This window comes from Linepithema humile, chromosome 8 (assembly GCF_040581485.1).
Source record: "Linepithema humile isolate Giens D197 chromosome 8, Lhum_UNIL_v1.0, whole genome shotgun sequence".
Classification (NCBI taxonomy): domain Eukaryota; kingdom Metazoa; phylum Arthropoda; class Insecta; order Hymenoptera; family Formicidae; genus Linepithema; species Linepithema humile.
Window position 1 is genome coordinate 579,189 of NC_090135.1, and position 144,179 is coordinate 723,367.

At 42.3% G+C, this 144,179-nt stretch overlaps 5 protein-coding genes, 1 long non-coding RNA gene and 2 pseudogenes across 6 annotated transcripts; 2 read left to right on the top strand and 6 right to left on the bottom strand.

The window, feature by feature from the left end:
• Positions 1–23,947: 23,947 nt before the first annotated feature.
• Positions 23,948–24,523, bottom strand: LOC137001593 (uncharacterized; annotated as a pseudogene).
• A 1,600-nt stretch (positions 24,524–26,123) lies between these two features.
• On the bottom strand, positions 26,124–29,239 carry LOC137001455 (uncharacterized). Its single transcript, XM_067360332.1, has one exon. The coding sequence runs from the start codon at positions 27,269–27,271 to the stop codon at positions 26,582–26,584; it is 690 nt and encodes a 229-aa protein (XP_067216433.1). The 5' UTR covers positions 27,272–29,239; the 3' UTR covers positions 26,124–26,581.
• Positions 29,240–29,900: 661 nt separating this feature from the next.
• Positions 29,901–40,073, top strand: LOC105679573 (uncharacterized; annotated as a pseudogene).
• Positions 40,074–42,498: 2,425 nt separating this feature from the next.
• On the top strand, positions 42,499–43,050 carry LOC137001517 (uncharacterized). Its single transcript, XM_067360541.1, has one exon. It carries the CDS (start codon positions 42,499–42,501, stop codon positions 43,048–43,050), a length of 552 nt encoding a protein of 183 aa, XP_067216642.1.
• Positions 43,051–66,022: 22,972 nt separating this feature from the next.
• LOC137001518 (uncharacterized) lies at positions 66,023–79,296 on the bottom strand. Its single transcript, XM_067360542.1, has 3 exons — positions 79,287–79,296; positions 69,392–69,744; positions 66,023–68,947 (listed from the first exon to the last, which is right to left on the bottom strand). Exons 1-3 carry the CDS (start codon positions 79,294–79,296, stop codon positions 68,645–68,647), a joined length of 666 nt encoding a protein of 221 aa, XP_067216643.1. The 3' UTR covers positions 66,023–68,644.
• A 2,902-nt stretch (positions 79,297–82,198) lies between these two features.
• Positions 82,199–83,113, bottom strand: LOC137001443 (uncharacterized). Its single transcript, XR_010891454.1, has 3 exons — positions 82,955–83,113; positions 82,530–82,854; positions 82,199–82,410 (listed from the first exon to the last, which is right to left on the bottom strand). It is a non-coding gene; the product is annotated as an uncharacterized lncRNA (long non-coding RNA).
• A 3-nt stretch (positions 83,114–83,116) lies between these two features.
• On the bottom strand, positions 83,117–85,984 carry LOC137001519 (uncharacterized; the record flags this gene model as incomplete). The annotated part of the gene is made up of 1 exon (XM_067360544.1): positions 83,117–85,984. A coding segment is annotated over exon 1 (1,209 nt), but the record flags the coding sequence as incomplete, so codon positions are not given.
• Positions 85,985–100,180: 14,196 nt separating this feature from the next.
• On the bottom strand, positions 100,181–101,458 carry LOC137001474 (uncharacterized). Its single transcript, XM_067360382.1, has one exon. It carries the CDS (start codon positions 101,069–101,071, stop codon positions 100,181–100,183), a length of 891 nt encoding a protein of 296 aa, XP_067216483.1. The 5' UTR covers positions 101,072–101,458.
• Positions 101,459–144,179: the final 42,721 nt, after the last annotated feature.

Sequence of the window (144,179 nt, forward strand, 5' to 3'; positions counted from 1 at the left end):
ACGTTATAAGGCAAATCGACATATTTACTAATAATGAACATAATAATTAAAATTTTGAAAAATAAATCTTACTTGTTCTATAAAAGATCTTTACAACGTCATATATTTTTCAATTCGAGTTATCTTCAAAAGGCAATTTTGATTCAACAGCTTTCATTATTTTTGCTGGATTCCGAAAAGTAGGATAAGCGCATTTTGTTTCATCCTTGTTCAACCAAACTGAAGACACTATTGCCAGACCATCATGAAATTCTACGATACTGTAGGCCTTAGATGTGGTCATGTTTCTGTTTAAATTATAGATTGGATCATTTAAATAATATAACATTTATTTGTAAATATTATATATACATAAATAATATTATATAACATAAATAATGACATTTATTTGTAAATATTATATATAATAATTCAAGTGTAGTTATTGATTTATGATACATTAAAGGAGTCAAGACTACAAGAATCAATAAAAAAAATTTTATTTTAAAGAAATTTACAAATCTTTCTATAATAAATTAAATTAAATACATCAATAACCTATACAATGGCTCATAAAATATAGAAATTATTAAATTAAATAAACTGGAAGAAATCATAAGAAAACTAACAAATCAAAATTAATTAATACAATAAAATAATAAATAATCCATATGTAATTGTAATATTTGAAATCCAGTTCTTTTTGTCCCGTGTTGTCAAATTAGTCAATATAATAAGATAATAAATAAATAATCATATTTTTTCTCTCTCGCCTTTCTAGCAGCGCTTTTCTCGATGTTACATATTAATGTATATATATATTTATATTATTAATTTTTATACGTATGTATTTTAAGGGGCACACGACAAACTGTTCGCCATATGGAATTTTCCAAGCTTTTGCTGCCACATTATTGATGGTCCATGCATTTAAAGTTTGATCTTCATAATTTTCATTCACAATATTTATTTGTAAAAATGAAGACTTTACAGGTAAGTCATATAAATGTTGTACGTTTAATAACTTTTTCCCAATTACTAATATTACTTCATCTTCGCATTGGATAATGTTTTCCACTTTTATATATTCTCCATTCTCTAATATGCAACAATTATTTCTTTTATCACCACAGTGGATTGTATATAATGAGTTGCGTAATATTTTGTATTGACCTTTAATATTACAGTTTTGGTGCAAAGGACCATCAAAGTGTTTCTTTTCTTAACATAATTCAGAGCTTTTTGCTTTTTTAATTTTGTTATTCACACTTTTTATTTCGTCAAGTCTTCTTGAAAGTTGTTGCAACGGTTCGTCTCCTTTTCTTAATAGTTTTTTAATTGTCGACATATAATTTTCAAATCTGAAACAACTAAAATTGTCTAATATTCCAAATTTTCTTACGTCTGCGACAAGATGTAATAGATTATGTATATTGTGAGATGCATGTGCTTCACCATATAGTTTTACAAAATGTAACGGTGCAGCCCGCAAGCTGCATCGTTACGGCTACGGACCGTCCATCGTCCGTAGCCCACCAAGGGCGCATCGAGCGCCGATAAGCTTTTTGTCAAAAACAGCGGCGGTCAACCGCCGAAAATCCTCCACACCCGACCGTTCCAAAATTCCGTTTTGTGGGGGACTCGCCGCCGAAACCGCCGATGCTTGCCGATTCAAAGCCGTTCGGCTGCCAGCCGGGTATAAAAGACGCCCGGCTGAACGTCTTCTCACCAGACTCCGTTCGCTGATAGACAGCGAACATCCCTCTACGAGTGTCCTCGTAGTCCTCAACCAAGCATACTCGGTTTTTCGTATACCTGTGCTAGCACACGAGTATCCTCGTGTACCGCCGAGCGTCCTCGGTATTCTTGATTCCCGCATACGAATCCATTCGTATACCCGCCGAGCGTACTTGGCTCCTCTAGGCCACCGAACTTCGTATTGCGGGCATTTCCGCATACCAAGCTAAGTCGCCGTTCTAAGATTCCGCCTTCGTACGAGCATCCTCGTACTCCCGCTGAGCGTAATCGGCAGCCTAAATCCTGACACCGCGTTTATTCGCCGGGATTTCAAAATCGTAATCCGTCCGGCAAGCAGAACCACGTCGACCAATCCGCGCCGCCGAATAGTCCGCATCGATCTACGATCGAACAGACTCGCGATACTACGAACGCACTCACCGACAAGCGCTCCGTATTGTACCAACCGTTGCGACGCGATCACCCGCGCTTGCGCTCTCGCCGACCGCACCGGGACGCCTCACGTCATTCTTTATAGTTTCACATTTATTTTCACGTCGTTTTTGTATTTAATTTACACCGCTCTTAAATAATTATTTCACCGATGGTTCAGATAATTATTCCGCTACCGCCGATACTTCGCTTACGTTCACGCTGCTTTATATTTATTCCACGCCGCTTCAAGAATTATTTCGGCATTGCCAAATAATTATTTCACCGATATTCTGTTACTGACTTCACCGATATATCCTTTTATATGTATTTTACCTAGCTCAAATAATTATTCAGCCGTTGCTTAATAATTCTTTCGCATCGCATGTACACACACAGTCATCAAACATACTAAATTAAATAAACACGTCTACTAATTTACCATCAACTAAACGCATTTTCTTTGACACACCCCCAACCGACCGAACCTGGATTCCGACGAGCTACACCGCGCTCGAAAAGCTCACACGGTTTCAAAAAGAATGAACAAAGTGTTTTAATAAATTTTCAGCGTAATCCAGATAACAATCTTTCTTACAAAAAGCTTCATTTAACAATATTGAAATAGCTACATGAAATGTTAAAAAATTGTTATACATGTTTCTGTTTAATAAATCTTTTAAGACAACAGGCCCTAAGTATAAAATAAAAGTTCTAAATTCTGTAGCTTTCCATTGTTTATAATCTTCCAGTGATCTAGGTCTTCTATTAAATTCTGTTGGAACAGTTTGTCTAACATTTTTGAGTAGTTGAGAAACTTGTTTGCAGAAGGTTTTGGCAATTCTTCTGGAAAATACATGTTTCAACCATAAACTTATTAATTTTCGCATTACCCCTAAACACACCAAATGCATATAATCAAGTAGCACACAAGAAACTAATCCAAAATTGTCTATTTCTTTTAACAGATATATCCCTTGCTGATATTCTCCCATATATACATTATTTGCCATTTCTGTATCTGTTCGTAAAGGAATGTTTTCATCTACTCTGGGAAAACATACACGTCCATTATTCCATTCACCTCTTATGGTGCATTTTGTACAGCTAGAGAATCCTGTATGACCTTTCACTGCAAGAACAAACGATTTTGCTGGTGTATCACAAATCAATGCACTTAAATTTACTTTAACCATTATTTCATTGTCAATAAAGCCTGTTGTTACTAATGGCTTAATATCAGATACAAATCTTCTTAAAAACTCATTGGAATCTTTCGGTTTTGTATATCCACAATATAGTCCTGCTACATATACCTTACCACACAAATCTGATATAAGGATAGGCCAAAAACAACCATTTGAGGATCGAGATATAGACATACCATCTATATTTATTAGCAAATCTAATATAGCAATATTCATACCACTTTTTCTTCTCTCACTTATCATTTGTCTTACAATATCTATAATATCAAAGTGACAGTATTGACCATCGCCCATTTCAACAACATCTGTATTTCTGGGAGTTTCTAAGAAGGTTCTAGAATCCTTTGGAAATGTAGTATTTGTAAAAGTATTTAAAATTTTCAAAAGTTCTTTCAGTGCAGAATGTGTAATTCCATATTGTATTGCCCATGCAACTACAGTTTTTTTTTTAATTTTATCTGCGTTTTCATTTAAAGACTTATTACTTGTTTCAGAATAAAAATAATTATCATCATCTGTATTTATTGTTTCTACAAACTCTGTCAATAATGCACCATCATGTTCAATGGAATTCGATTGTGATGTGTCATCATCAACTTCATTGTTTTGATTTGGTGATATGTGATGAGCAACGTTATCATTTAGTACATTTCTCGTCTTTACAGTACTTTTCTTATTGCATTCTATATTTATTGAATGGACACTACTATAAGGCGAGGTTTGTCGTGCCAGCAGTAACTTTCTATTATAAGAATATGAATCTGCTGCAAATCTAGCCAAACGTCTAAGATAACCCTTAGAATAAATTTTTAATTTGCGTATCCCACTCATAATGATTTTGTTGCTATTATAAACAGTAAAACAAAGAACGTTGAACTAACCTTTTAATATGCTAACCTACAATTAAATATTAATCGTTTCTACATTACCTGGTTTTTATTAAAAATAATTAAAAAAAGGTAATTGAAGAACTGTACACTTAAAAATGCAAAAATCGAAGCTTTAAGACCTTCAATAAATACACTTAATACTTCGCTGTACAGCACACACTACACACATATTTCACTATGTAATGCGAGCAAGACGAATGCAACCTCTGTTGAACGCAACTGATGTCGAACGACAGAGATAAAAGGCGCGCAATTTGAACAATGTCAAAGCTAATATATAAGATTAGAAAGATATTTTTATTTTTATTTATTTATATTTTTATTTTAATTAAAAATAAATATAAAATAATTATATTAAGTACATCTAACAATACTTACAAAACATTAACAAATTGTTAAGCTATTGCATGAATAACACAAACAAATATTAATTTTATAACTCTAACATATTTTTAATTAATTTTGTTTAATGCTTTAATAAATAAAAAATTTTAAAAATATAAAAAAGCACACATCAAAATATTAAACCATATTTTATAGTTTTGCAATATGTTAATATTATATTAATATTTTTATTTTTTAAATATTTTCAGCATACGTATAAAAAATGAGATAATTACGCGTAAGGTTGCTGAAATATTAAAATAAAATTGTATTAATCTTCCAACAATATTAAAATGTAAAATTACATTATAAAGTTAATGGTATATACCAGTAACATTTGTAGGAAATGATTTAAAATTAGAGGATGGGCACAACACTTGGATACATACGGGAGAAAAGAGTATATTCTAATAATAATAACACAGCGTACATTCAACGTCGCGTCTCTCCGCGAGTCGGCCGTGGACTGACTGTTCTCTTTTTTTTTTTTTTTCAACGCCGCCTACTATCAGCCTGTCGTCTGTTAATATATATCTTAAAGTATGTTTTACATTCGGCCATATTTGACTATCTGTCGTCCCTGACAGAATAACAATATTTTAACAAATAACTGAATCACAAAGCAGCTAATTAAATGCTAAGTATATTTTTTTTTTTTTTTTTTTTTTTTGGCACCATGGCCTTAGATTCGTAGCTTGCCAGACACCACGATACGGACGTGAAGTGTTCTGAAACCCATCTATATCATTAATCGTATACCTATCATTATCGAGTTTTTCCGCTATTTTGTACGGTCCTTTAAATACGGGTATAAGCTTTTGGGCTGCTCCGGCCGTACTGTCAAAATTTTTTAATCGAGACTAAATCACCTATAGAATATTTGTGTGCTTCCTTGCGCCTCTGTCTGCATATTTTTTATTATATGTTTGTGACCGTAATATTCTGTCAGACCGTAATATTCTGCCCGTTCTCGAGCGTTATCTGTATCATACTGTCCTTGCTCGTTTTCATTTTGTAAGTATTTGCTTAAGTTATCTATTGACTCGCCACGCTGCTTTACTCCGAATAATAATCGACTTGGTGTCTCACCTGTAACTTTACTTACTGAATTGTTCAACGCGTATTCGACTTCGGCGATAACTTTATACCAATATTTTCCCACTGAATTGTCCGATAGCTTGGCTAACATCGGAATTAGTGTCCGATTAACCCTTTCAACCTGGCCGTTAGCCTGAGGAGAACCTGTAGCGATTTTAACATGCTTAATTCCATTGCTATTCATAAAAACTCCAAATTCAGCGCTCGTAAAGCAACTGCCTCTATCTGTGATTATCATTTTCGGTCGCGAGTAATGCTCGAAATATTGTTGTAAATAGCTGATTGCCTCTTTGCTCGAAGTCGTCTTAGTTGGATAAAGTTTAACAAACTTCGTAAAAGCGTCTACTACGACCAAAAGATGTTGTTTAATTAACCGTTTCTTATCTATCGGCCCCAGATGATCGACATGTAGGGTGCCGAAAGGAACATTGCCTTTAGGTATTGAGTGAATTAAACCTTCGACTTTTCCGCTGACTGGAGAGAATGTGATGCATTTTAGACAGTTTTTAATGTGACAATTTACCTTCTCGCGGAGCTGCGGAAACCAATAATTTTCGAGAACTGCTTGGGCCGATTTCTCGGCACCCAAATGACCTAACTCGTCATGATATTTATACAAGACGTTTCTCTCCATTTGTTGCGGCACGTAAAATAATAATCTATCATTGTATTTACGATAAACGAGACCATTTCTCATCTCGTAAAACTTGTCTTCGGATTCCTCAAGTCTACCACGGATCTCGACAATTTTAGGGTCTTGCCCTTGACATATTGTTACGTTCCATTCAAAGGGGTTTTTTTCGATTACGCCAATGGTCCGACTGAGAGCGTCTACATGACGCATACGCGCTCCCGCTCTGTATTCTAGCTCATAATCATAATCTAGTAGTGCAATTGCCCATCTCTCGACCCTACGATTTATGTCCTTCTTTTTTAGAGTCATTGTGACAGCGCTACAATCAGTCATAATTTTGAATTTTAATCCCTGGAGATAAATTCTAAACCGCTCTAAGGCATAAATTATTGCAAGAGTCTCGAGTTCAAAACTATGCAATTTTGCTTCTCTTTCTGTCGTTCGTCTAGAGTAGTAAAACACTGGATGCATCTTTCCGTCGGATTTCTTTTGCATAAGAACCGCTCTGTATCCTGCAGAACTTGCGTCACAGTGCAGTTCGGTTTGGTCGTTTGGGTTATAAACCGCTAAAATTGGGTTATAAACCGCTAAGTTTAGTTTCAAGTATTTTAAACGCTTTGTACTCCGTTTCTCCGAATCGAAATGTCGCGTTTGCCTTCGTCAAGTCATAAAGAGCAATATTATATATAATATTATCTCATTATTTTAGTTGAACGTTCTTTTGTTTAGGGTCGAAGCGTGATTTTTTTGAAAGTCTCCAATAACTCCGACGCCGCACCAAAGCGCTGCATCCTTGCGTGGTTACACAACTGGTAGTCGGGTATGCCATCGATGACACAGTCAAGGACTTCGCCCTGATTAATCGGTACGCGATTCGCCAAAACAATTTTATCATGGTAATAATCGGCAAACGATTCACTGCCCCGCCAGATCCGCTGCTCAAATTCTTTGCGTAGCATCTGCCTGCTCGATCTATGATCGAAGATCGCTCTCATCTCCTTAACAATTCATTTACGGTCATTTCCAAATGATCCGGCCTCGAATGAAACCATCGTAACGCCTTTCCTCTCAATTTAGAGCCGATTAGAACTTTTGTCATATCATCGTTTAAGGCATATGTTCTTCGAAGCAGCTCGATTTGTTTTTCCCATGTTTGAAATGAGTCGTTGGAACCTTGAAATTCGCCGATGAGTCCGCCGATGTTATTAATATTGATATTTGTTCGTGAGCTCTGCCCACTATCACAGACTCAACGGACGTTCGCAAGTTTGATCGCGCCTCACCGGCCTCTCGACTCGCCAGCTGCAATTCTCTTTCCAGCACCGCTTTTTCTCGGCGGAGTAATTCAAGTTCTCGCCTTACGTGCTCGGGGATTGCCTCAATGACGGATGCATTCTGCATATTCCGAGCTTCCGATGGGGAGCCCGGTGTGTCCTCATCGCTCTCCACGTCCTCTGTCTCCATTGTCGTCATATTTTCCCATATTCTCGGATCGGCCTTCGATAATCGTAATATTAGTTTATCCTTAGTGCCTGTCGTACTAAGCTTCATCGATTTGAGCTTCTCTTTTAATTGCACAACGGTGTAGTTGCACAACGATATATCCGACTCTTTCGACATCTCGATAACGGTCAATTTATGCAAAACACACAGCGTCGATCCCGCCCTTCGATTGCAGGTAACGATCCGCACGCCGTAATCGCAATTCGCGCAACGCGTCCCAATCAATAACGCGAAACACAACCGCGATGCAAAATTAATTGTTCGTTATCAACTCCGCGAGCCTCGAATCCCACTTCTGAGAAAAACTGTAAGGCGTCTTTTACAAATATTCAACTCGCGAGTCGATTCCAATTCACGATCTGTCAGGTTGCCTATTACGATGAGGCTTCTTCAATTTATCAATTCTCTATTTCCTTTAACAGACAGGCGTCAAGAAACTATACCGTGCTTCGATGAATTCTTTATTTTAGCTTCTTATTTGTACAATGTCTCGATTTCGACTGCCTGGAATCGTCGTCCGAATTCTTGGTATCGCCGGTCTCTCACGGTGAGACAAGGAGTAGGGAATAAGATTTTTCGGTAGCTAGAGGGCGATTCAAATCCTACTCCTACATTTACATTTATTATTTTTTTTCCTATATTTTCTAATATTTTATATATTTCTCTTTCTATCTATTAATTATTATTTCTTTTTATATCATGATTGTTTATTAATTTATACTAAGAATGATAGAATTTTTTCCATAAATTTTTAAATATAACTAAAGTTAATCTAAAGATGTGGGGAAGAAAAGTGGATATAGGTATATACAATTAGATTAAAATATAACTAAAGTTAATCTAAAGATGTGGGGAAGAAAGGTGAACATATATACAATTAGATTAAAATGTAAAAAATATAAAATTTATTTTAAAAAATGTGTACTATACATGTGTGTGTGTGTGTGTGTGTGTGTGTGTGTGTGTGTGTGTGTGTGTGTGAGTGTGTTGTATGTAATTAATATAAAAACATATAATAATAAAAATAAATATAATATAACATAATAAAAAAAAAATTAAAATCCGCGGGTCCATGATCTGTAACAATAAATAAATAAAAAAAAAATTTATTAATTAATAAAATAAATAAATTGAATAAATTTTAAATGTGATACTTACGGTTGCACATCGTCCGCAGAAAGCGCTTCCGCCGCCGCCTGCAACACTACCGCGGTGCGCGCCGCATCATATTCCATCTGCTGGAACTGTGTTGTTAAAATTTCCAGCAGCCGTACAGCCGTCATCATGTTTCCCCGTATATCCTGCCTACAAGCAAAAAAATAGTATAAGAATAAGAATAGTATAAGATGAAGATTAAATCTTTCATACGTAATATCAGTTAGCAATACTTACATCGATGCTAGTATCACTCCGTTTTCATTTCCGTGTACATCATAATGTACTCGGAAAGAGTGCAGCACGTGTTGCTGCTGCACAAGCCTCGTTGCCTCTTCAAATTCATTTACTGCACCGTGCAGAACGGCGATCCGGTCCGTCAGGGCCCTCAACTGCTCGATCTCGTTGATTTCCAAACTGCACAGTGCAGCCATTTTTTCAAACTCTCGCGAACTGCAGGAGACTTGTGACGATCCCAGCCTCCGACGCATTTTTATAGTACATTCCTTAGATGTGGTGCAAATCTATGTGACCGCTCTACGGGGGTTATCTTTTAAAACGTACTCCAAATATAATTGTGAAACATAATTTTTCTCCTGAGTAACCGTAGAACGGTCGATAGGTGCTTGATAGATCTAGTATAAACTACTGCGGGATAAACAATTCTCATAACAGATATCATGGCGATTCCATAAGATAAAATCTTCGTAAATACTCGAGGGTATCTTACAAACTACTATAGACTAAACAAATCTCAATTTTTTTAGTACATCCCATAGATGTGGTGCAAATCTATGTGACCGCCCTACGGGGGTTATCTTTTAAAACGTACTCTAAATATATATAATTGTGAAACATAATTCTTCTCCCGAGTAACCGTATATCGGTCGATAGGTGCTTGATAGATCTAGTATAAACTACTGCGGGATAAACAATTCTCACAACAGATATCATAGCGAGTTTTACTCTTATTCATAAACTAATGCAACATAAACAATTCTCGTAACAGATATTATAAGATGCATATGACACATGTGATTACTTCTCTCACAAATGATGCCTTACACTCATGAAAAGTAAAAGTTAAAAGATGTACGATAGACGTTCAATAGATGTTCCATAGATGTTCAATAGACGTTCAAAGACGTCCGATAGGTGTTCGATAGACGTTGCATAGATGTTAAATTGATGTATGCTATATGTTAAAAAATTGTTTCAACTAAATTTAGAGCCTTAAACGCCTTTCACGATTACGAGAGGGGACGGGAGGCTCTTGAGTCGCCCTCGGACGAGGCTCGACTATAGCTATCGGCTTGTGATACACTCCGCAATCCTTACACTTCTCGTATTCGGAAGTTTTTCTATTCTGATCACGCTCCATTTTCTATACTTTTTTTCTCCACCGCGTGCACACTTTGAACTGATAAATTACTCTCTTCCGCACAACTTATATACAGCTCGACGCAAAAACGTTAATTTCGCTGTAGTAATAAACGTTAAAAGACGTTTGATAGATGTTTAAAGTGGTTTAAGTAATGTTGAAAAGATGTACAAAAGATGTTAAAAGTTGTACGTAAGACGTTCAACAATACGTTAAAAGATGTTACATAGATATTAAAAGTAGTACGATAGACGTTCGATTGACGTTCAAAGACGTACAATAGAAGTTCGACAGACGTTCAATAGACGTTCAAAGACGTACAATAGACGTTCGATAGATGTTCGATAGACGTTCAATAGACGTTCAAAGACGTTCGATAGGTGTTCGATAGACGTTCAATAGACGTTCAAAGACGTCCGATAGGTGTTCGATAGACGTTTGATTGACGTTCAAAGACGCACAATAGACGTTCGATAGATGTTCAATAGACGTTAAAAGACGTTCAAAGACGTCCGATAGGTGTTCGATAGACGTTCAATAAATGTCTGAAAGATGTTTCAATAGATATTCTTACAAATAATAATTTATTATTATTATATATTTATCTCATGAGATAAGCAATAGGTCATATTATACGGAGGATTATGTAACTGATACGGGTAAACGTACTGGGTAAAAGGCGGAATAAAAGTCATACGGGTGCAATATACGTCATTTTATAAACATAAATCATAGTTGTTTTACATGTTTGTTACGCTCAAACCACCACCACTTGTACAATTTGCAAACATTCTGCATAGCGCAATGTCTCGTGTGATACCCACAACGCAAGGTTCCGATTACATCCAAGTTCGTCAGGCGTACGATATCTTTGTAATCCACATCGATTGTTTCGATCTCTACATCATCTTCCAAAATTTCACACAACCACTTTTTCTTCTCGAGTCCTTTTACGTATATCAGAGGCGGTTCCGTACCAATGGCATTGTTGATAAGGCTTTTCATCTGACTGTACGAAACGTGTCCATCTTCCCATCGGAAGCCGTGATGATGTATCCGTAACCAACACATCAGCGATTTTTCCGATTTTGTCAACAAATACTACGGTACGTGTTCACGAAATACGTAATGAGATAACGTTTCGCCATCTCGAAGTATCGCTACCTCTTTCACAATAAAAATGTTGTTGAACGCGTAACCTTGCAGATCGACGAAAATTGGTACATTCGACATCGTCGTCGATCGTCGGAAAACTGACATGTCCGCGTACGCATCTCCAATATATAAAAATCATATGAGTCTGCGTACAATGTTGTTCAGTGGATTATATTCAACCATTCGATCGTGTATAATGAGACAATAGGCGGTGGTGTTGGCCGGTATATTTTCTTTACAATCAAATTCTATTCGCACGTCAACGGTGGCGCTCTTGACAGAGTCGTTTTGTCGCGAACAATCTATGACTACGAACGGACCGGTTTTCAAGAAATCATCGATGTCCAAATACGTATTATCGAATCCGTAATAAGCTTTGCGGAAACGCGCGTACATGTTGTACAGTATAGCGTATCGATTTCTGTCAAAATCCAAGTTCATGTTGTCGTACGTATAAAAATCTGAATTCAGATGCAGTCTTACATTGATGAGTTTACATGCGTCAAATTGCGCAGCGTTTTCAGACAGTACATTTTTTCGACCGGTTTGGAGAGCAAAGATTACGTATCTCGGTTTTTCCAATTGCGTCGCGGCTTTGACCGCCCAAAAATGCTTCGTTGTATTCTGCAGCAGAGGAAATTCGTACAGATTCCACGAACGGAAGCACATGCTTAAATATCTTCCACTTTCCAAAGTTCGAAGAAGAGACAGCTTGATGACTTCGCTCAAAGATACGTGTGGCATTCGCCACTGTATCTTGAGTAGTTCAATCGTTGGATTCGTACCGGCTCGTCCAACGAGACAATTGTTATCGTTGCGCGATCGTATCAATACAAGTTCGTGACGAGCGTTGATTACAATCCGTTTGTAGTCCTCGCAGAATCCTAAAAGAGTATTGAGCGGAACGCAAAAATTAAAGTTTCCATCGATCAACGGATATCCATTCGGATTCCACGATGCATGTTTCAACATCTTGCTCTTCTCCGTCGTCAGCGATATATAATTTTTGATCGTGCTCGTTATTCCAACGTTTCTGTTACGATCGATTTCAACTCTGTCGAGCTCGTATCGCATTTCATCAAACATGAACGCGACACAATTATTTCCCATTATACACACGTTATCTCTTCTCATCGGCAGGAGTAACCAGTTTTCCTTCAATGTAAAGAAAACTCTCACACGGCAACGTGTATAAATTCTGTTGTTGTATAAATATTCGTATCTCGTCGCTGTGTCCTAACGTTGTGTTAGCCTACGGATTGTACGTGTGCATCTCATATTTTACGATACGCTCGTCGAAGACGGGCTCGTCAGCGATGTTGAGTATATCCATCTCTTTAAACGTTTCTCACAACAAATCCCAATGATTGTAAAAAGTTTACGTTCGTCGTACTGAGCCTCTTGATCGGCGATTTTTTCTCAATTTTCATTGTTTTATCAATCACTCGCTGCTTGTTCAACACGAGCATTTCCTCGCACCATGTCGTCGCAAGTGCAGTCTGATGGTAATTTTCTCTCCGCGAAAGTCAATCAATTGTCCTTCTTGATCCACCACGCGCAAGGTGATATCAGTAACGCTCCTTGCAATGACCGGAAGGTAAATGATTTGCGCCGGTGTTTCTGAGACTTTATATCCCGGAAACACGTTCGGTGAAAATTCGTGTATCGTGTGCACCGACTTGTCGTTGGCGTACGCACCCGCGGTAATGCTGCATTCCACTCTTATAATGTTTACATTGACAATGTTTACCGAGGAGTCGGATTCGTGCCACATTTTCGGTTCCAGTATACGACTAGTCGAAAATCTAAACAATGGTCCGATGGTATTCGGTTTGGCGAAATTTATTCGAAAAGCGCACATGATTTCACTCTTCATGGTATTAACGTTGGGACGAAGTGACAATGGATAATCTTGCTCTTCACTTTTTCCTCGATTTTGCAGTATCGCGCGTTTCAGATAAGAAGCAATGGCGCCCAATTCGTACGATCCTTCGGGAATTGTAATTTCTTCGTCATTGTCATCGAAATAAAATTTATTGTTCGCTACTGTCACGTTCGGAATTGTGTTGTAGGTCTTCATCATGGCTAGGCCGAGCTCGTAATCTCCATTGCTCAAGTCTATCGGTGGAAGATAATCCACCGTGAGAACGCTGCTTTTACCGCTTAGAGTGAGCGTCAGCGACATTGCCGAGATTCTATCGACGACTGATGTCGATCGACGATGGGTCGATTCTTAAATGTCGGAGGAACAGAAGGCACAATTGTCCGCAGATCGTTTGATCGTACGTCTGGTAGGCTGTGCGATTGTACGTTATCGTTGTATCGGTGCCTCCGAGGTAGCGTGTAATCTCCTTCGGCGGTTGCAAATTGCCAAAGCTGTCAAAGTATACGGCGCGACCGCCTTTCTTGGCGTACGCCACCCAATGCGTGCCCGACCCGTCGACATCGTTCAAATTCACGATACCGCTCTCATTTTTATGTATCTTGTCGGGTAAAGCGTTACGCATGTAGACACCTCGGAAATATGGTATTCGCATACGCCTCGCCAATGCAAACAATTGTAGATTGGTGGTGGCACCCGCGGTCATCTCTATCGTTTTTTCGACGTTTTTTTTTTTCTTCAACCCTTTACCCCGCTTGTACAGAGCGAGATAAATCCCCCGTCCTTCCATTGCTTTATTGTAACGTTTCATCTCTTGGAGTTGTCGTCGCGCGGCCTTAGAGTCATTCACCGCCTTTGCAACACCCGCCGCTCCACCGGCAAGCGAACCGATGACTCCCAAGAGCGGTAACAACGGTAACATACTACCGCGTTTCGCCGCCGGAAGCGTTCTCCTCTTGGTCTTCTTCTTTCTCTTTGTCATACCCATCCCCAATTTCGTCTTTGCTTTCATAGCAGCCTATACGGCGGTAGCAGCGGCCCTCTCACCGAGAGTCGCGTCCGCAGCGGTGATCCGTTCCCGCGCTTTATCGGCGAGAACGCGATCGGCGCCGTGGCGATCCGCTGATTCGCGGTTTTGCGAGTACGCGATGTCGTGATCGCGGCACGCCGCGTCTAACGGATTGATACCTCGATCCCCTCGCGCGAGTCGTTTCCGCAGACGAGTCCCCGGCCCGCAAAATTGGTCGCCGGGTATATGCAGCTCCAACGGTAGTCGATTTATCACACTGTTTAGTAAACCGGCACCCTTGTATTGTTTCATAGAGCGCGAATTCTAACGTATCGCGTGTACTTCACATTCCCAACTGTGGTGTGTTTCGACAGCGCTCACCTATAAATAGGAGGCGCGTATCGATCATTAACTAGTAGAATATCAAAGTTTGTCAGACGACGACGTACAATGAATAACCGGGATAATAAGAAGGAACGGAAGGAGGTGAATGTCGCAAACGTGTATTGCTAATCGTGTGTTTGAAACAATATTTTTTTTTTTTTCAGGATAATGTCCGAATTATGTATGGAAATAGAGATATTTTAGATCTAGCAACAAATATCCGAGCACCGCTCTTTCCAACTTCCGATGCTGCGCACTCGTCGCGTAATAACAAGGATGAGAAAGAGTCTGGTAAAAAATGAAATTTGTACAACAACCGTACACGATCTGTGTGAAAAACATGGATAATAAGACGCAAGGGGTTTGTGAGAAGGCGTGCAGACATGGTAAAATGTTGCCAAACACGATACGCGGTATCATTTGCGGTCCCTCGAATTGCGGTAAAACCAATGTAATGATTAGTCTGCTGGAAAATCCGAATGGTGTATGTTAGAAATATAATAATATAATGGGGTGAGGGAGTCAAACCCGCTTTCTAAAAACAAACTGAACTGTATCAAAGCTATTTATTTGTTATTCCTCTTATAAAAACGTTAGTTTTATACCACCGTCGTAACGGGGGACTAGTCGCGCAATAATACTACGATATGCATGCCGCTATGCGTGCATCGATTCCCTTTCCATGGATCAGGGCCGTCTCGACATCCTTGCGGCGGCGCTCCGTTGGGCTGTAGCCCGCGCTATTTAAATTTTCTTTTAGAATATTTCCAACATTTGGCCATTCTGAATGTAGTGCCTGTCCTCAGGCACAACGTATATATGACAGTTATTCTTCTTTCCCGCAGTGTTTTTATCCGTCAGCCCTCTATGGTTCTTTACGTACAGTGTGTCGTGGTTAATTGAGTCAGCTTTGCATAACACCAACGAGCATGCTGACATTCGTATAATACCTTCGTATAGTACCAGTGTCGACTAGACGTAAATCGTGTAACTAGTACAGCACCGGTGTGCCTGCTAGTTCTGTTTGTGTAACTGGACTAACGTAGCACTGTCGTACTCATCAGACTCAGTTCGTGTAACTGAACCAGTTCGATACTACTGTATCGACTAAGATCAGTCCGTATAACGAAACTAACGTAGCACCGTCGTACTCGTCAGACTTGGTCCGTGTAACTGAACTAACGTAACTCTGTCAGACTCAGTCCGTGTAACTGAACTAGTTCAATACTACTGTATTGACTGAGATCAGTCCGTATAACCAAACTAACGTAGCACCGTCGTACTCGTCAGACTTGGCCCGTGTAACTGAACTAACGTAACTCTGTCAGACTCAGTCCGTGTAACTATAGACTCTTTTACGCGTCTAAGACCGCTATCCAAGGCTTTATTCGATCGGCTGCCACTACCGTTCGACGTCTTCTGCTCCCTTCTCGTAAGTCCTCGACTTCGTATCGATCGTTAATGAGGACCTTGTAAACCCGGAAGGGTCCCTTAAATTTCGGGTGCAATTTCTTACTACTACCCGTTGCGGGGTCGCTAGTAATTTGTACCAACACCAGATCGCCTTCGTGATACTTTCTAGCGCCCGATCGCATCTTGTCGTATCTCTTCTTTTGTTCCCGCTGATTCTGATCAATATGCGCTTTTATTTCCTGGCGCAATTCGTCTAAGTCTAGGCGGTGCACCGTGTCCTGGACAGCAGATAACAGTTGAGCCTCGGCAGCGCTCCTTGTTTCGCATCCAATGAGTGCCTTCAGTGGAGTCGAATTAATGCCCTTATTGTGCATAGTATTTAGTGCACTCTGTACCTGCTTTACAGCCAGGTCCCAATCTCGTGGATCTCGCCCAGCCGTCGTAGTAGCCAATGCTTGTACGATAGTCTTGTTATATCTTTCGCACTGACCATTGGCGCGTGGCGTGGCGACAGCGTTTAGCACTTGCTTAATGCCGTATGCGTTACAAAACGTACGGAATGCTTGCGATGTGAAGGCCGTTCCTCTGTCGCTAATGATCCTGCTAGGGACTCCAAACAGACAGATCAAATTAGTCAGAATTTTTACAACATAACATGTCTTTTGATCCTTTACCGGCTCTATCAGCGTAAACTTTGTAAAGCCGTCCACCATAACGAAAAGAAACTTATGACGCTTTCAGCTAAGCTCGAAAGGACCAACGTGATCGACGTGAATAATATGAAATGGAACCGGTACTTTGTCGATACTATTTAATTTGCACTGTTTCTTTCCAGCCGTATGTTTGTAGTATGCACAATTTAAACAGGCATGTACGTATTTTGTCACAAAACGTCGCATACCTGCGAACCAATAGTTACGTTTGATTCGTTCTAATGTCTTTTCTACGCTCAAATGCCCAGCGTCGTCGTGACATAATTTGCAGATTTGCATCCGCGCGTTTCGTGGTACTACCCATGCCTTAGCTTTATCATCTAGTCGTCTGTATAGTTTATCATCCTTAACTAGATATTCGTCAAAATAGTGCTTTGTTTCGCTCGTTGATTTTCCGCATAAAAGAATTGATCGGATTCTTAACAATTGGTCGTCCTGCAATTGAGCGGTCAGTATCCAATCACCTTCCGTCACGTCCACCTGTGTTACTTCTAATTCGATTGGTATAGGATTTCTACTAAGAGCATCTGCGTGTGCCATCTTTGATCCTGCCCGGTACTCAATATCGAATGTGAATTCTTGTACTTCAAGCCACCATCGACCGATCCGTGGTAGCAAATCTCGCTTAGAAAACGTCGTTCGCAGTGCAGCACAATCGGTTACGACTTTAAACTTCAATCCTAGTAAGTATACCCGGAAATATCGTAGTGCCAGAACGACTGCCATCGTCTCCAACTCATACGAATGGTAGCAACGTTGATCCGACGTAGTTTGTTTACTGTAATACGCTATTACAGTCATCTTACCGTTGTTTTCCTGTAACAGTATAGCACCTACTCCTACCGCGCTCGCGTCAGTGTGAACTTCAGTCGTTTTACTCGGATCAAATATTGCTAATACCGGCCGGGTTATAAGCCTAGCTTTAATCGTCTTAACAGCCGTTTCTTGTGCTTCTTCCCATTTCCACGGTACGTCCTTCCTTGTTAATCTCGTTAGCGGTTCAATAATCCCTGCGAAATTCTCAATAAACCGCCTAAAGTAGCTAGCTAACCCTACCAGCTGTCGTACTTGCTTTACTGAATTCGGTGATTCCATCCGTAATATCGCGTCGACCTTGCGTCGCCTGGGTCGTACCCCTTCCTCGCTAATCTCTCTTCCTAGATATTCGATCGATTCCGCAAAGAATGTGCACTTGTCTATCTTAAGAGTTAATTGGTGCGCGCGAAATACTTCCAATATCTGACGTAATCGAGCTATGCCTTCTATAGTTCTAGATGGTATTATGACGTCGTCCAAGTACGGAAAAGCGATAGAATTCTTTAAAGTTACTAGTACCCTATCCATTAGGCGCTGAAAAACGGCTGGCGCGTTAGTCAGCCCAAAGGGCATACGCAGGAATTCGTAATGACCCTCCGGAGTCACAAACGCCGTTTTTTCAATGGAATCATCTGCTACCGGTACTTGGTAATATCCGGATGCTAAATCTAGGCCTGTGAAATACCGATTACCTCCTAACTTGTCAATTTGATCCTCAATTAACGGCATAGGATACTTATCTTTTATTGTGATAGCATTAAGTTTACGATAATCTATACACATACGGTATTCACCGTTTTTCTTTTTCACTAATAAGATAGGGCTTGCATATGGTGAACTTGACTCGCGAATAATGTTGTGATCTAAAAGTTCCTGCACTATCCCTCTCACTATTTGTTTTTCAGGTTCGGCTAAACGATAAGGACGATAAACAATTGGTACATCTGAAGTGCAGCGGATACTTAGTGACGCGGAATTTGTCTTTCCTAAGTTTCGCATCGACGAGGAAATGCAATCGCTGAATTCTTGAATGAGTTGACCGTATGGCCGTTGTGCCGCCTTGACTGTATCGCCCGTACTGACCTTGGTAGTTATTACATCCAAAAAGTTAGCAGTAGCAATATCGTCAGATGCATTCTTAATGAGCGCTAACTGCTTGAATAATAACGTGTTACGGCGCTTAATCGTTACAATATGCTCCTGTTCTAAAAAGTCTCGACCAATAATTACGTCATAATTAAGATAACAATCAGGTACAATTATTGCGTTAACTTGCGCCGATGCCTCCATAATCTGAACATTAATGAATGCTGATTTATCGCTTGCTACCAATTGTCCGGCAAAACCTTTCAGTACGATGTTCGGTGTTAACAATACAGTTATATTATATTTATCAGCTATGGATGCTCGCAACAATGTGCAGCTACTTCCCGTATCTATTAAGCCTCTAACCTTGTGTTGATTGACGAACATCGCTCGCTCATATAAATTCGTGGCACACTCGGCCCCTTTTACTACGTTCACGTTTTTCTGACGCGGACATTCGTTGCTACAATGCCCTAAGCGGTGGCATCGTTCGCATTCTACTCGCGGCTTCCGACACTTTCTTGCAATATGCCCTATGTTACCGCAATTAAAGCATTCAATTTGGTGTTTGCCTTTATCCTTGTCGTCGCTAGCCTTGTTATCCGTCGACGCTTCGTTTGAGGCCCGCGATCGACCCTGCTGCGACGCGTTCGAATGTTGCTCTTTTCGATCATTTCTATTACCAGATCCGAATACTCTACCCCTTTCGCTTTTTACCGGCACGTTTCCCAAAGTAGTCATGTACGCGTATAATGAGTTAGCATCGGTATGCTGCGCGGAACGTACCGTTCTTGCAACGTGTGTATCTGTAATTCCGCCGATTACTGCGTCGATTAAGTATTCATCCGGGATACTAATATTTAACTTACGTAACTTGTTCAATTTCTGAAAGCAATAATCCCCGAGCGATTGACCCAGACTAGTTTCGTACAACGCGGCTTCCTTAAATAATTTGCTGAACGGTACAGACTTACGAAATTGTTGTCGTAATATTTCCTTTGTTTCTGTCCATGTAACAGCTAGTTGCTGTCGCGTATCGTACCATAATCGAGCATGGCCTTTCAAACGAGACGGTATCAGTCTCATGATTGCCTTTTCGTCCCAATCGTACTGCGCCGCTAGTTCGTCCACGTCTTCGATCCATTTTTCTATTACAAGGTCATCTTTTGACGGATCGAATAAAGGAATTATTTGTTCGTCTCCTTTATGGATGCACGATCCTCGTGTCTGCGATCGCCGGTCCAAACTTTCCACAATGCGTTCTAATTTATTGAAACGCTCGTCTCGCCGCCTCTTCTCACTCTCAGACGTAGAGGACGATGACGAACGATCTCTTTTGCGTTTTGAGCTGCTATGCCCAGAATCACGCCGTGACTTAGGGCGACCCATTTCCGCCGATAGATTCGTCGTATCACTCAGGAGGTCGCAAGTATTAAGCACGTTGTTTTATCCCACTTCTGATATGTTAGAAATATAATAATATAATGGGGTGAGGGAGTCAAACCCGCTTTCTAAAAACAAACTGAACTGTATCAAAGCTATTTATTTGTTATTCCTCTTATAAAAACGTTAGTTTTATACCACCGTCGTAACGGGGGACTAGTCGCGCAATAATACTACGATATGCATGCCGCTATGCGTGCATCGATTCCCCCTCCATGGATCAGGGCCGTCTCGACATCCTTGCGGCGGCGCTCCGTTGGGCTGTAGCCCGCGCTATTTAAATTTTCTTTTAGAATATTTCCAACATGTACGTTTCGAAAACGTGTACGTGTACTCAAAATCGTTGAATCAACCAAAGTATCGATATCTCGAAAGATTGCTCGGATCGATCGATGAAATCGGCTACTTTACAATCTCGGACAACAACACAATTGTACCGCACAGCGAAGCATTACCGAATTCCGTATTCGTCTTTGACGATATAGCGTGCGACAAGCAGAATGCGATACGCGAGTACTTTGCTATGGGTCGACATTCGAAAGTCGATTGTTTCTATCTGTGCCAAACATATGCAAAAATACCGAAACATCTCGTGCGCGACAACGCGAATTTACTCGTAATATTCAAGCAGGATGGAACAAACCTTAAGCATGTCTACAACAATCATGTGAATACGGACATGACGTATGAAGATTTCAGTACATTGTGTCACGCATGTTGGCAGCACAAGTACGGATTTTTAGTGATAGACAAGGATAGTACGATTAACGATGGACGATACAGACGTGCTTTTAACGAGTTTGCGGTACCGCGGAATGGTTAGTTGTTCTCGAGACGTTGACGATGACGCTCGACACAAAAGATATCGACGAGAGGGAGAAAATCGCGAAGGAAATCGTTCGTACGAGCGAGTCGATTCGCAAGAAGCATCGGACGTTGAAGACGGGTAGAGTGGAGCAAGAGGTGCAATTGGAGAATCTGTTGAAACCGATCGTAGAACCGTTGAAACAAATCGTCGAGAACATCAAGGGTGACGATGATTCAGTTGACGATCACGAGATTAAAAACGAACCGGACATCAAACGAAAGCGGTCGAGCTCTGAAAAGAAGAAAATCAAGCGTACCTCGTTGACGACACCGATACAGACCCCGTTGACGTCACCGAAACAAGCCTCGACTCCGTTCCAACCGCAAAAATTGGTGTTTAAAGCGCCGACAATTTTACCGACCGAAAACGTGTTCGAAACCACGGACCCGTCTTTCGTAACATCCGTGAGACAGACGATGCAATCGTCCGATGGTCGGGAAGCTCTGTATGGTCAAATGGGTCCGCTGGGCCAAGAGTACATCGGGGAGCTCTTGAGCGATGACAAGAAAAGAGGGATCGACAACGTGTACGGCGTATACTTCAACGATGCGGGAACGTTTCTCGGAGACAAAGCCTTCGACATTGATAGAGACGACAATTTAATTGTGGACGGTGTGAAATACGCGGGCACGCCCGGTCTGTTTGAATTAATATTTAAAAGACTTCCCGACGATACGCTGTGTACGGAGGATGACAAACAAAAGTACAAGAGCATACTACGCGCTACTAACGCTCACAGACGCAATCATAACGCGCATTTACCTATTTTGGGAAACAAAGGATACAAATACAAACATATTATCACTCCTCTGATATCTAAGAAAGGTGGAGGTGTTGCACATCTCGACAAGAGAGGTGCGGGTCGCACGTTACCCAAGTGTAACGAACCACAGACCATGACTGTAACCGACAACGCGATCGATTACGTGCACTGGGATGATCCGAACGAATTGGTGGATCGCCTTCGATTGCTGGACGCCTCCCGTCAGGCGGGAAACAACGCGCACGACAACGAGTTTTTCTCGATTATCGAGGAACTGCGCGAAGCCGGTCTGATTATAAATTGATCGTCATTGTCACCGCTGTAACCAGTATTGCTCGTGCGATGCTACAGAAATGTCTATCAACAAATTCGGACTACAGTTAGGAGGAGGAAGCAACAGGGTGACGAGACATGGATCGTGGAGCGGCGGAGTCTCGAAGAATTACGTGCGCGAGCATTGTCTCTGCAAGGATGGTGAAGTTTTCAACGCCATGTCACGCGTAATCAGACATCTCGCCGACCCTGAAGCGGACACCGGCGCCGTCAACAAGCTGCATCTGGATCATCACTTCCAGCTTATGAGCGATCGTGCGAATCGAGATCGTATGCTCCATGAAAATTTTAAGCGAGAAGTACTTTTGCGATTCGAAGATTTGGAGAATACCGAGCGGACCTGAAAGAGGGACCACGACGATTACATCGAGACCAGATACGTGACGTTGGAACGCCAGATTCACGATCTGAGAGGTCTCCTCGACGAGAGTGTAGCGCGACTCGATTGAAAACTCGTCGATCGCGAGCGAGAGACGAAGAGTCTTGTCGAGCGAGAGATTTTCAATCTTCGTAGAGCTATGAGAAAAAATTTCATCAAATACTATCAAATACTATGAAGCAATGAAGAAGAAGCAAAACGAATCGCAATGAGCAAGAAGGAAGCGGTGAGCCTGGAGAAGAGATCGCTCGTGGACGAGCTCCACGCACCGGCGAGAAGAAACTTTACGCGTAGGCCAGTCGTCGTGAAAGGATACGATGATCTGTGGCAGACTAACATTGTCGAGATGAGACCGTACTTGCGATCCAACGGCGGCTACAACTACATTCTAACCGTTACCAATGTGTTGAGCAAGTACGCGTGGGCCATGCCCTTAAAGACCAAAGGTGGAATTGAAACGTCCAAAGCATTTTCCGCGATATTTAGGGAGAGAATTCCAAAAAATTTGCAGACCGACCATGGAAAAGAATTTTACAACAGAGATTTCCAAAATTTTGTCAAGAAATACGGCATCAATCATTAGTCGACATACTCGGTCATGAAAGTTTCGGTGGTGGAACGATTCAATCGCACGTTAAAGAACGAAATGTGGAAGTTTTTTACGCTCACGGGATCGTACAAGTGGATCGACGATTTACTGCGATTGGTCTTGGAATACAATAATTGTGAACATCGTACGATCGGCATGCGACCGATCGATGTCACTCCTGCGATCGCAAAGAGACTTTTGTCCACGGTGTACAGTAGAATAAAGATTGCCGCGCCGGCAAAATTCAGGGTGGGTGATCCGGTGCGCGTGAGCAAATTCAAAACTGTATTCGAGAAAGGATACACGCCGAATTGGTCGACGGAGGTGTTTAAGATCGCCACGGTGCAACGTACCAATCCTGTGACGTATCTGATTAAAAATTATCGCGGAGATCCGGTCACGGGAGGCTTTTACGAGTACGAATTGCTCAAGACCGCTCAACCCGACGTTTATCTCGTGGAGAAAGTGTTGCGCCGAAAGAAGGATAAGGTATTTGTAAAGTGGTTGGAATTCGACAAGTTGCATAATTCTTGGATAAATGAAGACGATGTATTGTAATAAACTATGTATATTTTATTGCATTATAATAAACTATTATACATTTATATACAATGATGTTCTTCATTACTACAACATGTTACAATATATACATTTAAAACTAATAATGACAATAATACATAAAATATTAAACTTTATAAATTACTAAGCATTATTTACAATTGTATCTTGTAATGTCCCCATGGTAAAGTGTCGGTGGAACCGGATACGACGTGCCGCTTATCATCGTACGGACTGAGCGCGAGCTTCGACTCCAACACGGTGTACACCTCGTGCATCTTTGAGCGGATGCACGATTGACGCCGCGTTAGCTCGATTTCGTCGTTGAGACACCGAGTGTAATCGTCGAACGTTATCGTTCTAGCGACTACATTTTTCTTTACACCTTTAACCTTTTTGGTATCTTTTTGTCCGGTGACTCTCAACGCTTACATTTTTGCCCTCAGTCCGACAAATTCCGTCATGATCGCGCCGTTGTTCTCATCCTTCATCAGACCGGGTACTTTCTTGTTGGCGCGCGGTATACCGTAAACGTTGTCCTCGGAGTAGTCGCTCGTATCGAATTTTGAAAGATTGCGTTTCATATCGTGATATACGTTCTTGCATTGTAGAAAGTATATCAGACTGTCGGTATCGGTATACATAATTTTGCAATTGTCGCGGTAGAGAGGTGCCATGTACTCGTAGTGAAACTCGTACAAGCAGGTCTTGGATATGTCGAGGATACACATACCCATGTAGATCGGTTTGTCGAATTTCACTTCAAGTTTTCGCAACTCTACGGCGACTAGATTCTCCGAGAACACGCTTCGGCTGTGAAAATTTGGTTTGGCAATCATAGCCTCCGCTCCGTACCGACCCTCCCACTGTGTAACGAGCCGTACGTCCGTATGATTTCGCACATTCTCCATGGTTTTGCCGAAAACCACGTTGTTCATCAATTTGTATAAATTTTTCTCGAATTCGATTGTCGCCCGTGTCCGAAATTGTGTATTTAGTTTGATGTATCCTCGAAGCCATGGAGATTGCGCGAATTGCAGTACGCGGTGAATCTTTGTAACCTGCAACCCGTGTCGAATACATTGTTGCAGGTTACGGTAGTGAATGACGTATCGCTGCTTATCGCACAGCGTAGCAAGTAACTTGACCTCCCGCTTGCCGGGCGGCTTATCGCGCGTCGGGCAGAACGATAGATCGGTGTGCGCGTCGTGAAGATTCACCGGATACGCAAGGTCGACTTCCAACACATAACCGGTAGCCGAATCGGATGCAACGGATATTACATCAAAGCTCGCGACATTTTCGACCCACTGAAAATCGGCATAGGGCAACGGTTGACACATTGCCCAGCCGTACAAGTTATTAACATCAAAGTACATAAGATACGATGATGGTTTCGATGGATCGTACGATGACATGTATTTATTATTTGCGCGAGCGTATCTGTTGGAGCATTGGCTAAGACCACCGCGTATACCGCGCTCAACGAACAGGACCATGTCGATGTCTGTGAGCAACTCGTACTTGATGCTCGTGTGCTTCAACATGGCGTCCCACGTATATCCCGGTAAAGTGTAATACTGTGCGGGATCTAAACCGTAACTCTTTATACACGTGTTTCGGAAATTTTGAAAAATATCCGCCAACAAAAGAACATCCGTATTTAGATACAAATCCCTGTACTGTCCAAAAATTTCGATCGAAAAAGTTTGCCAAACGTTTGTCGCGTGCGCGTAATCGCTCTCGGATACTGTTTCTCCGGTGAGCGAACTGTAAAATGATTCGCGCGGATGTAGGCAAGTCTCCCGGAGCTTGTTGACGCTGTCGATGTACTCGTAGGGAAACACACCTTTGTGCGTAAGAAGATTGAAATTTTCCGCGGATAAATAGCTAAATTCGGAACGTGAAATTTCTAATTCGTCTGTTGTCATATACGATGCCAATTTATCGAGACTTGTGCCGAGAAATCTAAACGAATCTATAAACCGTAATTTCACACAAATTTTGTAATTTTGATCTTCCGTATTTTTAACGTTTTTAGTGAATGAAATGTATCGCTCTTTTGTCAGCGGCAGTAAATCAATGTTGCCTTCAAAGGCGTTAGCGACATCTTTAATAATGAAATGCGCGTCGTAACCAGATAAATTGTGAAAAATTACCGGGATAACGTGGGAATCTCTGTAATTTAGATTGCACGACGAGTGCGCGGGACCTCGGTAACGCCCGGTCAGATGGCAATAATCGCGCACCCGCGTATCTTCCGGTGCAAACGGTTTTTCACACACGTGGCAATTAACAGCGCTATGGAATTTTTCCGATTTCCTCCTCGCGTAAGATCCGCCATGGGGACGACGGTGGTAAGGATTGCTTTCACACGGCGCGCCAAATCATGGAGTTCATTGACGAACCATGCTACGCAATCCTCACCGCGATAAGACTTAAAACTAGATAATGAGTTATTGTATGTACAACTTACATAATATCCTACGCTAAACGCCTTGTGATGTTGGTAGGCGTGTGTGGTACGGTTTTGTCCCTCCTTCTCCTTCTCCAGCGTGCATTCGAGATCGGCGTACACTACGAACGGGAGTCGTTCCTTTTGGTTGTAGTTGCGGAACGTCAGCCACTTGTTGTCCTCGCTGGGGAGAACTACGGCGCAATTGTTTATCTTGCCGCAGTCGACGCTGTGCGCCGATAATTTCTCGCTCGTCCGAAAATAGTGTAGACACCTGTAATAATTTGTATAATTAATAAAGTTTTGAATTATGCTATAAATGTGTTTTTACTTATCAATTGCAAATGTATTTTTTACATTTTTCGTTGCTCAGTTGCGAGCTCACTAGCCGAGACAGATTCTTGATGCACACAAAGTGTGCCTCGTTGTTTCCAGGCACATAGAGAAGGTTGACATGCTTCTCCATCTTGTCGTCGGCGAGGCGCAAAGGGATGATTTTGGAGTCTTCGGTGGTAAAGACGTTGACGGAGATGGTGTTCAGTTTCTCGAATTTTGATATTTGCGGAAGCGTCAAGGGGAACTCGATACCACACAGGTTGAGCACCGTCGAGTAATGTGGGTATTCGATTGTTCTTTCCGGGTGTTTTTTCGCTGGATGTAAAGCGGCGACGACTGCCCACGCGAAACACGCATTGTCCGTCGATTGCACGTTGACCACCGCCCTTTTTAGCATAATTTTCCGCGGTAACTGAATGTGGCATCCCGCGCGTAGAGGATTGAATTTGTTGACGTTGATGGTGAAGTCCAAGATACGTGACAACGCCCATCCACTATCGCGTTCCTGAAACTCCTCTAGAGACGTCAGGATGGTGTCAACCACATGCTTCGTATACCACTGGTTTAGATCAGATGTTGGATATATCTTTTGATTCTTCGTAGCGATGGTCTTCACGGCAGTCTTGTCACCCGCGATAAATTCCCCGTTAAACGCGGCATTGATTTTAACGTTCCCATGCTCCGCCATGACGCTTTGGATCCGCTCGATAATCGCATTTTTTATATTTTCCAAAAATTCACGAGGATCGATGTATTCGTGATTGACAACCGCACCCGTCAGCACACGGTTCCTAAACGCCGTCTCGATCTCCACGTGTAGCCCTTCTTCTCGTATCCGGCGCCGACGGGCACAAACGCTCGTACACGCAGAAACACCTCATCACACCCTCCAGACGCACAATTTGCGCCACCAGAGAGTTGACTACTCCGGTTCGTTGCTTCTTGCGACATTTTTCCCTCAATATATTGAGGTACTCGTCGCACTCGTAGTCCCATGGGAGGAACTCCCCCAACGTTTTAATGTTTGCAGTTCGAACGGTGAGATCACGCTCCATCTCCATTGCGAATGACTTTAAAGATTCATATTTTTTTTCACTTGCTTTATATACCCGCTTGTTGCACACGACACTAATTAAAAATAGCGATAATGTCACAAAAAATTGAAATCTGTCAACATGGCGCCTAAAATGCTGACGTGGCTGCCTGTTGCTATGGGCTTTTGCTCTAAAAATAGCGATGATGTCACACATATTGAAATCTGGCAACATGGCGCTGCCTAAATTTGTATAATCATTCTTTATCACCTCCTCCATTGTCTGTTCTAAAAATAGCGATGATGTAATTTAAACAGGCGCTCTACTTTGATGTGTAGAAAAAACCGGCATGTGCATGCAAAGGATATAAACAATTCTCGGAACTATGAATCATTTTTGTATAAACAATCCTCATCTCCCAATGACTCGTGTTTGTATTGTGACGATGCGTTTCACACACCGTCCCTACAGCACCCGACCGCCCGAAGATAGGCTCGACGCCTATGACGCCCACGAGCGCTCGCGCCTATGCGACGCCCCAGCGTGGAGACCGCTCCCACCGCGCGACCGATACTCGCGGGTGGGAGGCCCAAGCCGGGTATAAAAGCCGGCTCGGCCAGCATAACGGCACCTGTCCCGATCCGAAGTCCTACCGAAGCACTGCCTCAGGGAGCTCCCAAGGCAGTCAACCGCTATTCCCGTCGACGAAGAGAGGTTGCTCCCTCTTCGAAGCCAGGGTGCTCCCGGCGTTCGACTTTCCGCTATTCCCGCCGACGGAGAGAGGTTGCTCTCAGGGGCGATAAACCTATATGGGTTTTTCGGTACCAGTGTTTGTAGCGCCCTCATTGAGTGGCAGACCCAGGACTGAAACTAAGTGGTGCCGGCATATTGCGTCCGCCGGTCAGTCTGCTGGTCTGCATCAGCCGTCGGCACATAGATCACGTGTCTCAACGTATCAAATTTTTTCAATTTTTGCATTGTGATATTAAACATAAAAACTGATAAAAAAAATAATCAAAATAGGTAGAGCGTGTTGTGTGCTTAACTGTACTTCAACAGGTACTACTCCATCACACACTTTTCCGAAAGATTTACTGATGTGCGAAAAGTGGATACAAAATTTAACCTTGAAACCATATCAAGAAAACGAAATTAATAAACTACGAGTATGTTACAAACATTTTAAAGAAAGCGATTATAGTGGAAGTAATAAACTTCGAAGATTAATTCGAGCTGCTGTTCCTTCTATGATAGCAATAGAACCTAACCTAAAAACAGAGGTATATAATATTGAACATCATGAAGAAATCCTACAGCAAAATGAACAAGATCTACAACATGAAGAAATCCTATAGCAAAATAAACAAGGTCTACAACATGAAGAAATTCTACAGCAAAATGAACAAGGTCTACAACATGAAGAAATCCTACAGCAAAATGAACAAGGTTTACAACATGAAGAAATCCTACAGCAAAATGAACAAGGTCTACAACATGAAGAAATTTTACAGCAACACCAAGAAGCAATTACAGATTTACAAGATAATGCCATACAAGTGCAAATAAACATACAAAACTTGTCCCAAATGCAAGTAAATTATGCTTAAATGCAAGTGAATCATGCTCTACTACAAGATCAAGATCATGCTCAACTACAAAAAATAACAAAAAGATTAGAATCTTTAGAAGCATTAAATAAAAAATTACAAGCAAGATCTAATTTGGCAAACATAACACGGAAGAAAAATTTATCTCCAATAGCACAAAAGATGTATGACAATAAAATAAAACTGCTAGCACAGAAGAGACGTATGAAAAGATATATAAACAGAATGAAACAACAAAACAAAGTTAAGAAAATAATATTGAGCAGAAAGGAATATAAAGGCCAAGCAGAGACTGCAAAAGTACGAGAAAATTTTGTAAATATGTTAATAAGAAATAATGATGTTGCACCACAGGTAATATAATTATTTATTTGTATATACTTTGTCAGTCTCCATATACTAACTTTACATACTAACATTTGTACATATTTTTACATAGGCAAGACATTATACATTAGAAGATAAGATATTTTGCTTAGGCATTTATCGTAGATCTCGTTCCTGTTACAATTTTATATCCAAATTTCTATTATGTCCATCTTTTAATTCTTTAAATACACAATTAAATCGCATTCCAATTGATACTGGATGTAACAACATTATTTCAAAATATCTTACATTAAGTGCTAGTAAAATGGATTTGAAAGACTTATATGTTGTACTTGCTTGGGATGAAATGGCTATTCAACCTGCACTTACATATGATATTAAAAATGACAAAATTATTGGATTTGAAGACTGGGGAATGAGACGAACCAGAAAATTTGCAGATCATGCAATTTTATTTCATATAAGGTGTTTAGCATCTGGACAGAAAATGTCTATTGGTTATGGCTTCTGTAATGGTGCAACTTCGTCTATTCAACTTTCAAGATATATAAAAACATGGCTGACACTTCTGCAAAGGTGTGGTTTTAAACCAAAAGCTACTGTTTGCGACCAAGGAGCAGCAAATATTGCAGCAATTAACTTATTAATATTGGAACCACGTGCACAGCATTTCAGATACAATAGTAAGTATATACAGGGTGTCAATTAAGTCCCGGGACGGCTGAATATTTTCTCATGTAAGGTATTTTTGAAAAAGGTCAAGGTCATTTCTGAAGTAATTTTCAACGAGGAATTCAACGGTGACCTTCAATTTGACCTTGAGCTTGACCTTCAAGGTCATTTCAAGGTTAGGTTAGGTTTTTTAAATAGAAACCCTTATTTTTGATTCCAAAATCTAATAGCTGGTGTCAAGAGCTTTTCAAAACACTATAATGAAGTTATTTTTTATTAAGTACTTTTTGAGTTGTGAGGCTTGTAAATTACAGTATTTTGACATAAAATACAAAATATGTTTGATATTTAAGTTATATATATATAATTATGCATTTTTTATTTTAATTATTACTTCTAGTTATCTTGAGTTACCGCGTTTACATGTATCACTGCGCGCCACTCTGTTTTGTTTCCGTCACGCGTCGCGCACGGCAAGAAGAAGAGCCGAGTCAGTCGGTCGCACGTAGCCTGCCATAACATAATAAAGGCAGCTATCAAGCATTCATAACCAATAAAAAAGTGTTTTTTTATTTCGAACCAGTGCATATATACATACTGTTCTCATTACGGAACATGGTCCTTCGAGCCGGATATCTTGTCAAACAGTGATATTCGGTAGAAAATACAGAAAGTTGCAACGAAGTGCAGCCTACATGGCGGTCGTATAGCACGTCAAGCCTCAACGGGCACGTGTTCACAAGCATCGCATATAATTGAGTACGATCAAGAAAATTGATCGTCTGCTTGCTTTCTTCACTCCGTCAAACGTCGTGGACAGGATTCAAGCAAATCATAGCAAGCGTGAAAAAGAAAAGGACGCCGAATAACGAATTTCGGCAACGAACAATCGAGCGACTTCCACGTGGATCGCGGCACGGACAATAGCTGTAAAGGGTAAGTCTCCAATCATTCGTTACCTTTACCTTTCCTTATCTCCTGAATTGAGTATTGCATGATGACGGAATTAAAAAGACTCAAGCAAACGCGAGGCGTATTGAGATCAACGCTAACACGAGCAGCTACATTTCTTGATTCAGATAACGCACGACAAGTAATTTTGCCACAATTACGCGAACGTAAGGACAAAATTGCGCAAACATGGGATCAATTTAATGACATACAGACGATGATCGAATCAATTGAAGAGGAAAACGATGCATTACAAGATCGTAGTGAATTCGAGGAAACATATTTCGATATTGTATCCAGGTTCGATCAATTGATAATCGAGCGCGAGGTTATGGACGCACCAAGACAAGGACCTCAACAACCGACGAATAGTTTACGATTACCAAAAATCGAACTGCCTACATTTTCCGGAGGTTACGAGGAATGGTACACTTTCCACGACACCTTTCAGTCGTTGATCCACAACGTTCCTACAATATCAAGTATTCAAAAGTTCCACTATCTTCGATCCGCACTTCGAGGCGACGCCGCGACGGTCATACAATCCCTCGAGGTATCTGCAGCCAACTATCAGGAGGCGTGGCAAATGCTCACAGCTCGATATGACAATAAACGATTAATCATTCAAAAACATATTAAAGCAATTTTTGAGCTAGCTATCATCACAAAAGAAAGTCATGTGGCTCTACGGGCTCTCTGTGACGGCGTTCTAAAGCACGTACGCGCATTAAGGGCATTAGGCCGCTCAACCGATCAATGGGGAGACTTATTAGTCTACATAATCACAAGCAAACTTGACACCAACACCAACAAGGAATGGGAGAACAGCCTTTCCGAAGCAGAATTCCCAACTATGCAAAATTTAATAGAGTTTCTGGAAAGACGATGCCACACGCTCGAAGTCATTCAAAAAAGGGCACAACCTGCTATTGCAGCCAACGTTGATCGACGAAATCGACACTCTAGAGTCTCATCAAATGTCTCTACGCAAAGAAAGGAGTGTCCCATTTGCCACGGCGAGCATCTCGCATTCGCATGCGAAACGTTTTTAAAAATGGCAGTTTCCGATCGCATAGCTTCGGTCAAAAATAATAAATTATGCCTCAATTGCATCAGGTCAACGACACATCAAGCTAAAGATTGTACTTCGGGAGGATGCAAGAAGTGCAACAAGAAACACAACACCCTGCTGCATTTGGTGGCCGCTGAGACTACTCGAGAGGCATCGGACAAGGAAAGGAGCACGGCTATCAAACCTGCAAATAATAAGATAACTCTCACTTCATCTTTGTCATCAGGCACGCCGATTTGCGATAGTCTTAAGAAGCACACTTGGTTATCTACAGCTGTCGTCTGGGTCTTAAATTATAAAAACGAATGGTCAACATGCAGGGTCTTATTAGATGCCGGCTCTGAAGTGAATTTCGCGACAAGGAATCTAAGTAAAAAGCTGGGACTCACACGGCACAACGTTAGCGTCCCTGTGGTGGACGTCAACCAGATTATTAGCCAAGTTAAAGACATGATTAAAATATCAATTCGTTCGAGATTTTATGAATATCAAAAAAACATTAATTGTTTAATATTACAGCGAATAACTGATCCTATTCCTTCGATTTCAGCTGGCGAGCACAATTTTAACATTCCGCCAAACCTACGTCTCGCCGATTCAGATTTTCATGTCTCAGCAGATGTGGACCTACTGTTGGGCGCTGAAGTTTTTTGGGACATTTTGTGTGTCGGCCAAATCAAAGCCACAATAGAGCATCCAGTCCTGCAAAAGACTCTTCTTGGTTGGATTTTGGGTGGAACGACCGCTCAATTACAATTTCGCAACGAGAAGCGCACGTTATGTCATTTAATCACAAATCAAGAACTCGATGAAAGCTTAACCAAGTTTTGGGAACGTGAAGAATGCAATGAGAGACCCAGACTCACGAGAGAGGAGAATAGTTGCGAAGAGTACTTTGTCAAAACCACACACAGGACAGCTGACGGTCAGTTCGTCGTACGGCTTCCTTTCAGAATGGATAAGATTGAACAACTGGGAGATTCAAGGGCAACAGCGTTGAAAAGATTTCATGCAATGGAACGAAAATTACAGAGAGATCCTACACTGAGGAAACAATACGTACAATTTCTAAGAGAGTATCAACAACTAGGCCACATGACGAGAGTTGAACACTCTAAGCTAAGCCAGCCCGGCTATTATTTGTCTCACCACCCAGTGCTCAAGGGCACAAGCTTGACAACGAAGCTACGCGTGGTATTTGACGCCTCTTGCAAAACATCCACCGGCATCTCAATGAACGATGCTCTCATGGTAGGGCCTGTATTGCAGCCTGATTTGTTGGACATAGTTTTGAGATTTCGTCTTTGGCAATTTGTTATAACGGCGGACGTGGAGAAAATGTATAGGCAAGTGCTAGTCCATGAATCCCAACAATGTTATCAACGAATATTTTGGAGAGAGAATCCTCAAGATGATCTCGTCACTTATGAGCTCAATACGGTTACGTATGGCACAGCGTCTGCGTCTTACTTAGCAATTCGAGCCTTGCAAGAAGCCGCATATATAAAGCAAAACGAACTTCCAATAGGATCATTTACAATTCTATCAGACTTTTACGTAGACGATCTCGTTACAGGCGCCGATGATATCGCCAAGGCGCTCACGATTCGCGATGAAGTAACGGCTATATTAAGAAATTGTAGTTTCAGATTACGCAAATGGGCTTCTAACGCACCGGCATTGTTACACGATCTTCAGGACGTCTTTTCAGATTCAATTATAAAGCTGGACAACAACGAAAAGCTGTCGACTCTAGGATTGCAGTGGCATTCAGGCAGCGATACCTTGCAATATGAGATCAAACAAATGACGCCATCCAAAATCATTACAAAGAGAACGATATTGGCAAACATAGCACGTATTTTTGATCCTCTTGGACTACTCGGACCTATTATCATAACAGCCAAAATTCTCATGCAGCGCCTTTGGCAACTTAAGATGGGTTGGGACGAATCGGTGCCCATCGATATTCAAACAAAATGGCGTTCTTATGAATCTCAATTGTGCATTCTGAGCGGGCTCAAAATTCCAAGAAGGGTCCTCAAAGATGCCCGGTCGCGCTCGATTGAAATACACGGCTTCTGCGATGCCAGTATGGAGGCATATGGAGCATGCGTTTACATCAGGACTAGCTTTGATGACCATCACACAGCTAATTTGTTATGCGCCAAATCTCGAGTTGCACCTGCTAAAACCATGACTCTTCCTAGATTAGAACTATGCGCAGCACAATTGCTTGCTCGGCTAACAAAACGCATAAAGGAAGCGATTCCTATCACTATCGACGGCACCTATCATTGGTCCGACTCCATGATTACCCTAGCATGGATACGTTCAGATGCGCAGCGATGGAGCATATTCGTATCAAACCGTGTGGGTCAAATTCAAGATTTAACTGACACAGCCTCTTGGAATCACGTAAAGACTCAGGAAAATCCTGCGGACATAATATCTCGAGGAATTCCGCCATCACAATTGCTTCAATCGCAGTTTTGGTGGAATGGGCCACCATGGCTCAATTGGGATCACAAACATTGGAATATCGACGCCATAGCAATACCGACAACCGACCTCCCCGAAATGCGAAGATCTGCGTTGATAACCACAAATACAGCAAAGGAATGGAACATTTTCTACCATATCTCATCAATATAACGGTTGCTACGCACCACGGCTTATGTACTCCGATTTATTAACAACACAAGAAGTCCAAAAAAGGAACGTAACATCGGATCTTTGACTGCAGCAGAATTGAATCATGCAAGATTGCGCCTCGCGAAAGTAGTCCAGGAGTACTTCTTTTCAGTTGAGTTGAAGGCCTTGCAAGATCATAAGTCGATACCCCGAAGTAGCAAGCTATTCGGATTAGCACCTTTCATAGATCAAGACAATATTATTCGAGTGGGAGGTAGACTGTTGCACTCCTCGCTTCCGTATCCAGCCAAGCATCCGATTGTGTTGCCATCTAAGTACCCGTTCACAAAGATGCTAATCATTTACGAACATGAGAGACTGCTCCATGCAGGTCCTCAGGCAACCTTATCCTCACTGCGTCAACGATTCTGGCCGATTGCCGGTCGAAGCGCCGTTCAACAAATCGTTCGCAATTGTGTAAGGTGCTTCAGAACGGCTCCCAGGTCTGAGCAAATAATCATGGCACCTCTTCCAGCCCCTAGAGTCTCACCTTCTCGTCCGTTTATGCATTGCGGCATCGATTATGCGGGACCTTTCATGATTCGAGATTCTAAGAAGCGCAACTCTAAGAGCTCAAAGGCATACGTCGCTGTGTTTGTATGTTTGGCTTGTAAGGCAATACATCTGGAACTAGTCTTTGATCTGTCAACCGAGGCTTTCTTAAACGCCTTTAAAAGGTTCATCGCCAGACGAGGTAGATCATCAGATGTCTACACGGATAATGGGACAAATTTTGTCGGCGCTGCTAGGGAATTGAAGGAGTTACATCGAGACTTCCTCAAGAGCGTACAACAAGACAGAATCTCTGACTTCTCATCTGAGCTTGAAATCACATGGCACTTTAATCCGCCGCTGGCTCCGCATTTTGGCGGCATTTGGGAGGCCGCCGTCAAGGCCATGAAACTTCACCTAAAGAAGGTGGCCGGAATCGCATCTTTGAACGTCGACGAAATGGAAACATTATTAGCACAAGTAGAATCAGTACTCAATTCGCGTCCTCTTATCCCTTTATCCTCTGATCCCAATGACAATTCATGTCTCACTCCTGCGCATTTTTTGATTGGAGACAGCCTCACAGCTCCGTCGGAGCCAACTCTATTGGATATAAATGAAAATCGCCTATCAAGATGGCAGAGAGTCAAGCAGCTGCAACAACATTTCTGGAAAAGGTGGTCAAACGACTATCTGAACGAGCTGCAACAACGCACTAAATGGAAGTACGGAGCTACTTCACTAAGGCCAGGCCAATTGGTAATTTTGCGAGAAGACAACACACCACCTCTGTGCTGGCCATTAGCACGCATCAAGGAAGTTCATCCCGGTTCCGACGGCGTGGTACGCACCGCCACCGTCATCACCAGCAAGGGTTCCTATAAGAGGCCTGCAACGCGTTTATGTCCACTTCCCTTGGACAATGAGACTGTTCATTAGTATTTAACGCAGTAATTTTAGTTTCAGTTGTTATTGATTATGTTTCGTTTCTTTTAGTCTATTGAAAACCGGTGTTTTCAAGGCGGCCGGCATGTTTGATATTTAAGTTAATTATGCATTTTTTATTTTAATTATTACTTCTAGTTATCTTGAGTTACCGCGTTTACATGTATCACTGCGCGCCACTCTGTTTTGTTTCCGTCACGCGTCGCGCACGGCAAGAAGAAGAGCCGAGTCAGTCGGTCGCACGTAGCCAGCCATAACATAATAAAGGCAGCTATCAAGCATTCATAACCAATAAAAAAGTGTTTTTTTATTTCGAACCAGTGCATATATACATACTGTTCTCATTACGGAACAAAATATCTTGTAAAACATTGAATTTTTGGGAATCTTACCTTAATACTTTTATGCATAAAATAATAAGACGAATCAATTGGTATAAAGAAAACACATAGTTGCTTTTAAGAAAAAGTATGCAGTTGCATGTTGCAAACTACATATTTTTTCTTGAAAGCAACTATGTGTTTTCTTTATACCAATTGATTCGTCTCATTATTTTATGCATAAAAGTATTAAGGTAAGATTCCCAAAAATTGAATGTTTTACAAGATATTTTGTATTTTATGTCAAAATACTGTAATTTACAAGCTTCACAACTCGAAAAGTACTTAATAAAAAATAACTTTATTAGAGTGTTTTGAAAAGCTCTTGACACCAGCTATCAGATTTTGGAATCAAAAATAGGGGTTTCTATTTAAAAAACCTAACCTAACCTTAAAATGACCTTGAAGGTCAAGCTCAAGGTCAAATTGAAGGTCACCGTTGAATTCCTCGTTGAAAATTACTTCAGAAATGACCTTGACCTTTTTCAAAAATACCTTACATGAGAAAATATTCAGCCGTCCCGGGACTTAATTGACACCCTGTATATACACACACACACATAGACATATTTAACAACTATTACTTATAATATTATTATATGTAATACTAAAATTTTGTTTTTTTTTCAGAGTCGCCAAGAGAAAATCTATTTTATGTGGGACGAGAATATATTGTGCCTTTATATGACTATGTGCATCTTCAAAAAGGTGTGCGTAATAATCTCTTAGATAAAGATTTACTTTTAGCTAAAACCGTAAAATTGTCAGAACGTGAAAGTCAATGTGCCTCTTAAGATCATATTAAAGAAGTTTATGAAATAGACCGAAAGTGTTTTCAACATCGACGAAAAATGAAGAAATTGACGGATAATCATATTTTTCCTCATTTAATTCCAAAAATAAAAGTTAAATTTGCAGTACAAGTCTTGAATCATACTGTAGCGGATTTTATAGATATAATATTTTCTTCAAATAAAGATGGTAAAATTATTTTTAATATTATTTTTAATATGTGAACAAGATATTAACTTTTTGTTAAAAAAATAATATCACTAAAATATTTTATTATTATAAGTGTCATACAAACAAGCAATGCAACAATGAATTTGTCTAAAAATGCTACAGTAACAAAAGAAGCTTTATATTTTTTTGATGATTTATTTGACTCTTTTAATGGAAATATTGGGCAAGGTCTCAGCAGTATCATTACACAAGATAACAAACATTTAACATTTTGGCAAGAAGCATTATATAAATTAAGGAATATGGAAATTGAGAAAAAAAGTTACAGATCTTTAAGAAAAAATAAGCCGAAGTGTTTGATTAACTGGAGACAAACAATACAAGGCGTAAAATGTTTATGGAAAATGCTTCAAGAATGCGAATTTACCACGTTAAATTTGAAATATCTCAATCAAGATGCTGTAGAAAATTTCTTCAGCCAAATAAGAAATCACGGACATCAGAACAGTAATCCTACACCATATTTATTCGGCACATCATTTAAAGCATTATTAAGGGGGAACACCACGGTGACGGTTTCAAAAAATCGATTTTTTTTTTTTTGCATTTTTGTGATGTTTGGAGTCTTAAAAATATGTCCCTATAATATTATGGTGAAATTCATAACGGAACTATAGTAAATATGTCATAGAGTAGAACTTGGTCAGATGCCGCTAGTAGAACCGGCCGCGCGCTACCTAAAAAGATTCGGCAGTCCCCTTGATCTGTCTGTAGAGAGTTTTACCGGTATTCTTTTGTTGTCTACGTGCTTGAGTTCTATTGCTTCAGAAGGCACTTCATATGCACCCGGATTGGACGCACTTTGGTTCGTTACAAAATTTTATCGTTTTTATATGAACCAATTAGTTGTAAAACTTTAAACGCGTTTTTCTCGAAACCACGTTTTCGTAACTGGGCGCTCTCATATCTCGGCCAATTTTTATCCGAATAACTTGAAATTTGGACAGAATGTTTACAACAAAATTGTTTTCAGTTGCACGTACGGATTTTTCAATCGGATTATTAGTTTTTGAAAAACAATTAAAGAAGTAACGAATTTTTGTTGAAAAATCGAAAACTTTTTTTTAAACAGTGCCATTTTGTCAAAAATTATTTTATCAAAAAATCCGTACGTGCAACTAAAACTACGTTCATATACTTTAAATCACAATTTAAAAAATTTATTTTAGAGCTCCCGTTCAGATGCAGCACGAGCGCCCGTGCACCCATGTTTTTTCAGACGAGGTGCACATTAATCACCATAGTTATTATAAATATGAATATTATTTTATGAAATTTTTTTTGTAACATAATATAAGTATGTACTTTTAATATATATAGTTTATAAATTAAACAAACTATTAGATAATGAAAAAAAAATTCACGAAAATAGCCTTTTTTTTCGGCCGTCACCCTGGTGTTCCCCCTTAATGTATAAGAACTAATTCGAATCATCAACAAAATCTTGCACTGCAACCACCGTTATGTGTTCATATAAATTGTACAACGCAGGCAATTATAATTTACGATCTTCAACAATATCGCGATTGCTTGAACCTTGATTTTAACACGCTTAAAAACTAACGCAAAATTAATATTATTGGAGAAAAGGTGATTAAACTAATTTGTTTGAACAATATATATATATATTCTAAAAAATTATTATACAATATAGAAATTAAGAAAATTTAAAATTAAACATATAATATAAAATATAAAAGTAGGAAAATATATACATATAAAATTATATAAACGACAATACAAAAAAAAAACTAAACTATAAAACTATAAAAAGCGAATATATATATATATATACAAATAAAAATCATGAAACGGAAAAATATAATATAATATAGTGTTTAAAAAATAAAATGTATTATTAATCTAATGAGGTCCCTCGCGCGCTCCCAAAAATTTGGTTGCACTGACCCCGCGATCAGCCCCTCCGCAGGCTCGGCATTTCGTGGTCCCGCCGGCTCCTCCACCGGGCCCCTGAGTTGTTCCTCGAGCCCCCACGTAAAAGTCCTTAGCGTTTCCAAAAATAATTGTGCCTCTCCGCGATGGACGTCTTCGGAGAGCTGGAGCACGAGCCGAGCTCTGTCCTCCAGCTCCACGTAGGTACCAATGAGGAGGACCCTCCTGGAGTCCTCCTGCCCGATATATGCGATTAGGGTTAGGTCCACCCCGCGTTGCTCCATAATTTTAATAATCTGAATTCAGTCAAAAACGGATTAATAATGCCTCTAGATTGAATTTACCTGAAAATAAAACAAATTAATAAATTTTACGAAAACTCAAAAATTTTTAATTTTAAATTTTTTAAAACTTTTTATTGCCAGAATAATCTCACGACTCAAGCAAACTTTACAGACCGAACTCAAAATAGTTATCTCTAAACGTTTCCGATTTATAGCAAACTCAAAATACTGTCAGAAATAGAACTTAGAAGAAATTAGCGACACATCAAGAACATAGAATTTCGCGAGCAATGCGAAATGAGAACATAGAAAAATAACGCAAGAAGTGCGTAAGGAAGAAATCAAGAAACCATACTCAAGCTGAACATTAAAATTTATTCGACATACCGCCACTACAAACTATATCAACCAATCGCTACTTCAAAGTTTAACATAAAATTTATGGAACTCGAAATTATTTATGGGAAATTGGCAAGGAAGAATTATACAACCTATTAGTCAACAACTTACAAAGCCGCTACGGAAATTCGAGAATACAAGGAACCCAACAGAAGACACGTCAGAACGGAAACCTCTCCTTTCAGCCGACGGATCATCATCATCGGAAAGCAGCAACGAGTCAGTCAACGACCGATCAACAGGAACATCGTACTCTAGGAAACCGAGCGAACACAGCGAAATCAAAACAAAAATCTATAAGTCCGGAATCTATTATTGTAAAACCAGCACTAACAAATAAATGCAAATTAGTTGGAACATGAGAATCAAAGGTGAACATAACCCAATCGTACAAGTTAATATAAAATTTTTACATCAAGAAACCGAGTAACAAAATTATCTAACTTTAATCTTTTATTACGCACGCACACACGCGCGCCTACACCGATTGACGCATTTTTTCTACATATTAAATTCCTTTTATTTTGATTACGATATACGATAATTAAAATTCTTACAATCACAGCGAGTAAGATCAACGCCACGGAACTGAGTACCAAGTAAGTCACATTTATAATTGTCTGTTTAACTAAGTGATACACTATTTTCTTCCGTTGACATATTAACACACTACTAAATGACAAAGACTATCGACACGATTAGACGCCATAAGAAACGGAAAACTTATAAATTACAAAGATCTAAGCTCCGCGTAGCAAAGAAACATCGGAGATCGAGTCAACTTTCGCAGAAACAATTAATAGCTTTTGAAGCATTAATTTCAGAATTGATAGAAATTCCCATTCAAGCAAACGCATAGGATATTTTACGAGACATCAAAAACAAAGAAAGGAAAGAACAAATAATTAAATCGGAACATCGTGATATTATTAAATCGGAAATAATTATAAATTCTACAATTGAACAGATAACTCTTGAAAATAACATCGCTGAAATAGATTTCTATACTGAACTAAAACTTGATCCTACAACGCCAACGATTATAAATTACGACGACTTGATCACTTACGTACAACACACAAATCAGATCGAAATCGATCCGTTAGAATCCGAATTACAAGAAGCCCTTCTCACATTGACGACTCCACAATTATTAATTATCGATGACATAATTAGAGAAATTGCATACCGACAATCAAACGACAGACCGCGTAACTGACGAAAATTACAATACTTTAATTGCGAATAGAGGAAACTCAACTATCAACGTACAACCGACGTGTACCTCCGCCGACGTTAGCCCTTATAATTCGATCGCAGGCGTAACAGAAAAATCATTTACCGACAATTTACCGACGGATAGCATACCTACAAACAACGATTTTGATACTCTAACAGCGGACAGGGAAGTGGAATATTATATGAGTAAATTACAACTCTATTAATTTTATTACGTTTATTGATACAATCGCCATCCCCGTTTTCGCACTCACGGACCGCCTCTACCTTCTTAAGCTCTTGAGTCCCGAGGTATTGCCGGCCCAGCAGGTAGCCTCAAAAATTGAGAGCACCCTTATTCTGCGTGACTGAGGTACACTCAGATAAGAAGAACCTAACGGAGTCCGCCGAGGCACGACATCCGTGTAGGAAGTAACGGTCGAGCATCGAGGTGCATCGCCATCTGCAACATAAAAAGCAATAGATACATAAAACATAAAATTGGTGGCAGCGGCATACTATCGCGAGACGTTACAAGGTGCCCCAGCAGCGACCCGCTGGGGACCTGCACGCTACGCTAGTGACCGCACCCGGGCAGCAAGTGTCCGTCGACTTAGTGGGACCACTGCCCCGATCAACCAGAGGGTATACCTGGTTACTAACAACAAAAGACCGATTCAGTAAATGGGTAAAGATGGTGCCATTATGGCAAGCCACGGCCCCAAACCTAGCCCGCGAGATCACCAAGCGAGTCATTTACCGACACGGGTGCCCCCAGCAGCTAATATCCGACAACGGCACGCAATTTACTTCGCGCCAATTCCGACAATTGCTCGCCGCGTTCGGGATTGAACACCGAAACTCTCCGGCATACGCCCCCCACTGTAACCCAGTAGAACGGGCGAATCGCCAATTAGGACGATGATCGCCCAATATGTAAAGGAGCGTCACCGGGATTGGGACGAGCACATTGACGCCTTACAATTTGCGCTCAATACCGCCCGGCACGAAGCAACCGGATATACCCCGGCTTTCTTGACTCACGGGCGGGAGCTAGTCAGGCCCAGCCCAGAGGATCGCGGACTGGTAACCCACCAGGGGACTCCGGAAGTCACCCGCCAGCGGCTAGAGAAGGCGTTCGAACTAGCCCGAATACACCTAGCTCGTGCCTTCCAACGCCAGGAACGGTACTACAATCTACGGCGCCGCGACTGGCGACCTCAAATCGGCGACCGAGTGTGGAAGCGGGACCGTCCCTTGTCCAACTGGGGCGAGGCATTTGCGGCCAAACTTTCGCCCAAATTTATCGGCCCCTTAACCGTTCGGAAAATTGTTTCGCCCGTTATCGTTGACTTACGCGACGCTAGGGGGAAGTGGCACCGCCACGTGCATGTCCAAGATTTAAAACCCGCGTCTATTGATACCGCGAAACAGGCCGGAGAAAAAGAGAAAAAGGAGAAGAACAGACCGTAGAGTAATTAACCGAGTCACGGCGCTCAACGCAACCCCCCCTCCCCACCGCCGGCCGACGCACATGTCGAACCGCCCAGGCACGCGCGTAAACAAACTTCGCCCCTCTCTAACCGCATTCCACCGGTGTTTTCCCGTAAACACCACAGTCCGCGACACGACCGACTCCCACGGCCTATAAATAAGAGCTCGCGACAAGATTCCAAAGTAATAGTACCATGGCCAACCGACGGCAAACGGTAATAAATTTATTCGGCGAGATGTCCTCGTACAGCGCCGAGGACACCGGCCCGCCAGCACCACCGCCCACGGACGACAACCCCCGGCCGACCTGCCGACTGCGGCGACCCGGGATCTTGGTGCAACGATCCGACCGAGAGAACCGACGGAAGGCGATCCTGATCGCCTCGCCCCCACCTCCACGACGACCCAGAAGCGGGGCCACCGTGGCCGCCGCCTCACTCAGCCGACCCCCGGCCCGACTGGCAACCGACACGGCGAGCCACCGGACCCGATAAGCCCCCGCCAAAAGTCGGGACCCGGAAACATCGAGGCGAGCCGCGCACACCGCAGCCCCGGTCGCCGCCCGGTCCAGCCAGACTCCGACGTCCGCTCCGGGGTACTTCACCAGCCCCAGAATTGAGACCCGGCCTAATCCGGCCATGACGCCAGTGCAGCTGGGCGACGGCACCACCGTCGAGGTCCCGCTCATCGCCGCTCTCTTAGGCCGGAAATACCAGTTTACCACCGCAACCGGCCGGTGGATAGTCCGTTTCGATCGCCACGACCGACTCCGGCCAGTCCGTCAGCTGCCCCGGTCCACGAGCGCACACAACTCCGAGCACTAAAGCTCATTTGTAAAATAGGTTTAAAAATAAATAGAATTAAAATAGAAACCAGTCTTTCCTTCCTAGAAATAAGACCCGTATCGTTGGATCCGGCTGGTGTCCGGATGACGCTCGGTTGTTTCTATACCGTAATAGAGCGTTGCCTCGTGGCAGCTCTAGCAGGCCGAGGAGCAGGTGTGCGTCGCTATAGCCACATTCGTGACCCAGCGTTTCTACTTCCGAACTTGATTCGAGAATTTTATTCGGTCCAGCGGCATTAAAGGCGGCATTGTTTCTCCTCCCTAGAATTAAGACCCATAGACCTAAGCAAGGGGATTCCGCTATACCCCCCCGTCGATTAAGAGAGGGGGTGATATGACGATGCGTTTCACACACCGTCCCTACAGCACCCGACCGCCCGAAGATAGGCTCGACGCCTATGACTCCCACGAGCGCTCGCGCCCATGCGACGCCCCAGCGTGGGGACCGCTCCCACCGCGCGACCGATACTCGCGGGTGGGAGACCCGAGCCGGGTATAAAAGCCGGCTCGGCCAGCATAACGGCACCTGTCCCGATCCGAAGTCCTACCGAAGCACTGCCTCAGGGACCTCCCGAAGCAGTCAACCGCTATTTCCGTCGACGAAGAGAGGTTGCTCCCTCTTCGAAACCAGGGTGCTCCCGGCGTTCGACTTTCCGTTATTCCCGCCGACGGAGAGAGGTTGCTCCCTCTCCGAAGCCAGGGTGCTCCTGGTGTTCGGCCTTCCGCTACTTCCGTCGACGAAGAGAGGTTACTCCCTCTTCGAAACCAGGGTGCTCCCGGCGTTTGACTTTCCGCTATTCCCGCCGACGGAGAGAGGTTGCTCCCTTTCCGAAGCCAGGGTGCTCCCGGTTTTCGGCCTTCCGCTACCTTCCGTCGACGAAGAGAGGTTGCTCCCTCTTCGAAGCCAGGGTGCTCCCGACGTTCGACTCTCGCCGCTTCCGCCGACGAAGAGCGGTTACTCTCTTTCCGCAACCGGAGTATAACCGGTATTCAGACGCGACGCGATTTAGCGCAGCCGCGCCCCCCCCCCCCCCCGCACGCAAATTGTAAAGGCATCCGTCTACCTTCTCGCGACGCGATTTAGCGCAGCCGCGCAAGCATTGTAAATAGTAAGTAAGATGAAATAATAAAGACTTTGAGTTAGATCAAATCGAGTTACGTCAGTCTGGACTTCCCCTTCTCTCGAACCCTGACTCCGGCAAGCCGATCCGCGGCGTCGAGAAAGGAGCCCCGTTACAGTATAAACAATCCTTATCTTATCTTTTCCAGGAATCCTTATGTCTTCCAGGAGTTGATGTTTGTATAAACAATCCTTATCTTATCTTTTTTAGGAATCCATATCTCTTCCGGGAATTGATGTTTGTATAAACAATCCTTATCTTATCTTTTCCAGGAATTGATGTAATCTGATACCTTCCCCTCTCCTCGCACCTCCCTCGTCATACCCTCCACTCCAAATTTACCCCCTCTCCTCCAAAACGATGACGTCATTACCCCCTCCACTGTAACCTGATACCCCCTTCCCCTCTTCACCCGCACTCCCATCATTGCCCCTGGGTTAGAACCCGTGTTGCTATACTACTGAGCTTGACATGCCATAAGTGACGGTATTTAAATTGAAAATACGAATCGGTTCCTCTCGTGATCATCTCCACAAAATACGTTAAAATTTACGATGTTCTTCGGTTATTTCAATTTGTCAATACATTTTAGTGATATCTGCTGTTATTGCGTACTTATGCTGACGCAAACGCAAAATGATATCAAACAAATCATCTTGCAAATTTGTCCCTATTTTAAAAAAATCATTGAGTAATTGACCTGTGGTAGTGTTACGTCCTGATCAGACTTTACGATTCTTTTCTTTTTATTAAATACCAGACCTAGTAAACACGGGACCAACAAAAACTCTTAAAGAATATTATAACGCCAGAGCTGTTTTTCTCACGAGACACCATGAGCTCAAACTTTCTCACAGAGAAAAATAGCAAGGGGGATAGATATTTGAAAATACTTTGGTCGGTCAGCGTGCTTATCGTCGTCAGAAAAATCATAAAAGTCAAAACTCGCGGTAACCGGAGTCCTTAGTCGACTCCAGATGTTTAAAGTAAGAAATAAAAACTGGCACCAGCTAGCCATATATTTGGATTCCGCCTACGGGAACCCTAGTAGATAAGGTTTTACCGAGTGACGATCGGGCAATGACCACAGTCGCACGCCTAGAAAGCATGACACCTGATACGGTGCACGTGTTCAGTAGGTCTGGGAAACCGAGATGCATTAATCGCACTCTCCACGCGACTCCAGGGCCACGCGACAGTCGTAAACTGTCAAATTTATTAGATCAGTGACCCAAGGCCTCGCGAACTCATATACCGATTCTCAACCCTCCAATCCGGAAGCCGGGAATCGGGGCAAGCACCTCTATAGACCACCCTTCGTTCCGTCGTACGGTCTAAAGACTACGCCCACCTAGATCTTAAGACACAGATGCACCCCACCTATACTAATTAACACCAACCGGGTTACGCCACCTCAAAAACCTACCCCCATCGCATATGGACCCGAAACGACGCTATTCCTTATTCGTTAAGGCCCCTTTCTTCCTACCCCCATTCCAAGTAACTTAATTACCTAAACCTAATCCTATTAGCTAAAAATGACGCCACCCTCCCCCACATTAAAAATCTTCTCACAAGACTAATTCCTATTCGATCCCCGCTTCAAAAACCTAAGATTCTCCAAATGGATCTACCCCAAGAAAAGGGTATAAAAACCCGTGTTTTGGTGGCTCCAAACGTCAATTATACACAATTAGTCACTCAGTTCATCAGGCGAGTTTTCCAAGTGGTTCGGGCCGCGAAATAAAAAAGATCGATACTTTGTCGCGACCAAGTGGTGCATCTCAACCAGAGGGTCCATCACTCTGACGACACCATCCCGCAGCAGGGTGCCCACATTTTTACAAAGAGTCCGACGCCTACACACCATCCCTCAACGGGGCGCCTGCTCAAAACCACCGCATACACTCAACCCAATCCGAAACCATATTGTAACGAGTAAGTTAGTTCATTTGTTTTATTTTTCTCCTCATCAGTATTTTCTTTATTCTTATTATGTCCTCCGTCCCTATTTCGTTTAAAATTTTTGTATTATTTATCAGTGAGAACTGAACGTTCGCCGCGACCCAACAATCGTCGGAATCGCTCGGACCTTTCGGCATTCGCTCTCTGCATAGCTATATTCCTCCCACCATACATCAGATACGCGACAAGAGTCACCGTAAGACCCGTTAGAATTAGGAGACACACCCCACGTAGTAACTCTCGCATAACCACACACACTCAAACCGACCCACCTCCGGTATCACTATCGATTCCTCAGGAATCTCCTCAGCAATCTCCTGAACCCTTTCTTGACCTTTCACCACTTCCTACCCCCAGGTCCATTTCTCCGATCCTAGAAGAGCTCCTGGACTACAGACCTCCTTCGCCCGTCCGTTTCCACCCTCCTCCAGTAGAGGCTCAACTGGAGGAACTTCCACATAACGATCCGGAGTTTGACAATATATCCGTCAACTCCGAAGCCACCACCATTGAATACGTCGAGCCTCCTCCGCATCTTTCTCACCCTGTATTCACAGGGTTCGACTTTTTAAATCTAGTCCTCTCCCCTGAGGAATAATCCACACACACACACACACACACGCAAGCAAGCACGCACGCACGCACGCACGCACGCACGCACGCACGCACGCACGCACGCACGCACACACACACACTTGTAAAGAATACACAAAATAAAATTATCAACACCTGCAATTAAGAATTAAGTTTTGTATCGTAATTATAAATTTAATCGAATTAAAATGTTGTCTTTAGTAAATTAAACTTTGTTCTTTTTCATTTGACCACACCCTCCTCGTTCGTCACCCCCTCACACCTTCCCTCTCAAATTGCGCACAAAGGTTCCGCCCCGGGTAATAGGGATTCAATTCCTTGACCCAAAAAGGAAACCACAAGCGGTTGACTTGTTGACGGAGTAAAAACGACTCTTCCAGTCGCTGACCCGTCGCAAGTCCTAAACGTGCCGCTCGGCTCGTGCGGTCAAGCCCGTTTACGTCGATCGCCGAGCCCAACGAAAAAATTCTACATCTATCAGGACGTAACAGTAGTTTTGCAGGATGCATCAAAGACTACTCTTAATTTTGTAGTTGTACTATCCTCTTTCATTACCGCATGATGAGGAATGTAGTATGCAATTTTATCGTTTGTTTTATTTTTCGGAACCTCTGTCATGTGATTCAAGTTGGCGTATTCACGCATGAATTCATAATATTGCTGTTTTAAATCAGACTGTTTTTCTAGCTTGCGCTCTAATGATTTTAGTCGATTTTCGGCAATGTGGTAAGATTCTCCTAATTCTTGAATGCCGTCCTTCAATGGCAATCGCGCCACGAAATGACCTTCCGCATTTCTGGAATGAGTGGCGAAAAAGTGTTCCTCACACTGGATTTCTTCCTGAGAATGGTGCCTTGGCTGTTTTATTTTTTCTATCTGCCAAAATTTTTCTAATTGTCCTTGAATTTTTGAAATAGTATTGTAGATGCGCCACAGTATGTTTTGCGTGGACGTTGATGTGCACAATTGGCTTGCACATTGCCTGAGATTATCCAGCCTAATAAAGTTTCTTGAATTATGGGCGCTTTTCTTGACAATCGGATTTGCTCGCGTCCTATGATCTCCCAAAAGACCGCTGCTCCCAACAGCAGATCTATGTTATTAGGAATGTGATAATTTGGATCAGCAAATTTTAAATCATGGGGAATGTTTAGATTACTCTTATTTATTTTAAACGTGGGTAAGCGTTCAGTTATCTTGTTAACTATTAAAAGAGAAATCTTGGTTTGATATAAGCTTGTACGTGACTGAATTACTGTGTCCACTTGTTGGGCAGTATTTATAGAAATGTTACTTATACCTATAATGGTCTTGTCAATGTTTTTATGTTGTAGCTTTAGTTTATTACTTAATTGTCGGGTGATAAAGTTTGATTGAGACCCGCTGTCAAGAAGAGCACGACACTCATTGCAATGAGAATCATGGATTAGTAAAATGGCTGTAGAAAGGAGAACCTGAGAGGGTTCTTTAATCGCACAGTTACTAAGAGAGATAGACGACAAGCCTATATTCAAAGAAACGGTGGATTGCTTGCACTATCAGTATGTGCCTTACTCTATTGAGATTCGTTAACGGATGATTTTGCTTCCTTATCATTCGTTTCTGGCGTAGACTTGGATTTGTGCAGCAGCGTGTTGTGATATCCTTTGCATAATTTGCAATTAGAGGCTTTACAATTTTTACCGTGATATTTTTTGAGACACTTTATACATAAACGTTTCCGTTTGACTTCATTATTTCTATCGGTGACAGACATATTAAGAAATGAGCTACATTCGAAGACCTTGTGATTGTCTGAGCATATAGCGCAAGATGCGTTATTAGATGCCACGTATACACGTGTGATTTTATTTTGGCTGATTTTGTTATTGTTGCGAGTATCAAATGAAGATTGCGTGTTTCGGTTTGCTGTAGATACCGCTTCTAAAAATGCACTACGGCTAATGAGAAAGTTTATGAACTCTTAAAGTAGGAAATTCTTCCATTTCAGATTTTTTCAGTTCCCATTCCCTGCGAGATCCCTTATCAATTTTTGGCAAAATGATGTGAATAAGTAATGTGCCCCAATGTTCTATGGGTTGACCTAATTTCGTTAGACCTTGCATATTTTGCGAGACGCTATCTGTTAATTGTCTAAGGTAGGCGTGTGATTCCCTCGTAATAGATGGCAAATCTAATAGCATTTGAATGAGGTGATGAACGATTAATTTCTTATTTTCATATCTTTTTTTTTTAGAGTGTTCCACGCGATCTTGTAATTGGTGTTGGTAATTTCCAGTGAGGCAATCACCTTTGAGGCTTCACCTGTCACAGCCGATCTTAGATAATGCAGTTTTTGCACGGGCGGAATATTAACGTTTAATACAATAAGTGACTCGAATAAATCGCGAAATGATATCCAGAATTCATAATTACCATCGAATTTGGGCAACTCAATACTTGGAAGTTTCACGGGTGGCTTATACAGGGTGTCCCATTATAAAACATCCACGCAAATTACTCCGAAGATAAGGGTGATAGCAAAAAATGACCTTAACAAACGTTGTAGGATTAAAAAGGGGCCAACTGAGGGTGACCTTGACTTTGACCTCGCAGTTGATTTTCAAGGTCATTTGAAGGTCAGAGAAATTTTTTAAAATAAAAACCCCTATTTTTGATTCCAAAATCTAATTGCTGGTGTCAAAAGCTTTTTAAAACACTATAATGAAGTTATTTTTTATTAAGTACTTTTCGAGTTATGAGGCTTGTAAATTACAGTATTTTGACATAAAATACAAAATATCTTGTAAAACATTCAATTTTTGGGAATCTTACCTTAATACTTTTATGCATAAAATAATGAAACGAATCAATTGGTATAAAGAAAACACATTGGTTTAAAAAAAAAGTATGCAGTTGCATGTTGCAAATTACATATTTATTCTTGAAAGCAACTATGTGTTTTCTTTATATCAATTGATTCGTCTCATTATTTTATGCATAAAAGTATTAAAGTTAAATTCCCAAAAATTGAATGTTTTACAAGATATTTTGTATTTTATGTCAAAATACTGTAATTTACAAGCCTCATAACTCGAAAAGTACTTAATAAAAAATAACTTCATTATAGTGTTTTGAAAAGCTCTTGACACCAGCTATTAGATTTTGGAATTAAAAATAAGGGTTTCCGTTTCAAAAAATAACTCTGACTTTTAAATGACCTTGAAAATCAACTGCGAGGTTAAAGTCAAGGTCACCCTCAGTTGGCCCCCTTTTAATCCTACAACGTTTGTTAAGGTCATTTTTTGCTATCACCTTTATCTTTGAAGTAATTTGCGTGGATGTTTTATAATGGGACACCCTGTATATCGTTTGTTGATCGTCATCATCCGTTTGCGCAAGAATCGGATAATTTGGCTGATAAACTTGCGGGGGAGAAGGTCGTTCGCTCACTCGTAAATTTCGCGCCGCTGTAATTAGCTCGTGATATGTGTCCTTAAAAAGGTTTCGTTCCATAGCTTGTGCTTTGTCATCTTCAATATCTTCAATTTTGTTTTGAGTTACATCGAATTCTGTCCACAAGCATTCCGCCTTTTCAATGCGACTATTTAACTCCGACCTTTTTTCAGGTTCTGTTTCTACGCGTGCGATAAAATTACCGAAGGCTGTAAGCCTCGCCTTTCTCTACCGCGCTGCTTAATTAAAAGTCTTAATTCTGCCATTGCGAATGAATACGATTATCCTTATATTTTGAAATTGCAAGAGAACGAACGAATCTTCCTACGAATTTTCGAAAATTTGCTTCGGAATTGCAAGCGTTGACCTTAACTCAATATGCATTCTATAGCATAAGAAACTACGTAATTCCAAATAGTAAATATGTAGTTATGCGCAATAACATTTAGAGGTAAATAACAATCGCTAATTAATTATTAAATCGCTTGCATGTATTAGAATAAAATAATGATTCATTTGCGAATATAAGGCTTGTTGGTTGAAACGTTACTGTTGATCATCTGTGGCGGAAAAACCTTGCCTCATCCTGGCGGTAGATTTTGATTCGTCCGGAAGTGTGATAACGCCTCAGGGATGCGAAGAATATATCAATGGTTCGCCTGGATGGAAGAGAGAGTCTGTATGCTGCTGTCATGATTCGCGTGGTTGCAAATAAGATGCCGTGCGTCAATTAAGACGCGGCTATAGCTCGCGTACGTGCGAGTGAGATGCCGTGCGTCAACTGAGACGCGGCTATGGCTCGCGTGTGTGCGATTGAGATGCCGTGCGTCGATTGAGACGTAGCTATGGCTCGCGTGCGTGCGAGTGAGATGTCGTGCGTCAACTGAGACGCGGCTATGGCTTGCGTGTGTGCGAATGAGATCTCGTGCGTCGACTGAGACGCGGCTATGGCTCGCGTGTGTGCGAGTGAGATGCCTTGTTTTGTTGCAATGTAAAGAAGGACAGCTATAGTCCGCGTGCACACTGATTCCTTTTAGTGGTTCAGAACTGGCAAGAAACCAATGTTTGCACTTCACTGTGCTCACTAGCAATGTTCAGAACTGATGAGATTAATGTTGCACTTTCACAGATGGCACTTATAATTTGCCCGTTTTGTTTCAACGTTGCTGTCCTTGCGTTAATGGCTACGCACTTATTATGCACGAAACTACTTGAAAAAACCCTTTGCTTTCACATCCGGCTCGAAGGACCAATGTTGCGATCATTGTAGATCGTCTTACAAACGGATGGGGTAAAAGAAAGTAATTTGTTTCTTCTTATATCTCACTTTTATTGCACGCATTGCACGCGTGGTCCGCCATTAGGCGCTTACATACAAAAACTGATGTCGCGTCGAGAAAAACAAAAAACTATCTATCGTCAAGCGATCGACGCGCTAGAGTTGACTATTGTCATAGGGCGCGTATATTAAATCGGGTCTAAACAGCTACAATTAATAAATGGCTATCCTACGGTAATCCACTACGCGCGAGAAAAGGATAAAGCATTCCGTCAAGCGCCGACCAATGAGAGCGAAAACCAACCCCACCACCGAGTTTACATGCGTGATGCAAAACGCGGATTGCTCAGTATCAATCGAGCTATCAAAGCGAAAGCAATGGCTACGATACGCGAAGAAATCGAGAATCTCTACCGCGAAGAAAGTAAACTCAAACGAGAAATCAGTCAGTTACTGAAAATTCGTACAAAATTTTTGCAAGCGTTAAAACGTAAGCAAGACCGAATTCTGAAATTCCGTGAAATAATACGCGAACTGAAAGAAGCACCGGAAACAATTGACAGTAGCGATGGCGAAGAGGAAGCAGTAAAAGTCCTTCACCATGTAAGCACTATAAAAGACAGTCCACAATCTATTATGTACGAATTCAGGCTGTACGACGATTCAAGAAGCGTAATCATTTCGCTGTTGGCAAGCCTAAAAATACACAAAAATAAATTACCTGAACAGCAAACACACAAGCCATTCACGGTGATTTATAAAATAAAAAATTCACGTATTCAACGTGAGATCCAAGCCGATTGGGCAACAAGGATTTTAGCGAAACCGCTTGAAGATCCACACGAGGCCGTGCAAGTAAGAAACTACGAACTTCAACAACAGGAAACCTGTCAAGAGTCACAACACACACATCCAAACGATCTAGAAAGTGACAAAGATTCACCGGAGGACCAACAGGAAACAGAAATCGTGGAAAACACATTGGAAAACGGATATCACGCATAAATTTTATACGTACGTTGCCAAGCACGTCGCGAGAAACCAAAGCTCTTTTCGGTGCACTCACACTAGTAGTACAATCGAAGAGAAAGAGGGACAAGACAAATGCCTTACGAGGAAGCTTCATCTTAAGATTCCGATAAAAAGCATATGCGCTTTAAAGACGACAAGCACCGGAAATACTGGCGTCGTGAAGCAAAGCGTGAGAAGGCGAACAGTCGTTCCGGCTCAACGGATTCGACAGCAGCCAAGGAAGTTGCTACTCTCGACGAAGGGGGAATGCAACCGGTAGCCGGATGCAGCCGGAACTACCAGGACCAAACTAAGGACGACACCGAGCAGAGGAGTCCGAGGTCCAAAACGAATACAAACAGGGGCAGCTGAAAAGTAAAGTCGCTGCGTGATGAGACAATGTTTCTCATAAGTCATAAATTGTAAGTTTTAGTACTAAGTGTTCTTATAAAAATATAAAATAAAGGAACATATAACTTCCCTTAAGCAATAAATTAGTTTTAAGATCGCGTGATATACATACTCGCATCAATACAATAAAATTAATCTTATTCATTCATTAAATAAATAAATATATCACAATTACCTTTCTCGTTAGATAGTAAGTGTAGTCGTAAGAACCGATTTGCGAAATGCGTACGGATAATAAAAACTTCTCCTTTATTTACTATTTTGTATCCGCTTCTTTTACTAATTTTAAATTTAAACAATTTGAAAATTCAGATACGTTGCCTTTATATGTTATCCATTACAAATAATTTATATAATATTATTATTATTTATTTATTATTTCAAATATTATTACTTGAATTAAAGTTCCCTTAAAATTAAATTTAAATTAATATTTATAATATATATATGATATTAAATTAAATTTTCTATTTCAAAAATTTGCATACTATACCAGTATCATCAAAATAAATAAAAATGAATAAAAACACTCATTAAAAAAAAAAAAAAAAGTTATTGCTCACCTCCGTGAGCGAACTTGGATCTTATGAATTATGAAGCAAGCGCCTGACTCACGGAGCTAATCGCACTGGTTGGAAATACTGTTACCGGGAAGACTCATATGGCGCGCCGCGGCGCGCTTCGGATATGGCTAATTTTCACAAATTTATTACTCTTAAGGCCTATTTAATCAAACGCCAGGATACGTATCTTTTTTTTTTATTTCCAGAATAACCATAAAAATTAGGATCAAAATCCCAGAGTGACTCACCTGGTCCTCCTCTTGTCCGATAGAAATCACTCGCGAACGAGTGACAGTAAAAATGTCGCTCGAAAGAACGTTAAGACGCGACGTGTAGCATTAAGTAATGTTATCCGTGTGCGTGTAAGAGCATCAATGGCTCGTGTAAATACTTTATTGTTTGTGTTAAGTGAAATATATACTTTGTTATGAAACCGTGTGAGCTTCGGCGGACGCGGATTAGCTCGCCGGAATCCAGGTTCGGTCGGTTGGGGGTATGTCAAATAAACCAAATACTCGTTTATAACAAAATAATGAAACAGCGTTTATTGAGAAAGATGTTGATACGATTTGCCTCGAATGATCTGCTACAATGCTCGTGCATACATGCGAAGCGTGTGCAAGATGAATTTGAAATAGCATACAAATTAGCCAAATATCGGTGAAGTAATTAACAAGTGATAGCGAAATAGTTCTTTAAAGCGGCGTGAAAAGAATACAGAGTAGCGTGAAGATAAATGCGGAGTATCGTTACTGGTAAAATAATTATTTGAGCAACGGTGGAATAATTATTTTAAAGCGGCGCAAAATAAAAGCGAAAGCAACGTGAAAATAAATGCAAGATATCGGCAAAGGCGAAATAATTATTTAAGCAATGGTGAAATAATTATTTTAAAGCGGCGCAAAATAGAAGCAAAAGCAACGTGAAAATAAATGCAAGATATCGGCAAAGGCGAAATAATTATTTAAGCAATGGTGAAATAATTATTTTAAGGCGGTGTAAAATAAATGCGAAGTATACGTGAAAATCAATGCGAAGTATCGTAATAATGAAATAATTATTTGAGGCGACGGTGGAATAATTATTTAGTATGACGTGAGGCGTCCTGGTGCGGTCGGCGAGAGCGCAAGCGCGGGCGATCGTGTCGCAACGGTTGGTACAAGACGGAGCGCTTGTCGGTGAGTGCGTTCGTAGTATCGCGAGTCTGTTCGATCGTAGATCGATGCGGACTATTCGGCGGCGCGGATTGGTCGACGCGGTGTTGCTTGCCGGACGGATTACAATTATGAAATCCTGGCGAATAAACGCGGTATGCGGACTTAGGCTGCCGATTACGTTTGGCGGGAGTACGAGGATGCTCGTACGAAGACGGAATTTAGAATAGCGACCTGGCTAGGTATGCGGAAATGCCCGCAATACAGAGTTCGGTGGCCTAGAGGAACCAAGTACGCTTGGCGGGTATACGAATATATTCGTATCCTGGAATCAAAGAATACCGAGGACACTCGGCGGTACACGAGGATACTCGTGTGCTGGCACAGGTATAGAGTCCGAGTATGCTCGGTCGGGACTACGAGGACGCTCGTAGCAGGGTTGTTCGCTGTCGATCAGCAAACGGAGTCTGGTGAGAAGACGTTCAGCCGGGCCTCTTTTATACCCGGCTGGCGGCCGAATGATTTCGAATCGGCAAGCATCGGCGGTTTCGGCGGCGAGTCCCCCACAATACGGAATTTCGGAACGGTCGGGTGTGGGGGATTTTCGGCGGTTGACCGCCACTGTTTTTGATAGGAAATTTATCGGCGCGCGATGCGCCCTTGGTGGGCTACGGACGATGGACGGTCCGTAGCCGTAACGATGCAGCGGGCTGCATCGTTACAGTTATATTTAACCAAAGCGAGTCATAAATTCAATTAATTCCTTACCTGTGCGGAACAATACGCTGTCAGTACTTACAATGTAACAATATCGTGTCCGTTCGATGTCCGGATTGTTTCTCATCCGAGCGTGTGGTGAACCTGATACATAAAACCCAATAGATTAGAACGAGATACACTGCAGCATCTCATCAGGCGTCTTCGTCCAATCCGAAGGAATCGGCAGACAGTCGTGAGGGTCAAGGAAGGACGAGACGAGGATTCCAACCTTTTCGCTTGGAGATCAAAGCGAGTGGCGACCGTTGAAAGGGTGAAAGCATAGCTGCCTGCGACTAAGTCCCAAATAATTCATTTCCACAGGGCGCGTCCGGTTACAACGCTACCTGAGAACTTGTTTTCTTTCTGTGGCTGGGTTTCACTGTTAGATTGTTTAAAACAGCTTCGAGACCATTGAGTCTATTTGCATCGAGTCAGAGCTAGCGTTCGGAGCGTACAGTGCAGTGCAAATATAATATAGTAAGAATATTGAAATTTTTAAATTTATTGAATATTGCAATTCACGCAATCTCCATGACTTCAAGGATATATCGAATTAAATACGCATATAGCGTGTGTTTGTGCTGGCGAGAAAAGATAAAACTTTTGTTCTGAAAAATATATTTATTTCTTCGTCAGTGTCTATATACAGTTTTGTTTGTGGTTTAAGTGCGCCAATGGCGCGCTCACGGCAAAGTGTTAGGCCGTGAGTTAGAATAAAAATTGGCGGGACCGGTAGGTGATTACCGGCCGTGACTTGGTATAGAGCACCGGTCCTAAAAAGGATGGCTAGGCTAAGGATGGCGAGGATGCACATTGCAACCTTTTCCCAGGCGTTGGAGGTACCCCGTTGAGGAAGTGATCCTCGTGTGACGTCCGGATTTTGTGGTTAAGAATTATTAGAAGAAAATTTAGCTCAGACGGATGGTCTCTAGCGAGAAAAACGAGCGTTAATTATGCTTTAATCTGTATTGGATTCTGTCTATTATCTTTTCTCTCTTTATCTTATGATTCCACGTAGAGCATGTGATAATTAATGCAATTAGAAATTTATAACATGCGGTACTCACCTGCTCTCAGGATTTAGGCAAGGGTAATTGGATAATATTACTTTCTTTCAATTTATTAATTTCTCTTTTGTCATATTCTCTTTTCTTTTGTGTTTTAGAAAAATGGGAGGAGAGAGACGTGCTGCGATATGATGCGCTGTGATGATGATGATCCTTTACTGTTGCGGAGCCGAGCGGTAAACCTTGCGCGATGCAAAAGATAGGCGTATATCGGGGTCCTCTTTTATTTAACAAGACGTCATTCTCGCGGGACTGCTTATTGAACAATAGCCCGGCTCGATAATTTTAAGAATTTAGTAAAGAAGATAATAATTGTGTTTTGAGTTAAGTCGGAAAAACAATACTTTAATTAAAGTATATTACGACTGAATCATGATGTATTCACTTTATTAATTATTAAACTTGTTAATTGAATGTAACGAGATGAAGGGATAAATATATATATGTGTGTACGCGCAATTTGAGGGAAATAGCTGTAATGATTCGATGTTTCGCGGCGGTAATTCAGACGGACAGAATTATGTTGCGATATTATTAATTAATATGTAATTATCAGAATTATCTAAAGAAACATTAACGCTTAGAAATCTATATGCAAGTGAAAAAGCAATTATTTAAAAGAGGTTCTTAAGAGGATGCTGAAGTCATATTGTTACCGACCGAACTTCTAATTTTCTGGAAAGTATGGCATTTTTTATTGCTTTGATAGAATTACAAATCCTTTGGTGTAAGTAAAGTGCACATGCTAATCTTTCGGTGGATAGTGAAATTTAAACCAAAAAATAAAAAAAATTTTGGAAAATTTATCGACAATGTCACCTCAAAGAATTATATCTTTTGTATCAAAATTATACTGCTTTAATCTGCAAAACAAGGGTGTGTGCCGAAGAAGAGCGTATGAAACAATAATCGAAAACCAAAAAAATAGAGCTTAGAGACTTATTTTCAAAATGCCATACTTTTCCAGATTTATGCAAAGCATGCGTGCAATATAGAAGAAAATGGTAAAAAAGAGCTATAGATTAGTTCCGCGATTTTGGGATAGAGGCGCCGTAAAGTCAGTGTTATGACATATACAATCTTGTAGGTTAAATGTTAACAATATTATTCATAATAAATAAATGTATTTTTATAATTTTAGTTCGCAGGCTACCAATGCAACATTATGCTTCATTGCATATATTATACATGTGCTGCATGTGTATATGTTTATAATATAATTAAAATACTTTTATGTGCTTTATAGAAAGATTATCGATGTAATGAATATATTAATATTTTTTTAACAACCTATTTTTATGTTCAATATCTCGTTTTACTGTGTATTTCATTTCACTCAACATTAGAGACTGTTTGCTTATTTCAAATTTATATATAGACAAATTCAATGTATGCAAAGTTGTGTATTATATCAATTGAAAAGTCATTCATTTATTATTTACATAATACATATTCAGATATAGTAAAATGTAATATAGGTTTGTATGTCGTGTAAGAAAAACTGTACAAATTAACATCCTATAAAATAAAACATTTTATAAGTTCACTTCTATGAAAACTACTACTTTTAAAATATCTTGACTGTGTCTTTTAGACTGCATATTCGAAAACAATATTAAATAATTTATTTTACAAAACCGTATCATATCATTAATGAATGACTTCAATTGATTTAATACACAATTTTGCACACATTGAATTTATTGTTTTCGAATATGCAGTCTAAAACACACAGTCAAGATATTTTAAAAGTAGTAGTTTTCATAGAAGTGAACTTATAAGATGTTTTATTTTATAGGATGTTAATTTGTACAGTTTTTCTTACACGACATACAAACCTATATTACATTTTACTATATCTGAATATGTATTATGTAAATAATAAATGAATGACTTTTCAATTGATATAATACACAACTTTGCATACATTGAATTTGTCTATATATAAATTTGAAATGAGCAAACAGTCTCTAATGTTGAGTGAAATGAAATACACAGTAAAACGAGATATTGAACATAAAAATAGGTTGTTAAAAAAATAATATATTCATTAGATCGATAATCTTTCTATAAAGCACATGAAAGTATTTTATTTATATTATAAACATATACCAACACATGCAGCACATGTATAATATATGCAATGAAGCATAATGTTGCATTGGTAGCCTGCGAACTAAAATTATAAAAATACATTTATTTATTATGAATAATATTGTTAACATTTAACCTACAATATTTCATTTGACTCAACTTGCAAACTGCTCACTTCAATATATATATGTAGAGGGAGGGAGGGAGAAGGGAGGGAGGGAGAAGGGGGGGGGAGAGAGAGAGAGAGAGAAAAATGTGGATAAAGTGTGACACAAGAAAACTTTTCTATTGCTGAAAATTATAATATATAGGTATAATTATAGGGATCAAAAATAATCATTTACAAAAAATTCAAAAAATTCGCTTTATTTTTACACTTTTATATATATTTATATTATATAACTTCTTTGAATGTTTCGCAAAATACATTTTCACAAAGTACATTTGAATGTTTCGCAAAATACATTTTCGCAAAATACATTTGAATATTTCGCAAAATACATTTTCGCAAAAAACATTTGAATGTTTCGCAAAATACATTTGAATGTTTCGCAAAATACATTTTCGCAAAATACATTTGAATGTTTCGCAAAATACATTTTTATAAAATATATTTTTATATTATAACTTTTCGAAATACATTAGAACATAAAAAAAATTATATTATTCCTTATTATTAATCAGACTTATCGCTGTTTATTATTTATAACAAAATATCACTGTTTATCACTGCAATAATTATTGCAATTTATCATTACATAAAAATTATAGGTCTATCCTTTTTTTTCAACATATTTAATGCATACTGTAATTTTATATTGGTAAAACTGTTTTTCGCACTGTGCGTCATTGTTTTTATTATTAGTTGCAAAATAAAATATACTTCTTCCATTTTATATTATAATATGAAACCGTGTGAGCTTCGGCGGACGCGGATTAGCTCGCCGGAATCCAGGTTCGGTCGGTTGGGGGTATGTCAAATAAACCAAATACTCGTTTATCAGAAAAATAATGAAACAGTGTTTATTGAGAAAGATGTTGATACGATTTGCCTCGAATGATCTGCTACAATGCTCGTGCATACATGCGAAGCGTGTGCAAGATGAATTTGAAATAGTATATAAATTAGCCAAATATCGGTGAAGTAATTAACAAGTGATAGCGGAATAGTTCTTTAAAGCGGCGTGAAACGAATACAGAGTAGCGTGAAGATAAATGCGGAGTTTCGTTACTGGTAAAATAATTATTTGAGCAACGGTGGAATAATTATTTTAAAGCGGCGCAAAATATAAGTGAAAGCAACGTGAAAATAAATGCAAGATATCGGCAAAGGCGAAATAATTATTTAAGCAATGGTGAAATAATTATTTTAAAGCGGCGCAAAATATAAGTGAAAGCAACGTGAAAATAAATGCAAGATATCGGCAAAGGCGAAATAATTATTTAAGCAATGGTGAAATAATTATTTTAAAGCGGCGCAAAATATAAGAGCGAAAGCACGTGGAAATACATGCAAGATATCGGCAAAATGAAATAATTATTCGAGCGGCGGCGAAATAATTATTTAAGGCGGCGTAAAATAAATGCGAAGTATACGTGAAAATCAATGCGAAGTATCGTAATAAAGAAATAATTATTTGAGGCGACGGTGGAATAATTATTTAGTATGACGTGAGGCGTCCTGGTGCGGTCGGCGAGGGCGCAAGCGCGGGCGATCGTGTCGCAACGGTTGGTACGAGACGGAGCGCTCGTCGGTGAGTGCGTTCGTAGTATCGCGAGTCTGTTCGATCGTAGATCGATGCGGACTATTCGGCGGCGCGGATTGGTCGACGCGGTGTTGCTTGCCGGACGGATTATCGTTATGAAATCCCGGCGAATAAACGCGGTGTGCGGACTTAGGCTGCCGATTACGTTCGGCGGGAGTACGAGGATGCTCGTACGAAGACGGAATTTAGAATAGCGACCTGGCTAGGTATGCGGAAATGCCCGCAATACAGAGTTCGGTGGCCTGGAGGAACCAAGTACGCTTGGCGGGTATACGAATATATTCGTATCCTGGAATCAAAGAATACCGAGGACGCTCGGCGGTACACGAGGATTCTCGTGTGCTGGTAAAGGCATAGAGTCCGAGTATGCTCGGTCGGGACTACGAGGACACTCGTAGCAGGTTTGTTCGCTGTCGATCAGCGAACGGAGTCTGGTGAGAAGACGTTCAGCCGGGCCTCTTTTATACCCGGCTGGCGGCCGAATGATTTCGAATCGGCAAGCATCGGCGGTTTCGGCGGCGAGTCCCCCACAATACGGAATTTCGGAACGGTTGGGTGTGGGGGATTTTCGGCGGTTGACCGCCGCTGTTTTTGATGCGAAATTTATCGGCGCGCGATGCGCCCTTGGTGGGCTACGGACGATGTACGGTCCGTAGCCGTAACGATGCAGCGGGCTGCATCGTTACATCACCCCCCTTCTTGGGGAGCCGGAAGCCTGCGGAGGCAGCTGACGGCTGGCGAGGAGTCGCCCCTCCCTGGAGAACAGGAGCTTGTATCTTCTGCCGTCGGTGGTCCGGAGCTTATACCGTCTCGACTTCATTACCGAGAAGTACGGTATTGCCGCGAACGCTCGTGGGGCGTACTCCACCATGATGGGTGGTGGAGACGCCGGATCCCATCTCGGCGGCGGCGGCGGTGGTGCAGCGGAGGCCGGTGGTGGCCATACGACGGCGGCGGCTGGCGTCGGTGTTGCGGCGGCTGGTGTTGGCCGGGATGCGGCGGCTGCGGGTGCGGCAAGGGCCGTTGGCGGCCGAGTTCCAACGACCGTCTGAACGGCCATTGGCGGCCGAGGTCCAATGACCGATGTCGTCGGCATTGGGCCGCTCCAGGGTCGTATCCTTACGGCCCTGGTCGGCTTGGTCCGTGCGGTGATCGGTGCGGTGACCGCGGATCTTCGCTCCGGTAGCGGCGTGTGCGTGGCATTGCACACGTCGCCCGGAGACTTCTGCTTTTTTCCTCGCGGCACCGGTGGTGGTGGTGTCGCCAAAAATATCGCCTTTCGGCGATTTTCAGCGTCGGAACGCTGTATTAACGTCCCCACTCGGGGGACGGTGCGGAACGGCTGCGACGTCATCGCGGCCTGTCGAGGCTCCTCGGTCAAGAGGGCCTCGATTGCGCTCAAGATGTTCTTATTGCTCATCTTGAACAAGTGATCTGGCTTCCTGGAATCGGCCTTTATATAGTCCGATTCCCCGGAATTGCGGACTTTATCTTTAACTGGGGGGGTCTCATCCCCGTTTCCCGGTTTTAAGTCTTGCGCGTGGATGCGCCTTAGCCATCGCCCCCTCTTATCACGCAAATCATATATGACGGGGGTGATGATCCGGCCTACTTTGTAGGGGCCGGTGTACTTCGGCGCGAGTTTGGCGTTTACGCCGGCGGCCTTGTTCGACAGGGGGTGCTCGCGGCGCCAAACTGTCTCGCCGATCTTAGGCCGCCAATCGCGATGCCGCAGATTATAATACGGTTCCTGCCGTTGGAAGGCTCGTGCGAGGTTTCCTGTCATTAGCTCCCGGGCCTCGTCTAGATGGCGCCGCCAGGTGGTAGTCGGAATCGGCGCGTTCGGGTGCGTTCGGTCTTCCGGATTCGGCGGTGCTAACTCGCGCCCGTAATTTGCGAAGGCGGGCGTAAATCCGGTGGCGTCGTGCGCCGCGCTATTGTACGCATATTGTAGCGCGAGAATGTGGCGGTCCCACAGGCGATGATCGCGCTCGACAAACTGCGCGATCATGGTTTTGACCGTTCGATTGGTCCGCTCCACGGGATTGCACTGCGGCGTGTATATCGGCGTTGTGCGATGCGTTATGCCAAACGATTTTAATAGGCTGGTGAATTGGCGCGATATGAATTGTTTCCCGTTGTCGGATATGACCATTTCGGGGCAGCCGTGCCGATATATTATGCGTTCGGCAACGGTCTTGCTAATGATTTCCCCGGTAGCTCGGCGCAAGGGCTGCAATTCGACCCACTTCGTGAATCGATCCTGCAGTACGAAGAGCCACGAATGCCCGTTTGTAGATCGCGGCAGAGGCCCCACTAGGTCGATCGTGACCTGTTGCCACGGGGCCGTGACATTGTGCGCATGAGCGCGGCCGGCGGGTTTGCCCTGATAGGGCTTGTACGCGAGACATTTTTCGCAACCCCGAACATAGCGGGCGATGTCTCGGAACATGCCGGGCCAGTAATAACGGCGGGTGACGCGGTGGATTGTTTTCGCGACGCCTAAATGCCCGGCGGTCGGTTCGTCGTGGAATCGCTGGATCGTTCTCTCTCGCTCGGAGCGAGGGAGACAGCGCTTCCACTGTTCGTCTTCCGTGTGGTCGCGGAACTCTAGGTCGTGGCGTATATGCCGGTAGAGTTTACCCTCGCGTATGGCGTAGTCGGGGTAATTTTTCGGCTCTTTCTTAATCTTTTTTATCAATCCGCGGTACCAGGCGCAAGCGGCTGGCTGAACGGCGCAGACCTCGGGTTCGCGAGAGAGCGCGTCGGCAACTTTATTCAACGCTCCGCGACGGTACTGGATATCGAAATGATATTGCTGGAGCTCGAAGAGCCAGCGCCCCAATCGGCCGGTGGGGGTTTCGAGGTTTTTGAGCCAACGCAGTGACTGATGGTCCGTGATCACCGTGAAAGAGTACCCCTCTAGGTAGTCTCTCATACGGCGGATTCCCCAGACGACCGCGAGGCATTCTAGCTCGGTAGCACTATAGTTTTTCTCGGCGGCGTTTAGTGTGCGGCTTGCGTACGCGATTACGCGTTCGCCCTCGGCGAAGTTTTGTGTCAAAACGGCGCCGAGGCCGTAGTTGCTTGCGTCGGTTTGTAAGCTAAACGGTAACCGGAAGTCGGGACAGGCGAGTACGGGCGCTGTTATTAGTGCCCTCTTGAGGGCGTTGAAGGCGTTTTCCTCCTCCGATCCCCATTGCCAGCGCGCGTTCTTACGAGTTAGCCGCGTGAGCGGCGCGGAGAGGGTGGAAAAGTTTTCCACAAAACGGCGGTACCATGACGCCATGCCGAGAAATTGGCGGACCTTCCGGATGGTAGTAGGAGCGGGCCATTGAGCGACCGCGCTTATTTTAGCGGGGTCGGTGTGGATGCCGTCCCGTGTTATTATATGGCCGAGGTAGGCTAGCTCGCTTCGGCAGAAGTGGCACTTTTCTGGGTTGAGGCGTAATTTGGCCTCTCTGAGTCGCCGAAACACTTCGGCTAAGTGTCGTAAGTGTTCGGAGAAAGTGGCACTGACGATTATTACATCGTCTAGATATACGAACACATTTGGCTCTAACGCGGGGCCTAGCACGGTATCGAGGAGGCGCTGGAAGGTAGCGGGCGCGGAATGCAGTCCGAAGGGCATGACGCGGAATTGCATTAGCCCTCTCCCCGGAATGGTGAACGCGGTAATAGGTCGGCTCTCGACGGTTAGTGGCACTTGCCAATACCCGCTTTTTAAGTCGAGCGTGGATAGGTACTTTGCTCCCCGTAATTTATCCAATGTGGCTGTTATGTGCGGGAGGGGGTAGGCGTCGCGTTCGGTTACGGCGTTGACTTTTCTAAAGTCTATGCAAAACCGGGGTTTGCCGTCCTTTTTTTTTACTATCACCACAGGCGAGCTCCACGCGCTCTGTGATGGTTCGATTACCCCCTCTCGCTCCATTTCATCAACCGCCTCGTCGATGATACTTTGCATGGCCGGGTTACGGGGGCGGTACCTCTGTTTAATCGGTCGGGTGTCCGTTAATCGCAGGTGATGTTCGATTCGGTCGGTAGGCCCGGCGATGCCCTGAAATAGCGCGAGTTCCCGCTCTAGGAAGTCGCGTAATTGTTGCGTTTCTTCTCCGGTGCGCGGTGTCAGGCCGTCGGATATCGCGCCGATGTTACCGGAGAGCGCGAGTTTTGGCAATGGCGGTGGCGGTAGCGTTATCCCCAGGTAGGCCCACAGATCTACCCCTATCAACATCTCGGTCCCCAACGCCGGAAGTACTTGGAAGTCGTGAGAGAAGCTCTCTCCTTCCATCTGGATCGTGAGTCGAAAACTCTCGGTGATCGGAGCGGATCCGCCGTCAGCTACCGTGACGTGCTCGCGTATGGCGCGAGGGCGATAGCCCTTTCCTAAAACGTATTCGGCGATTGTTCGGTTAATGAAAGACCGGTCGGAGCCCGAGTCGAGAAGGGCGGTAATTATCCTTCCGCAGCACGTGATTTCAACGTGTGGACGCGGCCGAAAGATAATTTCTAGTAGGGCCGGTCGGCGGCCGCCGTCGCCCCGGCCCGCGTGGCGTTTCCCGCCGGCGGATGACAATCGCGAGAGTATACTCCGTCCTTCCCGCACTGCGAGCAGAACTTGCGAGGCGGCTGCTTGCAATTGAGCCGAGTATGGCCCCGTTGCTTGCAACGCCAGCAACATTCCTCTCGCTTATACTCGGTGGTAGCCATGCTCCGGGCTTCGGCGGGCTTCCGGTCGCGCTGCCGGCGTTGCGCGATGAGCTCCTCGTATTCCGCGGCTCGGTCGGATAACTCGTCGAAATTGATCGCGTCGTGTGGGCGAATATATAAACGGTATTCTGGATCCATATTTTCAATTAAGAGATCGAGCGTCTCTGCTTCGGAATACCCCCCCGCGCGGCGCGCGAGGGTGAGTACGGCGGTCGAAAATTTCGCGAAATCTTCGTCGGGTAGCTGGCGGCGGTTCGTGGCTTCCCTACGAAGGCGGGCCTGGTAGCGTCGCGGAAGATAGTGGCCGCGAAATTCGGCCACAAAATCGGCCCATGTTGCCCACGCGTGGCGTCGGTTCCGGTACCACAATAGTGGTTCGCCTTTTAGGATCTCGGGTAGGCCGAGGAGGAGGTGGTCTCCGGAGTATCGGTAGATTCTTCGGAGCTCCTCAATTCGCTCGAGAAAGGCGATTGGTTCCTTGCCATTGAAATGGCACCCCCATTTCCGGATTTGATCCATTGCTTTTGCAGGATCGAACGGGCTGGCAATGGGGGTCGGGGGGTTCGGTGCCGAGTAATAGCTGGCCCGGTCGTCGTCGTCGCTCGGACTTGCGCGGCCCGAGTTACCCGGAAGTCGCAATAGCGGAACGTTCAGAGTCGCGCGGACCTCAGTTTCTGCTGGCTCATCGGTCGGAGGGATGATATCCCCCGGATGTGCGCGAACGTATTCACGTAACCGTCGGCGGAGATCGTCCAAGTTGCCGTCGCATTCGAGCTCGCGGCTCTGTAATAATCGCGCCACTTCGGAACGCGGTAATCGTTGTATCCACGAAGTCATTGTAAGCAGATCTCTTTGACGTACCCCTTTATCTGGTCCCTGTTCGGGCGCCATGAAACCGTGTGAGCTTCGGCGGACGCGGATTAGCTCGCCGGAATCCAGGTTCGGTCGGTTGGGGGTATGTCAAATAAACCAAATACTCGTTTATCAGAAAAATAATGAAACAGTGTTTATTGAGAAAGATGTTGATACGATTTGCCTCGAATGATCTGCTACAATGCTCGTGCATACATGCGAAGCGTGTGCAAGATGAATTTGAAATAGTATATAAATTAGCCAAATATCGGTGAAGTAATTAACAAGTGATAGCGGAATAGTTCTTTAAAGCGGCGTGAAACGAATACAGAGTAGCGTGAAGATAAATGCGGAGTTTCGTTACTGGTAAAATAATTATTTGAGCAACGGTGGAATAATTATTTTAAAGCGGCGCAAAATATAAGTGAAAGCAACGTGAAAATAAATGCAAGATATCGGCAAAGGCGAAATAATTATTTAAGCAATGGTGAAATAATTATTTTAAAGCGGCGCAAAATATAAGTGAAAGCAACGTGAAAATAAATGCAAGATATCGGCAAAGGCGAAATAATTATTTAAGCAATGGTGAAATAATTATTTTAAAGCGGCGCAAAATATAAGAGCGAAAGCACGTGGAAATACATGCAAGATATCGGCAAAATGAAATAATTATTCGAGCGGCGGCGAAATAATTATTTAAGGCGGCGTAAAATAAATGCGAAGTATACGTGAAAATCAATGCGAAGTATCGTAATAAAGAAATAATTATTTGAGGCGACGGTGGAATAATTATTTAGTATGACGTGAGGCGTCCTGGTGCGGTCGGCGAGGGCGCAAGCGCGGGCGATCGTGTCGCAACGGTTGGTACGAGACGGAGCGCTCGTCGGTGAGTGCGTTCGTAGTATCGCGAGTCTGTTCGATCGTAGATCGATGCGGACTATTCGGCGGCGCGGATTGGTCGACGCGGTGTTGCTTGCCGGACGGATTATCGTTATGAAATCCCGGCGAATAAACGCGGTGTGCGGACTTAGGCTGCCGATTACGTTCGGCGGGAGTACGAGGATGCTCGTACGAAGACGGAATTTAGAATAGCGACCTGGCTAGGTATGCGGAAATGCCCGCAATACAGAGTTCGGTGGCCTGGAGGAACCAAGTACGCTTGGCGGGTATACGAATATATTCGTATCCTGGAATCAAAGAATACCGAGGACGCTCGGCGGTACACGAGGATTCTCGTATGCTGGTAAAGGCATAGAGTCCGAGTATGCTCGGTCGGGACTACGAGGACACTCGTAGCAGGTTTGTTCGCTGTCGAACAGCGAACGGAGTCTGGTGAGAAGACGTTCAGCCGGGCCTCTTTTATACCCGGCTGGCGGCCGAATGATTTCGAATCGGCAAGCATCGGCGGTTTCGGCGGCGAGTCCCCCACAATACGGAATTTCGGAACGGTCGGGTGTGGGGGATTTTCGGCGGTTGACCGCCGCTGTTTTTGATGCGAAATTTATCGGCGCGCGATGCGCCCTTGGTGGGCTACGGACGATGTACGGTCCGTAGCCGTAACGATGCAGCGGGCTGCATCGTTACAAATATACATTTCGTCTTTATTTATGCATAGAAATTTCAATACAAAAATAAAGGTGACATATATATCATAAAATAGAATGGAGGAAGTATATTTTATTTTGCAACTAATGAATAATTAAAAAAATGGCACACGGTGCGAAAAACAATTTTACCAAAATTAACCGAAAATAAACTACAACCAAAAAGGTATCAAATTGTTAAAAATTATGCAAAAAAATGATAGACCTATATTACAAATAAAAAATAAAACACAAATTGCAGTGCCAAAAATAACACAAGAATAACACAAAGCATTGCAGTGTCAAAAAAAAAAATAAAATAAAATCTTTATAAGAAAATTCTTTTAGTAATAGTAATGACTGTTTTACCAGTAACTGTATGGATTGTATGGATTGTATGATGTATTATACGCCGGTGGCAGATACTGTGGCGGATACTGTGGCGGATACTGTGGCGGGCATGGTGGCGGGCACGGTGGCGGGCACGGTGGCGGGCACGGTGGAGCATACGCTACACCGTACGGTCCAGTGTACGGTGGAGCGTATGCTCGAATACATGGAGTATGCGACGGAGCGCACGGTGCAGGATACCACGTTGGTGTTGGAATCTGCTTCTGTGCTTTCTTCTGCGCCGTGCGCAATTTTTTCCGTATTAAGTTGTTGATTCTCTGCAAAAGATACATAACATTACATATATAGAAAAATTAATTTCACGTGTCTCTCTCTCTCTCTCTCTCTCTCTCTCTCTCTCTCTCTCTCTCTCTCTCTCTCTCTCTCTCTCTCTCTCTCTCTCTCTCTCTCTTCTCTCTCTCTCTCTCTCTCTCTCTCTCTCTCTCTCTCTCTCTCTCTCTCTCTCTCTCTCTCTCTCTCTCTCTCTCTCTCTCTCTCTCTCTCTCTCTCTCTCTCTCTCTCTCTCTCTCTCTCTCTCTCTCTCTCTCTCTCTCTCTCTCTCCTCCCTCTCTCTTTCTCTTTCTCTTTCTCTCTCCCTCTCATTCTATCTATCTATATATCTATCTATCTTGCATGTACATGTGTACACGCACACATATTGTACATGCACACATGTATATGCACACGTGCATACTCAATAAATAAAAATATGAAATAATTACCTTATCAAAAATATTTTGCTTTGCTCTCTGACCATGTGTTGTGTTGTGCCACCTCTGTGGCACAATTTCGGGCGCCTGAACGGGTTGTCGAGTAGGCGCCTGAACGGGTTGTCGTGTAGACGCCTGAACGAGTTGTCGGGTAGGCGCCTGAACGGGTTGTCGGGCAGGCACCTCGATGACTTCCTGCACCTGAACGGGTGTCTGAACGGGTTGTTGGGCAGCCACCTCAACGGACTGTCGGCCAGGTATCTCCTGGACGGGAGACACGTGCACGTGTGGCGAACCACGTGTTCCCTGTACAGGAGATGCTTGGCGTGTCGTTCTCGCACGAGAGATTTGACCCTCACTTCTGGCTGTAACAGAAAAATTTGTATATTAAATAACTTTATTTTTGCACACAATATATATGTAATACGTTAATAATGAAACAATAAAAGTACTTATACTTTCGAGTCACGCTTCGCCTATCCATTATGGTAGCGGCAGGGCACACGGTCGGGAAGTGAGCGGGAAGAATGCCGGGCTGAGCCAAGCCCATCGTGCACATGGCTGCGCAGAGCCCTTTGCGCAGCATACATAGCGGTTCTCAATTACGTGCGTATAGGGCTTTACCGGCAACAATGCAGACGACAATTGCATAATCATTTTTACACAATAATTTTAACACACACTTTGGTATATATTTCTTCGTGTACATATTTTTTCACAGATTCACAACACTGATGCTTATATGCATAAGGCATATTTAAATTTAATATTGTAATTATATAAATTTCATGATATTAATTAAATTAATAATAATATTGTACATTGGTTGCTAATTGCAAGTACTTCGTATAAGTGAATAAATTTTAATAGCTTTGCAGTATGCAGATTTTTTCTGATTAAAATAGACATTATTAGATAAAAAAGTTATATATATAACATTTTTTGCTCGCTCGCTGCTTCCCATTCTTCTGCTTCTTGCGTATTACAAATAGAAAAATATGAAAAAATGTAAAGTTACAACAGAGCACATGATTGCAGTAAAGAAATGTCATGTTCTTTCTTTTTTCAAATTACAATTTCTTGATATAAACAGATTAAATAATAGAAATATTGCTAAGCTATAAAATGAAATTTGTTTGTGCTCAATATTTGCAATTAACAATCAATGTATAAAATTATATGTATTTTTCTTTTTTATTATTTTATTGTTTTGTAAATCTATTGAACATATTATTCTGGACATTTTTAAAGTCCGTGTATAATTTTTTTTGTGCAAAAAGTTAAAGTAACATTCGAGTTTTAGGCACCGTACAATACTATGTCCGCTACTGCATTTAAAAACAGTAGAGCACACATGTGTTGTGCCTGCACATGCCGTGAACCTTTATTTATTATCAAAACGCTATTAGAAGTATACCGTGTTCATATTTTATCTGTGATTTTTTGTGAGTTTTGTGAATTAGTGACTTATTAGTGATTATTGGATTAGTGATTATTAGACAATTAGACAATTCATTATTAGACAATTAGACAATTATACGTTATTATTAGTGATTAATTATTAGACAATTTTATTGGAAATGGGAAGATACTTGAAGAGAGGCAGACTAAATCTTACTGCTCGCAGACTTTCTCTAAGAAAAGGATTTAAAAACAGGTGAGTTATTGATCATGATTTAAAGGAATTGCTTCAACATCGATTAATATTTGTATTTTCTAGTTACAATAAAACAATTCAATAGCTTGATTATGAAAGTCTCCATAATGATAAAACGATTGTGAAGCAATTTATAAATAAATATTAAAATACTGATTTATTTTTAATTGCAATATATGAAAAAAAGCTTTAGAGTCAAAACTTCATTTTTGGTTTTAAATTTTATATAACATTCCATAAATATTAATTTTTTTTCTGTTATATTCAGGATATTTTGACTAATAAGCATCGCTCTATACATATTTCAATTACAATTAAAACTGAGATGACAACATTTCATAATAAATTAGTTACAAGTAACAAGAAATGTTATTACAGTCAAGTAATTGAGCTTTGCGTAACCATTTTTCAGTTCAATTATATTTCACTTTTGCTAAACGACATATGACAATTATGTATGTTTGATATGTATTAATTGTAATTGAAGGCGCGGATCAAAGAACTCGCTCTGCGCTCGAAATCGTGTAAAAACATTGTTCAAACGTCTCAGAGCATGAAAATTTTGAAAGTCGCAAAATTAATTTTTTTAAATATAGGCTTGTAGAGAATGACGAGACGGAACTTTTTTCTATTTACAGTTTTTTGGTTCAATGCTTATTTTTAATAATAAAAATTGAAAACTGAAAAATTTTTATCCCCAAATTCAATAAGATTTTAAGATGTAAATCGTCGTAATTTGGCCATATCTTGTTGAAATTGTTTGAAATTTGGTATATGCATGCAGTATAGTGTAGCGATGCCTACAAAACAATAAAGAAGCTGAAAATCGCCTATTATTTAATAATAATTAATTAGAAATTGAGGCTAATCGGTAACCACGTTTTTTTAGTTTCGCCGACAAAAAGTATCGAGGGAACTTGAAGTTTGAAACAACTTCCAGTGAGACATTTGTTCCTCACTATTGAAGGAAGATTTCTGGAAATTTTCAGATCGATTCATTAAAAATGTGCGGAAATATGCATTTTGTAAAAAAACATGCGACGCCGCCAATGATAGCTCCGTGACCGCTGAGCACCATCAGGCAGCGTACTCGCCGTTCGGTTTTGCAGAACTCGATTTTATAAAGATTTTTTAATGGTTATACATTTGAACAATCGCTCACTCCCCACGAAATATTGAAATGACGAACTATTATTTATATGGTTCCTTAATTAAATACTTTTATTATTGTTATTTTGAAATATTTCACACACACTCCAGAGACGCGGTCTGTAGAACAATAGTAATTTAACAAATAACAATAGTTAAAATTGTAAAAAATCATTATAAAATCGAGTCCTGGAAAGCCGAACGGCGAGTACGCTGTCTGATGGTGCTCAGCGGTCACGGAGCTATCATTGGCGGCGTCGCATGTTTTCGTACAAAATGCATATTTCCGCACATTTTCAATGAATCGATCTGAAAATTTCCAGAAATCTTCCTTCAATAGTGAGGAACAAATGTCTCACTGGAAGTTGTTTCAAACTTCAAGTTCCCTCGATACTTTTTGTCGGCGAAACTAAAAAAACGTGGTTACCGATTGGCCTCAATTTCCAATTAATTATTATTAAATAATAGGCGATTTTCAGCTTCTTTATTGTTTTGTAGGCATCGCTACACTATACTGCATGCATATACTAAATTTCAAACAATTTCAACAAGATATGGCCAAATTACGACGATTTATATCTTAAAATCTTATTGAATTTGGGGATAAAAATTTTTCAGTTTTCAATTTTTATTATTAAAAATAAGCATTGAACCAAGAAACTGCAAATAGACAAAAGTTCCGTCTCGTCATTCTCTACAAGCCTATATTATTAGAAAAATTAATTTTGCGACTTTCAAAATTTTCATGCTCTGAGAGGTTTGGACAATGTTTTTACACGATTTCGAGCGCAGAGCGAGTTCTTTGATCCGCGCCCTCAATTGAAATATGTATAGAGCGATGGTTATTATTAGTCAATTGATTTTCTCTTCATTTGTTAACATTGTAATATCTTTATTTCTTAAAATTGTAGTTTGCTTTTGTACTTGCTGCTGTACTTTCAGTATAAAATAGAAAATGAAGACTTTTGACTCTGAAGCTTTGATATTGTTACGCCTGTGCTTTTCGCCGCTGATGCTGTGTGTTACAGCTGACGGACCGATCGATATTATCGATCGGTCCGTCAGCCGTAACACAACATCAGCGGCGAAAAGCACAGGCGTAACAATATACTGTCATTTTATTAATAATATTTTTTGCAATTACCAGTTTTATGTGTAATTTGCATGTTTTTATAACAGATGTTGAACAAATTTGGAAATTTTATTATACAATTAAAATTATTTACGTAACCTTTCCTCAATATAAAGCATTTTATTATATTTTATGTCATAACAAGTATAAGTATAAACGTGCAAAAACTAAAGAAAATTTAATTATTTAAAACTTTTTTATATTAAAAGTTTAATGAATTTTTACATATTAAATATTACAAGATATAATAAAATAAAAAATAATTTTATAACAGCTCTGTCAACATGTTAAACGTCAGTTATAAGAACATATAGTGTGGCGGCTCACCGCCACACCGCTGCACTGACGCGGTATAATACATCGCGGCGCCGCTACGCGCCGCAGGCCTTCTACCAGTTACAAGCTTGCGGACCCACCGCCAGGTTGCGCAGGCGGTGAAGAACCTTCTCGCGATCAAGCTTCGATCGACGAGATATAAAAGAGCTGCTCCGCAGATCTTTCCTCACTCACTCGCTTCAAGGCGAGCTCTCCCCAGGGCCCTTGAACTGAGTCATATTCTGCCTCGGCAGAAGATAACCAGAGACACATAGTCTCGCCGTTTTTCTCACACTGCCTCGCAAGGCGTGTAAAAAGAAAGCAGAGTCCCAGCATCGGCCACGCACTTCAACCAAGCGGCCCGCGGATACTCCACTTTCGCCGTCACCTCCTCAGTCTCTAGTGTGGAAATTAATCCCACTAGAGTTCTGCGTCCGGTTGACTCGACCACCAAGGGACACGCTCACTCAAGGCGACATCCGAATTCGGAGACCTCTCTCTCCTCGGTACACGGAGCAATCCGTAATTCCGAGAGCCGAGACGGTTGCCACCACCAGCACACCAGAGACTCGATCCATCGCAGTACAGACTTCACCGCTCAGAGCCTGCTCAGAGAGCAGTTGTCAGACGGAAGACCACTTCCCGAACGGAGTTCCACCGACGCCGGGAAAGGGGCTGCAACGAGCTAACTCAGTTGAACCGTCCTTTTTAGGACCCGTTCAACACACTAAGACGCGGCCGGTAATTTCTTACCGCGCCCGTCAATTTTTCTTTTAATTCTCGGCCTTACACTCTTGCCGAGAAAGCGCCTCTGGCGCCCTGAATCAAATCAAACATAAAACTTGTACTTTACTCTACTTCTCTGACGAAGAAAAATAAATTACATTTTTCTAAGAAATTGGTCTCAATCTTTCAACCAAGTCGAACACGATCCTTAGGCATTACGCCTATATATAGTAATATTTTCTTAAATGTTTCAGAAAGTAATATAAAAAATAGTCAAAATCAGCGCTCGGAATTAGTTGTACATTTCGAGCCGATTTCCGAGACGATGCCTCCTGTTCCCCTACTACCGCCCGGCCGCTGGCGGCCGAGCCGCCGATAGCTCTGGCTCCGGAACATTTTATATAAGAAACAGGCTGGGTTGTTGAGACATCTCTCAGGAAATCGTAACATTTTCTTCGCTACATAAATAATGTTTATTTTTATTAATATATATATATATATATATATACATTCAAAATAACCAGATGTCCTTGCAATGCCATATTCTTGAGCGAATTCTGAGACGATTTTTCCTTTTACAAAATTTTGTCCGAAGCTTAGTTTTCGAGTTATAATTGAAAATAGGTAGCAATTTACGAGTTCGGTACAATGGGCAGGCAGGTACGCGCAACGTATAATGAGACTGTCAAGTGTTTACTATCGTCTCATGACGCATTGCACCGTCCCTGTCTGTCCGTTGTATCGGACTCGTAAGTAGTAAACTATTTTCAATTATAAGTCAAAAACTAAACTTCGGAAAAAATTTTGTAAAAGGAAAAATCGTCTCAGAATTCGCTCAAGAATATGGCATTGCAAGGACATCTGGTTATTTTGAATGTATATATATATATATATATATATATATATATATATATATATATATATGTATATAGATATATAATAAAGTTATATATATCTATGTATATAATATTCAATAAACTGTTACTTACTGCATTGTAACTTATAGAAAATTACAATTCAAAGAATATATGTATCATATACACACATATGTTTATATTTATTTTTTTTATATACTATGCATGCACATATATACATAAATGATGAAATATTATTTTTTTTTGAAAGATGTATAAAAAGTATATTTCATAATGTGAGCAGTGCTGAAATTGTGTTCAAACTGTGCAATAAAGACAGACACATCTTTTATTGCCATCGACACGCATTACATACGCTTAGATACACGTGCGAGACGACAGAGCAATAAAAATACGCAAAAGTGTCTGATTTCAATATATTGAACACAATGCTTTCTCTGAAATATACATTTAGATTCCTGTCGATAATGGCAAAACTAGAAATTATCGACATTATCGATATTTGTAGTTACTCGTGTAACGTCCCCATATTTTAGCAAGTAGATTTCCACTCGTAAATTTTTGTCTTAAACTTTCTAGTTTATCGCCTCTTGAAATTATCGCTCGCTGTATCAATAGCGCTCGACACATGTCGCCAGAAAGGCGCAACACGAAACCTTTCGCGTAACGTAAACCCCTTGTTGCGTTTCAAAGCGTACGACTATAAATTATCTGTCGTCGCTCTCAAAACTTAGGTCCGGATATCACCTACGGTTTTATGTTAACCATACCACTCTCAAAACTTAGGTTCGAGTATCGCCTGCAGTTTTATATAAACCATGCCTCGAACATTCGATATTCTAAAGCGAGATTACATTCATGTGCGGTCCTATTGCATAGGACAAACCTTTGTCTCTGAAGATCCAGAGGAGTATAAATACGGGCCCTGCGATGCCGCCGAGTCAGTATTCAATTTTTCAGTAAGCCGTCAATATTCAGTCAGAGAGTCAGTTTCGGTCAAGTTGTTAGTTTTCGCATTCGCAATTTCAATTCTGACTCAGTCTCGGTCTAATTCTAATTCTAATTCTAGTTTCGTCCTAGTTCAGTACGGTTAATTTAAGTTCGGTTTATCAATTTTATATGTTCAATTACTTAATTCGCGAACTGCGCGTTCCATTTCTAGAACATAAGTGCTTATATGTTTGTAAGAATTCTTATCTTATAAGTTCATTTGAGTGTAATTTCATTTATAAACCAATGTACTCTTATTTTCATTTATAATTACATTTATTTGGTTGCTTTGAGAATTTTATCTTTAATTTCAAATCCTTAAACATTATTCCAATTTAGCGTGCGATCCTTAAATTCCAACGAATAATAAAAGGTAAAGACGTGTCGCGAAATAACTCTAGTGCAGTGATTCCTCGACCGCAAGATAACCAGCAACAATGACGCATCTGAAGATTCATCTCCATACGACTATCAGCCTGCTATTGGAAGATCGATCCTGGAACCGATTGGGCGCCTTACAATTAGATTGAGTTATCACTGGCTTCAGGTACCATACAAGTCGACACCGGTGAGTCCGTTCCAAATTTATTTGCATGGGAAGGTTTAAAGTTAAAATCTGAGCAAGAGAAAATGCCAGATACCGAAGTAACATCTTCGCGCCCAGACTCAAATTGTAATTGTCGTTTCGTGTACTGTATCTTGGATAACGCGTGCTTGAATAGAAATACTGGCACGATATTGTGCCTCAATTGCTATCACGATTTATCAGAACCAACGCGAAATGATTTCGAACACGTCCTCGGACATCATTTGAATATCGGTTCTATAGTTCCATTAGCAAAGTGTCGTGCTTGTGGCCAGAACGTATCTCAACCTTTTCCAGTGCGTCACTGTCTCGCGTGTCTCAATCATTTTATAAGGCTAACAAATCAATTAACTCGAGAAGGACGAAGTGTTGTTAATCTTCCCGATCCTACCAGCGTTCTACTTGGCGGAGGCCCGGGAATACGTACGTTAGTTATAACCAGCTTATTAAATCAACCGTCTGATTAAACGAATTTTAAATAATTGATATGTGTGTGGGGAAACGTTACGCTTGTCGGTCGCCTCGATTGGAATATCTTTATAGGTACTCCTTAGCTAGTTGCGTTCGTGAAACCAGCTTCGTGAATCCTACGGCAAAAGAGCGTCCTTGCAAAGAATGCATCGCTAGCGAACCGATTGAATATAAAAGTTTATTCGTAGTTTTAAATGATAGGCATTACGCATCCGTCGGGCGTCGCCGCCCAAGATTACATTGCATTATTTGCCATCGCTACCTCGCGTTGATTCAACCGATTTCCGAGTGTCACGAATGTGAAGACAGGTACCTTAATTATATGCAAAATCTCGCTGAAAACGGAGAAAGTTTTTATGATCAGCGAAACCCAATGTTACTCTCTTAAATTTTCGGTCAACATATACTTGATGCATTCTAATGGTATTAAGCGATTCTTTCATTTCAAATGCATGATAATAAAACTTAAATAATTACATGTCAGTCACAATGGTTGATTACTATTTCTTACTACGTTGCTGCATTATTATCATATTCATTTTCTTGTGGTCTTACTCGGATTCATTATTCGCCTCTATTTGAATTTATTATTCATTAAAATACGGTCCTAATTATTACTATACACGTTGTTTTGCAGAGTCGCAACAAAATATCGATGCGATACTGCTTTCCTTAAGATTTATTATTTAAATTTATTATTCATTAGAATACGGTCGTAATTATTGGTCATACACGTTGTTTGTGTAAGGAGCAACAAAATATCAATGCGATACTGTTTTCCTTTACGATTTATTATTTAAATTTATTATTCATTAGAATACGGTCCTAATTATTGGTCATACACGTTGTTCGCGTAAGGAGCAACAAAATATCAATGCGATACTGCTTCCCTTACGATCTCTCATTCAATTTCGCTATCCATTAGAAAGGGATTTTGGTTACGATTTTTATATTAAACACAACATTTGTGTTTCACGTTCTTTTCTGATCTTTTACTTTTCCATTGGTTCGTGAATCTTACCGATTGAGTCTCGCGTAAAGGTGCGAACACTACGTGTTACCGCCACCGCGCCGGGACGTGACACTCGATAGAAATTATCGACATTATCGACATTCATAAATAAATGTTATCGACATTTTTAGTTCCATCTAGATGAGGGCGCAAACCCGTCGAAGTTCGATCTCCGCTTTAGGATCCTCTTAAGACACTGAGATGCACCCCACCTATACTAATTAACACCAACCGGGTTACGCCACCTCAAAAACCTACCTCCATCGCTTATGGACCCGAAACGACGCTATTCTTTATTCGTTAAGGCCCCTTTCTTCCTACCCCCATTTCAAGTAACTTAATTACCTAAACCTAATCCTATTAGCTAAAAATGACGCCACCCTCCCCTACATTAAAAATCTTCTCACAAGACTAATTCGATCCCCGCTTCAAAAACTTAAGATTTTCCAAATGGATCCACCCCAAAGAAAGGGTATAAAAACCCGTGTTTTGGTGGCTCCAAACGTCAATTTGTTGTGTGTCGTAACACACAACGTGTCGCTATAAGGTTAATTAAGTTAAATACCAAAATAAAATACTAAGAAAGAATTATTTAGCAAATAAAGAATAACGATGAGGCTGCAGAGAAACAACCTCGGATTCAAAGTGACACGAATCAGCAATCCGAGAAATATCAACAATAACATATCAATATTACAAAACTCTTGATTGCCGATTCGTATAAATACAGTCGCGCGCAAGCAGCGACGGATTCAGTTTACGATACGCGAATACACCGACTCGTTTCCCCGTGTCCGTACACGGCTCACGAAAATCTAACACCGTCCTGGCAGTTTGTGAGTGATTAAATAAATTGTTCGAGTCAAGGTTTGTGTCCAGTTATTCCACACCTCTAAGCAGTGCGTCCTGTTCCCCAAGCGGATCTCGAACTTACGGTTGCGATCGGAAAGACTCGCAACATAAATTTGGTGGCAGCGGTGGGATCCGCAATTACCGAAGTTCATTCTGGACACGATGATCGGGAATCGGCAGTGGTAACAGAGGGATCACTGAGAAAATCTATCACCTGGAGCTACAAAAGTGAGGTGAGAAGGCAGTGTGGAAAATCGCCTGGATTCACAAGGCGACGACAGTCCGGGCAACAAAGCAGCGGAAAGGTGCCTGGCGGAGCAACGACCAAGCTGAGCCAGCGTAACCCGAGAGGACGACGACAGGCAAGGATTGCGACCTACCTCAACAACGGATCAGCTAACCAGCAGCGTGCATCATGCGAGCAAGCGGCCTAATGTAAGTCGATAATAAAAAATAATATTAGGAAAAGCGAATGTCCGGGAAACGAGAGAAATTAGGCTTCCAATTTTGGTTGAACGACGACCGAAATCATAGTGAGGCGTTAGATAGTTCCGCGAACGGAAAGGAAAAGCGCGTAATCGTAGAATCCCAACCAAACCAATCTCGGTTGATCCGCAACCAAGATCAACGAGCGTTGAGCATAAGCGAACAACGTAGTAAGACGACAGGAAAGAAAACTGGAAATAAGAAGCAAAGTACCGGGGACGCGAACACAGATACCATTTCGAAAAAACCAACCGTTGAGCGCGATCGTACATTGCTAGGGCTCGACAGTGCTTTGAAAGCTACTCGCGAGGACAAAAAACCGCGACAAAGTAGGCATCTGCCAAGTAGAACTCCGAGTCACGTATCGGAATACAGTGAGTTCGCACTCACATCTTATGATAGTTGCGTTTTCGACCCAGACGAGTTCCACACTGAAGTAAAAATGAATAATGATCAAGAATTACCGAAGACTACCGAGTCAGAAATTGACCGGGATATTGAGTTACTAAGAAAGGAAATGACGCAAAACGCAGGGGCAAAAACTGAAGACGCGACGCAAAACTCAGAGCTAACAGATACAATGATGGACTTTGTGCGCGAAATAAGACAACAGTTAACCGAAATGCAAGAGCAATTCCACGAATAAATAGAAAACGTACGGGGGCAACAGCAAGAGTGGCAGCAACGGCTCTTAGCTATGCCGGGCCAACGAGAATTGAATGTACCACTGACTACTAGGCGCGTACACTGTAAAAAAATTTTGTGTAAAATTACACCTATTATTGTGGGTAATTTTAAGACCCACTATAATAGGTGTAAATTTCCACTCATTTGTAAATTTGCAGTATGCAAGTAAAATAAATTCTTTAATTTGTAATTAAACAAATTACAGAAATAAATTTACAATAGCATGCAAAATTACAGAATAAGAAATGTAATAAAACTTCTTAAAATTGGAATATTAAACATTCAAATATTGAATTTACACAACAGAATGTAATAATACTTCACGCATTTCAGTTATTACAAATAAAAATATGAAATTTATGTTTTACGATTACAAGTTTACATTATTTTTGTAATAATATTATACAGGTTTGCGATATTACACTTTAAAATGTGATTTTTACAAAAATTATTAAAGAAAATTACTTGTAAGTAAAATTTTCAATACACTCTGTTGTGTACATTTACTATTAAAAAATATTAAATATTTTAACTTTAAAAAGTTTTATTACATTATTATTTTAATTTTACTTTTATGTAAATTCACTTCTGCAATCTGCTTAATTATTATTTAACTGGTATCACTAAGCTTGACGCTGAAAAAATAGATATATTTTCAATTTTTTTTTTTTTTTGACGCTGATATTGGCATGACAAAGGCTTTTGCATACTTAAAACATATAAATTTTACTTGTAAGTTTCATTTATTGAAAAACTTATAAGTTTCATTTTTTTAAATAATATACTAATATATAAAAGCCTGATTTTGTCAATACCAGTGTGAAAAAAAATATTGAAAATCGACCTATTTTTAAACGTCAAGCTTAATTGACACCCCTTATAACAAATAAATTTATTTATATACACTAGATGGCTGAAGAAATAAATATTTATGCTTTAAAATAATTCAATCATTTTCTACAATATTAATAATTGTTTTATTATAAAATGTTAAGTTTTACATTTACAATGTCAAGTTTTTTATAACGTTTCGATATTACGAATGTTGCATTATAAAAAAGAAAAACAAACAATGCAATCTCTTTTTAGTAAATATATCATCGTAAATCTATGTCTAAAGTATCTAACGATTTTTTTGTGGTGGATTATAATTGTCGCAAATAATATTGATTCTTTAATATTCATCGCAAGAAAAAAATAGTAATCGTGTTATTGACATGTCAGAATATAAATGGAAAATTAAAAAAAAAAAACGTGGTAAGTACGCAGTTTTCAAAATTTGCTCGAAATAAAAATCCAATATGTATCTAAAATGGACTTAACAAATCTCTCTACTTTTATCGCACGTTATATCTAAACTCAAATACATACTTGTATCAAAAATCTTTGGAATATAATCTCATTATAGATCACTTAATAAAGCATAAAAGTACAATACGTATCTTAAATTATAAGCTCTTTTTATAATCATCTGAAAAGCAATGAGCTTTTTGTAAGTAAGATATTAAATATCTTATGTCTAAATTATTGTCTGTTGATAATAGCATATTGTTTAATCGAGTTGCCTCAACCTTTTAAGATTTCTCTCGTTTAAACGTATTATCTTTGGAAATTGCATTTAATCCTAAAATCACGAAGTTGTAATACTGATGTACCCGCTAAATTGACTTAAATCACGCAATTTCCGAAATGCGCGTAAACTTTTTTTTCGCTTTAAATCGAAGTTGTTTTTTATCAGCATGGTTCTGCCGCATGACATGAATTATAATATAGTGCTCTATGCAGAATGTATTTTATTACGAAAAATTACATAGATAGGTTAAATTATAATATAAATAGAAAGAATGCGATAAACCAACTGATAAAGTCAAATTTCGATCTCAACTTAAAATCAGATATAAAAAAAATCTTCTTTTTTCATGAAAAAATGTCTTTATTTTAACCATGTATCCGAAATGTAACTCCTTTGCAATCAATTGACAGTATTTATGATAAATTAAAAATTTATTTTTCTTAGAAACTAAACTAAAAAGTATATCATAGGATGCTATAATATAAACTGCTATAATATATAATATAAACTTTATCTTTTTCTGAAAGAAATAAAAATATTAATAAAGATTATAAAATGATATAAAAATGTACCATAAAGATACAATGTGTGTATATGCCATTATTACAAATTTGATATAAATAACATAATAATGCTTACTGTTGTTGTACATACATATGTACATACACACTACACTATTTGTGTGTAGCAGTATTTTCTTTGTTCGACGTATCTCTTAATTTATTAAAGAGTGATAATACTTTGTATTTTGTTGATATCCTACGAGATTTTGAACCAGCAAGTGGATGAATATTTAAAAAGTACTTTTGTAAAAATTCTAAAGTACATGTACAATTTATGGGATATTCCATGTTGAAAATGTAATATACGGACATCAACATTTTCAAAGCTTCATAAAAGCAAAATGTCCTTTCAATCAATACATTTTCTATATATAAATAAAACATCCGACATGCTGCGTCATCTGTAATAATATAATATACGATAATGAAAGCAATTACAAACATATAACAATAAAAATTTACTAAAGTTAAATTTAGTATAACTACATATAGTGGAATTACTTATGATTATGATGCATGGTGCCACAGTTGGTGGTTTTATATCCTGCAACAATGTTCCTTCCTGTTAAATAAGTTATATTCAGTACTAATTAAGTCTATGACATTCATATAAGCAAAATAAATATATTTAAAGAAAATATTTACAGGATATGTTTTAAATAATCCTTCAAAATCTTCTTTAAAATGTCTCATTATAATTTGTATCAATTTTATCTCTGTTGGATTATTAGAATCATTGATATCTTTATATTTTTTATGTTGTCCATAATTGAGAATTTTTTCTTGTTTTTTTATAATTTCTTCCTTTAGAAGATCTATAGAATGTCCCATTAGTTTTTCATAATGCCAAAACATAAATGTTTTTTGTAAAAGTATCGGCCACGTGATTTTAATATTTTTGATACTAGGTATTTCATGAACATTGTTTAAAAATAATCTTTGCGCAGGATATGTCGCTTCAAGATAGGAATAAATTTTGTGTTGAATTTTAAGATCGTTTTTTGATGAATCATCGTCAACTATTTGACATAGAAATTTAGTCTTTTCTTCAATTGTTTCCTCAGTTTCTGTATCATTATATTTTTCTGGTTGCCAATTACTACATCCTGCTTTAGCGGATAATACTTTCTTTTGTTTTTTTATAGGTATATTTAAACTTTGGCTTAGACTTCTTTTCATATGTGGCCTATTTAAGTAACAATTTCGGTCTCGAAGTTTTAAATATGTGGTATGAAATCCATCGCCAAAACATGTACCATCTTCATTTATATCTTTAAAAGTTTGTGGGTATTTATTAACAATTTTTTCAGCTATTATTTTAAACGCTTTGGATGGTATAAATTCTTGAATGTTTCTCATTTCAGAAACGGTACGGTTCACAACTGCATTTATTACATATTTGCTGCGACTTCCATTTTGCAGTTCTTTAAGCACTGTTGATTCTAAATTATTCCATGGTATTTGAAAATTTATCCAAAATTCAAGTTCTACTTGTTTATTATTTGATATTTGATTTATTGGAGATAAAATAGATAGCGAACTTGATGATGGCGAAAAAGTTTCCTCATTTAAACTAGATGTGAGTGAAGCAGTATCAGAAGACATAACTGCAGTTTCATTTTGTACAGACCAGGATTCTTCTGGTCGTAGTAACATTAAAATTTCACCGGAACAAAATTTTAGAACCTCATTGTCATCAATTATTGTGCCATCTTTCTCTATGACAAGAACAGAACCAACAATTCCAAGTTTAATATTACTTTTTGTAATAAGATCTGTTAGCATATCATCTGATTCACGAAGTATAAGTGATATTTTATTTTTTCTATCGGCAGACCAGACTTTATAGAGACATCTAAAATAAAAGAACATATATATACATGCATAATGTAACAATTTACGTTGAAGTATAAATTGCTTACATCATTTTAAGATCCAAATTTATGAATCAAGAGGTGCATATTTGAAGACATATACAGGAATAGAATTTAAATTAGTTTCCAGGATAGGATGTGGTGCAAGTAAGGAAGTGTATGGGAACAACAAAATTTTCTCTACATTGCAATCTATACCTTTCAATTCGAACTGTTCATATATGCCAAAATCAGGATTATATGTAATTTTTGTTATGGTACCTAAAAAATAAATGTTTGTATAACAGTTATTTATCAAAATGTATTTAATTTTACATAGAGTGAAATAATCAAAACAATCTTTACCTACACAGATACACATATTTTTTTTATACGTTATACCTTTAAAAGTAACTTGTGAGGATATGTACTTTATATTTTCATTTTCTCTTTTATGAAAATAATCTGTTATAATGAAAGAAACTTGATCATTAAAGTTTTGAGAAATATATTCTTGTGCATCATCTGCTATTACTAAAGTACGATAATTATTATTGAAATATTGATTTTGCAAAAATTGATGTTTGTGTGATAATAATTTAATTACGTTCTTAAAATTTTGGGAATGTTTAACAATGTTTTTAAAATACCTATGTTTGCTTTCAAACCTCAAGGTCCATAAGTGTTTCAATGGACCAAAACATGTAGTTAAAATGGGATAATGAGAAATATAATGATGCTTCGGCCTTAATTTGATACTTGGAAAACATTTTACTCTCAATGATAAGTAATCATTTATCTTTTCTTGTAATAACGCAATCTGACCAAAGGACAAAGCAGGAGCACAAATTAAAGAACATATTTCTTGAAGATATAACATTAATATCCAAACATTATCCGTAATATTCTTAACTACATCAAAGATTGCTAAGGGAAATATTAATAATATTTTTCTGATTTGACTTGCAGTGCCTGCAATTTTAGTTGAATCTCTTATAAGAGGAATACTATTACGTACATTTTCGTACAAAAACTTCATTTTTTGCAATCTATGATTTAGAAATTGATAAGGAAACCAACCTTCTTTCACAAAATATTTTATACAATATATAAGATCATATGAAACGATTCCTTCAAAAAGATCATGTGCTATGCAGGGTGGTAATCCTGGATTACAAATGTGAAAATAATTAAGTTTATTCAGAGGCGAATCATTTTTTATTCCCTTTACAGCTTTCATGATATTTTTTGCTTGTGTGACACACAAGTTGTAATTATCTGAATTTCTGTTTATATTAGTACATGCATACTTTGATTGGAATTCATTTTGAGTTATATCACAAAAACGACAAAAATATTCAGAATTAAAACTTTCGGTAAAACCACCAATTTGATGGCTTCCTAAATTATCCCCCAATATAGCAACAACAGTGCCAACAAAATTTATTGTTTTATCACCAACATTAATATCTATTCCTTCATTTTCTAAACATTTTAAATCATTTATAAGATATTCCATTATTTTTTCCCAACCAAAAAATGTTACATGTTTTTCATAGCATAACATAACAAGCTGTATATTATCAACTTTTGATCTGAGGTAAGGGGGTAAATTTCCTAGCACCATATATACGCCAACAAGTTTAAATTTTTTTTTAGCTGAACCCAAAGGATTACATATTTCAAATGCATCTTGATACAATAAAATTTGTAATGTATATTTATTATTACGAAAGAAATTGTTGTTTTTTAATACACTATTATCTTTAATATCAAAGAGCGCATTACTATTAGAAATCTGAAATAAATTTAAACAAAAGTTTTGAATATCAGAATTTTGTAATAAAACCTTAATAGTTTTCAAAATTGGAATATAATAATAAAATCATTGTTTGTGATTGTTATCAATTCCTAAATTAATTTGTACAGGCATCACAATGTGAAAATTTTGTTGAAAATATATATTTCTTGAATACGTATTTCGAAGACTACCATTAATGGAATTATGAATATTTTCAAAAAAAGAATGACTGTGTTGAAACATATCTTTAATTTTATCTTTTATATCATCTTGAATATCACTTTCATTTAAAGACTTAATAAAGTTGTGACGACGCCTTAAGGCGTCATCCCGACGGACCGCCAGTTCGGAGACCGAACCCGGTCCGAACGGCGGCTAGGTGGGAGCCCGTCACGGGTGGGGATCACCGTGACGGGTATAAAAGGCCGGTCTCGGCCGAGACCGGGAGAGTCCCGTCCGACTTCGAGCGTGACACCTCGAAGCCAATCCTATACGAGCCAGGGCGCTCCCTGACTCTACCGGGTGCTCCCGGTTCCCGACCGATCTCCGTATACGAGCCAGAGCGCTCCCTGACTCTACCGGGTGCTCCCGGTTCCCGACCGATTTCCGTATCCGAGCCAGGGCGCACCCTGACTCAGCCGGGTGCTCCCGACCTCTGTCCGCGTGCGCTTACCGCTATTCTTGGCATCTTACGCTTACCGCTATTCCTTATATTCTTTACGGTACCTTGCGTTTACCGCTATTCTTTGTATTCGTTACTTTGCGCTTACCACTATTCTTGGTATCTTACGCTTACCGCTATTCCTTATTTTCTTTACGGTATCTTGCGTTTACCGCTATTCTTTGTATTCGTTACTTTGCGCTTACCACTATTCTTGGTATCTTACGCTTACCGCTATTCCTTATATTCTTTACGGTATCTTGCGTTTACCGCTATTCTTTGTATTCTTTACTTTGCGCTTACCACTATCCTTGGTATTTTACGCTTACCGCTATTCCTTGTATTCTTTACGGTATCTTGCGTTTACCGCTATTCTTTCGCCTAGCTTGGCCGAACCAAGTCCGACGGCAGAACACCCTGTATATATTGTACATAAGAAAGCTAAAATATATCATAGTTTACGACTTAACCGCGCCTACTTATTTGGAGTCTCACCCGTTCCGCATTCCGAATCCTGGCACCGGCGAGCTTAACCGCGCTAACCGCTCCCATACGGGAAGCCGCACCGTCACATGGCGCCCGAACAGGGACCGTAAACCCGAGACTCCAAATATAGTAGTGATCGATGCCCAAGTGGGTATATGCGCTGAGCAAGGAGGAAGCGAAGAAAATCTTGGACCGACACGGCCTGGACAGCAGTGGGAGGTTGGACGAGCTACGCAAACGGCTCGTGATATTCGCACGGCAGAACCCACACTTTGAAACAGACGACATGTCCAAGCCGGGGACAAGTGGCTCGGTGGCCGACCTCATGGGGAACGAGGCCCCACCACCGCCAAGCCTGACCGAGAGAACTCAAGTTCTCAACCAGATCCGGAAGTGGGGACAGCACTTCGATGGGAAGGACCCCATCACGTTCATCGAGCGCGTGGAAGAGCTGGGCCACGAGTACGGGTACGAGGAGAGTCACTTACTCCTCGGCCTACCCGAGATGCTAAAAGGCAATGCCCTACTATGGTTCCGGAACAACCGGGCCGCCTGGGCAACATGGGCCGAATTCCGGTGGGCCTTCCGGACACATTACTTACCGCCGGGGTACCAAAAGCAGCTGAAGAGGGACATCCAAGGGCGGCAACAGAAAGCCGGCGAGCCATTCCGAGACTTCGTCACCGTGCTCCAGACCATGATGCGACGGGCCGGAGGGTTCTCGCCGGAGGAACAGCTCGAACAAATTGTGGAGAATATGAGCCCCGACTACCAGCTATACATTCCGCCGGGCACCGTCCCCAGTATTGAGGACCTGACCGCACGAGTGGCCGAGCTCGAGAAGATCCAGGCTCGCCGGAAGGAAAGGCAGTCTGACTGCCCGCGGTCGACCCAGGCTGGCCAAGGCAAGGTAGCCTCCACCGTGTACAATCGAACCGAGTGCTGCTGGCGCTGCAAGCAGCGAGGACACACCCGGCGAGACTGCCGCCAACCCGCCAAGAAATTCTGCTCGCAGTGCGGCCGGGATGGAGTGTTGACCCGGGAATGCCATCCACCGACGGGAAACGGCGTGAGGGCCGGGAAGACCGTGGCAATCGCTCGGCCCAACTCCGAATCCGATACCGGCCACGACCGTACCTGCGCGTGCAGATCGGAGGCCGCGCCGCCTGGGCCTTGCTAGACTCGGGATCCGAGATATCCTTGCTGAGCGCCCAGACCGTCCGCGCACTGGAACAATGCGGCTATCGAATTGCCCCGGGGCACGGTCAACTACACATGGCAGACGGCACAAGCACTGGGATACAAGGCCATATGGAGGTACCGGTCGCGATACCCGGCCGAACGGTGAAGCACCGATTCGCGGTCCTCCCCGCATTGGACACACCGCTCCTCATCGGCACGGATCTCTGGGCCAAGCTGGGGATCGCTCTCCCACCACCACCACGTGGCCACCAATCACTGGCCAGAGCGAGCGCCAATCTGGTCCTCCTCCACAAGGATGGTAAGCCGACGGAGCATCCCTCCGCATACCGGCCGATATGCTTGCTGGACGAGGCAGGAAAGCTCTTTGAGCGAATCATCGTTGGGCGCCTCGTCCAGCACCTGTCCCAGGGTGGTCCCACTTTGAGTGAGAAGCAGTACGGCTTCCGGGAGGGACGCGGCACGGTTGACGCCATACGTCACGTGCGCTCCTTCTCGGATGCCGCGCTGGAGGGGGGGGAGGTGGGGATGGCGGTTTCGCTCGATATAGTGAACGCCTTTAACTCCCTCCCCTGGGACTGTCTGGGGGCAGCCTTTGACTACTTTCAGCTGCCCCCATACCTCCGGGCAGTCCTCTGGGACTACCTTAGGGACAGGTCATTTGCATATAAGAACTGCAACGGCGCGGTGTGCGAAAGGAGGATGTACCGCGGGGTTCCACAGGGGTCTGTTCTGGGCCCGACGCTGTGGAATCTCGGGTACGATGTGGTGCTCCGGACGGCCCTCCCTCCGGGCTGTGACATCGTGTGCTATGCGGACGATACCTTAGTCATGGCACGGGGGGAGGATTGGCGAGAGGCCGCGGCTGCAGTAAACGTAGCCGTGGCCAGCGTGGTGTGTGCAATACGGGGCCTAGGATTAGAGGTGGCTCCCTTGAAGACAGAGGCACTGTTCTTCCATAGGAAGGCAGATGGGAGGCCACCCCCGACAGTCATCAAGGTCGGAGGGTCCCGTATCCCTGTGGGGTCCAAGATGAAGTACCTTGGCCTCACCCTGGATGGACTCTGGGAGTTCACGCAGCATTTTACTGCCCTCGCTCCCAGAGTGGACAGGATGGCGAACGCGTTGAGTCGCCTCCTGCCCAACCTTGGCGGTCCAAGTGCCAAAGTCAGGCACTTATACGCGAACACCGTCCGGTCGGTGTCCCTTTATGGGGCACCGATTTGGGCGGAAGACCTGATGGCCAATAAACGCGCCCTGTCCATCGTTAAAAGGGCAGACAGGCGCATGGCCATCAGAGTTGCTCGGTGCTACCGGACGGTGTCGTATGTGGCGGCCACAGCCCTGGCGGGGGTGCTCCCGTTCGACCTGGTCGCTGAGTCGCGTGCCGAGGCTTATCGGTGCGCGATAGAGGTCGGGCGGAGCGGCATTTCCCCCGAGAACATCTCCAGGGAGGTGGCAAAAGAGAAGGCCAGGGCCCGGAGGTGGGCGCTCAGGAAGTGGAAACACAGACTGGGCGAACACAACACTCCGGGCTCTCCGGGATTATGGACCGTCAGGGCCATCCAGCCCTGTCTACAGGAGTGGGTAGACAGGAGGGGAGGAGGCATCTCCTTCCGAGTGGCGCAGGTTTTCACCGGGCATGGTTGCTTCGGTGACTACCTGTGCAGAATCGGTAAGGAACACACCACGCGGTGCCACCACTGTGCGGCCAGCCTGGACTCGGCGCAGCACACGCTCGAGGTTTGCTCGGCGTGGGCTGAGGAGCGTCGAGTCCTGGTTGAGGTGGTTGGCGAAGACCTCTCCCTCCCCTCCCTAATTAGGGGAATGCTGGAGGGGGAGGGGGTTTGGGAGGCGGTCTCCTCCTTCTGTGAGACGGTCATGTCCCGGAAGGAGGAGGGCGAGGGGGGTTCGGCCTCCGCCCTGGCGAGCAGAAGGAGGGGCCGAGGGGGTGGTCAAGCCAGACCGCGTCCCCCGCGCCCGGGCGCTATGGGGGCGTCGAGGTAGGGTTGGGGGGGGTGGGGGAGTTAGCGACCTCTCTCACCTGCCCACCCCCCTGTAGGGTCGCGGTTCCCTCGTTTGGGAGGGGCCGTGCGGAGTCCAGCGACTTCGTCAGGGTACTATCCCAATCGCTGGTAGGAGACGGGGACTCTGATTCCAAACCCCCGGATGCCCGGACTCGATAGGTGCGTTTTTGGAAAACACACCCCCGGGATAGAGGAGTAAACCTCGAGAAAAATCCGGGGCCTGACCAGCCTCGTTAGCACGCCGGTGCTCCGGCATAACGGTCGTGCCCCCCATTGCACGAGGGGGGGGGGCGTGGAGACTCATACCGTAACCCCAGTTTATGGGGCCGGGGGCCGGTGCAAGCATGGCGCTTGCACGGGCTGCGAGGGTGATACAACCTCTATAAAAAGATCCGGGCAGGACGGGCTCGTTAGTCTTGGTCGACAACCGTCCTAGTGGAAGGAAAACCACGATAAATACACCCGGAGAAAATAACTCTGTGAACAAATTAATAATATGATCGGCATGTCAGATGGAGAAACGAATTTACCGCAGCAGGGGGTCGGTAACCCAGCTGCCGGCGCGGAAGGGGGTATAGTCCCTGCCCCCACCGCGTCGTCATCTGACGAAGGGCCTGCCGCGGGGTTGAATCCGAGCCCCGCGGTAGAGATGGCTATCGGTGGTGTCTCCTGTGCAGAGGAGATGGAAGTGGGGAGGGATGACTCCCGAACCATGGTGGAGGGCCTCCCGTTGGAGGAACTATTGGGGAGAAGGGGTGAGGGACCCCCTGAGGGGACGCAACTCCCTCCCCCCAGGCCGGTACAGGTACGGGCAAGGCCTCCGCGAGGAGAGGCAGAGGATAGGCGGCGGTTACTCCGCAAAGGGCGTGGCAGGCCCCGCAAGGACGGGTCGGGCCCCCTTAGACCCCCCCGCAGATACCGTCCGACACCGACTCGGACGGGGAGTATGCCGGGACCACGGTTGGGGCATCGACGGCGGACAGTGCGGCGGAGAGCGCCGCGCTGTCCGCAGCTGGTAGCACGGCTGGGGGAATCTCCCTGCCGGAGGTAGTGCCGCCGGCGTTCACCGGCCCACAAAAGAGGAGGGCAGACGAGACGATCTGTCGGATGGAGAGGGGCACCTCCGAAGAAATGCTCATGAGCATCGACGGAGTGCTCCTCTCCATGGAGGAAGTGCGCCAGCGGGCCACTGGGCTAAAGGGCGAGCTCAGTGGCAAGCTGAAATTCGGGGTTTACGTCCTCAGGGAGGCCGTTCGGACGCTGGCCGGGCGGGCCTCTGAGGGCGGGGACCCCGGCTATTGGCGCGAGCGGGTCACGGCGCTGGAGAGGGACATGGAGTCCCAGAGGTCAGAAAATGACCGTCTCCGGCGCCGGGTCCGCAAATTACAGGCGGAGGCTGCAAACCTCCGCGCTGGGGAGGGGCCGGTCTCACTGGTGGGGGTGGAACTTCCCCCTAGCCCTGGCCCGGCAGGGGGAAACGCCATGGCAGAGAAGGACGGGGGCGGGGCTTGGTCCCCCCGCCCCCCCCGTCGGGGGACCCGCAGATTGCGGCGAGCCTGGCGGGGATTGCCGACACCCTTCGTGGGTTCGGCGAGCGATTGAGGGGACTGGAGGAGAGGGTAGCAATGCCCCCCCCCTCCTCCGGCCCCTGCCTCTTCCCGCCCTTGGATGCCCCCCACTGGGGGGGTAGTTCGGGATAGCGGGGGGAGGAAGAAGAGGAAGAGGAAGGAGAGAAACGGGATGGCGGTCCCTCGGGGGAGTGGGGACGTTCCCCAGCCCACACCGGGGTCTCCCGCCATCGCCACGGGCTCTCCCATGGAAGGGAGCATCACCCCGGCGGCGGTAGGTTCCAACGAGTGGACTGCCGTCGCCGGGAAGAAGAGGAGGGCGGGGAAAAAGGGGGTGGGACCTGGTCACCCCACTCCCTCGAGCCGGGTTAGACAGGCTTAGCAGAGGGTGGCCCCCAGGGAGGCGGCACCCAAGAGCCGGTCCAAGGAGGCGAGGAAACGCCTCCCACGCTCCGCGGCGGTCATGCTGACGGGACGGGAGAATCTGTCCGGAGCATTGGCCGCCGCGAGGCGGAAAATAATTCTGAGCGACCTTGGCATTGATAAGATCAGTGCCAGGGGAGCTCACGGTGGTGGGGGCCTCCTACTGGAGATACCAGGGGGGGGGGGCGGAGGCGGAGGCAAAGGCGGACCGACTGACCACGGTCCTCCGGATGGCCCTCGGGGAGGATTTTGAGGGCATCGGGGTCACGAGGCCGACCAAACGCCTCGACCTCCGCCTCAGGGGAGTGGAGGAATCGATCTCCGAGGAGGAGATCCGCCAGGCAGTTGCTGTCAAGGGCGGATGCTCCGAATCGGAGATTCGAGTGGGCCCGCTGCGCCCCGCTGTGCGCAGATTGCGTACAGTGTGGGTGCAAGGCCCGGCAAGAGCGATCGTCAAGGTAGCGGAGGCAGGGAGGATCACCGTGGGAACGTGGTTCTCCGTACGGGCGGAGCTGTTGAAGGACAGACCGGCCCGCTGCTTCCGCTGCCTTGCGCGTGGGCACACACAGCGGAGGTGCCCGTCCAGAGAGGACCGGGCCTCCCTCTGCTTTCAGTGCGGGGAGGCGGGGCACAGAGGGGCCAACTGTGAGCGCCCGGCCCACTGCCCCATCTGTGCCACCGCGGGCAGGAAGGCGGACCACAGGGCGGGGTCGGAGAAATGTCCTCCGATCCCCCCTGCGCCCAGGGCTCCACCAGAAAGGGGCAATATAGCTCCCCCCCCTGGGGGCGGGGTTACCGAGCCAACCGGTCCGGGCCCCGCCTCCCCGGAGGAAGGGGGGACTCCGGAGAGAGGATCTCCTGTGCCTGGTCCCAGTGGGGCCAGTGCCAGGAGGATGATTTTGAGGTTGGAGAGATTGGACGGGGCCGCTGGGCCCTCCCGCACCCCGGCGGAGAAGAGGCCGAGGGGGGCTGGGGGGGAGGAGACTAGTCCTCCCCTACAGATGCCCACGAAAGTCCGGGCCCTTTCTGCTTCAAGGCCACCACCGGGCAAACCGGGGCTAAGAAGCAGAAAGGGCACGGAGTAGGAAGGGCATGCCCTTCATATTAAGGAGAGGGGCGAAGGGAGATGTGGAGGGAGCTTGCCCCGGACACACTCCTTCGCCCTACTCTAGAGGAGCTCCCTCCTTCGGACGGCGGAATTATGCGCTTTGCGCCCCCCCGCCCACAAGTCCGGAGGAGGGGAGCTAAATTTAAGTTAGGTCCCCCCAGGCCCGGCTCGATCTTGATCGAGAAACAAACGGGCCTGGGAGTGAGACCCACGGGTCGGCCCCTTTAGGACCGAATCGAAGGTTTTTGGTCTCCTGCGGGCGGTTATGGCGCGACGTACAGACGCGAGCCGCCCGCAGTGTGGACCATCGGGTCGTGACCCGAAGATGTGTGTAGCGTCGAGGGGGGGGGGAACTTTGTTCTCCCCACAACAGGTTTTGTGCCGGGAAACCGGCATGCCGGGGGGGATGGCTGGATGTATGCGTTTGCGGTTCCCAGCCTCCCCCCCATAACGGCCGCTGACGGCAAATCAACGGGGGTGGGGTTTAGTTGGTAGGCGTCCGGGGGAACTGGTGGTGTAGCAGACCACTCCTCCGGACGAATCCAACACTACCCTCTGGCAGGGATGTTCCCATTGCACGCCAGAGGGTGTCTTTGGAAGATTCCTCACCCCCGGGGAGGGGCTTGCCCCTCCCAGAACAAAAAAAAAAAAAAAAAAAAAAAAAGAAGGGGAGTTTTTTAGCGGGGCCAGTGCCAGGAGGATGATTTTGAGGTTGGAGAGATTGGACGGGGCCGCTGGGCCCTCCCGCACCCCGGCGGAGAAGAGGCCGAGGGGGGCTGGAGGGGAGGAGACTAGTCCTCCCCTACAGATGCCCACGAAAGTCAGGGCCCTTTCTGCTTCAAGGCCACCACCGGGCAAACCGGGGCTAAGAAGCAGAAAGGGCACGGAGTAGGAAGGGCATGCCCTTCATATTAAGGAGAGGGGCGAAGGGAGATGTGGAGGGGGCTTGCCCCGGACACACTCCTTCGCCCTACTCTAGAGGAGCTCCCTCCTTTGGACGGCGGAATTATGCGCTTTGCGTCTCCCCGCCCACAAGTCCGGAGGAGGGGAGCTAAATTTAAGTTAGGTCCCCCCAGGCCCGGCCCGATCTTGATCGAGAAACAAACGGGCCTGGGAGTGAGACTCACGGGTCGGCCCCTTTAGGACCGAACCGAAGGTTTTTGGTCCCCTGCGGGCGGTTATGGCGCGACGTACAGACGCGAGCCGCCCGCAGTGTGGACCACCGGGTCGTGACCCGAAGATGTGTGTAGCGTCGAGGGGGGGGGGGAGAACTTTGTTCTCCCCACAACAGGTTTTGTGCCGGGAAACCGGCATGCCGGGGGGGATGGCTGGATGTATGCGTTTGCGGTTCCCAGCCTCCCCCCCATAACGGCCGCTGACGGCAAATCAACGGGGGTGGGGTTTAGTTGGTAGGCGTCCGGAGGAACTGGTGGTGTAGCAGACCACTCCTCCGGACGAATCCAACACTACCCTCTGGCAGGGATGTTCCCATTGCACGCCAGAGGGTGTCTTTGGAAGATTCCCCACCCCCGGGGAGGGGCTTGCCCCTCCCAAAAAAAAAAAAAAAAAAAAAAAGGGGAGTTTTTTAGCGGGTAGGTCCTCGCGGTGTCCTGACTTTCGGTCAGGATTAACACCGCGAGGGAATCCCGCACTCCCCCACAGTACGGGCTGCAGGGGGTCTTTCTGAAAATTTTTCTCCCCTTGCGAAAAAAAAAAAAAAAAAAAGGTTTCTTGGCGACGGTGTGCCACCTTGACGTGGTGCCAGGGCTCCCCGCTATCCATTCGTGGAGATGCGGGATCTAAGAGCACATCCGAAGAAGTTTAACTTCGTTAAAAAAACTTGGGGCGCCATACCCAAAAAAGGCTCTGAGGCTTGCACTTCACCTTATGACCTAAAATTTGGCCAGAGAAGTACAACTCTGGAAAAAAACTGAGGGGGAAAACCTCAAAATGGGTCTCTGTAGACTGTCTCCTTTCCTTTCCTTTTCCACCTCCCTTCTTACCCTCTCCCTTTTCTCCTCCGCCAGCCTGCATGCCCTAAAAAGCCGAGGAAAGAAAAACCTTGTTAAACAACCGGGGGTTTGAGATACCTCCTGATGAAAAGTCTCAAATGGAAATAACCAACTGGCCGGGATCCAGGCTAAACAAAGATCGTCCAGAGGAAGGAAAACCTCGTTAAACAACCGGGGGTATGAGAACACCTTCTGATGAAAAGTCTCGATGGAAATACCCAGCTGGCCGGGACCCAGGCTTAACAAAGATCGCCCCGAGGTAGGATCGCCTCGTTAATCAACCGGGGGTTTGAGGATACCTCCTGATGAAAAACCTCAAAAATGGGAAAAACCAGCTGGCCGGGATCCAGGCTTAACAAAGATCTTCTGGGAGGTGAGGGCGGCTCCCCTAACAAGTTGCTTCTGGGAATGGACGACCCGGTACATGTAGCGAAGGTAGCTACCAAGCCAATGGCGCCCGACGACTCGGAGTAACGACCTGGAGAAGGGTTAAATAAACGTCCAGGAGAAGGATACTCCTTGAATAAACCTGGGATTCCTAAAGGGTGGTGCCCATGATTGAAATTACCCCCTTGTGATGGGGCGACCTTCGGGTCGCCGTTTCAGTGTTGTAGGTTGTCGATAAACTTTCGTGATGGGCCTTCGGGCAAACCACTATTCCCTGGCAATGGCGTGCCACCTTGTCGTGGTGCCAGGGCTCCCCTGGGTCGATGATCTCCCTTTCCGGTTTGGGATATCTATGGGAATGGTGGTGAGTGATCGTACACTAAATAAATTGAAATCGAGTGCGTGAACTGTCTGTTTAATATAAAACTTATCAGCAAATTGCCCGAGTTACAAGTATATACGCGACTCTATCTTTTCCTCTTACTCGGCCGAAGCGCGAGATCGTTCTGCCTGCCTTATATCTTTCGTTCGACCGTGGGGGCCCGTGTTCTTCGTGAAATTTGAAAACATGTTTATTCGTTACTTCTCTGTTACCTGTGTACGTACGTACATATTTGTTTCTTTCTCCGTCTTCTTGTTATTATTCTCGCGTTTTCAGTTGGGCATGTGGCGAACGGTCGCCACAGGACCCCCCTGCCAGTGATGTACATGCCGATATTATGCTATTATCTCGCAATCGCGCTAAGAGTATTCGAAGAAATACCTCATGAATTATACTTATAAATAATATGCAGTCCGCCATAAATGAATAAATAATAACGAGTACTAATACATTGATTAAACCAGCTCGCTGCGTTTGCACCAGGCTATTACCGAAAAAGAAAAAATCGTCTAATTAAAGAGAAGTAAATTAAAATAAAATACGGAAATTATATACACAGTGTAGCGATAATTATTTACGGTGCTACTACGCGTCTCGGGTCTTATATCTTTATATATTTAACATTTGTCACATAGAAAAGATATCCATTACATAACATTTTAAAAAAAAAATCTTGCTATCTGAGGCCTGCCTGGAAACGATCCGGGAAACGAACCCTTCTGCCGGCTCTCGTCACCGCTCCCGCTCGTTCCACAGGAATTGGCGCGCTCTCGCCTTGCCGTCGGTCACGGTCCCGTGCGTTATTGTCTCGGCCGCTCGGTTGTGTTTCTGCTGGATTTGTTTCCCCAGCATCTGTTAACATTTCTGAAAGCAAATATGCTGGTTTAATACGATCTATCGAGACCGTTACATTTTTTTTCTGTACGCGTATGACAAAATCCTTGCCACCGCGTCTCACAACCGTGAACGGGCCGTCGTAAGGCGGCTGCAACATCGCTCTTGGACCATCATGCCGTACAAATACATGACTGGTTGTCTCCAGATCTTGGAACACGAATGGGCGCCGTTCTCCATGGCGCGTCCCCTCGACTGGTCGTAGATCGTCAAGGCGGCGGCGCAATTCCTTCACGAAATTCGCGCCGCCTTCCGCGTCCTCTGTTGGCCTTGGAGTTAGGAATTGTCCCGGAAGACGAAGAGTCTCTCCGTATACAATCTCCGCTGCCGTTGCTTGCAGATCTTCCCTCCAGGCCGCTCGCACACCCAGCAGAACGGTCGGCAGCACTCGGGTCCAACGGCTACCTCCGTGACATTTCACTGCCGCCTTGAGCTGACGGTGAAACCTCTCCACCATACCATTCGCTTGCGGATGGTATGCTGCCGTTCTCAGGTGCGTTGTTCCCGTCAACTCGCTCAGTTGACGGAAGAGATGCGACTCGAATTGACGACCCTGATCGGTGGTGACTCGCAGAGGTGTTCCGAATCTGCAGATCCATCCCTCGTAGAAGGCCCTGGCAACCGTCTCCGCCTCCTGGTTTTCTAGCGGAAACGCCTCCGGCCATCGTGTGAAACGGTCAACACACGTGAGGCAATATCTCTTTCCTTCAGAGATAGGCATCAAAATGATATCCAGATGGACATGTTCAAATCTCCTAGATGGTGCAGAGAATTTTCCCACGGGTGCCACGACGTGCCGCGTGACCTTGGATTGTTGGCACGGCACACATGCTCGCGCCCAATTCCGGCAATCTATGTTCATTGACGGCCAAACATATCTCTGGGATATGAGTTTGGTCGTCGCTCTTATACCTGGATGTGCCAGGTTGTGAATGCTCTCGAATGCTATTCGGCGAAAGGCCTTCGTCAGAAATGGTCTCGGCGCTGCCGTTGTTGTATCACAATATACAGTCACCCCTGCTCCAGGGACCTCTACTTCCTTCAGTCGTAGACTCGCTTCCTGGCTCAACAACGTTCTGAGCTCCTCGTCCGATCTCTGTGACTCCGCTAGAGCTATGTAATCCATGGGTGACTGCATCTCGTCAATCCTGGAAAACGCGTCGGCAACAACATTGTCGGAACCGGCAATATATCGAATATCTGTCGTAAACTGTCCTATAAAATCTAAGTGTCTAAATTGGCGCGGCGAGCACTTATCAGGTTTCTGTCGAAACGCGAAGGTCAACGGTTTGTGATCCGTATACACCGCGAAAGTTCGCGCCTCTAGCATATGTCGAAAATGCTTGATTGCGAGATATATCGCGAACAGCTCTCTATCGAATGCGCTATATTTTTCTTCGGCTGGACTTAGCTTCTTCGAGAAGAATGCCAACGGCTCCCAACCGTTGTCTCCCCTTTGTTGCAGTGCGGCTCCGACGCTGTAATCCGAGGCGTCCGCAAACACAGCCAACTCCGCGCTCATCTTTGGATGTGCTAACAAAGCGGCCCGTGCCAAGCTCTCCCTCGATAACTCAAACGCTTGCCGTGCCTGCGGCGTCCAAGGTACCGGCTCCTTTCCTTTCGCGTTATCTCGCAGTAGGTCATTAAGCGGTGCTTGCACCTCGGCAGCTCTCGGCAGGAACCTTCTATAAAAGTTCAATACTCCCAGATATCGCCGAAGATCCCTGGCTGTCGCTGGCAATTGATACTGCTGAACAGCCCGCACTCGCCCAGGCAATGGCTGAGTTCCTTCTCCGGTCACCAGGTACCCGAGGAACTCTACTTGTGGCCGCCCGAATACGCACTTAGCCGGGTTGATTACAACCCCATATTTTTTCAATCGCTCGAACAGCGCTCTCAGGTGCGTCTCGTGTTCTTCCTCCGATGACGACGCGACCAATATATCGTCAATATAAGCGAAACAAAACTCCAAGCCCTGAAGAACCTCGTCCACAAAGCGCTGAAAAGTCTGCGCGGCATTTCGCAGCCCGAATGACATGCACGGAAACTCGTACATGCCGAACGGCGTTGTTATTGCCGTCTTTGGTATGTCCTCTTCAGCTACCGGGATCTGATGATACGCCCGGGCAAGGTCCAATGTCGTGAAGATTTTTTTTCCTTGCAGGTTCTGTGCGTAATCCTGAATGTGACGCACCGGATAGCAATCAGGGATCGTTCGAGCGTTAAGTGCCCTGTAATCTCCGCAAGGTCTCCATTCTTCGCCCTTTTTAGGTACCATGTGCAAAGGCGAGGACCAACAACTCCTGGACGGTCGCACGATTCCGAGCTCCATCATTCTCCGGAATTCCTTCTTCGCGGCCGCCAAACGCTCCGGCGCAAGCCTCCGCGGCCGACTCACCACCGGCGGACCCGGCGTTGTTTTAATAAAATGACGCGTATCGTGCTTAGTTTCGCCCGGTCGTCCTTCCGGTCTTGTCACCTCAGGATATTGCATTAATAATTCGTGGTACGGAGTTGCACCTGTCACCGTTTTAATACTCGGAGTCTCGCATCGCGAACAGCGTCCCTGCACTGTCAGGCTCGTCGTGCCGTCCACTAGTCGACCATTTCTCAAATCCACTAGCAGTCCGTAAAATGATAAAAAATCGGCTCCGATAATTGGCTTGGAGACGTCCGTCACGACAAAACGCCACGCAAAAACTCGCCGCAATCCAAAATTTAATGTCAAGGACTCCGCTCCATATGTATAAATTGCAGTTCCGTTCGCGGCCGAAAGCTCGTAGCTCGATTTCTGTCGCGGACCCCGTATCAGCCTCCTCGGATAGACGCACAGGTCGGCCCCCGTGTCAATCAAAAAATCGATTCTCGTTTCGCGATCGGTTACGAAGAGGCGGCGCGTCAGATGGCCCGAATCGCTCGTCGCCATTAACGACGGGCCCCTGCATTTCCCGCCTGCTGTTGCGCGGAGCACGGCGTCTCACAGCGTCTCGCGTCTGGTCCGAATCTCCAATGGAACCAGCACAGACCATTTGATGTATGACCGTGACTTCGCGGTCGAGAACGCGAACGCGAACGCGAATTCGGATGCGAGCGCGAGTGCGAGCGCGAATGCCGTCGCCCGCCGCCGCGGCCCTGGTCGGGCTCACCGATTGCCTCGATGGACCTTCGTATGGCCGTCAGCTGCTCCGCCATCTCCTGCTGCAACGCCAAACGCATCTGTGCCAATTGTAGATTAAGTCTCGCCTCCAATGCCGACCCGTCGTCCTGCCCCGCGCCGCGCCAAACTGAAGGTCGCGCGGCTTCCGCGATCTGTAGCGACGGGGCACGCGTCGCCTCCACGATGGTGTCCGCTATGTCCGCCACCTGATCCAGCGAATCCTCCGCTCGCGTCACGAGATGCGGCTGAATATGAGCGGGTAGACGGCTCAGCCAAATCGTCCGCAACACCCTATCGCCGACGACGTTACCGGCAAGGCTACGAAGATGACGTAAAAATTGTGACGGCTTGCGGTCGCCGATCTCCTCGTGCTCTAGCAAGCGACGCGTCTTGTGCTTCTGCGATGAGCTGAGGCGTTTGGTTAATTCCGCTTTTAATGTCTCGTATGCGCGCTCCTCCGGCGGATTCAATATAATATCTCGAACCTCGGTGGTATAACGCGGACCGATAGCCGTCAACGCGTACCCGAATTTCGTCGAGTCGGTCGTTATCCCGGCGGCGTGGAAACTACGGTCCACGATGCTGAACCACAGCTCCGGATCCGCGGGCAAAAACTCTGGCATTCGCATGCCCACTCGACTCACCTCGGGTCCAGGCATAAAATGCCCCGGCGGCCCCAACACCGCCGGTTGCAACGCAGGCTGCCCCGCCGGCTGCGCCAGCGGCGGCACAGGCGGCTGCTCCCCGTCGTCTCAGAGGACAGGCATATCGTTGCACTCTCGAAATCACTCACCGAACACACGCCAATTCAGCGAAAAATCTTTTTCCTGGTCGTCCAAACAAAAAAAAATATTAAAAGTCCGAAGAAAACGAATAATCGATAAAAAAAAAATAATGATCACGTCGGGGTCACCACTTTGGGATATCTATGGGAATGGTGGTGAGTGATCGTACACTAAATAAATTGAAATCGAGTGCGTGAACTGTCTGTTTAATATAAAACTTATCAGCAAATTGCCCGAGTTACAAGTATATACGCGACTCTATCTTTTCCTCTTACTCGGCCGAAGCGCGAGATCGTTCTGCCTGCCTTATATCTTTCGTTCGACCGTGGGGGCCCGTGTCCTTCGTGAAATTTGAAAACATGTTTATTCGTTACTTCTCTGTTACCTGTGTACGTACGTACATATTTGTTTCTTTCTCCGTCTTCTTGTTATTATTCTCGCGTTTTCAGTTGGGCATGTGGCGAACGGTCGCCACACCGGATTGGGACTTCGGCCCCAGGATGGATTGGGGTAGACCACGCTAATGATCTCCCTTTCCGGATCGGGACGCTGGTCCCAGGATGGATTGGGGTGAAGCAACAGGGGCTAAGAGCATGCCTTAGGAGAAGGAAGAACTCCGATTATAAAACCCGGGCAGGACGGGCTCGTCAACCTTGGTAGGCAACCGTCCTAGTGGAAGGAAAACCACGATAAAAAACCTCTGGGAGAAGACAACTCTGTCAACAAATTACAACTGATGAATATTTTATGACGACAAGGAGAACACCGTTACCGCCTCAGGGGCCTCGGAACCCCAGAGGCCGGCGAGGGGGGTATCCGGTCCCGGTGCCCCCCCTGTCGTCATCTAGCGACGGGCCACCCAGGGCGTGCCACGCGGGCGCCCTGGGCGAAAGTGTTATCGCGGACGGAGATCTGTGGGCTGAGGCCCACAGAATTTTAAGGGTTCTTCTCACCCTCCTCGAGGAGATCCAAGGACGTCGCGCGCAAGCAACCAATAGAGGGGGCAAAGGCCCCGGAGGAAAGGGGGGTTTACCCTCATATTCCTCTATAACGAGGAAAGGGTCTGCGTTTAACGTGCGTAGCGTTGGGACGCAGACTTAAAGGAAGGAAGGGCTAACGCCCGACAGAACGGCGGGAAAGGGAGGGGAGGTCACCCCCCTCTCAGGTGTTTTAAGTGCCTCCTTCGGGGGCACGAAAAATGGCGGTGCCCCTTAGCGGTGGATCGCAGCAATTGCTGCCTCCACTGCGGGGGTGCCGGCCATCAGGCCCGGGTATGCTCGCAGAGGAGGGCGAGCTGCCCGGCCTGCAAGGAGGCGGGAAAGGATGCGGCCCACCGGATCGGTGGCCGCACCTGCCCGCTCGTCCCCCCTAGGGGGCAACAAAGAAGGAAGAAAAGGGGGGAAGGGGGGACAGTTCCCCCCTGGAACCTGTTCTAGACGGTTTGGTTGAGGGGGGAACTGACCCCCCCCCACCATCCCCAGGGATGGAGGTGGTGGTAGAGGAGGAGATGGGGGGGACTGGTCCCCCCCTACCACCCCCAGTAATGGGGGTGGTGATTGATGATGAGGGGGGGGCTAGTCCTTCCCCCCCACCATCTCCGATGATGGAGGTGGTGGTTGAGGAGGTGGTGGGGGTTGACTCCCCACCTCTGGAGATAAAGGCGGAAGAGAAGAGGGAACTCCCCCGAATCCTCTACCTGAGGAGAAGGAGGTGAGGGCAAAGTCCCCACCTCCAAAGAAGAGGAAGGAGGAGGGTGCCGGACCTACGTTGCCGGATGACGGTTTGTGGGATCCCTGGCAGGCCGAATCCTTCAGGGAGTTTGAAGTGGAGGCGGTCTGTCTCCACGAAGACTCCCTAGGGACGGTGGATGTTTGTGAGGACATCCTAAAGGCGATGAGCCTTTCCGAGGCTCATAGGCCGGACCTATGGGGTGCCAGTGCGGACGGAGGGGTGATCTTCCAGTTCCTCTTCCGAGGTCCGTCAGCTGGCGCCTCCGAGCTCCGCAAAAGGGCGGTGGACTTTCAGAGGAAACTCAGGGAATTCATCGCCCTGAAGAGGAAAATCGCCGTGGTCGTCCCCCAAGCGACTAATTGGGGGCAGGTTGACCTGCAGACCTCGGCGAAAAATAGGGCGGAAGGGAGTCGGATGCTCTGCACCCGATTCCCCCGCCCAGAATGGCCCCCACCCGACCGGGTAAGGGACCTAAAGGCCCTGATGGCCATGACGGACAACCCCCCCTCCGGTGGTTGGCTGCGCCCCCTGACCGAAGTCGGGAACGCAGCGGCTACCGGGAGGAGGGGGATTGGCAGCAGATTGCTGCGCAGAAGGAGGTGTCCGAAGGCCTGACCCCGTTAGGGCTAGGCCGAGTGGACCCTTGGGAGGAGAGGGATTATATCCCTCTCCTGCCCAAAGAAGTTAGGCCTCCCGCGAAACGGCAGTCTATTAACTGGATTGTCGTCTTGCGGTGAGGGTCAGGGGAAAGAGGGGGATGGGAAAATTAGGCCCCTTTGGGCACCTATCCCTTCCCCTCTCAGCCCCCCAAGAGGTAGACAGATAGAGGGCGGAGGAGGGCAACCTCCCACCCCCCCTAGGGGAGGGGGGAGAATTGACGAGCCATACACCAAAGGCAGGCCAGGGAGAGGGTCTGGACAAAATGCCGCTGGCGATACCCAGCCCTCTCCCACTTAATGGCAGGAGAGGACCGCGTTTACCAATGGGGGTGGGGTTTTAGTGGGTAGGCGCCACCGCAGCAAAGTTCCGCCGGGCGGTGAATCCCACACTCCCCTTCCGCAGTGCGGTCACTAGGACTGCACATTGCACGCGGAGGGAGGTCTTTAAAAGATTTCCCCACCCCCAGGGGCTCCGGCTACTGTCGAGCCCCATAACAACAAAAAAAAAAAAAAAAAAAAAAAGGTGGAAGGAACCAAACGTGGACTTACCAGCCGCCAGATTTCAGCGCTTTCGCTTCCGTCAACGGTCGCCAGCTGTTTTGACCTCTGCGAACAGCAAGGTTGAACGCTGCGTCGTTTTCTCCACTGCCTCCTCGTTGGATGTCGGCCTCCTCGGTCGATCCGGATTTGAAATAATCCCATCCACGAGACTTACGGCCTACACTACACTCGCGCATCCATTTATTAATCTTAGCTTTTCTGTTACAGGTTCCCCAGGATTGACAGAGTTCCCAGGACTGCCAGGCTGCCACATGGATCGTCGGATGACTCGCGCTAAGGTAGGTATGGATGTAATTGATTCGATACAGGTTGAAATATTTTAACCAAGTAAAATATTTATTCACTGTCACCGAAGTGACGATCACGCACGCAATACATTGTGTGTTACGCACTACGCGGTCGTTCGCGCCGCGTGAGGCCGATAGAATCGGTCCTCGGAAGATGTTCGGCACACTACTCGCCGAAACACCTTGGTTTTAACGGATACATGGTCACGGAGAGCTTCGATCGACGACCCTCCGAACTTTTGCTTCGATTAACATCGACTGATTCCGACTAACTCACAACTAACTCTCAACTCGCTCAAGCCTCTCTTCTTATACCGTCTGGCTATCATCTTCCCCTTCCTTAGCGACGCTCGCCAATCCGGTTCCAGATCTCTGGTAGCTAGATTTCCGCCAATCGGTGTAAAGGTCACCCGACAAAGGCGCGAGTTGTTTGCACCGGCGGCGGCATCGAGCCATCAAAAGCACAATAGCCCATTCAATCTTAGCGGTAAAAGTTTAGCGGTGCTCGGTTAACTATTGACCGACTGTTTTTATTTTCTTTGATAGCTTTTACCGCTGTCTGCGCTATCGTCCTTTTGATTCCTAATAAGGAATATAAAATGCTACAGGCCGCTTGAGTATATTTACCCGTGTTTAAAAAAATAAAAGATTTCGCCTGCAGCCTCGGATATAAAATAAAATTAATTAAATAATATTATAATCTCATGACTCGCCTTTTCTTTCTAACTAATATGACCAGATGGGTTTACGAGTCAATTCCGAGCGTAATGATTACATAACTTAAACTTAGCGTCTTGTTCTTCAAGACGCTTATCACGCGTTTATCAATTAAGCGGAAAACTAAATAAATTGTAATATTGTTATAACTTACATTCTAACGCAAACCAATATTATATTTACACTTAGATACTATTCCTAAATGTAAATGTAACCTTAAAATCTAATTCTACGCCTTTATAATTATCGGGCGTAGCGGTAACTCTTATCGACTGGCTTTAACTTTAAACGAAAAATAATATTCTCCGAATCTACGGATACGTCTAAATAACTAAAATAAATGAATTTTGAGTATTCTAACTCACGCCAGTTAATTCATTATCTTGACGAAGTGCTTTGCTCTGACCGGTGGTTTCCGGCTTTCCCTCGTCTTAGCGATGTCCCTAGGTCCCGCTTCGGTTGTCCCTGGTCCCGCTGCTGCTTTCCGGCTCGCGACCGGTTGATGATCTCGCGGTTAGGACGAGACCAGTAGTCGATTGCAAGATTAGGTTGAGTCTCTTGCGGCCACGGAGCAAGTCGGACGTGTCTTAGATAGCTCTGCCTTGTGCTGCTTATATTGGATAGTTGGAGGCTTCTATGGATTGGAATATGTTGATATTCGTGCTCAGCGCATTGAATTCTACCGGAATTGGTGAAGTTTTCTTACTTTTGTTATTTTATTAAACTTATATCTTGTTAACAAGATACTCACTCTTAAAGTGAGCTTAAAATGCCTTGTGCCGTATAGGCTCAGTATATATTCTTCTTGGACTGAATTATTATTAATTATCATCTTTATTGAGAACGTTTGCGATCAATTGTGTACCAATTTGTTTATATATATATGTATTATTTTATTATATAATGTGTTAAAAGAGATGTGCGTGGATAACTTCAGCGCATGCGCGATCGCATCTTGAGACAGGTGGCACACATAAAATTGCTACAAATTATTATATTTGTTCATTAAAAGTGACTTATTTTATCTGTGTTTTGCAAGTGGCGATCTATAGGACACCATAGTCGCCCCTCTAGAGTATTGAATTACCGATGGTTAACTCCATAGTAAGTGTATTCGAGACAGTGGTGCTTAACCCTTTGGGGCCGGGTGACCGTTATATTTGGAATAATTTAATAATTTAATAATTTTGAGTAAACAATTTAACAAGTTTATAATATGTACTATTATTATTACTGTTGTTGAGTTTTGAAACAAACAATTATACCATTAAAGTATGAACAATGTGTGGCAAGTATTGTGTATGGTTGGAATTTTTCTAACGCAAAAGGAATTTGTTTATACCAATTATTTACTTATTGAAGGTGTTATATACTATAGTAGTTATTTATGACTATCCTGATAGTCTTAAAATCATTATATATGTGATAAAGTATGTACTGATTTATAGGTTATGTTACACCTGTTAAAATAGTAATGATCTGGAGCTTTATTGATTATTAATTATATGATTTTGTTTGTTTGGACATAAATTGCAGTTGCTAGTGACTTTAGTGCATCGGTTATTGCGGTTGCGTATCTATGCATTTATACTTTATGGCTCATATGAGTGCTTTATACTGACATGGTTTTGTGATATTGAAATTGCTTTCTTAATAAGTTTATTAGTGTCATATTGTTGATTAATACAGTCATTATTGATATTTAAGGTTGATCGTGTTGAGTAGATCGATGTTTTAAATTACTGAGTGATTAATGTGCGGAATGTTATTGTTCATGATCATACGCTCCCGAGACGCATGGTACATGCACAGATGTCTATTTCGCATTATTATCAACATTAAGCGATCGATATCTCTCTTCGCTTGATACGACTGTAATTGTTGTTCACAATATTATAAACTTATGACTGATTCTGTGTGATATATATACACTGCCGGCCAAAAGTTTGGATACACTTGCCTGTACACCGTTCATTTTTATTTAGCAAGATTCCACCGCTTTCTAATAAACTTTTTTGTTTTTTATTAGTTAGTTAAATCTTAATTTATATGAAAAAAATCAATTTGTCTGATTTTTATGAAAAGAATTATTGAAAATATCGCTAAAGTATAACTAGTGGTAGGCAAGTTCGGTGCTCGATAAGAGATATACATGCTTACTTTAAGATCAGTTAATGTTTTGATGTTTTATTTATGTTTTACGTAAGTCACAATGAGCATTTAAAATTGATTTTGTCAGTATTCTGTACGGTTGAAATGTGTCTACATCACTAGCAACTAAGAGTTCAAAGTTTTTTTTAAGTGTTTATGCACTGATCTAAAAAAATGGGAAAAAACAAAGAAATACCTATGGAAAAACGAGGTGCTATTATTGCTTTATATAATGAAGGCATGTCTTATCGAATCATCGCCAAAAAAATGGAAGTCTCATTAAAAGGTGTTCAATCAACTATTGCCAGATTCAAAGACACCGGCACCTTTCGTAGCCGTTCTCACACAGGACGTCCAAAAGTAACCACCCGACAGGAAGATCAACATATAGTAGTTATTAGCAAGAGAAATAGACGCTTAACAGCACCGGAAATCCGCGCAGACATCAATAGAACTCGAAAAAATCCAGTATCGCTTACAACTGTAAAGAGACGTTTAAGAATTGCCGGTCTAAAAGGATGTGTTGCAGTGAAAAAGCCTTTGCTCCGTCCAATAAATAAGAAGAAACGACTTGAATAGGCTCTCCAACATCGAAACTGGACGATAGAGCAGTGGAAACAGGTACTTTGGACTGACGAATCCAAGTTTGAAATCTTTGGATCTCGTAAACGAATTTTTGTAAGAAGAAACACCTCTGAAAAAATGACGCCGCAGTGCATTGTGCCCACGGTAAAACATGGGGGTGGTTCTATAATGGTAAAGGGTTGCTTTTGTGGCTATGGCATTGGAGATTTTATAAAAGTCGATGGTATTATGAGGAAAGAGAACTATAAAAATATTCTCATTCGAAATGCAATACCTTCCGGTGTCAGACTAATTGGCCGTGGCTTCATTTTACAACAAGACAATGATCCTAAGCACAGTTTCCGCCTCTGCCGAAAGTATTTAGAGAATAAAGAAGCTGATGGCGTTATCGTTAATATGGTCTGGCCACCTTAATCGCCCGATCTGAACCCAATAAAACTTCTATGGGAAGAGCTTGACAGAAAAATTAGAATCTCTTGTCCATCATCTGCTGGGGAGCTATGGCGACAATTACAAAATGCTTGGTCTCATAGAACGAGATACAATAAATAAATTAGTAAAAAGGATGCCTCGACTTGTGGAAGCAGTCATAAAAAAGAAAGGTGGTTTTTTGATGAAAAGGCAGTTTAAAAGTTTTGTCTCAGAAATTCTTTAAATTCAACTTATTTGTTTTTTTTTTAATTATCTATAGTTTTTGTATTATTATTTGATTATTTAAGCAAAAATTATATTAATAAAAGTTTTTGTTTCAATAATATCTGGTTTTTCAATGGTGTATCCAAACTTTTGGCCGGCAGTGTATATATGTATTTACATATATGTATAACATATGACTGATTTATAGTTGATGATATTTATAGTGCTAATGTATTTGATTTGCATTATCTGCTTATTGATAAGCAGATTCATTTGTTGATATACGAAATATTGACTATTATATTTTTCGCAGATTAACCTGTCATGAATTGGTGATGGGACTGTATTTCGTGAGGACTTTGTTATTCGGATTACTCTCTGGTTGTGTCTCACCAGGAAATTATGGATTATGGATGAATATTTAATGGATATTGGATGGAACATATTGAATATGGATGCATATGGAATATGGTGTACACACATTAAGGAAGAATATACAGTAAGATAACTGTATTTCATTGTGCTGGATGTCTTTACACATGCTCTGAAACGAGGAATTCGTTTTTCTCACGACTTGATTTATTAAACTAGAATTCTAGTGATATAAATATATATTGATGGTATTAATAGCATAGTTGAATAGATTTTGATTTGGAATTTACATCTGTGCATTGTGTTAAGTAAAGAACTCGCTTTGCGAAGTTATTTAATAGAATTGTTAGTGTTTATATACTATTAAACAAATTAAATAGTTCTTTATAAGATTTAGATATAGTTACTTATGTATTGGGCTAACATTGAGTTAAATTTAACTGTCACTGACAGATTATATAAGATTATTAATGTTTTGAGCAGTACTGAATAATATTGAATAAGTGAGTGAAAAGGAATTTTCCGAAAGAGTATGTATGTACTGTAGTAATGGACGTTGTTACATATACTTTGATATGAGAAATTCACTTATAATTTTTATAATTGAACTATATTAATATATATGGATATAATACGTTAGATAGAATTAGCTGAATAGACTTATATGGATTTGGAAATTTTCACTTGTGCATTGTGTTAAACCAAGAATTCGCTTTATTTATTTATTATGATAAATATATTGAGTTAAATTAATGTACTCATTGCGAGTCTTATAAACTATATAAGATTATTATTGTTCAGAACAAACTTTTGAATAATGATGAATAAGTGAGTGGAAAAGGGAATTTCTATAAAAAATGTATGTGTTGAGTTATGTGAACATGTATCTAAGGTGCGGATAGCATAAGATCAATATCACAGTAATTATCTTGTGAAAATACACACATGAATAACATCGGAATTTGTCTTTATAAGATAGAGAGATTTATATGGATATATTGAGAATACCTTCTCTTTATACTTACAGATTGTATTGGATTATTAATTTGAATAATTTAGTGATTCGAAAATATGATGACTTTGAAACAGTGTTTATAATTAAATCTAATAGTCTGAAATATTGTAATAATATGAGAACGTGTAATGCTACAGTTTGAAGCATCTTAAGAATCTTATGGGATTCGCTGTTGTCCAGAAGAACTTTGTATTGTACTGTGATGTTTTATGCAGGATTGAGAAGTGATCTAATTATGAATTAAGAAACTATTATTTAGAAATTTAAAATAATCCTAATAGTTTAGATTATAATAAATATGCGAACGTGTAATGACACAGTTTGAATTCTTGTATGAGAATCATTGACGTAGAAGAATTTTATATTATACTGTGATGTCTTACATAAGATTAAGGAGTTATCTAATTAAGAAAATTTATAATAAATGGGGACAGTAATACATGGAAATTTCATGAATTTCAACTCAAGATTAAATGAAACGAATTGATTGTTCGTGATTTAAATAGAGTATTAATGCTTTTAAAGTTTAGAACTGAGAAATCTTGTCGTATAATAAGAAAAACTCGGATATTATTATTTATTGATCTGATTAGTTATTGATCTGATTAAGGTTAATATATTATAGACTTAATAGAATTTAATGTGTATGATCAACGCTACTCAATGTTGTGTGGTGTAATATAATGATATAGGTTCTTTCCATAATATGAAGTGGATGTAATGTTAATGTGTTAACATTATTGCATAAGTTATGACTTTGGATGTCATATATCAACTTCTATCCAAAATGGCTCTGTTATAATAAACCATTATGACTTACTTTATTTTATTAAAATTATATGAATATGCATCTGTGCAACTGATTTGTGCAATAATACGCTGTGTACTATGTCTGTGGAAATCGTGTGACACGAATTGAAAAGAATATTCTGTATGTATGGATGTGTGAATATTATAAACCTTAATTAACCCTTTGCGGCATAGTGACACTCCTGAGTGTCACCTTTTTTTGTACACTTTTTTACATTTTTGAAACACTATTTAATTAGTTTTAATGACAAAAAGCATATAAAATGTATTAAAGAACATCCCTTCATAGAAATAAAAAAGAAAACAAATATTATTGTTAATTAATTGAACGTTATAAATAAATTAATTTAAAAAAAACGATTTTTTTTAAATAAATGTAATTCTGAGTAATTAACAGTATAAAATAATCTGAAGATAATATCTAGAGAGTTTTTGGGGTCGCTGATTACGAATCCGGTGTCAGTTTTTAAAAATTTAAAATGGCGGATCCAAGATGGCACCTGAAAATTGCAAAATTTATTGAATACTGATGAATCGTGGATCTGATGGGTTTTTGAGGTCACTAAATAAATTGAACATGGAATATTTCAAAAACTGTACCATAGGGATTGTTTTGTATATTTTTTCCCGCTTTAGCGTTATCCAGAGCTAACGACGAGGACGTAGCGAGAGTTTAGCTCCACTTTTTTTTTATTTTTTTTTGTTTTTTATTATTTTATACTTTTTTGGTTTTTATAATTTTATAATTTTTTTTTACTTTTTTCTTTTTTATAATAAATAGATTACAAATTAGGTAATTGAAATAAATACATCCTACTTCGTAACCTTCTCAAGCGTGGTATTCTGCAAAACAATTGCGATCGAGTAAGAGACACAAAGGTACATTGCAGGTGCTACATTTCCATTTTGTGACTCTTCGATTGATCTTAGTTGAGCAATGAGTGTATTACGTCCTGACAGATGTAGAATTTTTTTTCGTTGGGCTCGGCAATCGACGTAAACGGGCCTGACCGCACGAGCCGAGCGGCACGTTTAAGACTTGCGACGGGTCAGCGACTGGAAGAGTCGTTTTTACACCGTCAACAAGTCATCCGCTCGTGGTTCCCTTTTTGGGTCAAGGAATTGAATCCCTATTACCCAAGACGAAACCTTTGTGCGCAATTTGAGAGGGGAGGTGTGAGGGGGTGACGAACGAAAAGGGTGTGGTCAAATGAAAAAGAACAAAGTTTAATTTACTAAAGACATTTTAATTCGATTAAATTTATAATTACGATACAAAACTTAATTCTTAATTCCAGGTGTTAATAATTCTATTTGTGTATTCTTTACAAGTGCGTGCGTGCGTGCGTGCGTGCGTGTGTGTGGATTATTCCTCAGGGGAGAAGACTAGATTTAAGAAGTCGAACCCTGTGAATACAGGGTGAGGAAGATGCGGAGGAGGCTCGACGTATTCAATGGTGGTGGCTTCGGAGTTGACGGATATGTTGTCAAACTCCGGATCGTTATGTGGGAGTTCCTCCAGTTGAGCCTCTACTGGAGGAGGGTGGAAACGGACAGGCAAAGGGGGTCTGTAGTCCAGGAGCTCTTCTAGGATCGGAGAAATGGACCTGGGGGTAGGAAGTGGTGAAAGGTCAAGAAAGGGTTCAGGAGATTGCTGAGGAGATTCCTGAGGAATCGATGGTGATACCGGAGGTGGGTCGGTTTGAGTGTGTGTGGTTATACGAGAGTTACTACGTGGGGTGTGTCTCCTAATTCTAACGGGTCTTACGGTGACCCTCGCCGCGTATCTGATGTATGGTGGGAGGAATATAGCTATGCAGAGAGCGAATGCCGAAAGGTCCGAGCGATTCCGACGATTGTTGGGTCGCGGCAAACGTTCAGTTCTCACTGATAAATAATACAAAAATTTTAAACGAAATAGGGACATAATAAAAATAAAGAAAATACTGATGAAGAGAAAAATAAAACAAATGAACTAACTTACTCGTTACAAGATAGTTTCGAATTGGGTTGAGTGTGTGCGGTGGTTTTGAGCAGGCGCCCCGTTGAGGGATGGTGTGTAGGCGTCGGACCCTTTGTAAAAGCGTAGGCACCCTGCTGCGGGATGGTGTCGTCAGAGTGATGGACCCTCTGGTTGAGATGCACCACTTGGTCGTGACAAAGTATCGACCCTTTTTATTTCGCGGCCCGAACTACTCGAAAAACTGACTTAAGGACTTGGCAAACTTGCTTGATGAACTGAGTGACTAATTGTGTATAATTTGTTGCGAGTCTTTCCGATCGCAACCGTAAGTTCGAGATCCGCTTGGGGAACAGGACGCACTGCTTAGAGGTGTGGAATAACTGGACGCAAACCTTGACTCAAACAATTTATTTAATCACTCACAAACTGCCAGGACGGTGTTAGGTTTTCGTGAGCCGTGCACGGACACGGGGAAACGAGTCGGTGTATTCGCGTATCGTAAACTGAATCCGTCGCTGCTTGCGCGCGACTGTATTTATACGAATCGGCAATCAAGAGTTTTGTAATATTATTGATATGTTATTGTTGATATTTCTCGGATTGCTGATTCGTGTCACCTTGAATCCGAGGTTGTTTCTCTGCAGCCTCATCGTTATTCTTTATTTGCTAAATAATTCTTTCTTAGTATTTTATTTTGGTATTTAACTTAATTAACCTTATAGCGACACGTTGTGTGTTACGACACACAACATCCCTTCCCCGCGAATGGAAGGAAATGTAGGTACGGAGTTTCCGTACGGAGTAGGCGGTGCGAGTGTATAGTTTTACAGTTAGTTCTTGTCCTACCGTCTACCTATTATTCCGCAGTAGTCTTTCTTCTTCGTAATAATAGTATTGCTCCTATGCCTAGTGCTAATACAATAATCACGATGGCAAGCGAACTTGTGACCACAGGATACAAAGTCAAAGGTTGAATAATTTTTCCCTCTGTTAACTCGTCGTCTACTTCTCTTATTTTTTCTCCCAAATCTATTAATTCCTTTGAATTTTGTATCATCTTTTTCAATTTTAACGGTTTGATTTCCATGCTCGTTTCACCATTAGTTATACCTTCTATTTTTCCCGTTAGATTAAAACGTGGTATATATGCCTGAATGTTCGGGCCTTCTATTATTGTTCCTGTGTTCAAGGTCATGTCCTTTGCAATTATTTTACAATTATTTAATAGAGTTATTCTACCTGTTCGTGTGATTTTGGTCTGTATTTCCTTATGGTTTAAACAAGTAATCATTACGTCTTGTTCGCCGTTAGTCGAATATAACCAAGAATTTTCCTTCGTTAATGCTATCCAAATAGTTTGGTTAAAACTTACATACTTATTTCCGCAGATTGCCCTTTTTGTCAAACCTACATACAATTGTACTTCACATAACGCTCGAGGGTTAATATTATATATCGGACTATCCGATTTACATATACCATATATTTCTTGTCTATCTCAATATTTTTCTAAGTTTTCTTCGCTTATCGCTAGGTATACGAATAATTCTAGATTTACAGCAAACAATTGTTGGTTAATCTTGGTAAATACAAATATCTCGCGTTGGTCAGGGACAGGTAAAGGTATGGCTTTTATTAATCTGTATTTCGGATATGTTACAAGTGGCAATTTCAATGTTACAAATATATCTCATTCTTAACATACGAGTTTACACTTGTAATTTTTTCAAACGTTGACCAATCACTTACATCTAGCTTGAGAGGAAAATACGTTCCGCGTGGTAAATACGGCGCAGCAGCCCGCATTTCGGCGAAAATTCGTTCGACGGGTAATAGACTCGGATTCAACATTCCATGCGACGCCTGCGTTAAGAAATCATACACATTTTGAATATTTCTGTCGGAATCTGCTAACATTCTGTCAAGTAATGCACAGTACTCGTTGATTTCCTCACGTTTGATGATTAATAAAGTACCATTCTAAATGCGTGCGTCTAAGTCGTACAACAATTCGTTATTTTCGTCGATCGTCTTTTCCAAATTGCTTATGTGCGCTATTGTAGAGTTTAATATTTTTAGTTGATGCCTCGTGACATGATTAAAAGTACTCTCGCTATTTTGCAACAGTGTTAATTGCTCGTTGATGCGTTTCTCATCTCCGGCATCCATAGTGCCGAATAAATATTTCGCTACCCTTCCTATCCCGTCAATTAGACCGCGTTTCTTCTCGTTCGGATTTCCGTAAACTCTTTTTAGTTTCTTCAATAATGCTGCTACTCTAACTTCGTCTTTTCTAATTAATCGTAGTAAATTCGCGAACTGACTCTTTTCTGCTCGTGTGGAGTGTATCATGTTCTTTGCGCTTTCCGCTAATTCTAGCCATTCTTGTACATGAATATGTCGTTTTCCTAATGCCGAAATATCTACAGTTATCACGAACTTCCAATATGATTCGATGACGTTAATCTCACCTACTTCTTCAAAGTATATTCCTGGTTCGTGTGAGAATCTTTCTATCTCCACGGCTAAATTTGTCTCGGTTTTCGTTGCTGACATCAGAGTTCCAAGAAATATAATGCACCTACAGAATAAACTTTTCTTTAACTATTGTCGTCATAACTTATTCTACTGCTTAATATATTCCGTCATATTTTTATTCCTCCTTTTTTTTAGTTTTCTACAAATAATTTTAGACGGTTCGCATGCACCGTCATTTCTTTCCTTCCCTTTTTAATAGTATAGTTTACTTCCGAATTCCTCTTTACTATTACGTATGGCCCACACCATAACGTTTCTAATTTCTTTGAACGTCCTCGTCGTAACGTTTCATCATATAATAACACTTTATCACCTTCCTGGAAGATGACTTGATTAGCCCGTTTGTCGTAATACCGTTTAGCTTTTACTTTCTCTTCGTGCGCGTTGCTCTTGGCAATCTTATGGGCTGTTCGTAATTTTTCCCTTAACTCGGACACGTAGTTGTCGTAAGTATATGTAAGCCTAGGCGGTTGTGCTAATGCTGTAGGCAGAGTTGCACGATGTCCAAAAATTAACTCAAACGGTGTATATCCTGTCACCGTGTGGGGAGTGGTGTTATACGCGAACATAGCATACGGCAACCACTCATCCCAGTCCGTTTGACCTTCATTTACGTAATGTCGTAAATATTCAGCTAAAGTTCGATGCGATTGCTCCAGCGCACCGTTACTTTGTGGGTGATAAGCGCTAGTCCTAATTTTGTTAATTTTTAACAATTTACAAGTGTCCTTAAGTACACTGCTCATAAAATTGGTCCCTTGGTCTGTTAGAACCTTTTCGAGTATCCCGTATTCTAGCACAATCCCTGTAACGAACTCTTTCGCTACGACTTCGGCACCTTGATTCGCTATAAATATCGCCTTACTATATTTGGTAAGATGATCCTGAAATGTTAATACATATTTATTTCCATTGTCTGTAACGGTTAGCGGTCCGACAATGTCCAAAGCGCATTTTTCGAACGGTTGGCTAGGCGTATCCGTAATCACCATCGGCGCTTTGTTGTGTTTACTTAGTTTATTCTTTTGGCACTGTTTGCAGTTAGATATGTAGTCTTCTACATCTCGTGTAAGACCTCTCCCATTATGTGTTAATCGAATGCGATTTATTGTTCGCTGTAGACCCTGATGCCCCCCTATCGGCGCATCATGATATTCATACATTATCTGTCTTTTTTCTTCTTCCGTATACTTCTTGTTTTCGTTTTTGTCATCCTCTTCGCTTCCGCTTCCTTCTTTTGCTTCGTCATCAGCATTCTTTCTGTCTTTGTTTATCGCGAATACTGTCTGCGCGACATTGCGACTCAGCGCATCGGCATTAACATTGCTTTTTCCCGCCTTGTACACGATTTCATAAGTGTACTCCTCCAGTTTCAACCTCCATCTGATCAATCGCGAACCCGGATCGTTTACATTGAATAACCATGTTAACGGTTGATGATCCGTGACTATTGTAAACTTAATTCCGTATACGTACGGTCTAAAATGCTTTATTGCCCACACTATAGCTAGCAACTCCTTTTCCGTAGTACTGTAATTTTGCTCAGCTCGATTGAGTGTTCGACTTGCGTAGGCTATGGGACGGTCCTGTCCTATTTCCCCCTGAGAAAGTATAGCTCCTACAGCAAAGTCTGAAGCATCTGTTGTAACTATGAATTCCTTGCTGAAATCCGGATACTGAAGTACCGGTGCTGTAACTAGTTTTTCCTTTAATACATCGAAAGCATGTTGCTGTTCCGCGGTCCACTCGAATTTCACGTCCTTTTTCATCGATTTAGTGAGTGGTTTAGCGATTCTAGAGAAATTCTCGATGAACCTCCGATAATATCCAGCTAATCCGATAAACGCTTGGATATCTTTTGTTTTGTTCGGCGTAGGAAAGTCTTGTACAGCCTTGATTTTTCCCGCATCAGGCATTATTTTATTCTCAGTAATAATGTGCCCCAGATACGTCACTTCTTTTCTGAGAAATTCGCACTTGTCCGGTTGCAATTTCAACTTGTCTGCACGAATTCTATCCAATACTTTTTCTAGCCGCCAATTATGTTCGGTCAAACTAGCTCCATAAATTACAATATCGTCCAAGTAAACTAAGCATTTTATGCCCTGCAATCCAGCCAGTATGGTATTCATCAGACGCTTAAATGTCGCTGGCGCATTCTTCAATCCAAAGGGCATCCTGTTAAACTCGTAATGCCCATATGGTATCGAGAATGCCGTTTTTTGTTTATCTTCCTCTGCCATTGGTATCTGGTGATAACCAGAAGCCAAATCTAAAGTCGTGAAGTATTTCGAGCTTCCTAATTGATCCAGGATATCGGTAATATTAGGTAATGGAAAGGAATCTCCTATAGTTAAATTGTTTACTTTCCGGAAATCTACTACGACCCTCAATTTCGGTTTCCCCGAAGCGTCCATTTTTTTGGCACCACTAGGAGAGGTGCGTTCCATTGGCTCGTACTTGGGCGTACGATTTTATTTCTTAGCATTTCTCTCACTTGTCTGTTCACTTCCTCTTTATGCTTTTCCGGCAACCGGTACGGTCGCGTGTTGGCGGGCGCCGTCCCCGGCCGCGTCGCGATCTCGTGTTTCATCGCCACGGTATGAGTCAGCGGTTCTCCCTCTATATGAAAGATATCGCTGTACTCTTCACAAATCTTTGTTATTGCCTTTTGCTCTTCCTTGTTCAAATGTTCAATTCTTAATGCGTCTCTTATTTTCTCCAAACGAGACATTGGCTTATCTGTTGCCTTGTTAACTTCAGTATTAAATACTTGAATTCCTGTTTCCGCTTCTAACAGTGTTAACTCTACGTGTGGAGTCTGTATATCTACCGGCTTATCGGTAGTGTTGATTACGCTTATGACACAACCGTAATCTTGAGCTGCCGTCACGCAACCTCCTATGATAACTCCCGGCTGCATTTCCAATGCATGCACTATGCCTGTCATATTTTTATTTGTAGTGGCGGATATTATGGTCTCACTTCGTGACTTTAATGTGACTGGTCTGCACGGAAATAGTTTAAATTTGGTGTCCCCTATCGTTAGTTGCTTAGTGGGGTAATCCCATTTCATCACATGTTTTTTAAGGAAATCAACTCCTAATATTCCTTCATGGCTTATCGGAAAATTGTCCTTCACCACATGCATTTTATGCGTAATAACTTGCCCTTTCAATAGTACGTGAGCCATTATCGTGCCCAACGTTTCGGCCTTCTGTCCAGTAGCGCCTATTATCATTATCTTTTCATCGTAAACTAAAGTTTCTTCTTTTAAGGTTTTCAATTTAATTAAAGTTATTGCAGCTCCTGTATCTACGAGCATAACTGCCCGTGCTGCTCGAATTTCTTGCATAGGTACTGCTATTAAATCTAGATTAAGTTCGGCCTGTGCATATTCGCCTACTGATGCTATCTGCAATGTTTTTGCGGGTCGTGCTGTTTTTATGTTTGCCTCTTCTCCTTCGCCTTGCTTGGCGTTTTTCCTCGTTCGGGCGTCGTCCTTGTCTGGCCTTCCATGCAATGACCAACAGGTATCTTGATTGTGCCCCGATCTTTTGCAATGTTTACAAAATATGTTCATCATGTTGACCTTCTGGCCGCTAGCTCTCGGTAATTGATACCGGTTATTATAATTATGAAAGCGTCCTATTCTGCAATCACGCCCTTCATGACCCAATTTGCCGCATTTGATACATTTTAGTATCTTTTCTCTTGCGCCGTTATTATTACTGAATTTGTTATAATTCCTATTTTCGGAATACGGACTTTGCAATTTTTCTTCAGCCGTCGCTATCGCAATCGCCTCTTGTAGCGTTTTGTAATTGCGTGCGCGTACTATAGTTTTAATGCTTTCGTTTAGTCCGATTTGGTAGTTTTGTAGCGCTAAGTTTTGTATAGTGGTCTTTATTGTATTTTTCTCCATGACCGTGAGACTTTTTCCATCGATCATCGCTTCGTAAAGTTTCATCGCGAGCTGATCTGCTCGTGTACCGAAAGCTTGGGCGTTCTCTCCATGCTTCTGCTTTAGCGTGTTAAATTCAATTTGCAAGTGCGTTATACTTTTATGAGTTGTATATCCTGCTTCTATTTCTCGTTTTAATTGCACGAACGTTTGAATATCTCTTGTTTGAAAATCGAGCAAGACCTTTCCCTTTAACTTAGTACACAGTATCGCCTTCAGCAACTGTAATTCTTCCAAAGGGTCTATACTTTCCACCGCGTAAGTACTCGCGCTGAGGAACTCTTGTATTTTAGCCTGTGACGTTCCGTCAATCTCTGGGATTAAGCTTTGCGCTTCTTTTAGTTGCATATACCCATGCATGGCTATCGGCTTATTTCGTATATCCGACATACCCCGTCCGTATGCTACATCCGCGTTATCAGTTACACTGTAAAAAAAGTCGGTAAATTTACACAAATAATGCAGTAAATACACAAAATCATGTAATTTTAAAAAAGTTATATTATTTTACAGAAATTTTGTAATTTTACAAAAATTATGTAGATTTGTCTATTATTGTGTAAATATATCTTATTTTATATGGAAAATTACATAAATAATATAATATTTCAAATATTTTATGTAATTATCCTAATTTTTGTAATATTACCAAAATATAATGGTAATATCTCGCTGCAGAATATGCGCGATGTGATGGCATTAATATCTCGAGATAGGCGCGCAGCAGCTACTCGTAGTTGATTGGTTAGCAATCGCGTAAGCAGCGTTGTCGCATGCGTGTTATAAGTCTGACGTACTAGTAACGAATTGGCTAAACCGTCGAAATGACGATTATCGAAAAGCTGCCAGTTCGTGTTCGTGCGTGATTGCATCCAGCCATTAGCCATTGTACTTTCTAGCCCTAAGCATTGTCCGATTGTCCGGATCCCGAAGTGCGTGAATTTTTATATATTTCTCTGTGAGAGAGAGAGAGAACATCCGTATAACATTCATCGAGATTATCGTCTTTGTTCAATTTGCCTAAATCGTTATTGTTTGTTCGATCACGCAATCTTTTGGTCTCACAAGATAGGTAAGTAAAATATTTTAATAATTAGTTTCGAAACATATACATTATAAAGAATAGCTGTTCATTGTAATTTCGTTAAATCTTTATAATATCATTATTTTTTATATTGTAATGTTCAAACAAAAAATTTTTTGCATATATATTTGTAAATTAATAGAATCTTTCATGCTTTCTAAATAGAATTTTTTTGTTTTTACATAAATTCAACTTACAATCGTAAAAATTATTTGAAAAATCACAGTTTTACATACATATAATTTTGTATTTTTAATTTTATAAATATTAATTTTTAAATTTATTAAAATCCAAGTTTGTGCTATGTAATCTGACATATTTTTAACTTAAAATTTGCAGTGATATATAATAAAAGAAAGAGGATTCTTCTAATAACCTTGAGCAGATCATCTCTAACTATTAACTTTGTTCTGTTTATTTCCTCATATAACGTTTTCTAAAGCAACATTTCAAACAGTTGAATGAGTCTACAAAAGAAATTTGCCAAGGACAAGGTAAGATCATAATATGATATGTTTTATTAATTGATTTCAAAACATGTATACAAATGTTATAATTGTCATTGTAATATCATTCACTTGTGTGACATTCAATTTTATTTTCTTTTTTTTCAATAATTCTTCATATAAAATATGTTGCAGTTACTACTTTGAAAGGAAATATCCTTATATGAATCCTATCTCAGTCCAGTTTTATTTCTCCTTTCACACAAACTCCTTCCTACACAATTATAAATTTCTTTATTTACTTATTTGAAGATTAAATATTGAACAATGTTCAAATGTGTAATGTGCAACAGTACATTTTCATCCATTCTTTTGTATAACAAGCATCAAATTTTTCATAAAAACATGCCTTATTTAAAAATTATTTGTCTGTTCAAAAACTGTGGGCAACATTTTAATAAATATGTTAATTTTAAAAAACATTCTTAGATGCCACACAAAAAATTATAAAGAAAGAACATGTGTTACTTATTGTTGCAAAGAAAAAAACTGTAACAATTATTTTACAAATAGAGTAGATTTTCATAAACATTTATATAATCATATTAGGCAAAGTAAAATTGGGATTTGTTGTGGATATCGATCTTGTCTTCTAAATAACACAATTTTCAAGACAGTCAATACTTATGCAGTGCACATATGTAGACATCATTCATATAATAATAATGAAAACAATTTTGGTAAGCAGTTTATTGTTAATAACGAAGAATTTAATTTTGATGTAACAATTTCAATCTTGTTTCTCAAGAGATAACTTCAAATCAAGTTTTTGGTGATATAGAAAATACTAAAAAAGCTATTTCACAATTATATTTAAATTTGACTGCAAAATATTTTCTAACAGAATTTGCTCTACAAGCTGTAATAGATGGTATGTCATCTATACTGAAACTTATTCATGAACACTTTGTGACGGTGCGGCTTCCCGTATGGGAGCGGTTAGCGCGGTTAAGCTCGCCGGTGCCAGGATTCGGAATGCGGAACGGTTGAGACTCCAAATAAGTAGGCGCGGTTAAGTCGTAAACTATGATATATTTTAGCTTTCTTATGTACAATATATACAGGGTGTTCTGCCGTCGGACTTGGTTCGGCCAAGCTAGGCGAAAGAATAGCGGTAAACGCAAGATACCGTAAAGAATACAAGGAATAGCGGTAAGCGTAAAATACCAAGGATAGTGGTAAGCGCAAAGTAAAGAATACAAAGAATAGCGGTAAACGCAAGATACCGTAAAGAATATAAGGAATAGCGGTAAGCGTAAGATACCAAGAATAGTGGTAAGCGCAAAGTAACGAATACAAAGAATAGCGGTAAACGCAAGATACCGTAAAGAAAATAAGGAATAGCGGTAAGCGTAAGATACCAAGAATAGTGGTAAGCGCAAAGTAACGAATACAAAGAATAGCGGTAAACGCAAGATACCGTAAAGAAAATAAGGAATAGCGGTAAGCGTAAGATACCAAGAATAGTGGTAAGCGCAAAGTAACGAATACAAAGAATAGCGGTAAACGCAAGGTACCGTAAAGAATATAAGGAATAGCGGTAAGCGTAAGATGCCAAGAATAGCGGTAAGCGCACGCGGACAGAGGTCGGGAGCACCCGGCTGAGTCAGGGTGCGCCCTGGCTCGGATACGGAAATCGGTCGGGAACCGGGAGCACCCGGTAGAGTCAGGGAGCGCTCTGGCTCGTATACGGAGATCGGTCGGGAACCGGGAGCACCCGGTAGAGTCAGGGAGCGCCCTGGCTCGTATAGGATTGGCTTCGAGGTGTCACGCTCGAAGTCGGACGGGACTCTCCCGGTCTCGGCCGAGACCGGCCTTTTATACCCGTCACGGTGATCCCCACCCGTGACGGGCTCCCACCTAGCCGCCGTTCGGACCGGGTTCGGTCTCCGAACTGGCGGTCCGTCGGGATGACGCCTTAAGGCGTCGTCACACCACCTCCCCCTTTTGGAGATGCCGTTCGGTGGACCGACCGGAGCTTACCCCTCCGGTCGAATTTCAGTACTACCTTACCGTTGGGTGTTATCACCCGGTACTTGCGGTTCCGGTGGACCGCCCAATGAGGCACCTCGACCTGGGTGCCGTCGTCGAGGCGGACTGGAATCGCCGGGAACTCGATGGGCCCCGGGACCGGTGGCTGCGGCACGTCGTCCCTTGATGCCGTGCTGGGGCGGCCGAGTGGTTTCTCCTGGTTGTCAGGCGCGGGAGGTCGTGCATCCCTTACCTTAGAGGGCGCCGGCGCCGTAGGCCTCGCTTGAGCAGGCCCCGTGGGTGGCCGAATCCCGGGCGGACTAGCGGCCGCTGCCCTCAGGATGGCAGACCGGGGTGGAATCTTCGGCCCGGCGGCCGTCTGCAACCGCCGGATCTCGGTACGCGGCCTGCGTACCGGCCGCAGCGGTGGTGGGGAGGCGAGCCATGCCGCCTTCCTCCGTTGGTCGGCATCCGACCTCTGTACCGTAGTGCCGACCCGAGGTGCGCGCGCCGGCACGGGAGGGCCGCAAGGGCGTTGGGGCCCCTCGTCTCCTGAGCTGTCGCTAATGCTCCCGAAGAGCTCTTCAACTTCGCGTTGTCGGTTGTCCGTCATCGTGTGCGATCTCTTCATGACTGGCGTGTGATCTAAATGCCGCGCTCGATAGGATCGCCCGTGGCGCCCGCCGGTGGCCTTTAGCGGTTCTCCGGTGGACTCGATTCGGTAGCTCGGTCGGTCAGCAGTGTTTTCCCTTACCGACACTGCACATACCTCGTCGCCCGTCGCGGCGGGCCCTGCCTCGGTTATCTCCAAATCGTCCGGTGGGCCTGGCTTCAGATCCTGGATGTGCACATGCCGGTACCACTTCCCACGTGAGTCCTGGAGGTCGACAATGACCGGTGAAGGTATCCGTCGCACGGTCATTGGGCCAACATACCGCGGCGCTAACTTTGCGTTGAACGCCTCTGCTTTCGTGGACAGTGGTCGGTCTCGTTTCCATACCCGGTCGCCGATCTTTGGCCGCCACTCACGGCGTCGCAGATTGTAGTGGTGTTCCTGTTGTTGGAACGCCCTGGCGAGCTGTATGCGCACGACCTCGTAGGCTTCCTCCAATTGTCGCTGGTTGTTTTCGGCTCCCGGCGATGGGCCGTCCCGGCTCCGGTCTTCTGCGTGTGGTGCGGCTAGTTCCCTCCCGTGGTTGAGGTACGCCGGCGTGTAACTGGTGCTCTCGTGGCGCGCGGTGTTATAAGCGAATTGCAGGGCCGGGATACGGGCGTCCCAATTCCGGTGGTCTCGGTCAACGTACTGAGCGATCATTGTCTTGATGGTTCGGTTCGCCCTTTCCACCGAATTGCAATGAGGTGCGTACGCGGGAGTGGTTCGGTGCCGGATGCCGAAGGTCCGTAACAGTTCCCGGAACTCGCGAGAGCAAAACTGCGTCCCGTTGTCGGAGCTGATCTCGTGTGGGCAGCCATGCCGATAAACCAGCCGGTGAGTTACTTCTCGCGTTACGTTAGGGGCCGTGGCCTTCCGTAGCGGCACCATCTCCAGCCACTTGCTGAATCGGTCCTGCATGGTGAGTAGCCATGTATGCCCCTGGTGAGATCTGGGCAACGGGCCCACTAAGTCGATGGAGACCCGTTCCCAGGGTGCGGTTACGGCCGTGGGGTGCAGGTTTCCGGCCGGTCTCTGCGTGGGCACCTTGTGGGCGAGGCAATTCTCGCAACTCCGCACGTATCGTGCGACCTCCCGGAACATGTTGGGCCAGAAGTACCGTCTGGCGGTCCGTGCGATCGTCTTCGCGATCCCTAGGTGACCGGCGGTCGGTTCGTCGTGCATGCGTTGGAGCACCGCGGCACGCTGGTGTTTCGGAACACATAACTTCCACTGGTCGTGGGCCGGTGTCTCGTGGAAGTTGAGGTCATGCAGGATGTGTCGGTAGAGCTGCCCGTCCTGAATTCTATAATCCGGGTAGTCCTCTGGCCGTTGCTCGACCGCTTTCCTCATCGTTTCGTACCACCCCTTCCGGTCGCCCTGTTGGATGGCGCTCGCGGCCGGTTCCCGGGAAAGAGCGTCGGCTACCTGGTTCTGTGCGCCTCGGCGGTAACGGATCTCGAAATCGTACTGTTGGAGTTCTATTACCCATCGGCCTAGTCGTCCAGCGGGGCTCTCCAGTCGCTGTAGCCACTTAAGAGACTGGTGATCCGTAAGCACCGTGAAGTGGTAGCCCTCCAAGTAATCCCGCATCTTGCGGATGCCCCAGACGATCGCCAGGCATTCCAGCTCGGTCGCGCTGTAATTCCGCTCTGCCTGGTTCAAAGTGCGGCTGGCGAAGGCCACCACACGTTCCTTGGTGTCGTGCGGCTGGGTGAGTACGGCCCCTAGCCCCACCGTGCTGGCGTCTGTCTGCAGGATGAAGGGGCGGCTGAAGTCGGGGCAGGCTAATACCGGAGCGGTAGTCAGGGCCCTCTTTAGGCTCTGGAAGGCCTCTTCCTCCTGGGCCGTCCATTTCCACCGGACATTCTTCCCGGTCAGGTGAGTGAGCGGTGCGGCGATGGTGGAGAAGTTGGCGATGAATCTTCGGTACCACGAGGCCATCCCGAGGAATTGCCGTATCCTGCGTACGGTTGTCGGCGCCGGCCAGTTGGCAATAGCACTGGTCTTCTCCGGATCCGTGCGTACGCCCTCTCGGTCCACGATGTGGCCCAGGTATCGGAGGCTGGGCCGGCAGAAGTGGCATTTATCCGGGTTCAGCCGCAGTTTGGCTTCCCGTAGCCGCTTGAAGACTTCTGCCAGGTGGCGCAGATGATCCGAAAAGGTGGGGTTCGCCACCACTATATCGTCCAGGTAGACGAGCACGTGGGGCTCCAACTCCGGCCCCAAGACGGAGTCCAACAGCCTCTGGAACGTAGCCGGTGCCGAGTGGAGTCCGAACGGCATCACTCTGAACTGGCGTAGCCCCCGTCCCGGTATGGTGAAAGCGGTCAGCGGTCGGCTTGCTTCTGTCAGCGGGACTTGCCAATACCCGCTCTTGAGGTCCAGCGTCGACAGGTACTGTGCTCCTCTGAGTTTGTCGAGCGTCGCGGTCACTTGTGGAAGAGGATAGGCGTCCTTTTCCGCTACCTCGTTCAGCTTTCGGTAATCAATGCAGAAGCGGTAGGTGCCGTCCTTCTTTTTGACTACCACCACCGGCGAGCTCCAGGCACTTGTGGACGGTTCGATGATGCCCTCCTTTTCCATCCGCTCGACTTCCTGGTCAATGATGGCCTGCATGGCCGGGTTCCTCGGTCGGTACCGCTGCTTGATCGGAGTCGCCTGCTTCAGCCGGATGTGGTGCTCGGTCCGGTCGGTGGGCCCTTTAATTCGGTCGAACTTGGGCAGTTCTTCTGCCAGAAATGCCTCCAGCTGTTGCGCCTGGTCTGCGGTTTCCTTTAGGCCACGGCGTGCGGCTCCGATTTGGTGTACCCATCGCGTTTGGTCACGTGTCAACGGATACATTACATTCGCGGACATCTCTTAAATTGTTTCGAATTTGAACAGCCGTTCGATGTCTGTCTCTTAATGAATTTAAAACAATAAATCGGTCATCGTTTTCATTCGTACAACGAGGACGTCCCGAACCAGGTCTTCTTTGGACAGAATTAGTCTCCAAGTACCTAGTGTAACGTCCCCATATTTTAGCAAGTAGATTTCCACTCGTAAATTTTTGTCTTAAACTTTCTAGTTTATCACCTCTTGGAATTATCGCTCGCTGTATCAATAGCGCTCGACACATGTCGCCAGAAAGGCGCAACACGAAACCTTTCGCGTAACGTAAACCCCTTGTTGCGTTTCAAAGCGTACGACTATAAATTATCTGTCGTCGCTCTCAAAACTTAGGTCCGGATATCACCTACGGTTTTATGTTAACCATACCACTCTCAAAACTTAGGTTCAAGTATCGCCTGCAGTTTTATATAAACCATGCCTCGAACATTCGATATTCTAAAGCGAGATTACATTCATGTGCGGTCCTATTGCATAGGACAAACCTTTGTCTCTGAAGATCCAGAGGAGTATAAATACGGGCCCTGCGATGCCGCCGAGTCAGTATTCAATTTTTCAGTAAGCCGTCAATACTCAGTCAGAGAGTCAGTTTCGGTCAAATCGTTAGTTTTCGCATTCGCAATTTCAATTCTGACTCAGTCTCGGTCTAATTCTAATTCTAGAACTAGTTTCGTCCTAGTTCAGTACGGTTAATTTAAGTTCGGTTTATCAATTTTATATGTTCAATTACTTAATTCGCGAACTGCGCGTTCCATTTCTAGAACATAAGTGCTAATATGTTTGTAAGAATTCTTATCTTATAAGTTCATTTAAGTGTAATTTCATTTATAAACCAATGTACTCTTATTTTCATTTATAATTACATTTATTTGGTTGCTTTGAGAATTTTATCTTTAATTTCAAATCCTTAAACATTATTCCAATTTAGCGTGCGATCCTTAAATTCCAACGAATAATAAAAGGTAAAGACGTGTCGCGAAATAACTCTAGTGCAGTGATTCCTCGACCGCAAGATAACCAGCAACAATGACGCATCTGAAGATTCATCTCCATACGACTATCAGCCTGCTATTGGAAGATCGATCCTGGAACCGATTGGGCGCCTTACAATTAGATTGAGTTATCACTGGCTTCAGGTACCATACAAGTCGACACCGGTGAGTCCGTTCCAAATTTATTTGCATGGGAAGGTTTAAAGTTAAAATCTGAGCAAGAGAAAATGCCAGATACCGAAGTAACATCTTCGCGCCCAGACTCAAATTGTAATTGTCGTTTCGTGTACTGTATCTTGGATAACGCGTGCTTGAATAGAAATACTGGCACGATATTGTGCCTCAATTGCTATCACGATTTATCAGAACCAACGCGAAATGATTTCGAACACGTCCTCGGACATCATTTGAATATCGGTTCTATAGTTCCATTAGCAAAGTGTCGTGTTTGTGGCCAGAACGTATCTCAACCTTTTCCAGTGCGTCACTGTCTCGCGTGTCTCAATCATTTTATAAGGCTAACAAATCAATTAACTCGAGAAGGACGAAGTGTTGTTAATCTTCCCGATCCTACCAGCGTTCTACTTGGCGGAGGCCCGGGAATACGTACGTTAGTTATAACCAGCTTATTAAATCAACCGTCTGATTAAACGAATTTTAAATAATTGATATGTGTGTGGGGAAACGTTACGCTTGTCGGTCGCCTCGATTGGAATATCTTTATAGGTACTCCTTAGCTAGTTGCGTTCGTGAAACCAGCTTCGTGAATCCTACGGCAAAAGAGCGTCCTTGCAAAGAATGCATCGCTAGCGAACCGATTGAATATAAAAGTTTATTCGTAGTTTTAAATGATAGGCATTACGCATCCGTCGGGCGTCGCCGCCCAAGATTACATTGCATTATTTGCCATCGCTACCTCGCGTTGATTCAACCGATTTCCGAGTGTCACGAATGTGAAGACAGGTACCTTAATTATATGCAAAATCTCGCTGAAAACGGAGAAAGTTTTTATGATCAGCGAAACCCAATGTTACTCTCTTAAATTTTCGGTCAACATATACTTGATGCATTCTAATGGTATTAAGCGATTCTTTCATTTCAAATGCATGATAATAAAACTTAAATAATTACATGTCAGTCACAATGGTTGATTACTATTTCTTACTACGTTGCTGCATTATTATCATATTCATTTTCTTGTGGTCTTACTCGGATTCATTATTCGCCTCTATTTGAATTTATTATTCATTAAAATACGGTCCTAATTATTACTATACACGTTGTTTTGCAGAGTCGCAACAAAATATCGATGCGATACTGCTTTCCTTAAGATTTATTATTTAAATTTATTATTCATTAGAATACGGTCGTAATTATTGGTCATACACGTTGTTTGTGTAAGGAGCAACAAAATATCAATGCGATACTGTTTTCCTTTACGATTTATTATTTAAATTTATTATTCATTAGAATACGGTCCTAATTATTGGTCATACACGTTGTTCGCGTAAGGAGCAACAAAATATCAATGCGATACTGCTTCCCTTACGATCTCTCATTTAATTTCGCTATCCATTAGAAAGGGATTTTGGTTACGATTTTTTATATTAAACACAACATTTGTGTTTCACGTTCTTTTTCTGATCTTTTACTTTTTCATTGGTTCGTGAATCTTACCGATTGAGTCTCGCGTAAAGGTGCGAACACTACGTGTTACCGCCACCGCGCCGGGACGTGACACTAGCATAAGCACGTTGCACGGTTGACACTGATAAATCAAGTGCCTCAGCAACGTACCTTCGACTTTTCCCATCTTCAATTAACGCTACAACTTGAGCAGCTTTTTCAGGACTTATCGTCGCCATAATTGACCAATAATTTCAATGCGAAAAGATTAATTATTGTTTACTTTGACGAAGTCGTACGAATAAGTAACGCGTCTCGAAAGAAAAAGATCAAGAGAAATCAAGCACTCTTCTCGCAATGTGCGGTCGAGCATAAACAAAAAGTCAGGGCGGAGAAATCACAAAAGATCTGCAGACATCTCCTTCGGATGCAAAACAATTGATTGAAAAATAATGGTTCGAGTTTGCGACGGTGCACGGTATAAACAAAAAATTGTAGCTTATTGGGATCAAAAGCGTACGAAAGTACAGAGTCTCCTCTTTAAAATGCTTTTTTATGCATCTCGATACGATGATTTTTCGCCGAGAGATTCGCATTTGAAGTAAGAATCTGCCTTTTTCTTCAAATGCGAATCTCTCGGCGAAAAATCATCGTATCGAGATGCATAAAAAAGCATTTTAAAGAGGAGACTCTGTACTTTCGTACGCTTTTGATCCCAATAAGCTACAATTTTTTGTTTATACCGTGCACCGTCGCAAACTCGAACCATTATTTTTCAATTTTGCATGCTCGCGCTTTGTCATCCGCCATTTTCAATAAATTTATTTTGCAACATTGAAATAAATTGATTCTTAAAGTAGAGATTTTTAGCTTCATTTCCATATTTTATAGAACTTTCTATCTTTATTATTTACGAAGTTATCGTCAGTTGAAATTTGATGAATTTTTCCCACATTTTCAGTGTACCGCTTTTTTTTCGGGTGAGTGTATTAGCATAACTTAGATTGTCACATTCCGTATCACTTATCTTATTAATGTCTTTTCTTTTTGTTTCAGGTGTAACAACTGGCGCAGGACCACCCCGGAAGGAGCCAAGAACCTCACGAGGCGCACCGAGATCATCCCTCAGGAGCCTCGTTTCTCTTATTAGATGACTCATCCCATCACCAAGCTTATCTAAGGTACGAATCATCGCCAAATCCATATCTAGTCTATCCATTTTGTTTTTATTTTTAGATAGGTTGTTCCAGTCATTATATTCATGATTCCTAGGATCGTTTGTTCCAATTATAATCTCCCTGTCTCTAAGAGAGATACTTTTAGATTCCTGGCGTGCGGAAGCGGAGGGCAATTCTCCATCAGTACCGTGTAACGAGTTATTATTATCCGGAGCATTAATGTCGTAAGATTCTTTAATTCTGGAGGTCCGTTTGACCTCCTTCAATTCAATTTCGAGAGCACTAGATTTACATTTCTCCTCCATGGCAATTTTCTCCATTTCGTAAAATTTGGCTTTCCAGTAGTCTGGATCTTCATTTGAAGACGCCTTTATAGATAACAAGGTGCTCGCCCTGCGAATCACCTCAAGATTTACCTTCATCTGTCCACTCAGAGAACCCTGTATATTTGGAGATTTTCTGCGTATCGATTCAATAGCCTTGATCATATCTTCTATTTTTAGGTGTACTTGAGCTGCATGTTCCAGCTCTAAACCCGCCAGCTCTTCGTCCAACCTTTTCCTGTTGTTGACAGAAAAACGTGTCCCATATCTCTCCTCTTCAGCTTCCTCATCTCTAGGAGATCCTTGCTTCCTCCTCTTTCTTGATCCGCTAAATATATTTTTATTTTTCTGATAATCCATTGATTCTTCTGACATCACCACCTCGCCTGAATCGGAATAATCCGTGTGGCAGAGATGTGAAACATCCAGAATAGGCGACCTCGGACGCGATGGTCCATCATCCCTTACAGAGCTCGAGCAGGATCCTCTCCTCGCGGGAAGAATGGTGACAGCGGAGCCGAGCCTTTCCACACTGGCGATAACAGCTTTGGCATCCGCGCTCGCCAGAGACGCAGATGCTAGCCCTTCACAGGATGACGACCCATGGGGGGCAGGGACGATACCCCCCATGTGCCAGTTCTCGGTATCCGACGCCGAGACGTTTAATTCCGTATTTTTGTGCATGTCCATATGAATTGCGCGGTTTAATTGACAAGAGTTACCTTCTCTTGCTGAGACTTGGAATGAGTAATTGTTCCTGATAGTTGTCTCAGTTCTATTCTTGTTAATAGAAAACCAGGAAGCAAGGTTCCCTTAACTAAATTGTTCAACAACACACAGTTCAAAATAAGTAAATCAATATTCAATACGCAAGTATGCAAGTATGCAGAGCGTTGCATCAAAATAAAGTGTCCCTCATCAATTCTGCACTCTTATTAAGTTCTATATCTATATACAAGTCCATCATTTATCAGCATTAGTTCTATACCATAGAGTGCGAATCAAACAAATAATAATTATTCCATAGATTGTACAGCTAATATGTTAGCGTTTTTATAAGTATAATGCACTTTCTATTTTAGATGCCATCAACATTCCATGAGGAACTTACCGTCGCTACGACAATGGCAATATATCAGTCCCTTTAGTTAACATTAAAGATTGATAAACTTTCTATTATGGGTGAAGACCAAAACACATGAAGGGCCTACAGTATATAATATGCAGTAATATGTAAGCCCATTTAATTATTATTATTATCTATTCGTTATTGATAAGTCAATAATTCAATAAGCTTTCTGTTTCAGATACATTCAACATGAAGTGACGAGTCCACAGACAATATAGTACCACTACAGCAGTATGTAAGTCTGTTTAGATATTTAGAAACTATCTATTTCAGATGCAAAGCAAATATAAGCACCCCATGAAAATCCTGCATTTATTTATTCTAAAACTATACAGCAATTTGTAAGTCCATTAATTATTATTTAATAAGAACTTTCTGTTTGTATCAGTCCCTTTAGTTAACAATAAAGATTGATAAACTTTCTGTTTCAGATGAAGTCCAGAACGAGAGCCACCGTAGTAATAATAATAATAATATGCAGCAATGTAAGCCTATTTAATTATTATTATCTATTCGTTTATTGATGAGTCAATAAATTTAATCAATTTTCTGTTTCAGATACATTCAACATCAAATGACGAGCTCACGGACATTATAGTACCACTACAGCAGTATGTAAGTCTATTTAGTTATTTAAGAACTTTCTATTTCAGATGCAGATCAAATATAACATCTCATGAAAAGCCTGCATTTATTTATTCTAAAACTATACAACAATATGTAAGTCCATTAATTATTATTTAATAAGAATTTTCTGTTTCAGATGCGGTCCACACCCCTTAAGGAGTCCACAATCATTATAATCATATACAGCAGTATGCAAGTCCATTTAGCTATTTATTTATTTATTGAAAATTAATAATCTTTCTGTTTCAGATGCAGTCAGCACTCCTTGCAAAGACTAAACTACCTAGGGCGCAGTGCAACGGTAACAAGTCTACTTAGTTGTCTGTCCATATATTAAAATTTAATTTAATAAACTTTGTTTCAGATGCGGTCAGCATCCCATGAGGGGCTTGCAGCCCTTGTAACACAGTAAAGTAATGCAAATAAACCAATTATTTAATCATTATTCATTTCTTAATGCCCTTTCCATTACTATTCATATTAATGATCTTCATTATTTATTTGTTTATTTCAATAGAATCCAAACAGTCATCAGCGCGGGTAAAAGGTAAAGAAATCTCCTTTCAGACATCCACCAAACACAATTTATCTATGTATTTATTTATTCAATCACTGTTTAAGTCAGTTGATTTAGTTTATTTAAGTAAATTTCAGTTAATCTGCACTAACCTCACAAGAGAGCCACTCAACTGAACCCATAAGGCCATTATTTATTGTTTGTTGGAATTGTATCACCTCCATTGTATATATTTCAATAACCACATCGCAGTTGTATCTATCATCTAGACTCTAGACCATTTCTTGAAATAAATCAACAGTTATTATTCACTCTTACTTACTTACTTAAAACATCCCCACAATTACATATAGTTGTACATACATACATGTACATTCATATACATTATACTGGTATCAACAAATGTTCATCCTCATTCGTTATATAGTTCCATAAGTATAGTAATATTTCACTAAATTCTCTTATTAAAAGAGATTATTCAATAACCATACAGTAATATGCCTAAATGTGCATAAACTCATTCAAATATATTCAAATATAATGTATATATATTATCACTATAGCACATTGTTGACGACACCACAATGGTTTAACATAACATCTTATGCAATATGTTGCATTTTTATAAACCAGTTATATAAAATTCACATATAAAATCATAACAAAATCAATATTCACACTAAATATATCTCTTCAATGTAATTTCTCCCTCTCAGTCTAGATTGATTTTTCTTTCCAGCAAAATATTCATTAATACTAATCATACGTATTCTATAAACTCAATACCTATAATGCACACAAAATGATTTGTGTACATACACTTTCCATTATACATTTTTAGTTCAAACAATTTTATATTGTTCTGATAATTATGTGATATAATCTCTTAATATCTGTATATAATCCAATATAAAATAATTCATCTCAATTAACAATAAAATATTACTCATCAATGATTGATTCTTATTTCTTATATTATTGCTGCCCTATGTCAATTTACGAGATCATAACCATTAAGGCAATCAATTTCCATCAAAGATTATAGTAGTACAGCAGTTATTAACAAACCACACAATTCTACTTAACATCATATACGACGTGTTGCGTTTCCATACGCCAGTTCTGTAGAGTTCGCATATAGGACCTTACAGGCAATATTCAATTAGATATAACTTTCAAATATAAATTCTCTTTCACAGTATAGAACGATTATTCATATCGTTATTATTCATATCATAGAACAATCCTTGCAGTCATTATAATAAACCCGTACAATCCGAATATGTTGCACAAAGGCCACTACAAAACTCTTTACAAATCCAAGAATTTAATAATGTTAATTAAAATATTTTATATGTCCTCCAAGTACGGTAATAATAATACTACCAGTCATATATAATTTGAACTCTCAGAACTCGTAATGCTCACAAAACAATTTGTAAACACACACTTTCCATTATAGGTTCTTTCCGACTCGACATTTTCATGTAAATTATGTGATGCAACTCAAGTAAGCAGCAATTCAACTCAATTATAATAAAGCAAGATGTACTCTTAAATGAATTGATTCTTATTTCTCATATTATTGCTGCATTATATCAGTCTCCAAAGTCAGAAAAACCATTAACAATAATCAATTTCCATTGGTATCTATTTATCACACTAAGGCATGTAATTAATACATTTTTATAACCATAACATATAAAAATCATGTTCCTTAATTCACTAGTGTGTGTCCACATTCAGTACACTGACAGGAAACAACAATCTCCTCATTACGTATGCTTAACATGTATCGTATTCCGCTGTAGTACACGTCCAACATCCCTTAGCTAGGTAATCCATATAATCCAGGTGATCATCCAATAAATAGGTATAATCCGTTCAACAGAGTCTCCTCACAGTACAGTTCCATCACCAATATGAAGAAGATCAACATATGATAGATTAATCTGCGAAAAATATCATAGTCAATATTCTCATAAGGCAACATATAATCTGCTTATAGTAAGCAGACAAAACAAGAGGAAATTATCTACAGTAAATGTTATCAAAGCACTTGCAAATTAGTCATTCATCTACGGTATATAGCACATTCAAAACTTTAACGATGTAACCAACTAGTATTGTCAAATCATTAATAGTAACCAATAAGTAGACAAATTCACGCAAGAAGCGATAGTAATTGTTCAAATAGATTCTTTAGCAATAATGATAATGTTTAAATAATTAAACGAACATGTGTCATGTATCTCGGGCACACACGCACATGAGCGATAATATCCGACATATCAATCACACAGAAAAATGAACATTGCATCACTCATCGCATATAAACTGCATAGATGGGCAACCTCAGTGGCCGCTGCACTAAGTCACTAGATCGTGCAGATCAGATCGCCCAGTAACAAATCATATAATTATGATCATCATAATTAATTAATGATCCCGTCCATAAATATATATAATGTTTTTATTTATTAGGAGTTGGAGTTGTTGGAGAAATAAACTAAATCAGTTTCTCTGTAAATGAGAGTTTTTTTTTATATTATTACTAGCCTTACTAATTGCTGAATATGTACATAGTTTACAAGTTACCTGTAAATGAGAGAAACGACAATTTAAGTCAATTAATCGTCTCTCCTTCACCACTCCCCTTTTTGCCGACTTTAATGTTTATGTTTATTGCTTGTCTTTATCTCACTTGTCTCAGCACGTGCTCTTCTATATTCTCCCTATCTCTCTATATCTCTCTATACTCGAGGAGACATCTGGCTGGTCTCTTAGGAGCGCGCGGAGCATGCTAAGCGCGCTGAATTTAAAGAGGATGTATTCTCTTTACATCTCCCCTCTTTGAGATGAGCAGTGCTCCGATTTTCAGTCGTCCTCATCTTCTAACATTGGGGTCAGTTTTGTCGCATGGAACAGACTTGTGTCCTGATTTCTTTTCCCAGTTTTTATTTTATAGATTGAATTTGAAATTTTTTCTTCTATTGTGAATGGTCCGATTCTTAGTTCTTCTAGCTTTTTCCTATTAAGTTTGTTCCCGTTCTCTATGAATACCATGTCTCCCACGTTGAATTCATGGTGTTTTCTATCTTTGTCAAATATATTTTTATTATATTTATGTGATCTCAGTGTTCGTTCCAGTGCTAACTTCTTATCTTTTATCCAGTCTTCTCCGTTTTTTTTTCTTCTTAATTCTTCTGGTATGTTGCTGGTGTCTGTGCCATGTAGAAGATATTCCGGTGTAAATCCTGTGATTGTATGTTCTAGTTTATTATATTTATTCGTACATTCTCTTGCTATTGATGTCCATGCTCTCTTCTTTTCCTCTTCGTTTATTGTACATCTTATTTTGTTGACTAGCGTTTGATTTAGTCGTTCATTTAAGCCATTAGAAAATGGTGCGTTTGTTGCAGTTGTTACGTATGGCGACTCCACCTAAGGTCACCACACTCTACTCTCTACATTTCTTCCATTCCGTATACACGGTAAAATTTAAAACTTTAATATTTATAACAATCTTAAACAATAATCCACTTAAAACTAGTATATAACGATATAATTAATAAATAAGTATCTCTATTATAAAATGATCATAAAGTTATATTAAATACGTTACAATTAACAAATAAGTATCTCTATTACAAAGTAATCATAAAATTATACTAAATACGTTACAATGTTCAATAATTTATACAAAAAGATTAACAAATGTTATTAACTAATAAGCCATAATCATAAAACAACTAATTGTTATACCTAAATTATAAAATCAAGCGATAGAAAGTGAAACTCGAAATAATCATAAAGTTATACTAAATACGTTACAATGTTTAATAATTTATACAAAAAGATTAACAAATATTATTAACTAATAAGCCATAATTATAAAACAACGAAATGTTATACCTAAATTATAAAATAAAGCGATAGAAAGCGAAACTCGAAATAACATGTAGTACGTAATCACTGTAACACTAGTCTATGGTCGATCACTAGTGACAACGGAAAGTAACTAGGACAGAATACTTTTAGCCGCACCTGTAACCTAACCTAAATTTTCACATCAGACTGTACGAATGTAAATACAGGTGCGACTCAATGATCTCATCCGAAAGGAATGTACAGATCACGCGATCGATCATACGATGTCTTATGCGCAGGTCAAGAGAGTAGGGATAGTCCCTATATAAGCGGCCGTCCTCGTCAAGAGCAGACACTTAACTCTTCAGAAAGTACGCTCAACTGTTGTCACTTCGCTAGTCCGGGACCTAACCTAGAAATTATTCACCACGTGCGAGTCGGCCTTCCGCCTTTCAATTGTTAATCTAGCGTTAAATTATTGTATAAGTAGTTAAATAAAAGTGTGAGTCTTAGTTATTATAGATAAAATAGTGTCTCAGTGTTAAATAACTTTAATTAACAACCACGAGCCAACACCATTCCAATAGGACAATAATCAACCTACTACATTCAACAAGAGATTGTTAATAACAAAATAAGGTCCTTGTATCAGTAAACCCATTTACTGCACCAAAGGTAAGTGAATAAATTATTAACATGCTAATAAACTACCATTTCACTAACGCTTCTTAATTGCTTTTAATAATAAACTTTATACGTGCTTAACTAACTGCTTTTCAACATTTATAATTATAAACAAATAGTGCAAAGTGATTTGAACATTAAACAGTGAGCTTATTGTTACTAACATCAATCTATAAACTATTATGAACACATCTAAATGTGAATACATTTATATTAATGGAGTACTTCTATAAATTATAATTAAACAATTACGTAAAAGCGCTGCCATTTACGCGCAATTCTAAGGTATAGTTACACAATTATTTAAGGCATAACTAGTCAAATTATCCTAATTACTAAATCATTATATTTTATAAATAATAAAGATTAATATTAATTAATAATTAAGTTGATAAAGTGTAGTAGATAGAGCTTTTCCTTCCCCACCTTGAGCGCTTCTCACAGAGCGTTCTAAAACTCACATCCTTGAGCGCTTCCCATAGAGCGTTCTAAAACTCATCTCCTTGAGCGCTTCTCATAGAGCGTTCTAAAAACCTCAATCCTTAGCGCCTCCCATAGGGCGTTCTCATATTAATCTTGCTCGACATCTCTCTCTTACCAGTTATACATACACATTATCTATTTATTATTAATTAAAACCAGTTTTACTATATATTAGCGGCAGATCAAACAGGGTCCTCCTTTACCTACTACCGCCCTGTGCGATCAACGTCCGCACCGGATCAACCAGGGCCCTTTATTCTCTACAAGCGCCCTGCGCGATTAGCGTCCTATTTAGAAAGGGACCTCTCATAGCGCCCTTCGCGTTAACCAAGCGTACAGGTTTCCGCTCGGCCCCGCTTGTTGACTCTTAGGGACTATATATTTATATATATATACTCTAATAATAATACTATAGTTAATTTCAGGGCAGTCTGACCCCTCTCAAAGTATCTTTATCTCTTAATTTTCTTACACTCTCAGTGATACAATTGCGGAATTAAATAGGACGTAACAACGGGGTTAAAAATCTGGTGACACCAGGTGGGATAAATTTTCGTTCCGCCATAATAAGTAAATTAGCAATCAAAATCCACAGATTAAAAATCTAGTGACATTAGACAAAATTAAAAAAGGAAACTTTCTCCCTCACCACAACCATAAAAATAACAAATTTCGCTGAGATTAATCTTCTTAAAACACACTATAAAACGCTAACGTACAGAGAAAAATTAAAAATCAAATACAACTAACAATCTATTAAAATCAATTTATTTATTTTTATATTAATTCGTAATTACAAGTAATAATGAATCCGAACGGGCCTCCTGATGAACGTGCCTCTAGCCCACTACAAGGAGACGAGTATAATTATGATAGAGCCTTTAGAGAATTACACGAAAAAGAAAAAGAATTACATAAGAAAGCAGAAATGTTCGAGAATATGATGCGTACTTTCGCGCAATACCTACCTGCTATGCAGAGCACCGACGTCCCTACGTCTACCCCTAACCCCAGCACCCTTATTCAACCTCAATTTACATTCCCCCCTTCCCCACAGACGCCAGGAAATATAGGAAATAATTCATCCTACGCCTCTAGTTACTCAAAATCGTATCTTCGCGATGCACTTGAATTAGTACCTAAATACGACGGGCATAGCATTCCCGTCTGGCAATTCGCTAGAGCCTGTAAAAGAGCAAAAGAATCGGTGCCTTTTGCAGATGAAGCCTTATTAGTGCGGATGTTACGTAATAAACTAACGCATCACGCCTACCTCGCTGTAGAGGATGAGATTCACCCCTGTCGAGAAATTTATAGATTGTTTTAAGCGAACCTTTGGCCTAGGTAGAAGCTCTAATTACTACCGCGGACAATTAAGTATAGTTTATAAAAAACCAAACGAGCATATACTAGATTATATAGGGCGTGTTAAAGATTTAAAAACAGCTATAATAGAAGGAGATCAAACAAACATTAATCGCACTTTGTCAGAGCCAGAGCTCTCATCAATAGAATCGTTTGCCCTTGAAGCTTTTTTCGAAGGACTTCCGCGTGAATACCGCATAGAATTACGCGCTGAAGGATATCACAATCTTAGTGATGCCTGCTCTAAGGTACTCACCATTAATAGAAGGTTAGAACGCGAAGAATCTCGGTATAGAAACGCTCGTACCACACGCGATAACCAACCACACGTTCCCCAAAACGACCCGGTCGCTAACGCTTCCGCGCCGATCGGATTAAAAACGTGCGGGTACTGTAAAGGTGTAGGACACCTATATAACGAATGTCGCCGGAGACAATATCACGAGAGAAATAATCACAACACTAATACTAATTATAATAATAACTATAATCGCGGGAACTACCATAATAATAATAATCATAACTATGTTAAAACAAATGATAATAATAATAATGGTAACCGACCTTCGGGAAACCAGTTGGAGGTCTCGGCCAGCCGGGCGCCCCGAGACCACGGGAAAGCCCATCCTATTCAATGCATAGAGAACAACCCCGTTCCCTCCACGTCCTCAGAGGAGACGATGGAACAGTACCCTCAGTAGAACTAGAATCTCCATCATTTGTGGGACCAACAGCTTTCATGCTGGACACGGGAGCGCAACCTAATATAATTAAGAAAGGGTGCGTTAACCCAGACGTTCTTATTAATAATAATAAAATTATTCAACTCACCGGGATTACAGACACTATAGTCAACACTCTCGGGACTATAAACATTAAAATCATTAATATTCCAGTCACATTCCACGTGGTTACAGACGAATTCCCTATTACTACCCAAGGAATTCTGGGATCTTCATTTTTTATAGAACACAACGCTTGTATTAACTACGGAAACCGCGAAGTAACATGGCAAAATTACAGTTTCCCATTCAAAGAACGCGAATCTATTATTTTACCTGCACGTACTAACACTGGACTTGTAGTACGCGTAGCAAACCCAGGAATTAAAACAGGATACTTACCTCGCATATCCACATGTAAAGAAGTATTCGGCGGAGACGCCATTGTTACCTGCATAAATGATAAAGCTTATATTAGAATGATAAACACACTGGATTATGCAATCGAATTAATTATTCCTACTATTACACTTACCGAAATCGATGAGGTATCACTCGAACCTCCACGCCACATCGTAAAGGGCGCAACTACTCCGACAGAATCTGGAAAAGAAAGTCAGAACAAACATGCAATTAATCACGAAAGTAACTCACAAAAAATTGAAAATAAAAATACAAATAAAAATAAAAATAGCGGAAGCACGATCCCGCAATTATTCAACAATAAAACTTCAAATAAAGGTACAAAATTACCAAAATCTGAAAAAGAAACTAAAAACGAAAACAGTTCAAACGCTAAATCAGCCTCACAGAAACTTGCAATTAAAAATACGATTAAAACTGGTGAACCCAGGGGTAAAAACAACCCTGTCTCAATTAAAAACAATTACGTCTCCAACGAAAATGAAAATAATTATGATACAAACGCAGAATCTAAAGCAAATAAATCTCTTAATAAAATCAAAGGTGCTACTATTAATAAAAAACACATTAATTCTTCTCTAATACACGAATCGCTATATACGGTACAAGATCACGCTGAATCCCAATTATCCTATACGCATGAAAACCCTACTAATTCTCAAAACAATTCTCAATTTACTCTATTGGAAAGGGGATCTTCTACGCTTCCCGTGCACGATGATACCGCTCTCGCACCGGTTCGCCCCCCTTTTCAAAGTAATCCAGGCGATTACTTCTTTTCTAATAATTCTAATTCTCATTCCTCAATCGCAGAAGCGAACTCCTCATGCGTAGCAGCGAAAAACGGACAGGTGACAGATACTACAAACGCGAAAAAGTACGACGAGACAGATACAAATACACATATTCGAATCAATACGAAAACTAAAATACACTTCGACTCACAGAGAGTTGCTAGCATATTGCAATTACTACGCCTAGAGCATCTTAATAAATTAGAAAAAGAAAGCATCATTGACATAGTTCACAAACATAGCGACAGATTCTACATACCAGGAGACTATCTAGATAAAACAAACGTTATAACACATAAAATCAGCACTACCGACGAGACACCAGTACATACAAAACAATACAGATATCCTCCTATGCACAGGAAGGAAATTAACGCGCAAGTAGATAAGTTATGCGAGAGCAATATAGTCGAACCTTCGACATCACCATACAACTCACCAGTCTGGGTCGTACCGAAGAAACCCGACTCTATGGGAAACAAAAAATGGCGCATGGTGATAGATTACCGCAAAAAAAATGAAAAAACATTAGGCGACGCCTACCCTCTGCCGAACATATCGGACATACTCGACCAACTCGGTGGGGCAAAGTATTTTTCAATATTAGATCTCGCCAGCGGATTCCATCAGATTCCTATGGATCCCGGAGACGCACACAAAACGGCTTTTTCTACGCCTTATGGTCACTACCAATTTTCTAGAATGCCATTCGGGCTTAGAAATGCACCAGCTACTTTCCAGCGTCTAATGGACCAAATCTTGACCGGTCTACAAGGCACGGAACTTCTAGTATACATGGACGATATAGTTGTTTATGCAAGCTCAATAAGGGAGCACGAGATAAAAATAAACAAATTAATGAACAGACTCAGAGACGCAAACCTCACACTGCAGCCAGATAAGTGCGAATTCTTACGACACGAAGTCGTATATTTAGGGCACGTTATCACCGATAACGGCGTTCGTCCGGACCCCCTCAAGGTCACGGCAGTCAAGAACTTCCCTACTCCACGCAGTTTGAAAAATGTACGCCAATTTCTTGGACTAGCCGGATATTACCGCCGATTTATTTCTAACTTTTCACAACTCGCTAAACCTTTATCGGATCTATTAAAAAAGGATCGAAAATTCGCTTGGAACGAAGGAGCACAAATAGCCTTTAACACTCTACGTGAACTATTATGCAAGGAACCAATACTGCAATTTCCAGACTTCACAAAAAGATTCCTACTCACCACAGATGCATCCGACCGCGCAATCGGAGGTGTCCTCAGTCAAGGGACCATAGGCCAAGATCTACCAATTGCCTATGCGTCCAGAGTACTAAACGCAGCTGAACAAAACTATTCTACAATCGAAAAAGAACTATTGGCTATAATATATTGTGTTAACCATTTCCGACCATACCTATATGGACAAGAATTTACCTTAATAACCGATCATCAACCTCTTACTTGGTTGTGTAGAGTGAAAGACCCCACGTCTCGACTCATGAGATGGCGTCTAAAATTAGAAGAATACAACTACAACATTACGTATAAAATCGGAAGTCTCAATAAGAATGCAGACGCTTTATCAAGAAATCCTGTGACAGAAATAACTTACCTCTCAGTCTTACCTGTACACAAACGTCCTCGAATTCATTACGAAACTCCAACATACTATAAAAATACAGATAGCGATAGCAAACCAGAAGCTGAGCTGAAAAGAAAAAGTTCCATTAAAACCTTACCTCAAAGACTCCCACCATTGCTGGATTCCTCCACTTCCTCTACGAATCCGGAACCAGATGAAATAGACGACATCGAAAGAAGCAACTCCGACATCTTCGATAACCTAAAAAATAAAGATAAAAATATTAAAGATAATGAAGAATACTTACCTGCAATAGATACAGTATTACCGCAACCTATTCCGCCAGAACCACCACCCAGCACGTCAAGATTATATGAAGACCTGCCTGAGTTATTTAGCGACCTTGATTGCCTTGCTACCGATGATGAATCCTTCCAAATATCCGACGACGAAGAGGAGCCTGAAAACCTGAAAATAAAACACAAATTAATTACTACACACAACATAAAATATCGTATTAAAGAAATTAACCTACCTTTATCAGAAAGAGATGATAATATTGTTATATTTGTTTCAACCGATAACTTACCTTTCGACGAAGGAGCCAATGAATTGAAGAAAGCCGGAAAATTACCGCCTCTTAACGAACTTACGCTCGGTAGAGCTCGTGTGTACCCATCTTCATTCCACGGACGCCATATTATTGTTCTACCTGTAAAAGAAAGAAGAAATGTAAAATTAGACAAAGAAATACTCACCGAATGTTTTGCATCAATCTTAGATGTAATCACTGAATTGAACTTACTAAATCTAAGCTTCCGAAGGAATACTGAACTCGATTCAATTCCCTGGAAACATATCGTTGAATTATTATTGTTAAGATTAAATGAGGTACCAATTACCGTTACCATTTGTAATGGATATCTTATTACTCCACCTAAAGAGCAGCGACCGTTAATCGTTCAAGAATATCACTGTTCAGCCGTTGGAGGACACAAAGGTATTACAAAAACCTACCTGCGAATAAAACAGAAATATTACTGGAAAGGTTTAAAAGGAGAAATCCAAGACTACATAAAAAACTGTCACACCTGTCAAACTCTAAAACTAGTGAGAAGGAAAACACGGCAACCCATGATACTTACCGATACTCCTGGTCGAGCTTTCGACAAGGTTGCTCTCGATATTGTGGGACCACTCAAGAGTACACCCCAAGGGAACTCTTACATTCTCACCATGCAAGATTTGTTAACCAAATATTCCGTCTACGCTCCATTGCCAGACACCAGAGCTGATACGACTGCAGAAGCGTTTATCAAATATTTTATCTGCCGATTTGGATGCCCAAAAAGCATACTTACCGATCAGGGCACCAATTTCCTAAGCTCTGTAATGAAAGCAGTAACAAAGAAATTTCACATCCAACACTTCCGCACCACAGCCTACCATCCACAATCCAATGGATCACTAGAAAGATCTCACCTTGTCCTAATCGAATACATAAAATGTTTTATTAATAGAGAAGAGCATTGGGACGATTTAATCGACAGAGCCAGTTTTTCTTACAATACCTCAATCCA

Excerpts from the sequence above, each read along its gene's own strand:
- LOC137001455 (XM_067360332.1), bottom strand. The coding sequence starts at position 27,271 with ATGGCGGAGCATGGGAACGTTAAAATCAATGCCGCGTTTAACGGGGAA.
- LOC137001474 (XM_067360382.1), bottom strand. The coding sequence starts at position 101,071 with ATGCCTGGACCCGAGGTGAGTCGAGTGGGCATGCGAATGCCAGAGTTT.
- LOC137001518 (XM_067360542.1), bottom strand. Across the intron at positions 68,948-69,391 it reads AGCAAAATATTTTTGATAAG|AGAATCAACAACTTAATACG; the intron begins GTAATTATTTCA and ends TATCTTTTGCAG.
- LOC137001517 (XM_067360541.1), top strand. The coding sequence starts at position 42,499 with ATGATCGCCCAATATGTAAAGGAGCGTCACCGGGATTGGGACGAGCAC.